At 44.6% G+C, this 142,084-nt stretch overlaps 5 protein-coding genes across 5 annotated transcripts; 2 read left to right on the top strand and 3 right to left on the bottom strand.

Moving 5' to 3' along the window:
- Nucleotides 1-26,244: 26,244 nt before the first annotated feature.
- LOC128710016 (AP-1 complex subunit sigma-2) lies at nucleotides 26,245-34,091 on the bottom strand. Its single transcript, XM_053805058.1, has 5 exons — nucleotides 34,062-34,091; nucleotides 33,408-33,586; nucleotides 33,229-33,337; nucleotides 33,022-33,159; nucleotides 26,245-26,289 (listed from the first exon to the last, which is right to left on the bottom strand). The coding sequence occupies exons 1-5, from the start codon at nucleotides 34,089-34,091 to the stop codon at nucleotides 26,245-26,247; spliced, it is 501 nt and encodes a 166-aa protein (XP_053661033.1).
- A 267-nt stretch (nucleotides 34,092-34,358) lies between these two features.
- LOC128708757 (zinc finger protein OZF-like) lies at nucleotides 34,359-35,859 on the top strand. Its single transcript, XM_053803737.1, has 2 exons — nucleotides 34,359-34,846; nucleotides 34,911-35,859. The coding sequence occupies exons 1-2, from the start codon at nucleotides 34,359-34,361 to the stop codon at nucleotides 35,857-35,859; spliced, it is 1,437 nt and encodes a 478-aa protein (XP_053659712.1).
- Nucleotides 35,860-37,668: 1,809 nt separating this feature from the next.
- LOC128708856 (tubulin--tyrosine ligase-like protein 12) lies at nucleotides 37,669-39,522 on the top strand. Its single transcript, XM_053803838.1, has one exon. The coding sequence runs from the start codon at nucleotides 37,669-37,671 to the stop codon at nucleotides 39,520-39,522; it is 1,854 nt and encodes a 617-aa protein (XP_053659813.1).
- Nucleotides 39,523-43,691: 4,169 nt separating this feature from the next.
- On the bottom strand, nucleotides 43,692-96,495 carry LOC128708417 (uncharacterized). Its single transcript, XM_053803395.1, has 7 exons — nucleotides 96,208-96,495; nucleotides 94,420-94,729; nucleotides 92,046-93,529; nucleotides 45,694-48,732; nucleotides 45,420-45,610; nucleotides 44,390-44,689; nucleotides 43,692-43,845 (listed from the first exon to the last, which is right to left on the bottom strand). Exons 1-7 carry the CDS (start codon nucleotides 96,493-96,495, stop codon nucleotides 43,692-43,694), a joined length of 5,766 nt encoding a protein of 1,921 aa, XP_053659370.1.
- Nucleotides 96,496-117,777: 21,282 nt separating this feature from the next.
- LOC128708375 (secreted protein C-like) lies at nucleotides 117,778-119,307 on the bottom strand. The gene has a single exon (XM_053803350.1). It carries the CDS (start codon nucleotides 119,305-119,307, stop codon nucleotides 117,778-117,780), a length of 1,530 nt encoding a protein of 509 aa, XP_053659325.1.
- Between the last annotated feature and the right edge of the window lie 22,777 nt (nucleotides 119,308-142,084).

Here is a 142,084-nt window from a genome sequence, read left to right as displayed (position 1 = left end):
AGTATCCTTCATCTCTCTCTCTCAAACTCCCCGTCGACGGACACGAAATTCCATACAAACGTGCCGTTTTCCGATGTGTGTCACCAGGAGAGCATCCAAAACAGGAGGTAGCAATCATTCTCCTCCAGCGGACATATTGCTCTTCCGCTCTCGCATGTTATCATTGAGCGTGTTGGTAGATCTTCTACTACATTGACTATCACGATCGCATACTATCAAACTCACCAGAAGAATCGCTAGTGTAAGTGAGATGCACGAAATGGTAAGTATCCTTCATCTCTCTCTCTCAATCTCCCTGTCGACGGACAGAAAAATTCCATACAAACGTGCCGTTTTCCGATGTATGTCACCAGGAGAGCATCCAAAACAGGAGGTAGCAATCATTCTCCTCCAGCGTGCCTATTGCTCTTCCGCTCTCGCATGTTATCATTGAGCGTGGCGGTAGATCTTCTACTGCATTGACTATCACGATCGCATACTATCAAACTCTCCAGAAGGATCGCTAGTGTAAGTGAGATGCACGAAATGGTAAGTATCCTTCATCTCTATCTCTCAATCTCCCTGTCGACGGATACGAAATTCCATACAAACGTGCCGTTTTCCGATGTATGTCACCAGGAGAGCATCCAAAACAGGAGGTAGCAATCATTCTCCTCCAGCGGACGTATTGCTCTTTCGCTCTCGCATGTTATCATTGAGCGTGGCGGTAGATCTTCTACTGCATTGACTATCACGATCGCATACTATCAAACTCTCCAGAAGGATCGCTAGTGTAAGTGAGATGCACGAAATGGAAAGTATCCTTCATCTCTCTCTCTCAAACTCCCCGTCGACGGACACGAAATTCCATACAAACGTGCCGTTTTCCGATGTGTGTCACCAGGAGAGCATCCAAAACAGGAGGTAGCAATCATTCCCCTGCAGCGTACGTATTGCTCTTTCGCTCTCGCATGTTATCATTGAGCGTGTTGGTAGATCTTCTACTGCATTGACTATCACGATTGCATACTATCAAACTCTCCAGAAGGATCGCTAGTGTAAGTGAGATGCATGAAATGGTAAGTATTCTTCATCTCTATCTCTCAATCTCCCTGTCGACGGATACGAAATTCCATACAAACGTGCCGTTTTCCGATGTATGTCACCAGGAGAGCATCCAAAACAGGAGGTAGCAATCATTCTCCTCCAGCGGACGTATTGCTCTTTCGCTCTCGCATGTTATCATTGAGCGTGTTGGTAGATCTTCTACTACATTGACTATCACGATCGCATACTATCAAACTCACCAGAAGGATCGCTAGTGTAAGTGAGATGCACGAAATGGTAAGTATCCTTCATCTCTATCTCTCAATCTCCCTGTCGACGGACAGAAAAATTCCATACAAACGTGCCGTTTTCCGATGTATGTCACCAGGAGAGCATCCAAAACAGGAGGTAGCAATCATTCTCCTCCAGCGGACGTATTGCTCTTTCGCTCTCGCATGTTATCATTGAGCGTGGCGGTAGATCTTCTACTGCATTGACTATCACGATCGCATACTATCAAACTCTCCAGAAGGATCGCTAGTGTAAGTGAGATGCACGAAATGGAAAGTATCCTTCATCTCTCTCTCTCAAACTCCCCGTCGACGGACACGAAATTCCATACAAACGTGCCGTTTTCCGATGTGTGTCACCAGGAGAGCATCCAAAACAGGAGGTAGCAATCATTCCCCTGCAGCGTACGTATTGCTCTTTCGCTCTCGCATGTTATCATTGAGCGTGTTGGTAGATCTTCTACTGCATTGACTATCACGATTGCATACTATCAAACTCTCCAGAAGGATCGCTAGTGTAAGTGAGATGCATGAAATGGTAAGTATTCTTCATCTCTCTCTCTCAATCTCCCTGTCGACGGATACGAAATTCCATACAAACGTGCCGTTTTCCGATGTATGTCACCAGGAGAGCATCCAAAACAAGAGGTAGCAATCATTCTCCTCCAGCGGACGTATTGCTCTTTCGCTCTCGCATGTTATCATTGAGCGTGGCGGTAGATCTTCTACTGCATTGACTATCACGATCGCATACTATCAAACTCACCAGAAGAATCGCTAGTGTAAGTGAGATGCACGAAATGGTAAGTATCCTTCATCTCTATCTCTCAATCTCCCTGTCGACGGATACGAAATTCCATACAAACGTGCCGTTTTCCGATGTATGTCACCAGGAGAGCATCCAAAACAGGAGGTAGCAATCATTCTCCTCCAGCGGACGTATTGCTCTTTCGCTCTCGCATGTTATCATTGAGCGTGTTGGTAGATCTTCTACTACATTGACTATCACGATCGCATACTATCAAACTCACCAGAAGAATCGCTAGTGTAAGTGAGATGCACGAAATGGTAAGTATCCTTCATCTCTATCTCTCAATCTCCCTGTCGACGGACACGAAATTCCATACAAACGAGCCGTTTTCCGATGTGTGTCACCAGGAGAGCATCCAAAACAGGAGGTAGCAATCATTCTCCTCCAGCGTACGTATTGCTCTTTCGCTCTCGCATGTTATCATTGAGCGTGTTGGTAGATCTTCTACTACATTGACTATCACGATCGCATACTATCAAACTCACCAGAAGAATCGCTAGTGTAAGTGAGATGCATGAAATGGAAAGTATCCTTCATCTCTATCTCTCAATCTCCCTGTCGACGGACAGAAAAATTCCATACAAACGTGCCGTTTTCCGATGTATGTCACCAGGAGAGCATCCAAAACAGGAGGTAGCAATCATTCTCCTCCAGCGGACGTATTGCTCTTTCGCTCTCGCATGTTATCATTGAGCGTGGCGGTAGATCTTCTACTGCATTGACTATCACGATCGCATACTATCAAACTCTCCAGAAGGATCGCTAGTGTAAGTGAGATGCACGAAATGGAAAGTATCCTTCATCTCTCTCTCTCAAACTCCCCGTCGACGGACACGAAATTCCATACAAACGTGCCGTTTTCCGATGTGTGTCACCAGGAGAGCATCCAAAACAGGAGGTAGCAATCATTCTCCTCCAGCGGACGTATTGCTCTTTCGCTCTCGCATGTTATCATTGAGCGTGTTGGTAGATCTTCTACTACATTGACTATCACGATCGCATACTATCAAACTCTCCAGAAGGATCGCTAGTGTAAGTGAGATGCACGAAATGGAAAGTATCCTTCATCTCTCTCTCTCAAACTCCCCGTCGACGGACACGAAATTCCATACAAACGTGCCGTTTTCCGATGTGTGTCACCAGGAGAGCATCCAAAACAGGAGGTAGCAATCATTCTCCTCCAGCGGACATATTGCTCTTCCGCTCTCGCATGTTATCATTGAGCGTGTTGGTAGATCTTCTACTACATTGACTATCACGATCGCATACTATCAAACTCACCAGAAGAATCGCTAGTGTAAGTGAGATGCACGAAATGGTAAGTATCCTTCATCTCTCTCTCTCAATCTCCCTGTCGACGGACAGAAAAATTCCATACAAACGTGCCGTTTTCCGATGTATGTCACCAGGAGAGCATCCAAAACAGGAGGTAGCAATCATTCTCCTCCAGCGTGCCTATTGCTCTTCCGCTCTCGCATGTTATCATTGAGCGTGGCGGTAGATCTTCTACTGCATTGACTATCACGATCGCATACTATCAAACTCTCCAGAAGGATCGCTAGTGTAAGTGAGATGCACGAAATGGAAAGTATCCTTCATCTCTCTCTCTCAAACTCCCCGTCGACGGACACGAAATTCCATACAAACGTGCCGTTTTCCGATGTGTGTCACCAGGAGAGCATCCAAAACAGGAGGTAGCAATCATTCCCCTGCAGCGTACGTATTGCTCTTTCGCTCTCGCATGTTATCATTGAGCGTGTTGGTAGATCTTCTACTGCATTGACTATCACGATTGCATACTATCAAACTCTCCAGAAGGATCGCTAGTGTAAGTGAGATGCATGAAATGGTAAGTATTCTTCATCTCTCTCTCTCAATCTCCCTGTCGACGGATACGAAATTCCATACAAACGTGCCGTTTTCCGATGTATGTCACCAGGAGAGCATCCAAAACAAGAGGTAGCAATCATTCTCCTCCAGCGGACGTATTGCTCTTTCGCTCTCGCATGTTATCATTGAGCGTGGCGGTAGATCTTCTACTGCATTGACTATCACGATCGCATACTATCAAACTCACCAGAAGAATCGCTAGTGTAAGTGAGATGCACGAAATGGTAAGTATCCTTCATCTCTATCTCTCAATCTCCCTGTCGACGGATACGAAATTCCATACAAACGTGCCGTTTTCCGATGTATGTCACCAGGAGAGCATCCAAAACAGGAGGTAGCAATCATTCTCCTCCAGCGGACGTATTGCTCTTTCGCTCTCGCATGTTATCATTGAGCGTGTTGGTAGATCTTCTACTACATTGACTATCACGATCGCATACTATCAAACTCACCAGAAGAATCGCTAGTGTAAGTGAGATGCACGAAATGGTAAGTATCCTTCATCTCTATCTCTCAATCTCCCTGTCGACGGACACGAAATTCCATACAAACGAGCCGTTTTCCGATGTGTGTCACCAGGAGAGCATCCAAAACAGGAGGTAGCAATCATTCTCCTCCAGCGTACGTATTGCTCTTTCGCTCTCGCATGTTATCATTGAGCGTGTTGGTAGATCTTCTACTACATTGACTATCACGATCGCATACTATCAAACTCACCAGAAGAATCGCTAGTGTAAGTGAGATGCATGAAATGGAAAGTATCCTTCATCTCTATCTCTCAATCTCCCTGTCGACGGACAGAAAAATTCCATACAAACGTGCCGTTTTCCGATGTATGTCACCAGGAGAGCATCCAAAACAGGAGGTAGCAATCATTCTCCTCCAGCGGACGTATTGCTCTTTCGCTCTCGCATGTTATCATTGAGCGTGGCGGTAGATCTTCTACTGCATTGACTATCACGATCGCATACTATCAAACTCTCCAGAAGGATCGCTAGTGTAAGTGAGATGCACGAAATGGAAAGTATCCTTCATCTCTCTCTCTCAAACTCCCCGTCGACGGACACGAAATTCCATACAAACGTGCCGTTTTCCGATGTGTGTCACCAGGAGAGCATCCAAAACAGGAGGTAGCAATCATTCCCCTGCAGCGTACGTATTGCTCTTTCGCTCTCGCATGTTATCATTGAGCGTGTTGGTAGATCTTCTACTGCATTGACTATCACGATTGCATACTATCAAACTCTCCAGAAGGATCGCTAGTGTAAGTGAGATGCATGAAATGGTAAGTATTCTTCATCTCTCTCTCTCAATCTCCCTGTCGACGGATACGAAATTCCATACAAACGTGCCGTTTTCCGATGTATGTCACCAGGAGAGCATCCAAAACAAGAGGTAGCAATCATTCTCCTCCAGCGGACGTATTGCTCTTTCGCTCTCGCATGTTATCATTGAGCGTGGCGGTAGATCTTCTACTGCATTGACTATCACGATCGCATACTATCAAACTCACCAGAAGAATCGCTAGTGTAAGTGAGATGCACGAAATGGTAAGTATCCTTCATCTCTATCTCTCAATCTCCCTGTCGACGGATACGAAATTCCATACAAACGTGCCGTTTTCCGATGTATGTCACCAGGAGAGCATCCAAAACAGGAGGTAGCAATCATTCTCCTCCAGCGGACGTATTGCTCTTTCGCTCTCGCATGTTATCATTGAGCGTGTTGGTAGATCTTCTACTACATTGACTATCACGATCGCATACTATCAAACTCACCAGAAGAATCGCTAGTGTAAGTGAGATGCACGAAATGGTAAGTATCCTTCATCTCTATCTCTCAATCTCCCTGTCGACGGACACGAAATTCCATACAAACGAGCCGTTTTCCGATGTGTGTCACCAGGAGAGCATCCAAAACAGGAGGTAGCAATCATTCTCCTCCAGCGTACGTATTGCTCTTTCGCTCTCGCATGTTATCATTGAGCGTGTTGGTAGATCTTCTACTACATTGACTATCACGATCGCATACTATCAAACTCACCAGAAGAATCGCTAGTGTAAGTGAGATGCATGAAATGGAAAGTATCCTTCATCTCTATCTCTCAATCTCCCTGTCGACGGACAGAAAAATTCCATACAAACGTGCCGTTTTCCGATGTATGTCACCAGGAGAGCATCCAAAACAGGAGGTAGCAATCATTCTCCTCCAGCGGACGTATTGCTCTTTCGCTCTCGCATGTTATCATTGAGCGTGTTGGTAGATCTTCTACTACATTGACTATCACGATCGCATACTATCAAACTCTCCAGAAGGATCGCTAGTGTAAGTGAGATGCACGAAATGGAAAGTATCCTTCATCTCTCTCTCTCAAACTCCCCGTCGACGGACACGAAATTCCATACAAACGTGCCGTTTTCCGATGTGTGTCACCAGGAGAGCATCCAAAACAGGAGGTAGCAATCATTCTCCTCCAGCGGACGTATTGCTCTTTCGCTCTCGCATGTTATCATTGAGCGTGTTGGTAGATCTTCTACTACATTGACTATCACGATCGCATACTATCAAACTCTCCAGAAGGATCGCTAGTGTAAGTGAGATGCACGAAATGGTAAGTATCCTTCATCTCTCTCTCTCAAACTCCCCGTCGACGGACACGAAATTCCATACAAACGTGCCGTTTTCCGATGTGTGTCACCAGGAGAGCATCCAAAACAGGAGGTAGCAATCATTCTCCTCCAGCGGACATATTGCTCTTCCGCTCTCGCATGTTATCATTGAGCGTGTTGGTAGATCTTCTACTACATTGACTATCACGATCGCATACTATCAAACTCACCAGAAGAATCGCTAGTGTAAGTGAGATGCACGAAATGGTAAGTATCCTTCATCTCTCTCTCTCAATCTCCCTGTCGACGGACACGAAATTCCATACAAACGTGCCGTGTTCAGATGTGTGTCACCAGGAGAGCATCCAAAACAGGAGGTAGCAATCATTCTCCTCCAGCGTGCCTATTGCTCTTCCGCTCTCGCATGTTATCATTGAGCGTGGCGGTAGATCTTCTACTACATTGACTATCACGATCGCATACTATCAAACTCACCAGAAGAATCGCTAGTGTAAGTGAGATGCACGAAATGGTAAGTATCCTTCATCTCTCTCTCTCAAACTCCCCGTTGACGGACACGAAATTCCATACAAACGTGCCGTTTTCCGATGTTTGTCACCAGGAGAGCATCCAAAACAGGAGGTAATAATCATTCTCCTCCAGCGGACGTATTGCTCTTTCGCTCTCGCATGTTATCATTGAGCGTGGTGGTAGATCTTCTACTACATTGACTATCACGATCGCATACTATCAAACTCTCCAGAAGGATCGCTAGTGTAAGTGAGATGCATGAAATGGTAAGTATCCTTCATCTCTCTCTCTCAATCTCCCTGTCGACGGACACGAAATTCCATATAAACCAGCCGTTTTCCGATGTGTGTCACCAGGAGAGCATCCAAAACAGGAGGTGACAATCATTCTCCTCCAGCGTGCCTATTGCTCTTTCGCTCTCGCATGTTATCATTGAGCGTGGTGGTAGATCTTCTACTACATTGACTATCACGATCGCATACTATCAAACTCACGAGAAGGATCGCTAGTGTAAGTGAGATGCATGAAATGGTAAGTATCCTTCATCTCTCTCTCTCAAACGCCCCGTTGACGGACACGAAATTCCATACAAACGTGCCGTTTTCCGATGTTTGTCACCAGGAGAGCATCCAAAACAGGAGGTAATAATCATTCTCCTCCAGCGGACGTATTGCTCTTTCGCTCTCGCATGTTATCATTGAGCGTGTTGGTAGATCTTCTACTACATTGACTATCACGATCGCATACTATCAAACTCTCCAGAAGGATCGCTAGTGTAAGTGAGATGCATGAAATGGTAAGTATCCTTCATCTCTCTCTCTCAATCTCCCTGTCGACGGACACGAAATTCCATATAAACGTGCCGTTTTCCGATGTTTGTCACCAGGAGAGCATCCAAAACAGGAGGTAATAATCATTCTCCTCCAGCGGACGTATTGCTCTTTCGCTCTCGCATGTTATCATTGAGCGTGTTGGTAGATCTTCTACTGCATTGACTATCACGATCGCATACTATCAAACTCTCCAGAAGGATCGCTAGTGTAAGTGAGATGCATGAAATGGTAAGTATCCTTCATCTCTCTCTCTCAAACTCCCCGTTGACGGACACGAAATTCCATACAAACGTGCCGTTTTCCGATGTGTGTCACCAGGAGAGCATCCAAAACAGGAGGTAGCAATCATTCCCCTCCAGCGTGCCTATTGCTCTTTCGCTCTCGCATATCATTGAGCGTGATAACAGATTTTTTACTGCATTGACTATCACGATCGCATACTATCAAACTCTCCAGAAGGATCGCTAGTGTAAGTGAGATGCATGAAATGGTAAGTATTCTTCATCTCTCTCTCTCAATCTCCCTGTCGACGGACACGAAATTCCATATAAACGTGCCGTTTTCCGATGTGTGTCACCAGGAGAGCATCCAAAACAGGAGGTGACAATCATTCTCCTCCAGCGTGCCTATTGCTCTTTCGCTCTCGCATGTTATCATTGAGCGTGGTGGTAGATCTTCTACTACATTGACTATCACGATCGCATACTATCAAACTCACGAGAAGGATCGCTAGTGTAAGTGAGATGCATGAAATGGTAAGTATCCTTCATCTCTATCTCTCAATCTCCCTGTCGACGGACAGAAAAATTCCATACAAACGTGCCGTTTTCCGATGTATGTCACCAGGAGAGCATCCAAAACAGGAGGTAATAATCATTCTCCTCCAGCGGACGTATTGCTCTTTCGCTCTCGCATGTTATCATTGAGCGTGTTGGTAGATCTTCTACTGCATTGACTATCACGATCGCATACTATCAAACTCTCCAGAAGGATCGCTAGTGTAAGTGAGATGCATGAAATGGTAAGTATTCTTCATCTCTCTCTCTCAATCTCCCTGTCGACGGACACGAAATTCCATATAAACGTGCCGTTTTCCGATGTGTGTCACCAGGAGAGCATCCAAAACAGGAGGTGACAATCATTCTCCTCCAGCGTGCCTATTGCTCTTTCGCTCTCGCATGTTATCATTGAGCGTGGTGGTAGATCTTCTACTACATTGACTATCACGATCGCATACTATCAAACTCACGAGAAGGATCGCTAGTGTAAGTGAGATGCATGAAATGGTAAGTATCCTTCATCTCTCTCTCTCAAACGCCCCGTTGACGGACACGAAATTCCATACAAACGTGCCGTTTTCCGATGTTTGTCACCAGGAGAGCATCCAAAACAGGAGGTAATAATCATTCTCCTCCAGCGGACGTATTGCTCTTTCGCTCTCGCATGTTATCATTGAGCGTGTTGGTAGATCTTCTACTACATTGACTATCACGATCGCATACTATCAAACTCTCCAGAAGGATCGCTAGTGTAAGTGAGATGCATGAAATGGTAAGTATCCTTCATCTCTCTCTCTCAATCTCCCTGTCGACGGACACGAAATTCCATATAAACGTGCCGTTTTCCGATGTTTGTCACCAGGAGAGCATCCAAAACAGGAGGTAATAATCATTCTCCTCCAGCGGACGTATTGCTCTTTCGCTCTCGCATGTTATCATTGAGCGTGTTGGTAGATCTTCTACTGCATTGACTATCACGATCGCATACTATCAAACTCTCCAGAAGGATCGCTAGTGTAAGTGAGATGCATGAAATGGTAAGTATCCTTCATCTCTCTCTCTCAAACTCCCCGTTGACGGACACGAAATTCCATACAAACGTGCCGTGTTCAGATGTGTGTCACCAGGAGAGCATCCAAAACAGGAGGTAGCAATCATTCTCCTCCAGCGTGCCTATTGCTCTTCCGCTCTCGCATGTTATCATTGAGCGTGGCGGTAGATCTTCTACTACATTGACTATCACGATCGCATACTATCAAACTCACCAGAAGAATCGCTAGTGTAAGTGAGATGCACGAAATGGTAAGTATCCTTCATCTCTCTCTCTCAAACTCCCCGTTGACGGACACGAAATTCCATACAAACGTGCCGTTTTCCGATGTTTGTCACCAGGAGAGCATCCAAAACAGGAGGTAATAATCATTCTCCTCCAGCGGACGTATTGCTCTTTCGCTCTCGCATGTTATCATTGAGCGTGGTGGTAGATCTTCTACTACATTGACTATCACGATCGCATACTATCAAACTCTCCAGAAGGATCGCTAGTGTAAGTGAGATGCATGAAATGGTAAGTATCCTTCATCTCTCTCTCTCAATCTCCCTGTTGACGGACACGAAATTCCATATAAACCAGCCGTTTTCCGATGTGTGTCACCAGGAGAGCATCCAAAACAGGAGGTGACAATCATTCTCCTCCAGCGTGCCTATTGCTCTTTCGCTCTCGCATGTTATCATTGAGCGTGGTGGTAGATCTTCTACTACATTGACTATCACGATCGCATACTATCAAACTCACGAGAAGGATCGCTAGTGTAAGTGAGATGCATGAAATGGTAAGTATCCTTCATCTCTCTCTCTCAAACGCCCCGTTGACGGACACGAAATTCCATACAAACGTGCCGTTTTCCGATGTTTGTCACCAGGAGAGCATCCAAAACAGGAGGTAATAATCATTCTCCTCCAGCGGACGTATTGCTCTTTCGCTCTCGCATGTTATCATTGAGCGTGTTGGTAGATCTTCTACTACATTGACTATCACGATCGCATACTATCAAACTCTCCAGAAGGATCGCTAGTGTAAGTGAGATGCATGAAATGGTAAGTATCCTTCATCTCTCTCTCTCAATCTCCCTGTCGACGGACACGAAATTCCATATAAACGTGCCGTTTTCCGATGTTTGTCACCAGGAGAGCATCCAAAACAGGAGGTAATAATCATTCTCCTCCAGCGGACGTATTGCTCTTTCGCTCTCGCATGTTATCATTGAGCGTGGTGGTAGATCTTCTACTACATTGACTATCACGATCGCATACTATCAAACTCTCCAGAAGGATCGCTAGTGTAAGTGAGATGCATGAAATGGTAAGTATCCTTCATCTCTCTCTCTCAATCTCCCTGTCGACGGACACGAAATTCCATATAAACCAGCCGTTTTCCGATGTGTGTCACCAGGAGAGCATCCAAAACAGGAGGTAATAATCATTCTCCTCCAGCGGACGTATTGCTCTTTCGCTCTCGCATGTTATCATTGAGCGTGGTGGTAGATCTTCTACTACATTGACTATCACGATCGCATACTATCAAACTCTCCAGAAGGATCGCTAGTGTAAGTGAGATGCATGAAATGGTAAGTATCCTTCATCTCTCTCTCTCAATCTCCCTGTCGACGGACACGAAATTCCATATAAACCAGCCGTTTTCCGATGTGTGTCACCAGGAGAGCATCCAAAACAGGAGGTGACAATCATTCTCCTCCAGCGTGCCTATTGCTCTTTCGCTCTCGCATGTTATCATTGAGCGTGTTGGTAGATCTTCTACTACATTGACTATCACGATCGCATACTATCAAACTCACCAGAAGAATCGCTAGTGTAAGTGAGATGCACGAAATGGTAAGTATCCTTCATCTCTCTCTCTCAAACTCCCCGTTGACGGACACGAAATTCCATACAAACGTGCCGTTTTCCGATGTTTGTCACCAGGAGAGCATCCAAAACAGGAGGTAATAATCATTCTCCTCCAGCGGACGTATTGCTCTTTCGCTCTCGCATGTTATCATTGAGCGTGGTGGTAGATCTTCTACTACATTGACTATCACGATCGCATACTATCAAACTCTCCAGAAGGATCGCTAGTGTAAGTGAGATGCATGAAATGGTAAGTATCCTTCATCTCTCTCTCTCAATCTCCCTGTCGACGGACACGAAATTCCATATAAACCAGCCGTTTTCCGATGTGTGTCACCAGGAGAGCATCCAAAACAGGAGGTGACAATCATTCTCCTCCAGCGTGCCTATTGCTCTTTCGCTCTCGCATGTTATCATTGAGCGTGGTGGTAGATCTTCTACTACATTGACTATCACGATCGCATACTATCAAACTCACGAGAAGGATCGCTAGTGTAAGTGAGATGCATGAAATGGTAAGTATCCTTCATCTCTCTCTCTCAAACGCCCCGTTGACGGACACGAAATTCCATACAAACGTGCCGTTTTCCGATGTTTGTCACCAGGAGAGCATCCAAAACAGGAGGTAATAATCATTCTCCTCCAGCGGACGTATTGCTCTTTCGCTCTCGCATGTTATCATTGAGCGTGTTGGTAGATCTTCTACTACATTGACTATCACGATCGCATACTATCAAACTCTCCAGAAGGATCGCTAGTGTAAGTGAGATGCATGAAATGGTAAGTATCCTTCATCTCTCTCTCTCAATCTCCCTGTCGACGGACACGAAATTCCATATAAACGTGCCGTTTTCCGATGTTTGTCACCAGGAGAGCATCCAAAACAGGAGGTAATAATCATTCTCCTCCAGCGGACGTATTGCTCTTTCGCTCTCGCATGTTATCATTGAGCGTGTTGGTAGATCTTCTACTGCATTGACTATCACGATCGCATACTATCAAACTCTCCAGAAGGATCGCTAGTGTAAGTGAGATGCATGAAATGGTAAGTATCCTTCATCTCTCTCTCTCAAACTCCCCGTTGACGGACACGAAATTCCATACAAACGTGCCGTGTTCAGATGTGTGTCACCAGGAGAGCATCCAAAACAGGAGGTAGCAATCATTCTCCTCCAGCGTGCCTATTGCTCTTCCGCTCTCGCATGTTATCATTGAGCGTGGCGGTAGATCTTCTACTACATTGACTATCACGATCGCATACTATCAAACTCACCAGAAGAATCGCTAGTGTAAGTGAGATGCACGAAATGGTAAGTATCCTTCATCTCTCTCTCTCAAACTCCCCGTTGACGGACACGAAATTCCATACAAACGTGCCGTTTTCCGATGTTTGTCACCAGGAGAGCATCCAAAACAGGAGGTAATAATCATTCTCCTCCAGCGGACGTATTGCTCTTTCGCTCTCGCATGTTATCATTGAGCGTGGTGGTAGATCTTCTACTACATTGACTATCACGATCGCATACTATCAAACTCTCCAGAAGGATCGCTAGTGTAAGTGAGATGCATGAAATGGTAAGTATCCTTCATCTCTCTCTCTCAATCTCCCTGTCGACGGACACGAAATTCCATATAAACCAGCCGTTTTCCGATGTGTGTCACCAGGAGAGCATCCAAAACAGGAGGTGACAATCATTCTCCTCCAGCGTGCCTATTGCTCTTTCGCTCTCGCATGTTATCATTGAGCGTGGTGGTAGATCTTCTACTACATTGACTATCACGATCGCATACTATCAAACTCACGAGAAGGATCGCTAGTGTAAGTGAGATGCATGAAATGGTAAGTATCCTTCATCTCTCTCTCTCAAACGCCCCGTTGACGGACACGAAATTCCATACAAACGTGCCGTTTTCCGATGTTTGTCACCAGGAGAGCATCCAAAACAGGAGGTAATAATCATTCTCCTCCAGCGGACGTATTGCTCTTTCGCTCTCGCATGTTATCATTGAGCGTGTTGGTAGATCTTCTACTACATTGACTATCACGATCGCATACTATCAAACTCTCCAGAAGGATCGCTAGTGTAAGTGAGATGCATGAAATGGTAAGTATCCTTCATCTCTCTCTCTCAATCTCCCTGTCGACGGACACGAAATTCCATATAAACGTGCCGTTTTCCGATGTTTGTCACCAGGAGAGCATCCAAAACAGGAGGTAATAATCATTCTCCTCCAGCGGACGTATTGCTCTTTCGCTCTCGCATGTTATCATTGAGCGTGTTGGTAGATCTTCTACTGCATTGACTATCACGATCGCATACTATCAAACTCTCCAGAAGGATCGCTAGTGTAAGTGAGATGCATGAAATGGTAAGTATCCTTCATCTCTCTCTCTCAAACTCCCCGTTGACGGACACGAAATTCCATACAAACGTGCCGTTTTCCGATGTGTGTCACCAGGAGAGCATCCAAAACAGGAGGTAGCAATCATTCCCCTCCAGCGTGCCTATTGCTCTTTCGCTCTCGCATATCATTGAGCGTGATAACAGATTTTTTACTGCATTGACTATCACGATCGCATACTATCAAACTCTCCAGAAGGATCGCTAGTGTAAGTGAGATGCATGAAATGGTAAGTATCCTTCATCTCTCTCTCTCAAACTCCCCGTTGACGGACACGAAATTCCATACAAACGTGCCGTTTTCCGATGTGTGTCACCAGGAGAGCATCCAAAACAGGAGGTGACAATCATTCTCCTCCAGCGTGCCTATTGCTCTTCCGCTCTCGCATGTTATCATTGAGCGTGGCGGTAGATCTTCTACTACATTGACTATCACGATCGCATACTATCAAACTCACCAGAAGAATCGCTAGTGTAAGTGAGATGCACGAAATGGTAAGTATCCTTCATCTCTCTCTCTCAATCTCCCTGTCGACGGACACGAAATTCCATATAAACGTGCCGTTTTCCGATGTGTGTCACCAGGAGAGCATCCAAAACAGGAGGTGACAATCATTCTCCTCCAGCGTGCCTATTGCTCTTCCGCTCTCGCATGTTATCATTGAGCGTGGCGGTAGATCTTCTACTACATTGACTATCACGATCGCATACTATCAAACTCACCAGAAGAATCGCTAGTGTAAGTGAGATGCACGAAATGGTAAGTATCCTTCATCTCTCTCTCTCAATCTCCCTGTCGACGGACACGAAATTCCATATAAACGTGCCGTTTTCCGATGTTTGTCACCAGGAGAGCATCCAAAACAGGAGGTAATAATCATTCTCCTCCAGCGGACGTATTGCTCTTTCGCTCTCGCATGTTATCATTGAGCGTGGTGGTAGATCTTCTACTACATTGACTATCACGATCGCATACTATCAAACTCTCCAGAAGGATCGCTAGTGTAAGTGAGATGCATGAAATGGTAAGTATCCTTCATCTCTCTCTCTCAATCTCCCTGTCGACGGACACGAAATTCCATATAAACGTGCCGTTTTCCGATGTGTGTCACCAGGAGAGCATCCAAAACAGGAGGTGACAATCATTCTCCTCCAGCGTGCCTATTGCTCTTTCGCTCTCGCATGTTATCATTGAGCGTGGTGGTAGATCTTCTACTACATTGACTATCACGATCGCATACTATCAAACTCACGAGAAGGATCGCTAGTGTAAGTGAGATGCATGAAATGGTAAGTATCCTTCATCTCTCTCTCTCAAACTCCCCGTTGACGGACACGAAATTCCATACAAACGTGCCGTTTTCCGATGTGTGTCACCAGGAGAGCATCCAAAACAGGAGGTAGCAATCATTCCCCTCCAGCGGACGTATTGCTCTTTCGCTCTCGCATGTTATCATTGAGCGTGGTGGTAGATCTTCTACTACATTGACTATCACGATCGCATACTATCAAACTCACGAGAAGGATCGCTAGTGTAAGTGAGATGCATGAAATGGTAAGTATCCTTCATCTCTCTCTCTCAAACTCCCCGTTGACGGACACGAAATTCCATATAAACGTGCCGTTTTCCGATGTTTGTCACCAGGAGAGCATCCAAAACAGGAGGTAATAATCATTCTCCTCCAGCGGACGTATTGCTCTTTCGCTCTCGCATGTTATCATTGAGCGTGTTGGTAGATCTTCTACTACATTGACTATCACGATCGCATACTATCAAACTCTCCAGAAGGATCGCTAGTGTAAGTGAGATGCATGAAATGGAAAGTATCCTTCATCTCTCTCTCTCAAACTCCCCGTTGACGGACACGAAATTCCATACAAACGTGCCGTTTTCCGATGTGTGTCACCAGGAGAGCATCCAAAACAGGAGGTAGCAATCATTCCCCTCCAGCGTGCCTATTGCTCTTTCGCTCTCGCATGTTATCATTAAGCGTGGTGGTAGATCTTCTACTACATTGACTACTACTACTACTATCAAACTCACCAGAAAGATCGCTAGTGTAAGTGAGATGCACGAAATGGAAAGTATCCTTCATCTCTCTCTCTCAAACTCCCCGTCGACGGACACGAAATTCCATACAAACGTGCCGTTTTCCGATGTGTGTCACCAGGAGAGCATCCAAAACAGGAGGTAGCAATCATTCTCCTCCAGCGGAGGTATTGCTCTTTCGCTCTCGCATGTTATCATTGAGCGTGGTGGTAGATCTTCTACTACATTGACTATCACGATCGCATACTATCAAACTCACCAGAAGGATCGCTAGTGTAAGTGAGATGCACGAAATGGAAAGTATCCTTCATCTCTCTCTCTCAAACTCCCCGTCGACGGACACGAAATTCCATACAAACGTGCCGTTTTCCGATGTATGTCACCAGGAGAGCATCCAAAACAGGAGGTAGCAATCATTCCCCTCCAGCGTGCCTATTGCTCTTTCGCTCTCGCATATCATTGAGCGTGATAACAGATTTTTTACTGCATTGACTATCACGATCGCATACTATCAAACTCTCCAGAAGGATCGCTAGTGTAAGTGAGATGCATGAAATGGTAAGTATCCTTCATCTCTCTCTCTCAAACTCCCCGTTGACGGACACGAAATTCCATACAAACGTGCCGTTTTCCGATGTGTGTCACCAGGAGAGCATCCAAAACAGGAGGTGACAATCATTCTCCTCCAGCGTGCCTATTGCTCTTCCGCTCTCGCATGTTATCATTGAGCGTGGCGGTAGATCTTCTACTACATTGACTATCACGATCGCATACTATCAAACTCACCAGAAGAATCGCTAGTGTAAGTGAGATGCACGAAATGGTAAGTATCCTTCATCTCTCTCTCTCAATCTCCCTGTCGACGGACACGAAATTCCATATAAACGTGCCGTTTTCCGATGTGTGTCACCAGGAGAGCATCCAAAACAGGAGGTGACAATCATTCTCCTCCAGCGTGCCTATTGCTCTTCCGCTCTCGCATGTTATCATTGAGCGTGGCGGTAGATCTTCTACTACATTGACTATCACGATCGCATACTATCAAACTCACCAGAAGGATCGCTAGTGTAAGTGAGATGCACGAAATGGTAAGTATCCTTCATCTCTATCTCTCAATCTCCCTGTCGACGGACAGAAAAATTCCATACAAACGTGCCGTTTTCCGATGTATGTCACCAGGAGAGCATCCAAAACAGGAGGTAGCAATCATTCCCCTGCAGCGTACGTATTGCTCTTTCGCTCTCGCATGTTATCATTGAGCGTGTTGGTAGATCTTCTACTGCATTGACTATCACGATTGCATACTATCAAACTCTCCAGAAGGATCGCTAGTGTAAGTGAGATGCATGAAATGGTAAGTATTCTTCATCTCTCTCTCTCAATCTCCCTGTCGACGGATACGAAATTCCATACAAACGTGCCGTTTTCCGATGTATGTCACCAGGAGAGCATCCAAAACAAGAGGTAGCAATCATTCTCCTCCAGCGGACGTATTGCTCTTTCGCTCTCGCATGTTATCATTGAGCGTGGCGGTAGATCTTCTACTGCATTGACTATCACGATCGCATACTATCAAACTCACCAGAAGAATCGCTAGTGTAAGTGAGATGCACGAAATGGTAAGTATCCTTCATCTCTATCTCTCAATCTCCCTGTCGACGGATACGAAATTCCATACAAACGTGCCGTTTTCCGATGTATGTCACCAGGAGAGCATCCAAAACAGGAGGTAGCAATCATTCCCCTGCAGCGTACGTATTGCTCTTTCGCTCTCGCATGTTATCATTGAGCGTGTTGGTAGATCTTCTACTGCATTGACTATCACGATTGCATACTATCAAACTCTCCAGAAGGATCGCTAGTGTAAGTGAGATGCATGAAATGGTAAGTATTCTTCATCTCTCTCTCTCAATCTCCCTGTCGACGGATACGAAATTCCATACAAACGTGCCGTTTTCCGATGTATGTCACCAGGAGAGCATCCAAAACAAGAGGTAGCAATCATTCTCCTCCAGCGGACGTATTGCTCTTTCGCTCTCGCATGTTATCATTGAGCGTGGCGGTAGATCTTCTACTGCATTGACTATCACGATCGCATACTATCAAACTCACCAGAAGAATCGCTAGTGTAAGTGAGATGCACGAAATGGTAAGTATCCTTCATCTCTATCTCTCAATCTCCCTGTCGACGGATACGAAATTCCATACAAACGTGCCGTTTTCCGATGTATGTCACCAGGAGAGCATCCAAAACAGGAGGTAGCAATCATTCTCCTCCAGCGGACGTATTGCTCTTTCGCTCTCGCATGTTATCATTGAGCGTGTTGGTAGATCTTCTACTACATTGACTATCACGATCGCATACTATCAAACTCACCAGAAGAATCGCTAGTGTAAGTGAGATGCACGAAATGGTAAGTATCCTTCATCTCTATCTCTCAATCTCCCTGTCGACGGACACGAAATTCCATACAAACGAGCCGTTTTCCGATGTGTGTCACCAGGAGAGCATCCAAAACAGGAGGTAGCAATCATTCTCCTCCAGCGTACGTATTGCTCTTTCGCTCTCGCATGTTATCATTGAGCGTGTTGGTAGATCTTCTACTACATTGACTATCACGATCGCATACTATCAAACTCACCAGAAGAATCGCTAGTGTAAGTGAGATGCATGAAATGGAAAGTATCCTTCATCTCTATCTCTCAATCTCCCTGTCGACGGACAGAAAAATTCCATACAAACGTGCCGTTTTCCGATGTATGTCACCAGGAGAGCATCCAAAACAGGAGGTAGCAATCATTCTCCTCCAGCGGACGTATTGCTCTTTCGCTCTCGCATGTTATCATTGAGCGTGGCGGTAGATCTTCTACTGCATTGACTATCACGATCGCATACTATCAAACTCTCCAGAAGGATCGCTAGTGTAAGTGAGATGCACGAAATGGAAAGTATCCTTCATCTCTCTCTCTCAAACTCCCCGTCGACGGACACGAAATTCCATACAAACGTGCCGTTTTCCGATGTGTGTCACCAGGAGAGCATCCAAAACAGGAGGTAGCAATCATTCCCCTGCAGCGTACGTATTGCTCTTTCGCTCTCGCATGTTATCATTGAGCGTGTTGGTAGATCTTCTACTGCATTGACTATCACGATTGCATACTATCAAACTCTCCAGAAGGATCGCTAGTGTAAGTGAGATGCATGAAATGGTAAGTATTCTTCATCTCTCTCTCTCAATCTCCCTGTCGACGGATACGAAATTCCATACAAACGTGCCGTTTTCCGATGTATGTCACCAGGAGAGCATCCAAAACAAGAGGTAGCAATCATTCTCCTCCAGCGGACGTATTGCTCTTTCGCTCTCGCATGTTATCATTGAGCGTGGCGGTAGATCTTCTACTGCATTGACTATCACGATCGCATACTATCAAACTCACCAGAAGAATCGCTAGTGTAAGTGAGATGCACGAAATGGTAAGTATCCTTCATCTCTATCTCTCAATCTCCCTGTCGACGGATACGAAATTCCATACAAACGTGCCGTTTTCCGATGTATGTCACCAGGAGAGCATCCAAAACAGGAGGTAGCAATCATTCTCCTCCAGCGGACGTATTGCTCTTTCGCTCTCGCATGTTATCATTGAGCGTGTTGGTAGATCTTCTACTACATTGACTATCACGATCGCATACTATCAAACTCACCAGAAGAATCGCTAGTGTAAGTGAGATGCACGAAATGGTAAGTATCCTTCATCTCTATCTCTCAAACTCCCCGTCGACGGACACGAAATTCCATACAAACGTGCCGTTTTCCGATGTGTGTCACCAGGAGAGCATCCAAAACAGGAGGTAGCAATCATTCTCCTCCAGCGGACATATTGCTCTTCCGCTCTCGCATGTTATCATTGAGCGTGTTGGTAGATCTTCTACTACATTGACTATCACGATCGCATACTATCAAACTCACCAGAAGAATCGCTAGTGTAAGTGAGATGCACGAAATGGTAAGTATCCTTCATCTCTCTCTCTCAATCTCCCTGTCGACGGACACGAAATTCCATATAAACGTGCCGTTTTCCGATGTGTGTCACCAGGAGAGCATCCAAAACAGGAGGTGACAATCATTCTCCTCCAGCGTGCCTATTGCTCTTCCGCTCTCGCATGTTATCATTGAGCGTGGCGGTAGATCTTCTACTACATTGACTATCACGATCGCATACTATCAAACTCACCAGAAGAATCGCTAGTGTAAGTGAGATGCACGAAATGGTAAGTATCCTTCATCTCTCTCTCTCAATCTCCCTGTCGACGGACACGAAATTCCATATAAACGTGCCGTTTTCCGATGTTTGTCACCAGGAGAGCATCCAAAACAGGAGGTAATAATCATTCTCCTCCAGCGGACGTATTGCTCTTTCGCTCTCGCATGTTATCATTGAGCGTGTTGGTAGATCTTCTACTACATTGACTATCACGATCGCATACTATCAAACTCTCCAGAAGGATCGCTAGTGTAAGTGAGATGCATGAAATGGTAAGTATCCTTCATCTCTCTCTCTCAATCTCCCTGTCGACGGACACGAAATTCCATATAAACGTGCCGTTTTCCGATGTGTGTCACCAGGAGAGCATCCAAAACAGGAGGTGACAATCATTCTCCTCCAGCGTGCCTATTGCTCTTTCGCTCTCGCATGTTATCATTGAGCGTGGTGGTAGATCTTCTACTACATTGACTATCACGATCGCATACTATCAAACTCACGAGAAGGATCGCTAGTGTAAGTGAGATGCATGAAATGGTAAGTATCCTTCATCTCTCTCTCTCAAACTCCCCGTTGACGGACACGAAATTCCATACAAACGTGCCGTTTTCCGATGTGTGTCACCAGGAGAGCATCCAAAACAGGAGGTAGCAATCATTCCCCTCCAGCGGACGTATTGCTCTTTCGCTCTCGCATGTTATCATTGAGCGTGGTGGTAGATCTTCTACTACATTGACTATCACGATCGCATACTATCAAACTCACGAGAAGGATCGCTAGTGTAAGTGAGATGCATGAAATGGTAAGTATCCTTCATCTCTCTCTCTCAAACTCCCCGTTGACGGACACGAAATTCCATATAAACGTGCCGTTTTCCGATGTTTGTCACCAGGAGAGCATCCAAAACAGGAGGTAATAATCATTCTCCTCCAGCGGACGTATTGCTCTTTCGCTCTCGCATGTTATCATTGAGCGTGTTGGTAGATCTTCTACTACATTGACTATCACGATCGCATACTATCAAACTCTCCAGAAGGATCGCTAGTGTAAGTGAGATGCATGAAATGGAAAGTATCCTTCATCTCTCTCTCTCAAACTCCCCGTTGACGGACACGAAATTCCATACAAACGTGCCGTTTTCCGATGTGTGTCACCAGGAGAGCATCCAAAACAGGAGGTAGCAATCATTCCCCTCCAGCGTGCCTATTGCTCTTTCGCTCTCGCATGTTATCATTAAGCGTGGTGGTAGATCTTCTACTACATTGACTACTACTACTACTATCAAACTCACCAGAAAGATCGCTAGTGTAAGTGAGATGCACGAAATGGAAAGTATCCTTCATCTCTCTCTCTCAAACTCCCCGTCGACGGACACGAAATTCCATACAAACGTGCCGTTTTCCGATGTGTGTCACCAGGAGAGCATCCAAAACAGGAGGTAGCAATCATTCTCCTCCAGCGGAGGTATTGCTCTTTCGCTCTCGCATGTTATCATTGAGCGTGGTGGTAGATCTTCTACTACATTGACTATCACGATCGCATACTATCAAACTCACCAGAAGGATCGCTAGTGTAAGTGAGATGCACGAAATGGAAAGTATCCTTCATCTCTCTCTCTCAAACTCCCCGTCGACGGACACGAAATTCCATACAAACGTGCCGTTTTCCGATGTGTGTCACCAGGAGAGCATCCAAAACAGGAGGTGACAATCATTCTCCTCCAGCGTGCCTATTGCTCTTTCGCTCTCGCATGTTATCATTGAGCGTGGTGGTAGATCTTCTACTACATTGACTATCACGATCGCATACTATCAAACTCACCAGAAGGATCGCTAGTGTAAGTGAGATGCACGAAATGGAAAGTATCCTTCATCTCTCTCTCTCAATCTCCCCGTCGACGGACACGAAATTCCATACAAACGTGCCGTTTTCCGAAGTCTGCCACCAGGAGAGCATCCAAAACAGGAGGTAGCAATCATTCCCCTCCAGCGTGCCTATTGCTCTTTCGCTCTCGCATGTTATCATTGAGCGTGTTGGTAGATCTTCTACTGCATTGACTATCACGATCGCATAATATCAAACTCTCCAGAAGGATCGCTAGTGTAAGTGAGATGCATGAAATGGTAAGTATCCTTCATCTCTCTCTCTCAATCTCCCCGTCGACGGACACGAAATTCCATATAAACCAGCCGTTTTCCGATGTGTGTCACCAGGAGAGCATCCAAAACAGGAGGTAGCAATCATTCTCCTCCAGCGGACATATTGCTCTTCCGCTCTCGCATGTTATCATTGAGCGTGTTGGTAGATCTTCTACTACATTGACTATCAAGATCGCATACTACCGAGCTCACCAGAAGGATCGCTAGTGTAAGTGAGATGCATGAAATGGAAAGTATCCTTCATCTCTCTCTCAAACTCCCCGTTGACGGATACGAAATTCCATACAAACGTGCCGTGTTCAGATGTGTGTCACCAGGAGAGCATCCAAAACAGGAGGTGACAATCATTCCCCTCCAGCGGACGTATTGCTCTTCCGCTCTCGCATGTTATCATTGAGCGTGTTGGTAGATCTTCTACTGCATTGACTATCAAGATCGCATACTACCGAGCTCACCAGAAGGATCGCTAGTGTAAGTGAGATGCATGAAATGGAAAGTATTCTTCATCTCTCTCTCTCTCAAACTCCCCGTCGACGGCTACGAAATTCCATACAAACGAGCCGTTTTCAGATGTGTGTCACCAGGAGAGCATCCAAAACAGGAGGTGACAATCATTCCCCTCCAGCGTGCCTATTGCTCTTTCGCGCTCGCATGTTATCATTGAGCGTGGTGGTAGATCTTCTACTGCATTGACTATCACGATCGCATACTATCAAACTCTCCAGAAGGATCGCTAGTGTAAGTGAGATGCACGAAATGGTAAGTATCCTTCATCTCTCTCTCTCAAACTCCCCGTCGACGGACAGAAAAATTCCATACAAACGTGCCGTTTTCCGATGTGTGTCACCAGGAGAGCATCCAAAACAGGAGGTAGCAATCATTCTCCTCCAGCGGACATATTGCTCTTCCGCTCTCGCATGTTATCATTGAGCGTGTTGGTAGATCTTCTACTACATTGACTATCACGATCGCATACTATCAAACTCACCAGAAGGATCGCTAGTGTAAGTGAGATGCACGAAATGGTAAGTATCCTTCATCTCTCTCTCTCAAACTCCCCGTCGACGGACAGAAAAATTCCATACAAACGTGCCGTTTTCCGATGTGTGTCACCAGGAGAGCATCCAAAACAGGAGGTAGCAATCATTCTCCTCCAGCGGACGTATTGCTCTTCCGCTCTCGCATGTTATCATTGAGCGTGGCGATAGATCTTCTACTACATTGACTATCACGATCGCATAATATCAAACTCACCAGAAGGATCGCTAGTGTAAGTGAGATGCATGAAATGGAAAGTATCCTTCATCTCTCTCTCTCAAACTCCCTGTCGACGGACACGAAATTCCATATAAACCAGCCGTTTTCCGATGTGTGTCACCAGGAGAGCATCCAAAACAGGAGGTAGCAATCATTCCCCTCCAGCGTGCCTATTGCTCTTTCGCTCTCGCATATCATTGAGCGTGATAACAGATTTTTTACTGCATTGACTATCACGATCGCATACTATCAAACTCACCAGAAGGATCGCTAGTGTAAGTGAGATGCATGAAATGGTAAGTATCCTTCATCTCTGTCTCTCAAATTCCCCGTTGACGGATACGAAATTCCATATAAACGTGCCGTTTTCCGATGTGTGTCACCAGGAGAGCATCCAAAACAGGAGGTGACAATCATTTCCCTCCAGCGTGCCTATTACTCTTTCGCTCTCGCATGTTATCATTAAGCGTGTTGGTAGATCTTCTACTACATTGACTATCACGATCGCATACTATCAAACTCACCAGAAGGATCGCTAGTGTAAGTGAGATGCATGAAATGGTAAGTATCCTTCATCTCTCTCTCTCAAATTCCCCGTTGACGGATACGAAATTCCATACAAACGTGCCGTTTTCCGATGTGTGTCACCAGGAGAGCATCCAAAACAGGAGGTGACAATCATTTCCCTCCAGCGTGCCTATTGCTCTTCCGCTCTCGCATGTTATCATTGAGCGTGGCGGTAGATCTTCTACTACATTGACTATCACGATCGCATACTATCAAACTCACCAGAAGAATCGCTAGTGTAAGTGAGATGCACGAAATGGTAAGTATCCTTCATCTCTCTCTCTCAATCTCCCTGTCGACGGACACGAAATTCCATATAAACGTGCCGTTTTCCGATGTGTGTCACCAGGAGAGCATCCAAAACAGGAGGTAGCAATCATTCCCCTCCAGCGGACGTATTGCTCTTTCGCTCTCGCATGTTATCATTAAGCGTGTTGGTAGATCTTCTACTACATTGACTATCACGATCGCATACTATCAAACTCACCAGAAGGATCGCTAGTGTAAGTGAGATGCATGAAATGGAAAGTATGCTTCATCTCTGTCTCTCAAACTCCCCGTTGACGGATACGAAATTCCATACAAACGTGCCGTTTTCCGATGTGTGTCACCAGGAGAGCATCCAAAACAGGAGGTGACAATCATTCCCCTGCAGCGTACGTATTGCTCTTTCGCTCTCGCATGTTATCATTGAGCGTGGTGGTAGATCTGCTACTACATTGACTATCACGATCGCATACTATCAAAGATATACTCATGTACGCGTATCTAAAAGACAAAAATCTGGAATCATTATCGTTAATATGAGATTATAACAAGACAACAAGTGAAAAAAGGATAACTATAACTGATAACTCCATGGAAGTTCTCTCGGTATTGAAGGTGATGAAATAGAGATTTAAATGAATGGACAGCGACGAACCAGCGGCGTTCATTTCTTTCCAACGACTAATAAATGTGACATCTTAAGAAGCTAACTGTTGGCAGCTCATGCTAAAGTTCTCAATATACGCACCTCCACGCAATAAGCTAACGAGAATCAGAGCTTACGATCTATACTAGCTTCTAATTTTATTAGAAATCGCATGTTCTTGTGTTGATAAGTATATCAGGAATATGATCTCACTATTACGTTAAACTAACATCTTTATCAACGACCAGTATGTCTCTACTCTATATAAATGCTACGTGTAATGTAGGTCGTTTATCTTCGATCACTCATCATCAATGCGCTTAATAGTACGCTTATCGGTCCAGTGTTGATATGCACTTCTGCACTGTTCCAACGCTGAAACTAAGCACGGTGCACAGAGACTGATGACGGGACCAGCTACATTGGATGCGGTAATTGGTAATGCAGGAAACTTCCGCATTGGTCACACTTCCCACTTCCGCTCTCTTTTTGCCGATGGAAATGTTGACGAATTATCTTACACATCTCTTAAGTACAGGATGAAAGCGGGCAGCTTTTGAGTAGGAAAACCGCTACCTCGTCCGCCTCCTTCATCTTCCACCACTCAATCGCATCTCGAGGAAAGCTCATTTGGGTAGCGGCGCTGTTTGATGTCTGACGGTGTCTGATGAAAATGTCGTATCGTGTGGATTTTGAAGCACATTTCGCGTAACGCTTGGATTGCGCGTGGAAAGTATACTCTAAGCTAAATGATATGTTGAGAAGAACTGCCGCCATACAGTGGACATAACAAAGTGAATTGAATGGTCGAACATTAAATTGATAAATTCGCTAAAACTGAAATACGACAGCACTACGGAGTTTTCGTGCCAAACAATACTACTACGTAAATCATAATTCGTTGCGAGCTTTGGCTAGCGAAAGGATACGTCTCGTTCCACCGACACCGGCCGCCGTCTATCCGAGCCCATGATCCTCGAAGAATCCTTGTGGCGTTTCGTCCTACAGAGGGAAGATATACGAATGGATTAATGCCATCGGCCAAACTCGACTCGTGACTTGTGTAAACACGGTTGCCATATTATTGTAATATTTCTATTGCGTTTTCCACCATTTTTTTTAAATAATATTTCAAGTATCTGTTTGTTTGTTTTGCTGTTTACACTTGCTCTAAACGAAAGCGCTCATTTCGTAGCGTGTCAAAATCAATTTAAATCGAATACGGAAAGAGAGCGGAAAGCAATGTGGTAGAATAAACATTCGAAAAAAGAGAGCACAAACGAATGGTGGTTAAAACGTTAGTTTGTTAAAATGGTAACAAAACAAAACTAGGCAAAAATGGAACGTGAAAGTAGTAAAACAGTCAACATGTGTACGTTGTTACTTTCAAATGCAGCTAATGAAAAAGAAGTACCAAAACACAATTCCCTGTCCTGTGCTAGAAGTGCTAAAGTACTAAATTGTACCAAATAAAAACAAGGCACCAAGAGAAATTGTACTAAAAACGAAGCAGAACAAGATAACAAGTAGTAAAACAAAATAAAGGTGAGTTTAAGGTGAATGTTAATTCGTAAAAAAGGCATATGAACCATTTAAAGTGCAATGGTTAAGTCGCTTCAATCTGTTTTCTATTAGCTTGTCGATATATTTCTAGTAGGACTGAGCAGATCAACACAAATGCATGTTAGTATGCGCAAATGTGTTTGCTGTTAGGCAATGGCGATCGAGTTCGGCAACAAATAATAATAAAAAAAAAACATCATTAAGAAATAACACAACATATAGTGGAAGGGTAAAATAAAACATTGAAACATGCACAATAGGGGACACACAGACACACACAACACAACATACAGAAAAAAAAAACAAACACATTACACAGGCTACGTACCTTGTCGGGGAGGGAAGGTGTGGTTGACTTTTGTATTGCGTTTTGCTTTGTACCGAGATAAGGTTGCGATTAGGGCAGAACTCGAAGGATGTTTCAGTGAGATAGAGAAGGAAAATTGGGGCGGAACATTCGCATAACAAAAAAACATAGGATGTGAGTGAGTCGACTTTTTTTCGACTTGACACAATACAAACTGTGTGTTACTGGTGAATAAAATCAAAAATTTGGCAAAACAAACCAAACGGGACCAATGAAGGATCGTCGACGAATCAGGTTACTGTGTGAATGTGTGTTTTTTTTTTTGGATTTCGAAATAACCGCCAGCACAATTGCCGTACGCCGAACTCGCATGACATACATTGAAGGGATGTATGACAACTATCGATGCATCCTAAGGGGGTTTGTCGTTTTTAAGGGTTCCAGTAATGTATAAACAAAGTAAGTTTAATAAGAATTCTTCGTGAAACCATGCGACAAATGGTGGAATCGCTTATAAATCAGCCGCATAAGCTTGGTGCATTTGACATTTCCGGATTGTGTGCTTGAATACATCTCCACTAACCATGCTAATGTTAGTGGAAGAATTGGAATTTGGTGCATTTAAAGTACGCTACAATTAGTTTTGTTACAAGTAATATATACGGTGAAGCATTTTCCAAAAAGATATTGTAAAGGAAGGGAGATATAATTAACTTCTTAAATGTGGGAATTTATAAAAAAAATAAGTACATACGTCAATCCACCTATATATATATATTAGATAGCTGATTGTCTTACTGCTCGCTGAGTTAAACAGCTTTTGCTTAATCTATTGTACAATCCACCACGTGTGGAGCTTTCTATAGAGAGCTGTCGGCCAAGGGTGAAATCTTAAATGTTTATTGTATCCAAGTGGTTTAAAAATAATCTTTGTAATCAAAACTTTTCATGCACTGCTTATACACCCGGTAAACATCACCAACAGAACGATGGTACCTTGGACACTCTACAACTTAGTGCTGTTGTTCGTTTTATTAAGCTATTATTACTGGCTTGTACAAGTACACAGACGCGGGTCGTTTGGACCAAAACTAAAAGCCTTAACAGTATAGTAGGATTTTAAAAGAAACAATGGTAGAAGAAGTGAAATTAGAATGGGGATGTATCGCTGGATCAAGGCATTTGCTCAGAGCAGTCCAATATCTCTTAAGGCACCGTCCGCCGCTTCATCCTGGACAAAAGGGAAAATACAATATACAAGGGAGGTGTTGTTGGTCTGAATTGTTGTTTCGTTTGATAGTTAGGATGGAAATTGGTAGCTTTTAGAAATGGAAAATATACTGTTTTACACACCAATGGAAAATTAATTATACCAATTACCAACTAACGGAAAGACTGCATGGGAAGAGTAGGACCAAGTGTAATGGTTGGTGATACGAATATGCGTATACCAAACTACAATGCGTTATATGCCCGTCCGGTGTTGCATTATATTTACATAGCGAAGAAGTGTGTAAGCGCTGTCCCGCATCGTCAGTGTGGTGTTATGCTTCTTTTGCTGATTCCGAAAGCCATGTGTCAAGTGGTTCGATGTGTGTTGGAAAGGCACCAGCATCCAATTTATGTGGCTGTGTGCCATTGCCGAGTTCGGGCCGGGTTCGACGAAGTACTGCTAAGGTGGTTTTTTTTATATCGGCATCGATACACGCTACGTTACATGCATATCTAACGATGGTTGAGGAGGTTAATTTAACTTTGATATACACACAGAAAGAAAATCAAATCCAAACCTTTTAGGCCGTCGCGTCTTGTCTTGTCTTGAGGTAGTTTTTTCGTTGAAAATAATTAAATATATAACTAGAAAACGTGCATTTCAAATCACATAAGTACAGTTACAGAATAAAATACATTTTAAGAAAGGAAAAATAAGGATTAGTTTGAGTCATGCAAATATCAACATAATTAATTAAATGCTTCCAGAGGCTAATGCGGCTTCGGAATAGAACAGCTATTTATACGCTATTTCATTACAATACAAAACTTCAAATTTCAGCAAGTTAAAATCGGAAAGAAGATAGAACACAGTAAGAGAAGGAAAATGTATGGAAAAACGACAACAACGACGAGAGTGAAAGGGAAAAGAGAAAAATCTTCAATTTGGCAAGAAAGTGTAGAACAGTTTTTCAAGTGAAGTGTGATGCGAAGAGAAACAGCGCAACGGGAACACAGGAAGAACAGAATGGAAGAGTAAACAAAATAAGATAGAAAGTTGTGTGTTGGGAGTGTATATTTTGGGTACTTTTCTTTTGGGACCATATCCTACGTTAAAGAATAAAGTTTGTTACATGTGTTATGTATGTCGTGGGAGTTTTTTTTTTTTTTACTTCTGTGATGAATATTTGAATTGTTTCGCATTTAGGTATGTTTTGTGCAACCAATTATGGGATGATGATTGCAGTTTCGTAGTTTCCTAACTAAATTAACGAAATTTAAGTTTATTTTTGTTATTTTGTCAACTTTACCACTTGCTTGTGGAGTAGTTAAAATGCTCTATTAATTAAAGTTTAGCGAATGAATCTGCTGGCTGCAACTTGTGTGCTTTTAACAGGATTTTCTTTTTTGATTTCGTTCAATTTCACTTATGCTATTGAACGGCAAAGTCATGTTTGAATATTTCACTAAAAACCATTGTCAACCTTTTCCGTATGATCGTTTTCGGGAGCGAACTTTATCACGAAAACTCGAAAAAGAAATCCTCTCACTTGCAGCGGTGTACAAGCACAAGTTGTTGAAGAATGTGTCTTAGTTTATGGTTTTGCGTGGTAGTGTCTTGTTCGGCAAATCGCGTTTGATACGATCGGGAAGACTTCAAACGACGGCAAAGGCGGGGTTTGAATTTAGTACAATAGGAAATAATCTTCATCGTCTAAAACCTGCAACGGAAGTTTTGGTGAGTTTAGTGGGTTGTGGAAATAATGTCGTAAGGGTGGCGACCAAACCAATCAACTTAAGGCATGGTTCAAAGTGAAGGATGATGTTGGTGTAATGACAGAACCAATATGTAATGATGCGCTGCATGCAAGCACCAGGGGACCTAATCCCAATATCTTTGTCGATTTTTCAAGAAAAGCAATCGCAGCATTCTTTGCATTGCGTTATATAGAATTGCGAGTCAATGTAATTAGAAATTAACTATACATAATAAAAACGGACCTAAGAACAAAGCGGAACAACCAGAACATGATAAAAAGACGATATAATAGTAGTGAAAGTGAAGAATAATTAAACAGTAATGAGAAGGAAAGTTTTAAATGTGTAACAAGACTAGAAAAGCACATTTGAGAAACAATCCTAACCATTGCATATTTACAGCACAGATGAGCGTGAAGATGCGTGCGCGCCTTTGTTTTATAGCCCGGTTCTGTCGTTTGACATACTGTATTGCCTGCTGTTGAAAGTGTCAAAATAAGGGAAGCACGGAGTAATCGCTTGCCAAACCATAAAGCCACACTATTGCTTTGTTTTCTGTACGAAACTATTTGCCTGCTTGAGTAGAACCAGTAACGGCGCCTAATGCACAATAGCGGAGTAGTAAACGGAACAAAGAAGCAGCTGGTTGTAGCTTTAATGTGTTTGAGATTATTGCTAGTGTTTCATTCATTCGCACATATTAGCACTCCAGTTCCTTTTGCTGCATCAATCAGGTTCGTTTGGTGTGCGGGAAGGAAACGGAAGAAGAAAAAAGAAACACGGAAATATGGATAAATACAAAACAACTTCGCAACCACATGTTGGACGCATCGAGAAAGAGAAAAATGCGTGAGTGATTGTAGAAGAATTTCCAAATATATACCAACAAACGAACAAAGCTGAAGCGTAAAGCACCAAACTGATGCATCACTAGCTGGAAAAGAATACGCTCATGAAATAGATACATAAACAGAAAGCAACTACGGAAGCATTCATTTAAAATAATGAACGATATGGGAAAGAAATATGTCTAGTTCGATACTACCTACAGCGGAGAATGGGGCCAATTTATCAGTTAAGAGTTTCGTTTAAATCCTACAAATTTAACGATGGCGATTACGATGATATCAACCATCAATGCCGATCAATTGCGTTGTGTTTCGTATTTTCAACCGGTCACATTATAGCCATGGTCGGGTGTGTTGGCAGTTTTCGTTCACAACAGATTCCAATTTGCATTTTTTTTAAATAAAAAAACAGTATAAAATTCGAAGAATAAAATCGTGAAAGAAAAAAGAGAAAAAGAGAGAAAAGTGAAAGAATTGAAGTGATAAAGAGATACGAGGGTAAAGAGTTATGGTCTTCTAACAGCGTATCATTATTGTGCTTGCATTTGGTTGATAGAAAGCGTCAAAAGCTGAAAAAACACTTTGCAAAGTGTTTGCAATAAGGCAGTCAGATAAGCACAACATTATCGAATAGATCTGTAAGTGAAGTCAGTTGTATGATTCAAACATAGATTGCGAGCGAGCTTATTGCAGAACAAAAGAGTTCATCCACGATCAAATATTTTTTTCCTCGTAGAAATAAATTTGAAATTAAATTTATATTTAGATAATATGTAAATAGAACTATCAAATGTAATAAATATTCACTTCATAATAAAACATTACACACAGAAAGAAGGAAAGAAAGGGAAAAAGAGGACGGACAAGATTTCTAGCAGAAACTAAAAAAACTACGAACAAAGAGACTAAGCTACCCACCCATGAAAGGTATTAGTAACGCATTCGCTTACATGCTGGTTTTCTGGCTTTTTTGTGGTCTTTTTTTAGATCAAAACGACATGAGGGGCAAGACACTACGACACTAACGCATACGAGATAAATGGACGGACTAAGACAGTAAGCAATGTAAGAGGATTTTCTTTTTTGCAGTTTTACAATTAACAGAGCACATTCCAGTACGATCTAATTCAGATGTTAAACATTATGGATGCTGTTATTGTAACTATACTTAACGCTAACGCTTAGTTTAATTTAAGTACTACACTTTTTCATGCTGCCTTTGATAAAAGGGGGAGGTTCAATCTGAATACGTTAAAAAAAACTTATTTTATAATTACTTGGCTGGTATAATGCTGAGTGATATATATTCAACCTTCAACATTAAACCAACCCTCTTATATAGTGTGTAAGTGGGTATTTGTGTATACCCTATGCATCACGGCTATCTAACGGACTCCGAACAAAATTAGGGAATATTAAGGTAAATAATAGCAACACAAATAAACAAGACATTAAAACAAACAAAACAAAATTGGGCAAATTTTTGGCTCAGGCAAGAAAGAAAATTTGGTAGTGAAACGTTTTCGAACGAAAACATAAGCTCAAACAGAACTAGTCGTACCAAATAGGCTATAAAGAAACATTAGAATCATACTAAACAATAACAAAACACAAGGACAATAACTAAAACTAAAAGCACGCTGATCAACAATAACTTTAACAAAACAATCCTTGCTCTACCTAACCGACACACGTAGGTAGGATGATAATTTAAAAAGAAAAATACAATGGCATGAGTCGGCAGGAATAGCAGATGCAATAAACGTAAAGCGTATTTAACGCAACGTCAGCAACGGCAGATTGTACGTTGCTGACCATGAGCTGATGAGCGATGGTACGAGCGAGCCAATATAGCGTGTTGTAGTTGGATGAAAATGTAAATGTTTTCTGTTTAAACAAAGTTAAGGCATCGGTTCGCGTTTTGTGTCTGTGGTTTTGCAGTAGCTTCTGTAAACATGTTGGTGGCAAGAGTCTCGATGACATCGATCAAGCGTTTCATCGCTTACTGTGAGCTTATATATCGTAAGAATCATCGGGTGTACTGACCTCTTGTAGCACATCTTGAGCTGCGATTGCCTTGAGGACGTTCTTTTTGGACGTTTCCTGTATTTCGCCTCCCACCAGCAGCTCGTCTAGTATGAAATAGGCCTTCTCGAAGTTGAAAATAATGTCCAGCTCACAGACCTGAAATGGTGGACCGATGATTACCGACAGCGTACATATAGTTTGCTCCAATCTGTGTCGGGTACTTACACTACCGAAGTATTTGTCCAACAGCTCCACGTATCTGTGTATTACTTCCAGCGTTAACAGCTCATTATCGTTCTGTTCGATAGCGCAACAAAAGTACAAGCTGGCGTATCTGTGGAGTGGAAATGATTTGCGGTTATATGAAGCTGTTGGTTCATCGTCGAGGCTCTCCAATGTTTTACCTTTTGTAAACGATCGTACAATCTTTCCACTCCAAGAAGGAACACATCTTCGGCTTACGCGAGAGGATTGTTGTGATCAGTTCGCGGGTGATCTTCTTCTTCACCTTATCCGAGTGTGCGACGTACCATTTCTGTAGCCTAAGTTTGCCTTGCCGGCTGAACAGGAGCATAAACTGCAACTACAAGCAGATACGAAAGGTTGGAGGCAATTAACATTTGATAACACTTTTGCCTACGATTTGCTTCACTGTTTGCACATTTCCACATATCAACTGATGACGTCATAGAACCGGACGGATCGAAGGGGCTTTTAGAGCGCCGCATACGAATGGGAGATGCAAAAATGTATACTACAACTATAAAATGTTCTTGGGAATTAGTTGCAGATCTTGAAATTAACTTACCATTTCTTTCTACACTAGAGAGATCACAATTTTCGATTAAAACATGTAACAATATGCACCCGAATTGGAACGAGAAAAATAATTTGTGCTGTTGTCAAACCACTGACAGCTCTAGGGAAAACTTCTCATCAGGAGTGGCGAACTGAGCAATTCACTATTTAAATGGAGCATGTTTTTCTTTTCAGGCTTTTTCTTCTATGCCAAAAGGATCAATCATAAATTTGTTGCAAACACTAGAATTTTGTCAAACTTTTTCAAGAGTTCCATCGTTTTCTTGCATGTTTACATCGAAAATAGAATTGATTAGAAAAGACACACTCATTCGGGTATTCAACACCGCTACACTAAACATCGAGTGCCGTTGACAGCGGAAAAAACACAACTCGAAGTTGTTGAAATGTGAAAAAAAGAAAAAGGAAAACAAATTGTGTTGTAGACGACAATGGAGCAAAAATGGATCGAAAAATGTGAAAATACGACACAAAACACATAATTTGCACCCCCGCAGCACGGCATATTACGCACAGCAGTAATCCTACACAGAGCTATGGATTCGCCCCGGAAGAGTGCGACCAGCACGGCCTCTGCGGCTCGTGATACTAGAGTGGCCCATATCGATTTCAAGAAGATTTGTCGCATCTGTGGAAAATCGGACGAAACGCTTACGTCGGTGCATTCGCGATACCAGAACGACCTGCGGGGTAAGATCGCAAAGTATCTCAGCGTTGATATCGAAGAAAATGGCACTTTGCCAACGAAGATTTGCTTCTGCTGCAAAGATATCATCACCAAGTGGCACGATCTGTATGAGAAGTGTCGTGTGATGGAGGAACGGTTCGATTCGATACTGAAGTCTTGCGAAGAGCAACTGCAAACGGAATTGCTTTCGAATGGTACGCGGGAAGAACCGAACGAAAAAAATGGCCACTCATCTTCTAGGGAAGACGTTGAACGTGGGGAACGATTGAGCAGTGGTGACAATGCAGCACCACAGGAATCTGTCACAACTGTTCCTGATCAAGAGTCTAAGAAAAGGTATAGACCGTGTATTTTCCTTACCAATAGTCGCATGAGTATTCTTGTTTTCCATTATTTTCAGTCAAAAATGTTCAACCAAAAGCAGGACGGTTACGTGCACGTTTTGCCGTACGGAAGGTTCCGCTAACGGTATCGTTCGATTTGATTCCCAAACGGCGCTAGTGGATCACATGAAGGATCAACATTGGGAGCAGATCTTCCACTGCGAGCAGTGCGACAACTATCTCGATCGAGCGATTCTAATCGAGCACATGACAATGCACGCACTAAGCTTACTGCAACCCGCATCCGTTACCGAAGGAACGGAACAAGAACCGGAAAGTATGGCTTCCGGTTCAGGCATGGGCGAAGATGAGCCCGAAGGTGAAATGGAGGAGGCTGAAGGTAGTCAACAAACGACGGAACTGAAATCTGGCGAAGGCAGTACCAACAAGGAAAATGATGAGAAAGATCTGGCGGCCGCAGCTCCGGAAACGGTGAAAACCGTCGAGGGACGCAAACTGTACTGTTACATCTGCGAGAAAACGCTTGGCAATCGGAGCGCCTACTCCTACCACGTGAACCAGGTACATTTGAACATTAAAAAGTTCGATTGCTCGTTCTGCGAGAAAAAGTTTGGCAATCGGCGTTTGCTGAACAATCACATCGCGAATCTACACTCGCGCGAACGTAACTTCGGCTGTACCGTGTGTGACAAGCGTTTCAAAACGAACGTCGCCCTGTACAACCATATGCGGGTGCATGACGATAAGCTACAGTTTAGCTGCCGGTTTTGTGACAAAAAGTTCCGATTCCGGAATCATCTCGTCAGTCATGAGCTAGTTCATCTGGATGAGCGCAACTACTCCTGCAGCCAGTGTGACAAGAAGTTCAACACGAACGAGTGTTTGCAGAAGCATAAGCTGACGCACGTCACGACGGAACCGTACCAATGTCCGCTGTGTGGATTCAGCACGAAGCAGAAACGTTATCTGGTGTTGCATGCGAAACGCATCCACATGGTACGGTAAAGTGGAACGGACGATACTCAGACCCAGCTCGTTTGTAATACTCTTTATTCCAATTGGTAAGTAATAAGCAAATTATTTAAGTTTAGGCCAAATTGACAGGCAAACAGACAAAACGAAGGCTCTACTAAGCACGGTGGCACGGGTGTATGAAACCTTGCACTGTGGTCAAAATAGACAGATAAGTAGGAACGAGTAGAGTTCAGATGATCGGAACTCATGATCCGATTGATCATCGAAAACGATAAACACATTCTCTAAGCTACCGGTGTACCTGAAAACAAAGAACGGAGGGAAAAATAACACACAACATTAGTACGTAGTATTTGAAATTGTCGTCATTTTAGTGCAACAGCGAAATTAAGACACGATTGATGATCGTGCGTGCACATAAATCATGCGTCATCAACAATAAGACAGCAACAACAAAAAATCTTAAACTAAACCAACACATGTCGTAGTCAAAAAAAAAAAAGCTAAACAAAATCTACTTCAACTCGAAACAAATTATCTAGCGTAAGCATACATCATGGTAATATGTGTATATTTAGTATGTCGTGTTGCCTGCCGTTACGTAGAGAACGTGTAAGAAGCAGCAGCTGCAGGCTCTTTTTATACAATTGCCATTATTTAACGTTCAAGCGGCCTTGTTTCGTTTTTGTACCATGTTAAGGTGTTTTAGTTTTGCCTGCTACGTTATGGTATAGCTTAACGTTAATGTAATGCCAGCAAAACAACAGCCCTGATTCGCGAACTGGTAGAGAATGTGCCACACATTGAACCTTGTTTCATTGTTTGTTTTTAATGTACTGTACTTGTTTCTTTCGTACTGAAAGTCAATCGTATCGCCAGTATTTATTCCACGCCCAACATCGAGCGAATGTTTTTTGTTTAGCGTTTAGTGCGGATTTTGTGGCAGTATTTATTAACTTATTTATTTATTTGTGTCGACCTATGCGTAGTGAATCGTTACTGTTAATCTGTAAGAATGCGTATTTATTAATCGGAGCCAATAAATTAAGTAGAACGTGCTAAGTTATTCTCTGTCGTAGCGCAATAGCAAGTGGACATCTAGCATTTCCATTTTGAAAGGATCCGAAATACTGTTCAAATCTATGTACTTTGCATTGAATTTGTCAATATTTGTTTTGTTCGATCTTTCTGCAGTTCTAGAAAACTTATATAATTCCAGTACTACAACGGTACTTGTCCAAAATTTACGAAACCATCTAAAGGACGAGCTGCGGCACGCTCGGCACGGACGAGCTCTAGGAACTGTACGATCAACTCACTATCGTACAGCGAATTATGCTTGCCAGACTCCGGTGGGCTGGTAGTGTGATTAGAATTACTCAGGACGACCCAGTTCGTAAAGTCCTGTTAGGTCATCCACATAGAAAAACGCCTGATAGCGTTGATGCGTTTACCAGAAAGTCAGTTTGACCGACGACCGAGCTATACCGTGTGCGTTTTAGAAGCCTCCGGCCGTATAGCAAAATTGCGAAGCTGCACTGTGTGCTTGCATTTAAGTATTTGATCGTTTTATTAGATACATTTAAAAAAAAAAAGCTATTGTAAATTGTAAAATGTTGTTATTCGCTTCTCCTCTACCATCATTGGTAATACCCATAGTGAGAAATGTCCATTCTCACATCACACCTATCTCACCATAGCCGTATAGCAACCTTGTTTGCAACTGTCAAAAAAGCACCGGTTTGTTTACATCTCTTCTGCCAATCGAATCGCACGTTGCCGGAATCCGGGCTGATAACAAGTGGTGGTCGAAAACACTAGAACGCAACTTTTGTTCAGATGGATTACGAAGCTTTCCAAGCGTCGCACAAGCCTCAACTTCAATCTTCGGGAGTGCCGGAACACTTATGGCCCGAGCTGTACCGTAAGCTAGCCGACCAAGTGTTTGATGCGGGTCTGTCCTTCTCTCTGCTTGCGGTAGATTACGGAGATGAACCTAGAACACTGGAAGATCCCGTGTGGACGCTGCAGGTATCCAAGGAAGGAGGACTGAAAGCGAGTGATCCGACCGAAATCTATCTGATCGACCATGCGTGGACATTCCGTACGGACAATGCGCGTCAGTTGTTGAACGCTCATCCGGAGCTGGTGTGCCGTTTGGCGGTTATGATGGGACTGCAGCAGGATGATGATGTACCACCGAATGCGTACATCCCGCGCATCCTTCAGGACATGTGGCGCTGGTGCAATACGTACTCGCTGAACGCGGACGGTCTGTCGGTGGAAAACCGAATGCCGATCTGGTACGTAATGGATGAGGTGGGCAGTGCGATACTGCACGGTGATTCACCCAACTGCCGAGTCGTACCGTTCATGCACATCCCGGAAGGTGTCACGTACAGTTTGCTCTTCCCAACGGAGGACCTCGACGAGGGTGACAATCTGTACCGAGATTTCGTCGAAAGTGTACCAACCGATTCGAAGGAGCGGGATGCACTATTACTTCCGTGGCGGTACGAATCGTTCGTGAAGGAAGATTTCTCCCAATCGGAACCGGCGAAGGAGTACTTTCTGGTTGGGCACATTGAAGAGTCACTCCCGGATCCGGACGTGGCACCACCGCTCATTGATGGTAACAGACCGCTGAAGGTGTACTCGCAATACGAATTCGTCAACCAATACCTCACGGACGCGTCGTACGAAATTGTAACCGATCCGGCCGATGCGGACATACTCTGGATGACGAGCCACTTCAAAGAGTTCCGCGAGCTAAGCGAAAACAATCCGAACAAATTCGTGAACCAGTTCCCCTTCGAGAATGTGATGACGATCAAGGATTTGCTGAGCATCGTTTGTCGTAGAATGGCCGAAAAATTGGCATCGGCGAGTGGCGAAGAGCCATCCCTAGCGCCAAACCCTCGGTGGCTTCCGATAACGTACAATCTGAAGACGGAGTTGGTCCCGTTCGTAAGCTACTACCAGAATCGAGCACAACGCGGCATGGACAACCATTGGATTGTGAAGCCCTGGAACTTGGCCCGTACCCTCGATACGCACATAACGGACAATCTTGCGCAGATTATGCGCTTGCAGCAAACGGGTCCCAAGATAGCGCAGAAGTACATCGAGCATCCGGTGCTGTTCGAGCGTGCCGAACTGGAAGCCAGCGTTAAGTTTGACGTGCGGTACGTGTTGCTGGTGAAAAGCGTCGACGAGCTGTGTGCCTATGTGTACACGAACTTTTTCCTTCGCTTCGCCAACAAACCCTTCCAGATGGACGATTTCGATGACTACGAGAAACACTTCACCGTCATGAATTATGGTCAGTTTCAGTTGCGCCATATGAAGTGTGACGAGTTCGTGCAGTGTTGGCAGACACAGTACCCGGCCCATCCCTGGGACCAGATCGAAACGGACATTTGTGAGATGCTGAAGGAGATGTTGCAAGGCGCTACTCGATTGGGACCACCGTGTGGCATTGGACCGAATGCCCAATCGCGAGCACTTTATGCGGTGGATTTAATGCTCGAGTGGACGGAGGCTGGGACCAAAATACAGCCGAAGTTGTTGGAGGTGAACTTTACGCCCGACTGCAAACGGGCATGCGAATACTATCCGGACTTCTACAACGATGTGTTCAACTTGCTGTTTCTGGATCAGGAAAATTTGGACGTCTTCAGGCGAATTGTATAGGGATAGGAACGGCTGGAATAAACGAAGAATAAAGTAACCCTGGAAGACAACATGGTGTGAAATCCACGATAATGTTTCGGATGGAGAATGGAACGAAAGTGCAAGTGCAGGTTTTGGTAACATTACAATTTTATTTCCGATGATGTTTTTATTCATTCTTTTTCGCCTTCCAACGTTCGTGCCCCAAATTCCAACTAGTTACACACACACACACACACGCTTACACACAAACATTTCATAAACCGGTTCCTTTTCTTCTGCCCTCAGATTTTTTATTCGAAACAGATCGCCTATCAAGCCTAGTAGAAGATCGTTACGATCATTACGTTCTTCCATCAAACCTGCCATACTTCAGTGTGAATGCGTTTGTTTTACATTATTTATTTTAAAATGAGTTTCGGCACACCGCACATGGGGCACATTTTCTGTCCCTTTACGAGTTGGTTTCATTGGTTTATTTTTCGGGTTTGTTTCTAATTAGAACATCGTTTGTCCTCCGCCCGGGCCACGAGTAATTTTTCAACGAGTATGTGAATCAACGACATATAGTCCTGGCTCGTTCGGTTTATGAAAAATATTTCCATACTGTTATTTATTTTTCCGCCTTTTTTACTTTGCTGTTGCTTCAACAAATGGTGCTTTCAAACCATTGCAAGTGAGTGAGTGAGTGAGTGAGTCTTTAGCTTTCTTCATTATAAGTTTTAAAACACTTAGATGCTGCTCCTCCTGTGGTGATAAGTCTTAAATGCAGTTATAGTGAATCACATTGACAAGTTTATTTTGTTTTCCATTTTATATACGCTTTTATCTTTCGTCGGATGTCGGTCGTTCAGTGTGTGGTAGGAAGTTGTGGAAATGAGAGCATTTTTGTGCATTTTATCATCCAATTAAAGGAAGAGACGCTGTAATAAATTGGTTTTCAAAGTTAAGAATCAAGAATGGTTTTAGTTAATCAATCAAGTTAAACAAAAACGCTCAATTTAAAAGAGTTAACTTCACTAGCTGCATCGTGAATAGTGTTGAGTTATAATTTCTCAAGTGAGTGAGCTGAAGCGAGCGTTATTTCTCACCATAGTGAGTAATAGTTTGAACTCCTCACAGGCAACCGGCACGCTTTGGTGCAATGAGCCCACGTGTGTGTTGATCTACGCGGAGTCAAATAATGGTATGTTTTTGAGGATTTCATCACAAAAAAAAACATTCACCTTACAATACAAAAAGAGTGATACAAATTGCATCGATTTAGGCGTTTCGCAAACCTTTACCCATGCAAATCACAAATCAAAATCGCGGTTTATTGCAAGGTTTAATAAGAGCTTCTTTTCCTTTACAGCTGATTTGCTACTGCTTTGGCAACACTCACAGAGACAAAGATGGTGGCAAAGTTGGTGGTGGACATGATGATTATGCTGTTGGTCTGTGTGATCGTGTGGGGTTGTGAAATACCATTACCTGCTAAACATGTTTATTATTGTATTCGTAGAGCAAATTACACATTACACAGTTAGACTGTTGCGTGGAAAAAATGGTTTACAAGCATTTATCCTCTTCTTTTTTTTATTTCTTGCAACCATATCAAACAGGGTGTACTAGAGATAAATAGAGCTGTACAAACGTGAACGCAAACTCTCCCTTTGTAACCTGAAACCCACCGGAAATCATTTGCTTAACCATTGCACGCACAAAAATAGCCTCTCCTTACACGGACCAGAGTGTAGTCGGTTCAAAAACAAACATGCGCCAAAACTAGACATTGCATTATAAACTATCGGCCACTCCATCGTAACGTGAAGCGTCGAAAGGGGATAAATAATACTTCCAAACACGGTCACTGTACAACTGTTCAGTTTCAAATGTTCATATATTCGCCATTCGGTTACGAATCGCAACGACTAACAGGCGCGTGTGTTTGAACATCAACCAACACACGCAGGCGCACGCACGCACGTGTCCGTTTCGCTAGTTTAGAATACTTTCTACGATGTCTTAAAATATGATCCTTTTTGTCCTTAAAATACAACGTCCATACAATATGCACTTTAACCATCCGCCATGCCTCGTATCATTCTCGCTATCGCGTTCATTCGCTCTCTCTCTCTCTCTCTCCCTCTCTCTCTCTCTCTTTATTTCTCTTTTTCGTTCTATCTGTTTGTGGCCATGTTGTTGGAGGCGTGCTCATCTAACTGTCGAATCTCTTACCACCTATAAATGATCATCTATATACGCAACCTTTCCCCCTTGGGGAGGGTTAGTTTAAACAGCAACATGAAACTCTCCCGCTTCCGTTACACAAACGGATAAAATGCTAATGTACAAATGTTTGATGGAAGCGCGGAGTTCCTTCATGGGTAAGGAAATCCAGTTCCCGCCCGTTTCTTATCCAGGAAGCATTTATAATTTCCTATCGTAAGCCTATCTAGGGGTTTTTTTTATTTCTTATTAGTCAAACCACTGTTCACGTTTCCCTTTCCCAGTTGCATTTCGTCTCCTTTGCTTTAGCTGGGAAGTGCAGTGTACATGGTTACTACACCAAGGGATGAAAAGGACATTAATAAACAGCAACAAGCCACAAATACAATATTGCTCACTCTTAATTCTACTGCGTATTTTGTATTCTTTTTTTCTGTTTTCTTTCGCTCTCTCTCTCTCTCTCTCTTTCATGTGTTCCAATTGGGGAGGCGTACACGTTTTCCCCCGATCGCCTTTTTTTTCATTTTCTTCTTATTGTATATAAATAGTAACAAAAAACATAAAATAAATGAATATTTCATATTCATGCTTGCAACATATATCATCCACTTTATCATCTGATCAATATTGTCTTCTTTCTACTACTGCTGTTTTGTGTTGCGCTTCCCTTTTGCGCCTTATTACCTCTCTCTGTCTCTCTTCTTTTTTTTGGTACTTTATCGTTAGAGTTGGGGTTTTTCCTTTTTTCTGCTTTTTAAATTATGTTTTTTTTGTTTGTTATTGTTTTTATGTTGTGTACTTTGTTCCGTAATTTTACTGATAGAGGGAAACGCTTTTGCTGTCGAAAGCTCGACCGGGCAAAGAGGTTGTCAAAAGAGAAACCATTTCAAGTGCGGTGAAAGGTACACGTGACATGCGCACCGGAAATAATTAATTAAAAAAAAAACCATCGTGTGGATGTTTGATAAAGCTGTTTATCGGGGGCGGTTTTTGCTGTTTCACTTCCTACCGGTGAAGATTGAAAATTGGAGTTACCGGTTTTTTTTTATGGTGCACTTCCCCTGTTTACATTCATTGCTGTATCAAACAGAGTGGAGGAAATGAATTTAATAATAGAAAGGAATTTTTCATTAAAACTTAAAAATCGACATAGCTTTTATGATTAAAACGATTCCATACGTGCATTTAATCCACATAAAATAAACAAAGCGAGATCGTCAATGTTGAATGCAGACAAAAAGGAAACCAAAATTATTGCTACCGAGACGGGGATAAGAATCCGGTTTTTGTTGAAGCACAACTGCTTGGCGGCATGGTGTGCAGTGTGTTAAGTTTGGTTGCAGTTTTACGGATTACATATTTACAAACTCCTGTGCATCGTTGGCATCATCACACACTTCACTTCTAAAACAACTTTTGCAATCTAATCAGTACAATGTGTACCCATCGGACGATGGTTTCGATCCATCTGAAAATTGCAACAGTAAAGTTGGGAAACATCGTGTTTCCGATAAGCCTTAACACATCTAATACACATCTAGCAGCAGCAACACGGTCCTTACGGTACGAAAACCATGCAAATATGACAGAGAAGAGAGCGTGAGAGAGAGAGAGAGAGAGAGAAGGATAGAGCAATAGTTGCCGATAGTGTACTAGAGAAGATGACAGACAGACATACGTTCATAGAGATATAGATTAAAACGTTCCCCAGCTGTAATACAGGAGCAGCGAACAGACAGTTCCTCTAGGGGCCCACCGAACAATGGAGGCTCCGGACTATCCCGAGTCCAATGAGATTGTGTAGATTTACGTAAATTCTTCCGTACGAAGAAAGGAACACGAACACCATCCTTACCATTTGGGTTGTCGCGCAGTTAATCCGCCCGTAAATCTTTCGCTCCACCTCTTCGTCAGCAGAACAGATCTGCTTGCCTCGTCTGCCGGTTGCACCAGTAAATCGCAACCTTTCTTGGAGGTTATTATTTACGGGATAAACTTTTCGTCGAAGTTTTCTCGATGTGGATCAGTATGCTGTTCGAGGTACCGAACGTGGAGACGCGAATGTCAAACTTCCCATCCATGCCGAGGCTGCCCGTCATCAGCCGCGCATTTTCAATCGTGGAATCGGATAGCCTGGAAAAGAAGGAAGACAAGCGAAGGAAGAGAGTGGCATTACAACAATTGAAAACCTGATGCGACATACACACACACACGCGCGCGCGCGGTCTAAAGCGAATGCCTGAACAACGGAGTTCAAAAGGGAAAAAAACTTCCTAACGAACACGGGAGCCGGATGTCTTGGAGCGTGCAACCATAAACCATTCGTTATGGTTGTGATTTTATTTTTTAAATTCCACTCCTCCGTTTCTCAAGAGCCTGCCACATATAAGTGCCATGTGTGCCATGCCTTGGTCGTGGAGGGTTTGATATGTCACTGAGGAATGTAAAGTGTTTTCTGATGGCAAAAAAAGCTCCACCCAGCACTGACTAAGAAACATGATACACTTAATGCAACGCGAGTGGTTCTCGAATGTCGAGTAGATTCTGAAGAGTTAATATCTGCCACGGACATTTGAGTAACCTCCACCCAAATATTCGCTGGGGCTGTGAACGTGAACTGTGTTTTGGGGGGGAATAATATTTCCGTCGGTGTAAAAGTATGCCCCGCATCACTTACCGCACATCGATCTCCATGCCGCGCATATCACCACAGTAGTTGCCGAGCGTCGTTATCTGCTCCTCGCTTAGCCCGTGCAGCGTAATGCCGAGCCATCGCAACAGGGGCAGATTGGCGAGAAATGCGTGCAGAAACTGGGGTTCGATCCGTTGCTTCTTTGGGCGATCCATCACGACGACACTGTCCAGCTTGATGTGACTGAGCGGGCTGGATTTGAGCAGCTTGGCGACGGACTTCAGTGTACGTGCGGCTTCGTCCAGATGGATGATCCAGTTGCACATCTTCAGCGTGTTTAGGTGGCTGGAATTGGAGCGTAGAGGTCGTTACTTGGGTTGAGGAATTATAGTACAATTCTAGCTTCGCTACGAATTTTGATTGATCTTGAAATTGGGTTAGACAAGAAAGACCAAGAAATGATCCATTTCACCAAAGCTGATGCTGGTCCACGAATGTCCACGAAACGAGGTGTTGTCCAGTGTTTAACAAAATTTTTAAAATTTTGCATGAGAGTAATTCTCTTCTCAAAAGATTCTTCAAGCTAAACGCTATTCCATCTAAACGGCCGAGCCGACCCAGACTGAGGATTCGACGATAGATGGCGCTAAAAGAGTTTGCGATCGGTGACACAGGAGAATCCCCGATCGCTAGGGCCGAGTGACCTTCTTTCTTTTGGATTGTCGGAGAGAATCTTCACAGAGAACCCACTTCCTTACCAGGGAAGCAGAAGCACAGTTGGTTAGAATACGCGATCGTCTTTCTTTCGGGTGACAAGAGTCGATTGCCGCGGTGGCATCAGCTATTCTCATCTCTTCCTCTGGTATCCAATAAGTCAATAATTTCTGGAGAACCTAGGGAGGACTAACTCCGAGATAATTCCTTCCAGTTTGACCCCGTCCCAGATGATTAGCTCCTAGTTACCTTCCTGAACTTAGTTAGCAAATACCTGAAGCACCACTAGTGCCAATTTACTTAAAGCAGCTAAGAATTAACCACTGGAGCTGCTTCCCCTTCTGTACGTTGCGTATCTCACCTGAAGTGATTGTTGAGCGTGTTGAAGAAACCTACGATGTCCTTATCGGAAAGGATGAGCGGCGTGGTGGTTGTGCTGCCGAAACCCGTCCTCGATGGGGCAGAAAGGTCCAGCTCGCGTAAATTCACAAAACCCACCAGATACGGCAACATGTGCGGACCCTTCATCGAGAGATGATCGGCGAAGATGATCTGCAATGGAGGAAACACATACGAACGATAAGCGTTGTGTGTGATGGAGCCCCAGCTGAGCGTGCGCATAACGATACGATTACCTGAGCACCGGCCAGCTTTAGGTTGACTACGGAGCGGCACTCGTACGCACCGGACTGCACGGGCACATCACTCTTAAACATCGACATGTTCAGCCGGCAGTTGTTGAGACCGAGCTCGCGGACCGACGTGAGCGAAAGGAATCCGCGGACCGAGGCGAGCGTACCGACGTTCTCTATCCTAAAGCTCCAACCGTCCAGGCTGAGCAGCCGCAGCGTGATGCAGCTGCCCAAGGCACGTGCGGACATTCCGACGGCGGCATCCTCGAGTGCGATCCGGGGCGACCCGAGGCTCATCATCTGCAGGCAGGGCGACTCGCTGGCTCCCAGCACGGTCGGCAGGATTTCACTCAGTCGGGACGCACCCTCGAGCTTGATAGAGTGTAGCGTCGTCGATACGCGCACCGTCTCGCCGAGACACATCGAGTCCTCCAGCGAGAGTTGCGCCTTGCTCAGATCCAACCCGTGCAGCCGGGAGTAGGTGTCGCGTGCGGCCAGCAACAGTTCGTGCAGCGTGCCAGAATTGTGCGGACCACCATCGCAGGCCGGTGTCGGGTACCAGGTGCGCGAAATGACCGAGTCCGTGCTCCGCTTGTCCGGAGGTCCTTCCATCGGTTGGCGGGGCAGTGTGGCCGAACGGCCCATGTTGGCCGTCGAGCTGAGCACACCTCGCGGCAACGACGAGAAGATGCCGGCCGGATACGAGCGCGGCGAAGGTGCCCCGGTCAGGGAGGACTGTTTGATGAGACCCGAGTTGCCGCTACTGCTGCCCGAGCCGGAACCCATGCTAACCCCGCTGGATGATGGTGGATCGTCGCGGGCACCCCAGCTGGAGGGAAGCCCCAGATAAGACAGAGGCCGCACGGCAAGTAAGGCGGCGAGCGCTCCCACGGCTCCCCGTTCGCAGCGCAGATGGGGCAACGAAAGCCGCGTGACGTGCGGACACTTCTCGAGCGTCGAACAGATCTGCACCAGCTGGGACGTGCAGAGGCCGAGATCGAGCGAAAGGTTGCTCAGCTTCGGCTGGCGCGGTATCGTCCGACAGAGTGCCGTCACCACGGACTGGAGCTTCAGGATGGGTGGGTCCTCCTCGAGCAGGGTGAGGATCAGCTCGAAGCTTTCGAGGCGTGGTTTGAGCAGCGCTTTCGATATGCAACTCGCCAGATAGTTAATGTCCGAGTCGCGCACCTCGTTCTCGATCAGCGACGTGATGCGCAGTGTGGTGACGCTCTCGTTCTTCGACAGCGCGTCCAGAAAGATGTCCATCACGTTGCGTGACTCCAGCAGCAGGTTCTTCTCCATCTGGTACACCAGCTCGAGGTTCTTCAGCGTGCAGGTGGGGCTCTTGAACGCCAGTCCCCAACCCTGCAGCTCGGACAGCGTCGACTTGATCGACACCCAGACCGGTTTCGCTTCGAGCGGTGGCACCGGAGGCGACTTGGAAATGCCCAGCATCTCGCAGAGCGCCGTCAGGTTGGCTTCCGTCTCACCGCCGGCCAGCGCTAGCGAGAAGATCGTCTGCGGACTCAACCACAGCGGCGTCAGCTTGGAGAGCAGCAGATGCGCCCGGGCACCGAGCAGGGCCATCGCGAAGTTTAACACCTTCAGGATCTCCGGTTCCACCTCATCGCCCACGGCCAGCCCGGCTATCTCTGCCGCCAGCAGCCCGGGCCGGTTCGCCAGCGATACGATATAGTTCGCGGCGAGAAACTCGGCCAGCCCGGGACAGATGATGGTGTAGTACTGGTCCGACTTCCGCTTGGCGGTGCGGCCAAACAGTTGCGCCCGGTCCAAACAGCCGGCGATGTTCGTTTCCGGCGAGGAGCAGTACATCTTCAGCTCAGCTGACGTCACCGTGGAGCGCTTCGTTTTCAAGCAGAACAGCGCCAACCGGCCCAGCTCGGTGACTTGCGTGTGGGACGAGTTGGCTGCAACGCAGTTGAATACCGACGCGATCACGTCCAGCTCGTCGGTCGGTAACTCGCCGCCGGACGTTTCGTATATGGCCGCTATCGCCAGACAGCCGAGCGTGGTCCGGGCAATGTTTCGCAGATGCCGACAGGACTGCACCGTGTCGATGAGTCGCGTTGGCGCTCCCCACTGGCCGCCACCGAGCAACGACACGGAGCGACCCCAGACCAGCCCCTCGAAGGTGATATGTCGCTGCATCAGGGGCAGCAGCTCGGTGCAGGACGCCGTCACGCTGATCAGTATGACGCGGGCTTCCGGGAAGAGACGTCCCTCCAGCAGGTCGATCACGTCCTTTGGCATGGTTTTGCTTTTGCGCGTTTTGCACTGCACATCGTACCCGTCTAGCACGATCAGCAGCTTGCCCTTGAGCGCCTCGAGCGAGTTCCACGCGGCACTGAACCCACCGAACCCGCTCGCGAACGGGTTCGGTGGACCACGCGGCAGCAGCTCCTTGCCGATGTAGTTCGCGATCGTGCCCCGCAGTTCGGCCAGCGGTAGGAACAGCGCCAGCGCCACCGGTTGACCCCGCGGAGGCCACGGTGGTTCACGGCTCCAGCCGTGCAGGATGCGCAGGGCGAGTGCGCCACGCGTCACCCACGGTGGGCACTCGACCAGCACACGGCGCGGCGCCTCCAGGAATGGGCCATCTTTCGTCTGCACCGGTGTCAGAATCTGGTCGACGCCGATCGCCTCGTTCAGGCCGTGTGAGTGTATGTGCAGCCGGAGCTCGGGCTCGAGCCGGGCCGGACAGAGGACGCCGGGTGCGACCGGGTGCACCCAGCTCGGCAGCACCGGTTCCTTTAAAGCTAGCTCGTTGTACAGCGTGCGCAGGTAGTTGGCGAGGCGAGCCTGCGGATCGCCCCGTCGGCCCTCGGGTCCGCAAGCGGGTGGACCCGGCGGCGAGGGACACTCGAGCGACACGTACGACCCGGACAGCTCATAGTCGGTCCGGTACGGGGTGGTGGCGGGTGTGTTGGTGCTCGGCGTCGGCGCCGTCAGCTTTTGCTGGCCGGCCGGCTGTGAGGGCAACTGTGGCGGATGTGATGATGGTTGCGATTTCGTTGGATAACACTGGCGAGACACAGGGAAAAAACGGGAAAAATTCATTAAAAATCACTGTCAAACAACTTGTTGTAGCATTGTTGCCACAACTTTACACACAGAGCGCCAGTTGATGCAATGCATTGTGGTTTGGATTGGTTTCCACGATTTGCCGATGGCTTTTTCGGTCGAAAGTGCAAAAATAGTCCAGAATCACCTTGACGCTTCATCAATTTTACTAATGACAAAGTGCGCTGTATCCTTCGCAGCCCCTATCAACGCTTCAACAGCTCAACTGCAATGTAAAACTTTTGCGCTAGGTAAAGTGGTTTTTTGCGGCAAAGTTGTGCTTACGCCCGGAGAGAGAAAATTTATTCACAAAGTTGATGTGCAGCTCACTCATCTGCCTGCTTTGTTTCCAATGTTCATACAATCTCCATGGATACGGGTTTGTTTTGTTCTCCCTTTTCTGCCCAATGTGTTGTTAATCTTTTTTTTTTATTTGAGCACCAATTCCTGCAAATTCTGTAACGCCAACATCCGCTTCGCTACTGACGTCACATTGAGCGAAACATTTTAATTGCATTCTACACAATTCTCAGTACCCAATTGCATCCGAAAGCTGCGCCAGCTTGGGGAATGCAGATTACTGCATGTCTGTACATGTTTAGTAGCAAAAGAAGAAAAAAGCTTTCAATCAAAATTGATGAACAGCATATTTAATGGAAATGTTGTGTCATATCAGGTAAAAATTTCCAACTAATTGTAATGGTTTGGAATGCATCAATCCAGCGTTGGATACGTTTCAATCGTTTTTTTCGTTGATAACATGGCATGTGATTAGAAATTCCACGTATAGACTCGATTAACATAGAAATGATTTTGTGGTTATATTTGTTCCACTTTCGTCCAAGTTCAAGACCTCATGCGTCATATGTGTCTCATATTTGCAATATTAAACGTTTTCAATACAACCTTCTAATGGGAGTTCTTTCATGAAAGTAATTTGATCATTATCATTCATCATTAGCTTCATTCTGCTTCTTCTTGGTCCATATACCACGAGGACAAAAGAATCCTTCATTAACCATTAAGAATTGGAAGTTGAATTCCAAGACTTCCAAATTCCCAACTCGGGTTATTGGAATATTCGATTCCAATTGGTTGCGAGAAATACTCCAGCAAATCCACCATTAGTCACAAAAGGGATACTTTCGCTTCATGGTAGAAGATCTCAAATCTTGATCATTGATACGGGAACCAAAAACGAAACAATGGCGGCATGGCGGATGCCAAGTGTTCTTTTCTTCGTGGATGGTCTCTTGGTGTATCGCCATATCTCTTGATCTCTTGGCAACCCTTGGTTAATAACAAAATCTCTCGATATCTTGACATCTCTTGGTATCGAATCGAAGATAGTTCAAGGATGATTGCTTTCGAACCATTTCTAACAGTCCATTTGCTCACTTCCGTGCGTTTAGCTTAGCCCACAGTTCACGTAAAGAACAGCCAATAACGTCAAATAAGGAATTTCATACTCCAAAGAGCTTAAGTAGCCCCGTAGACGGAAAATGTGTATCTTTTCACTCTATGGACACGACACAATTCAAAAACAGTATCAATGGCACAAATGGTCATCGTTATGCTAAGACGGAATGCAATGGTAATCAGAACCAGGGAAGGAAAGTCAGCATTAGCACTATGGCTGTTAGTTGTTTGTGTACTTCGAGACGCTTTGACGAAGGAACAGGAAACACACAAGAAGCGTGCAATGTGTGCATTCGAAATGTGTTCGGGGGTTCGGTAGTGACGCCCATCGAAACTTTCCCCATGCTTGCTGTTTGAAAGGTTCGAAATTGCCGAAAAGGAGTAATGCAAACAGGAGTAACTTTCTCTACAGAGCAATGCATTCCGTGGGGAAATATGCAAAGCAAGAACACCCATTAGCATTACACTTGTATGAAGCGTTGAAGGCTTTGCATGTGGTGGAGCAACAAAAAAAAAAACACACCCGGTGCGTTTTTGACTCTATCCGCGGTTGTGTACCAGTTGGTCTCACTTGACACCATCAGCCAGGATGAACTTCTTTCTCAGCCCCGAAACTTTCCATTGGAGTTTTTGAGTAAAGTGGGAAAGAAGTGACGGGAAGCTTCACACCATCCAACAGTAGGCGGCTGCTCGTTAAGCACAGCCTGCTAATACACACACGCAGGCTGTGGACTTGTTGTTGTTATGGCAACGAAAGCTCGTTACCAACTTCGTGCCACCAGAAACTGCTGTTTCCTTGTTGACTTGTTTTGTTGTGTCCTTATCGCGACGGCCTGCCAGTGTCATCCAGGTGGTGGGAAAGATGCCGAGTCCTATACCGGGAGTCACCACCACGTTCAAGACACTCCAGTTCCACCCAGCACCGGAGTTAAGAAACTCCAAATTGCAATGGGGCCATCGGATGGCATCGGAAAAGTTACCGTCATCACCGGGGCACCGCAACCAACAGCAGGCGGGAACTTATCTCTCGGGAGCTGTGAAGCACACACGAGAGCAAGTTTTCTGGCTACAAAACGCCCCATCGACGACAGTGGATATATTAGACACCGTATCCTTTCCGGGTACCATTTGTCGTTATGAACTCCGGGGGGAAGGCCGCCGCTGTGTGCGCTTGACGCGTTTTACACTTCACTACGCCAATCTGTTGTTGTGTGGGGCCAATTGCGCTGCGAGCGAGTGGAGTTTTTGCTTTTTTATCACCAACCTTTTTCGGGGTGATGATTGCCCGCAAGCTGCTCCCATCGTCACTGTTGCGTATCGTATGATGAGCTTTTTGTTTCGCTTTTTTTTGGTGGGCTGCCGTTGCTCAGTGATGAATTTTTATCATCCCATAGCATCGTCGCAGGCACGGCACGTGCACGGTACACAGGCGGTGGCGGTATAGAACACACCTGTCACAAGCGTGTATCATACGCACCCCGGAAGGAAGGAAAGCTAGACGAGTATTTTACCAGATCCCCTGCAAGGATCCTGATTTCGCTGGGATCGCAATTTTTTGCACTCTTTTCCACACAATTTTCACCCGAATTTAACCCATCCATGTTTGGAGGGGGGTTGACGCATAAAAAGAAGGAAAGTTGGTAGTGTTTTTTCCTCTCTCTCTTTCGTGTGTGTCATCAGCGTTTACGGAGCTTTGCGTACACAGCGTGTATGTGTGTATGTGTGTGAGTGTGTGAATAAAGCACTGCCAGGAATAACCCCGTTGCGCTCGATAGGTTTGGTACGTGAGGTTTTAGTACCACCGCCAGCACCAGTACTCAACTGTGCGATAAAATGTACCGCCTTTCCTTCGTCTGAATGTGATTATCCCGATTATCCCGGGGTATGTTTAGCACTGAGCCTTAGTTCGTGTGTTTTTTTCTTTGTGTTGTTGTTGTTGGCCTGCGTTTAGCAAATGGTCCTGAAATCCTCGTGCATATTATAACCTTAATCGTTTGGTGAGGCTGCAGATAAGCGGGCAGATGAAAGTTTTAGCAAGTGTATCATGTTTTTTTTTCTTTCTCTCACAGTTTTTGCACTTTCTTGTTCAGTTCGGTTTTCGCATTATCGCAAGTGGAAAATGTCGAAAAAGTTGTAGAGATAACGCGTATTTAGCTCTCGGGGTGGTGTATTAAATTTAGAAACACTTTTTCTAGCTTACTTAAGCGGGGGGCGTAAAATTATTTTAACCTGGTCGAGTTTTTGGGAGTGTTGCTTTTTGGTTAGTTTGGTCAAAATTAAATTGACGAAATTAAAAAGATGAAATTAAGATGAAAAGTGCCAAAAGACAAGCCGACAAAATGTTTGGTTTACTTAGTTTTGAACAATTAATCCTTAAATCTTTGTCAGCCACCAGGCGTCTCCATTATTAGCAACTAAAATTCGATAAGTATCTCTAGTTTTATGGATGCTTTAAAAAATATTTATTGATGGATTATTAAAGTCCATAAAAGCTCCACAAAAGCAAAAAATAATTATTTGAATTTAATTTGTTAAAAAATACTGATGTTATTCCCAAATAGTAAATATAGGATACGCCATGTTTCAAAGGATTAAACTTAGTTGTATGAAGTATGTTTCATCATTTTGACTAACTTATCAATACATTCTTCAAAAACATGATAAAAAAACAATATTCTTCAGTAAATATCTTCCAAAAGCGGAAAAGCTTTCTTTTTATATCTCTTCACCATATTGTACAGATTTGTGCCATAATAACACAATTCAATATTAATGTTTAAGGTAATCTAAACATTACCATGGAATTATTTGAAGATGGAAAAACATTCCAATTGCTCATCCAGCTTGTATTTCTCAACCCCTACCGGTCCCTGTCGATTGAAATGGTAACAATTTGTCCAGTTCGGATGCGTTCCGCCTGTGGTAGAGAAGGGTCGTCCGTACAAAGACATATTAGGATGGACAAGTAAGAGCAAGGGTTCTTCCAACGATTGAACTTGAAAGATACATGGAATTAGTACGTTATGTTTGCATTTTGTGACGATTGCTCTACGCCCATCACTCCGCCGGTATGGGTTCCATTTGGAGGTCTGTGATGTCTTTGCTTCTTGTTTGGAATTCATTTCGTAACCAGTCCGTCCGGCATCCTACTGGGCGTTGCTTGTCCTATCTTTCTTCCCACCAGCTCATCTCATCGCTCAAACTCGTGTGCGAACAATGTTCAAATTTCTCAAGAAAGCCCCACATTCCGGAGGGGGAGGGGGGGGGGGGGGGGACTGTCCTCCAAGGGACGATCAGAATGCGTTGTGTAATCGTGTCCACAGCAGAACGCTTTTCATAATCGATGCAAATATGACACACACACATCCGACCGACCGAAAGCACGCAATTGGACAACAGCCCAGTGCCGTTGAGCTGGTGTTTCGTACAAACTCTGTGTGTCGACAGATGTCCTTCGCCAACGATCGTAAACATCTGCCGGTTGGCATAAGCTGTCCCGGTATCCTCTACCTTCCGGACAGCGCACACCCTTAAACCCGCTGCGAGAACGCTGAAGAACGTCACTGCCACCCACTAACTCCTTCAGGGAGTGCCGAAGCATGTTTTTCTTTTTTGCCGCCCAACAACCGAACCCCCACAAGTGGATTATTGTAAATTGAGCAAGAAGAAAATTGGCATGATTTGATTACAAACGAAAGGAGCGGGAGAAGGGGGAAGGGGGTGAGGGGAGGTTCTGTTTTTCTCACGAAATACACTTTCATTGCGTGAAATGCCGGAACATGCCCCGGCGGAAGGCTACCAGTAAAGTGTACACTAGCGTGTCATCGGGACGATTCGATTGCGATTTGTTTTTACAGTGTGAACGTGATCGTAGTTGGCGTTGGTTTTTTACTGAACACTGCCAAGCGTGAAACTTGCGCAAAGAATTTTTGTTTACCGCTTGTGTAGTAGGCTGGTCGTTAAGTTAAGTGTGAACTGAATGATTTAACAGGTCGAATATCGCAAACGCAGAAAGTTGTTTAAACTTTTATCCTAAATTACCATTTCTATCCACCTATCGATGGTCGTACGCTAGCTCAGATCTGGTATACAATGGACGAGCATTACCATTTGTGCCCATTAAACGTACGTTAAGGGAGATCCTCTTCAAAGGCGGTCATTAAATATTTATTAACAGCCTCAATTGTTGCTCTTGACCGTTTGAATTGCTCGTAATCGCTGTGTTACTACACCCCCCTCCGGAACATCCTGAATCAGCACCGATAACGACTTCCATTTTATACCAAACTCCTCGTCCCCCACCATCGACCAGCTCCATCCCACCGGCAGCAATCAACGCACCTTTTGAGGCAAACTTTGCGTAAATGGAACCGGAATGGTAACCCCTTTTGCATGAGGTCGCCAAGCGTCGAGTGCTTAAAAATGGTCAATTATCATAAATTTGGAGATTATGAATGAAATGGTTCGGAAATCTAGTTATTTTAGAGTCCTCTCTCTCTCTTTACCGCAGCTCCGCTCGCGTGTATGCTGGCGAACCGGAACACAAGTGGATGTGAAATGACATAATCTGATAGCTGAGAGCATACCGATGGTGGTGGCCTAAATAACGTTAACATACACACGCACGCACACGTACAAACACTGCGAGACACATCAACGCGCAGTGTCTGCGTCAAAAAGTGAGCTTTAACAATAGACAATATAAGGAGGAAGGAGAGAGAGAGGGACCACCGACATCATCCACCATCCCATTCCCACGGTAAGCCGTTCCGGAAGCTCCGGCAGTGATGTCAGTTGGTTGTCATCTCGGCTACCAGTACCGGTGTCCTTCGTTGCGCCATGTTAATGATACTGCCACGGATGGATCAAGGCCCGTGTACCGTGTACGAAGGGGGGAACTCTCGCCAACGGGAAGGAAATGGATCATTATAGGAATGTCCTCGAAAAGAGATTACTGCTGCACGTTCCCTTCCTTCCCGTCACGCCACCACTTGGGACATAAATAAATGCTTGAAACGATGCGACGACCGCCACTGGGCGACCCGTTGGCGGCAACAACGACGACGACGACGACGAGTAAATGATACCGAATGCGAGAGGGACACAGACAGCTGGGCAATCAAAATAGATGGCATCTGGGGATCAAAACTAAATGGTGGCCAAGATAAGGCGCGTGTTCGGGGGCAGGTTTTGACTTTTGCTTTGGTGAGAAGAAATCAAGAAATCAAATCACTGGCCCCATGGATTAGCCGGTCACGGGTGATTTCGTTGGTCCGGTATCAACCGGTAAGGGCCCGTGTTAGGACCGTTAGCATTCCATTCGGAAATGAATGAAGCGAACCGTTTAGTGGCACACCCAACACCCCGAAAAGAAAAGTGCCAACAATGCGAAGAGATACACGCTTTTTCCGTTTGTTTCTGTTGCTGTCTAAATGATAGCTCGGTTAACCGAAAGGTAACGTGTGTAATTACTATCGTCCCCAGTATCACACCTAAAAGGGTCGTCCCTTCATTATGATTATCGGCCCAGGGCCTCCTTTGATTTAGCGTACAATTTTTTATTAACTTAGCGCTGTGATAGAGATTGCTTCATCCGCGCGTTTAACCTTCAGGACTGCCTCTTCCAGGAAAATGTCCAACCTGCTACGAAAAAAAGGTACACACAGGAGACCACCTCAAAACCATCCCAAAATTCATCCCCAAAGTCCAAACTGAGCACCTAATAACGTTGTGTTTGGCTTGGTGCTTGCGAGCATTGGTTTATTTTTAAGCACAACCTGGGTGGATGGTGGACCTTTTTTTTGCTTTTTTGCAACCCTGCTTGTCTAAGCATTTGAAATGTAATAGGATTTTACGTTAACACAGCCTTTTTGGGGGATAAAAAAGCTCCCACTCCCCTTCCCCCCCCCACACACACACACACACACACACTAACAACCCCGCAACGTGCAATAAAGACAACGACCCGAGTGATCCAGTTCCTGTGAGGTCACTGGTTTTTCATCAGGACTTTTCCACCTTATCGTTTTCCCTTTTTTTTGCGTTCGCAAACGAAATTCTTTCAACGGACGCCCGATATCATGAAATTATGATCAGCAGCGTCGGTGAAAATGTGGCAAAAGGTTCGGCGTTTTTTTCGGCCCCTCTTTTTTGTTGGGGTGTACACCGCCCCACAACATTCAAACCCGGTGGTGAATTACCGTGGTGGGTGAAATAGATAACAGCGCGCTAAATGGGTGAGGTGCTGTGAGGTGAGAAAAATCAACCACCCACAGAAAATGTTGAAATTTTGCTGTGCCAACCGAATCGGTACACGCGTCTGTTCTTAACATTATTATTATTTGAGTGTGTTTTTGGAGGTATTCGGGCGGTGCTTCGAATATCGATAACGTTAATGTGCTTGGGATGGGAATTTGCCATTATTTGCCAAAGTGGCGCCCGTTACCGTTAAGTAATCCTCCCCCCCCCCCCCCCCCCCCTCTCCCAACACAACGCCTGCCGAACCGCACGGATGCTAGAACGACACGCAAAATGAGCAGGTTTCAGCATCCGATAACCGAAACCGAAATGACCGGTGTAAGCTTTGGGACAAACCCCTTTGTATGTGTACTGATTCGAGGGTCGAATGACCGAATTTGCATTCGTGCAGCATAAATTTCATTGCTCAGTGAACGATAAATTATCGCTCCAATAGAATGCTGAAACACCTAATGAACACATATGAGCACTCGGGGGTACTGTGGTGCAACGAACCATTGTAAGATTATGAAAAAAAAGGGAGTGTGAAAAAAGAAACTATAATATAACTGAAAAACATTTAAATATAAGCAAATATATAAAAATAACCACATCATCATCAGATAAAGCAAAGCAATACAATAGAGTGACAGTAAAATAAACTTAAGTCGAACACTGTATTGCGGACTTCTAACATCCTGAGATCTAACATCGTCTGAGCTAAAGTCACTGAAAATGAACTCATGATGAAGTTGGCACTTCCAAGAATTATAGGAACTCCTAGAATCAGTACCAAAACTTCATTCGCTTACAGCAACGATGGCCGAAAGCAACACAGCCAATGTGTGGCGAATGGGGCCACATAAGATTGGTTGAAATTAATCTAAAACATTCACACACGAATAATTCCGCTTCGGCCATTCGGGGTTCGAAGGCAGAATTCCGAATTCGGACTAATCAGTGTCAGTATGTTGTTATTTCTAAGAATTTCGAGAGTTTAACTTCATCGATTCGCGAAAGAGGTCTTTTCATCCAGAATTCCAATAGCACCGGGATATTCAAACTCCCGCAAGCTAAATTAATGACAAAGGACAATAGAGTCAAGCAGATAATTATACATTCGGAAGGTACAGAAGAGTTCCGTGTTAAATAATTAAATTAATAAATAAAAAAATCCGTAAATAATGAGCAAAACAAATGGGAAGGTTCAATTTTCGCTTTCACTCTCAACAATACTCAGCGCTCAATTTAGTAATTTCCAGCACCCGGAAAGACCGTAAGCCATGAAAACTGCAACAGGGTGCAAAAGGGTAATTACAGCCAGTGTGTTTGACCTATTTCAACAATTCTGGATGCTGCAATATTGTGCCCGGCGTGGTTTATTCCCCGAGAATTACACCACAAGCCGCACCGAAGGACGCGCTGACGCTGGAGATGGCTGCGAAGGCCCGGCATAAAGTTAGTGCGATATGTTTGCAGTAAAGTTCAAATCGAATTGAAAAGTTCAACGTCCTGGTGGTGAGTGGTGTGGGTGAGTGGCCCCGGTAAATGGAACATACTATATTAAACATACGGGGCAACTTGGCAACCGTACACGTACATGCCCGCTTTTGGAACGCACGTGAACCATTGTCGAACAGTGCACGACCTACCACCTATACTGATACCACCGCTCCCCGGGGAAATGGGACGATGGAGGAGTTTCCGGACATGCCTCTACATCGTTCCACTTCCGGCTAACTTTGGAGGAACTGCTCAGCACGTGCACACGGTACGGCACAAAACATGTCGTTCGATTTCCGCCTTGGTGAAGCCTGTTTAGCCGGCAAACACACACACACACACACACGTGGCCACTTGAAATCGAATCGCAGCAGACAAGACGACTCCAGCTGCCATTTGCAGTGGCGTCATCCGAAGGGCTTGCCTTTCCGCGAACACAAAGCCCCGGTTGGCGTCGTCTCACACGGGCGCTGGAAGAAAGCACACTTATCTTCATCGTTGCAGCAAACCCCCCGAAACTACTGGCCATTCGGGGCAGAATGGCACGAAACTGTGTGTTTCCACGCGTGCCATTCGGGGTTTCGCGTAAACACTTGCTTGGCACCGGGACCGTGCAAAAAACAAACGATTAACTCCAAAAGTCTCATTACCGGAAGTCTCGCGATGACAGTTCTGCAACAGACCAGGCCCTGCCCGGTAAGCAGGGGATTAAGTGGGTGTTGGGGGGGGGGGGGGGGGGGGTTGGGGGCCATCTCGTTTTTATGTCCGTGGCTGAAGCCGAACTTCTATTCTGCACACCGTCCGAGCACAGTTTGATGGGAAATAGTTTACCCGAGCGCACGAGATTAACGCGAGCGCTTTCTTGAGCGTTTTGGGGAAGGTTTCACCATCGACCCGCATATGCGAATGGCCGTTTCTAGTCGCGCTTTATTATTCACGTCACTTGCACTGCCACCAACGCCAACGTGCCCAACGTGCGTCGTGGTTGCTCCACGGAGACAAAAGGTATCGCACGACCATCTTTATCCGAGGCCGACCTTTCCCGACACAGGCTTCCACACGTGTTGGGCCAACCGTTGTAGGACAATAATTATTCCACCCGCCCGTGATATATGGGGCCTGGGATGGGAAATATCAAAACCGAAAGCCATGTGCTTTATTTCTTCCGCCCAGGAACCCGGTTGTCAGGGAAGGAAGGATCTGCATTTGATGGACGGAGACCGTTTTCGGTTTCGGAATATTCAACCCGCAGGAAGAACAATCCCGAAAGAATAAGCTCCGGGACAGGTAACACAGTAGCATTCGGGATGTAATCTTTTTTATGACTTCCACGGCATTACCGACCGGCGCTGCGCTACTCCGCGGTTTTAACATTCCGATCACGTACACATTTTTTTAGTTCTCTCACGCATTAACGCCACCGTCACTGCATACACTTCGCTCGCCTTCTTCGTCCAAAAACCACCCAAATCCGTTAATGCCAGTGGACAGTGGCAGAGGACAGACGGAGCATGGTCAGAAGCAGCGATGGGTAAAGAAAAATTCTCTTTCGGTGATCTATAACCTCCGGTGGTTACATTTCCCGCACACAGCGAATATATGACAGCCATAAGATAATGCCATTCGGGACAGACAGCGTTTTTACGGCAGGGGTGTTACGGCAACGGATGGATTACTCCGTGCCAAAGGATTTCTGCATCACTTTCTTTCCGAGCGCTTTGGGAAGCGCTCAGTCCAGTTCGGGGCAGCGCCAGTAGGTACGGCTTGACGTAACACTTTCGTCCGGAGGCGTGATCTGAGCCGCCGTGCCTGAGTGTTGCTCTCTACTATTTGCTACATTTTATACTACACTTGCCGGTAACGAAGGTTGGAATAGGATTGAACACACAGCGCTTGATATCTTTTACATTGTAGCCAACATTGTTATTGGCAGCAGGTTTTACAAAGGTGCAGAAAATGGTCCACTTATTTTTAATGAACCGATCACATAACGTCGTTGCATGTGCAGATGACTTACGTTGTAGTAAAATTGTTCCAGTTTTCCCATTTTAACAAAGTTGTTGCACAACAGATTATTGATTACTGTGATTTCTGTGCGGTATTCGCTTCGTGACATGTTCTCGTTACTTTTTATAATACATTACACTTTATAAACTCCACTTATCTTGCCCGGTCGTCATGCTACAGGGTTGGAACTATTCAAATTGAATTCAATCCAAACAAGCGTTGAATATGGGGAGCACAACAATGCAGTCAAGATTTGAACCCAAGCCGAACGTGTTGTTGAGTCGCGTATAACCGACTGAGCTGTTTGATCACAATGTTTATACAACTATGCATACTTAAATCAATCTTCGATAAGTAGAATTACTTTGGAATCCTAAAAAAAAACTCACCAGGGCTCTTCTTTTACTTCATTTCATAACGATTCTTAACTCTTTTAGCAATCATAATTCTTTAAACCTCAATCTTTGGCGATTCATTAAACTTTGGGATTTTATTAATCTTGAAAGATGTTTGTCTATTTCAAAGATTGTCTCTTCATTGACCATTTAAAAGAATGAATATTAACAAACGATTCATAAAATTCAACACTAGTGTCTACCAGTGTATCGGGACTATTATCTTGAATCTTGAAAGAATAAATAATTTTATAAATGTCAAGAGAGTTAACTTATGATTTTAATGACTCTGAATGACTCTTCTTAAAAGATTCATTAGATTTAAGACTAGTGTTTTGTACCGTGAAAAAAAGAAATGTCTTTCGACCCTACGTTGTGGTTAACAATTTTTATTATTTCTGTTAAATTCGCCAATCTTAAGGTAGCCGGACACGCTAGCTACAAGTAGCCAGCTACATTTGACAGCCAGCGATTTTCCTTTGTTCTTCAACGGGGTTCATTGACGTAGGGGCAGCTACAAGTAGCTAACGTTTTCGGGCCTTCTGCGGTCGCTGCCGCTGTGGCTGTCAATCGTCGGTCAAGCGACTTGTCGGTGTGTTTATGTCGTGGAAGTTAATGGATCCGATGACGTCTTCAATAATAACGAATTCTTCATTTTAACAAACTTTTAATACTTAGTTATACAAGTTGTAATTACTGTTTACTCTCGAATCAATTAAATTTTGAAGAAAACATTCTTCTTTAGACGAACACAGTTATCTGATGTGTATTCACGTTTCCGCAGTACGCGATTATTTTAATATGTTTTTTTGTTTCATCTAGCGACTTTACCTGGTTAGAAATACAATTATCGAGAAAATTCTTTACATGTAATTTCTTTCAATGTTCAAAGGTAAACAGTGCTCTGCGCTAACCAAGTGTATTATTTACGAAATTACTTCCACGCAATAATTTCCCATATCAAACATGCAAGAATTGGTTGGTAAACTGTAGTGCGGCCTTGAAATGCATCGGCAGCGTTTGTGTGTATACTGTGTTTAACAAATAACATACATTCAATAATACTCGCCGTGACGCTCCTATTAGATCATAACAATCGGAAATTCATAACAATGTTTGGTTTCAAAACGCCGGTTTCAACGGCGGAAATTCAAATCCGCGAATTATCTTCTCACCGAACATGCATCAACTCGTTAACCCGACTAGTATAACCTTTGCGGTCGCTGAGCTGTCAGCTGCGTCGCTGGCTCGTATCCCGCATATCTGGGATACAAGCCGGCGACGAGAGAACAATGGAAAGCTGTAGACGTCAAATGTAGCTGGCTACTTGTAGCTAGCGTGTCCGGCTACCTTTACAAAAACGATTTGGCCTCAACCAAAAATTCAGTCACACACATCTGGCGTCAACCAAAGTTCAATTACACTCTTTTTTCTTCCTGTCAAACTGACGTCTCTCTCTCGCCAGGTTCTATCGTTTCGCATTTGACACTTCGGTGTCAAACAACTAGTTTCTACCAAAACCTAGTCTAGTTAATTACCATTGTAATTAATTAATATTTCAAAGATTTTTAAATCTTGGAGAATTTATGAATGTCATGAGAGTCAACTTATGATCTGACTGATTCTTAACATCATATTCGAATAATTGACTGTTTTCTCTAAAGATTCTTTAGACACAACACACAGTCAACAATCATAAGATAGATAAGATTCATCCTAACGTCGCTCAGATGGTCGGTTCGCGTTTAATCTTACTGACCCTCTTTTAATAACCCATTAGATTCCAATCTGAATCACATAAACCGGACGTTGCCAACCAAGCACAAAAGAAAGGAAAAATAGAGTATTTTTCATTGTTCAATGATTAATGCGCGGTCGATGGCAATTTAATTTCTTTTCCGATTAACGCAACGGAGAACATTTATCAGACAAACCGAAGCAAACAAGTACGGTTGGACTAAGGAATGTATTTCAACGTGTTTACCACACACACACACACCGGCTTCTGCACGTCCCCAACGTCCCACAAACCCTTATCAACCCTTTCATCGTATCGAAATGGGCACGCAAGTCGGTACGTGTGTAAGGATAAGCAGTCAGCAACATAAATACTCAGCAACTCTCAAAGGCTCTTCGGTTTCGGCAGATATCATTGTATCTCGCAGCAATACTGTGGCCGATATCGCATGCCCACGGGCAAACATGTTGCGTGTCAATGTCAAGTACAATTTGGGAAAACCCACACAACAATGGCAACAATGGTTGGCAATGAACGCCAACGTCAAGATGGCAAAACGGCACGGCTTTCTTGTTGCGCGCTCGGTTAGTTCGCCTGATAAGCGAACATATTAACACGGCTATTCAAGTGGCTTACTTTACGGGAACGAGCAAACGATAAATGTCGATGGTGCAGCAGGCGCGTTTCGCTTCCCTCTATTCACGCTCGAATTCCCACCGGTGGTATATAAGTGCGAAGAAATACGTACACGGTCACAAAGCAGCACATACGAGCGTCGCGAAGAAGGCCCGCTGCTTCCTGCTCGAGAGTGCTTGTGGACGAAAAAGAACACATTTTTACAAGACCAAAAGTGCTTTCCAGCAAACCACATTCAGGAGGTGGCGGTGGTGGTGGCGGGTCGTTGAGAGCGAGTTTCGATGTTAAGCAAGAAATGGTTATTTATCGGCCCATAGAGACATATCGACATGGGGATAGCGTGAGAAACCTTCGGGGTTGGGGTTTTGCTATGGCGCAGTACCCTTCACCCCTTGGTTGTCTCCCACCGGTCACTTACCCATTGGTCAGTGTTGTTAGTGGCCTGCGGATGGTGATGATTGGCCCAGTAGCCCTCGCCGGCGTCAGCCCACTGTGACTCGAGTGGCAGTTCCGGTTCCGGGGGCCATAGCGGTGGTTTTGGTGGGCGTGGGGAGGCAGTGTCCCCCCGTGGGCACCACAACACCGACTGTGGGCAACCTATGTTGATGATTTTCAGCAACCAAACCGCCGATAGCCTGTACAGACACAGGATTAAATCGGTGACGCCGACAACGACAACCGGCGTGCTGGTGGGATGGCGTTCGTGGCAGTGTTGCCAACCAGCTCCTTCTTGCGCTACTACTGCGCTACTGGCCTTGGTCCGGGGGGGGAAATCGGCGTTGCAGGGAGGTTTGTATCACAGACGGGGCGTGTAAAATGGTTCAATTTTTCTTCGACCACGATGGGAGCGCGGCGAGCGCACGAGAGAGAAAGAGAGCCAGCCGGAGATAGAGGCAGAGAGACGGAGAAAGATATGCACAACTCGGGCACGCGAGCACAAAGCTTCCACTTTATGACATCCCGGTTTAATGTTGCGGTGGCGCATGGAGGGACCACTTTCTACGCCGCTGAGCCATCGAACGGCCGGTGGTAGCGAATTTCACTGTCACTGCACAAACGTCAAAGAATGACAACACATTTAATCACTTGGCGGCGTTGATGGGTAGGTACTAGCACTGCTAAGAGCACGGAGCGGAACGGTAATTAATCTATAGAGCAGCTTACACCAACCGGCAGCAAGATTGGGCCGAACCGAATGAATACATCAGCGAAACGAAACGAAGGATGGGTCAATAATTTGCGTCGATGTAAAATAAGAAAAAAAATACACTAATATACCCAAAATAATGCTTGATTTAACAAAAGCTTCAAAGCTCATGGCATTTCAAACAAACTAAATAATAATTCTCTTACTTTTGCCAGATCTATTAACAGACATCATGCTTTTACAAACACATCACACAATCGATCGAAACACCAGACATCATTACGATGACGCTAGCGCGTCGTTTCCGTTTTCTCGGAAAGTTGCGAAGCTTGTTCATGCACATTGTCTTATTGGATGGACGTCAACTTTACGCTTCATTTAACGGAAAACCAGGGAAATGCTCTAGTGTGTGCGATGGCAAACCGGGTTTTTCCCAGTCTTTGGTTTTCCCCATCCCGTTTCTCTCGCGCTGGTCGCCATTTTACTTGATGAAGCAAACACATAATAGTTGCTGCAGTGGGCCCGCTTCCAACAAACTACTGGGCGTCTCCATCCGTACATCTGAAAGCGCCTCCATCGGGTGGAGGATGTTTGCTTCAGCAACATGTTACCATGGTAACCGCGGGCACATCACGGAAATGCGCATGCTATCGAACCGCTCGGTAACAAGTATCGGTAAAGCATTCAGCACCAGCATTTCAGCATCATTTAATTTTATCTTTTTACCGCATTCATTCGCACACTTCGTTCGTGTGCTAGGGTGTGTGTTTGTGGGCATTTGTATATGTGTTCCCTCGTACCGCCTCAAGATGCTTGAGTTTGAATCGTCAACCTTATTGCATGAGCTCCCGTGAGAATGGCGTGGCGTAAGCTAATGGGGGGACGCGAGAGCGTAACCAGCCGAAACGTGTGGTTGGGAAAACCGCCAAGCTTCCTAACACCACTTTTTTTTCCTTTCTTGGGCTTTCCTCCCCACAAACGTTGGTTAAAGCAACGGCTTCCCCGGCTCGGGAAGGCTTTGTGCCAATGCTTATCGAACCGTAAACCTACATGGCGACGGCACTGGGCCTGTCACGGTGGATTCAGTAGGAAATTTATGTTATTGAAATAAGAAACCAATTTCAGGATTAAACTGAGCCTCCCCTTCTCAGGCGACCTGCGACCAAAGGCACGATGCGCCTTCGCTATCATCCGAGCCAGCTTTCATTACCGGCAGAACGTAGAACGAAGCGACCGGGAGCAAACATCGACATATTATCGAAAGCCATGTCCTGCCCGCCTCGTTCGTTCTATTCTTCCAAGAAATACACGGCGCTGGCAGTGTGTGTGTGTGCTTTTTTCTTTACTTAAGTTTGATTCTCACTCGGTCCAAGCCTCCGGCTCCGGTAGTGACACGGGTATGGAAAAGAGGAAAAACCTTATGTCGTGTCCTTGAACGACTGTGGCATGGCGGTGTTTTCTTGTCGACAAGTTTCACCGGTTTCGGGAAACTTTGTCCATCGCCTTTGGGCGTTGGGTGTGTGATTTCCGATCTGCCGACACCGGGGACACAGGGGGCGGCTTTAACGGTTCTTCTCCGGGAGGTGTTCTCGGACGTACCGCTTCGCACGAAACGATGGAACCTTACGTAATGAAAATTTATGTACGATTTTATTTGAATTCTTGGTGTTTCTGCACGGATCGTACTATTGCTCGCTTTCGCTTCGCTTGTTGATTGAATTGGGGCTTTGCACTTGAATTGATTTATCTGTTCGAGAAATGAAATAAGCAAACGCGAATGCAACGCTACTACACTCGTTTATCGTTCGTAGTTCACTTCTTTGTTTGTGGCTGCGGAGAAGGCAGACCGTTTCATTAAGATTTATATATGAATGATTTACAACTCTGTGCACTAAAAGAACTATTTACACATAAAGTTGATATGCAAAATTCAACATCGATTGATTAAGAATTGATTAGCGAATAAAAATAACTCCTACTCATGTGGAAAAGTTCTTCAAAGTTTTTAACTAACTCGTTTCATAATAAAATATGCAATGTGAAAAATAGTTCAAATATAACTTCTACTTGTTGTAAATAGTAGAAATCTATATGATACGTAAGATTGTATTACACAATTAAGCACTGAATGATACACAATCATTGCTAAACTTTGACCTTTGAAACTCTATATGCAAAGCTCTCAATTCTACCCATCCGCACACGGGCACACTTACGAAATGCCATCATTTCCAGGGCTGTAAGCAATACCATCGCATTGTCCCTTTCACGTATCCAATTGACAGCGTACCATTGTTGCATTGCATTGTGCTATTTGCGTTCAAACGCACGCAACCCATCTCCGACGGCCCTGGCAAAGCCGTTGATGATTCAAAGCGGGCGTCAGACACACGGACGACCGTTACGTAGTCGACCCAAGTCCCCGGTATTCGATGTTGAAAAGTTTACATTACCATCCGCAATCCTGCTTTGTGAGTTGGGGAGGGGCAATAAAATAAAATCAAAACATTCCAACCGAATCGCAACCAACGGCCGGTTGAAGGAATTGAAGTAAGGTTACATGAATAGACGGACACACCACCGTGGGGAAAACAATTCGCCAGACTTTGCTCCATGCATTCCAGCAAGAAAACGTACGGAAACAGCAATGGGTCAATCCTTGTAGAACCACCGCCCCAAAAAAAAATACGAGGCACCGTAAGCTTCCAGCATGCAAACTTGGTCGAATGGAGCAAACTGCGTCGAGCGGCACGGGAGTAAATGCGTAATTGAATTTTATGCTCTCTATGGTGGTGTTTATGTTTTCGATATGGAATGATTTCCCACTTTTATCACCACATTAGCAAAACGTCATTAAACACGGGGCATTTCCACTCGTTCATTCTGCCGTTGCATTGTTGATTCAAAGTTCCCTTCCGAACGCCACCTTCCTTTTTCCGGGAGGTGGGAAAATGGACTGTGTGCTGGGAGCAAACTGGTGCACAACCCCGCACACTGGAGCACATTTCGGCTCTTTGCTTTCATTTTGATTGTTTGTTTGTTGTAGGAAGCAACAATTGTGAGCTTTTGCTGGCGACCGCTCAACAGGGTCGGGGACCATGTTTTTGTTAGTAAAAGTTGTATTATTGTTAGCGAGCGGCGCGTCCGACAGCTCGCTTAGACCCTTTTGTTTTGAGCAATAGCATAACAAAAAATCAACGTGTATTATACAACAATAACGAAGCATTTCGGTGCATAAGCATCACAAAGTAATTATGCCTGTTGTCCGAAAAGTACACATTGTTAGGCAATTGGTACGAATAATGATTTGCTTGCAATTAGTTACCCCACACTAGCAAGATTACGGAACTTTACAAGCTTATTTATCATTCAGCATGGATTGTTGCAGTTGTTGCACAAACACAAACTAACCCTCTTTTATGCAATCTGACCGGACCTGATGGTGCAATCCGTGGGTGCAAAAGTAATCAACCCGCCCAGCCGGAAACCGAGGCCTTCAATTTGTTATCTAAATAAGTTTTACCACAATCCCAGTTCCGCCTCCTACCATCCGCTAGCGGCAATTTGCTTCTTTTCCCAAGGTCCACTTTGTTCATTCCGGATGCGGGAAAATCGAATGCTGCATGCTGCTCTTGCTAATTACCCATTCCGCAATTCCGTGCTCCGTCGGTTTCCGGGGTTTGAACCTCGGTTTGCCATTTTGCCAACCTCGTAGGGAAATGAGAAGACCAAACAACCGAAGCATTCGCACTACAATTGTGTAAGAAATAAGCACTTGATACGGGCAAATAGAAAGGCCCATGGAAAGCGAACGCAACAAGAAGAAAATGGCATTCTCGGGTACATATGCAGCTCTACACTCAACCCCACTAAAGTGTAATCAGTAAACGAATGCATCCGTGGCATAACGGAACCCTCAGATTGCTTCCGGTTCCGGGAAGTCAAGACAAGTAGACAAGAAATAGGGAGAGAAAAAAAAACAACAACCAGTTCCACAATGGCTACAATATTCCTCGAAGACGATGAGATCCCCACTGCTCGGACACCGCTCCCAGGGAATTCCCTGGGTCTCCAGCATCCAGCTTCGACATGATGGAAGTTTGCAGATAAGGGCAAAGTAACATAATTTCCCCAAACAAATGGCACAAAACCCCCCCGAAGCGCGTGGGGTGTAGGCGGGGGGGCACTTCAACTGGCACTAATAGGGTTGTTGCTTGTGGCACAGCAGCGTTGCCGTTGTCCGTTGTCATTAATCAAATTTATGGATGGTGGCGCAACCGGAAGGCGGGCAAGATTTACTGCAAAAAGGCGAGTCCTTCGGGGAGCTTTTCTATTTTTTTTTTGCTCTTCCGGTTTCCTCACCTGAGGTCATACTCTTTGTATGAGTTTGTGTGTGTGTATGGGTGAGTGTATGGAAAGATGTTATCCTTAATAAGATGGAAGAAACAATGGATTTGGCTTGGTACCATTTTGTTGCCCTCCATTTTGTGCCTTACCCTCTGTCTGACCTTTCCCGGCAAACTTTCCGCTCCGAACAATTGTCTTTAAAACAACCATCTTTGTAACATTTATTTTGCACAAAGAACACAACAAAGTGACCTGTTTACCTTTCGTTTAACCGCCCTCCATTCAGTGCAGTTCTCAACCACTTGCGGAACTTAAATCCCACCAATTGCGCCCCGAATGGTGGAAATGGCACACTGGAGAAGCGAACAAAACAAACAAAAAGAAACCCCCCGAGCTCCACGACAAAACTCAGCAAAAGTTTATTGCCAGTATGTCCGAAGCCGTTTCGGGACCCCGGGAACGGTGCGCGTTGCGCACTTGGCCGTCCCCGGGCTGCCGGGACAAATTGACAAACATGCCGGGCTGTTCATTACGGTCCTAATCCTTGCCCATTGGCGCTGAGCCCCATTGCTGCACGAGCATCAGCTGGCTCCGAGTTGGGACGCCTTGCGAGAAGGAACGGCACACGACAAGACGAACAAGCTCGGCGCCTGGAGAGCGCCAGCAACAAGAAGAATTAGGGGGGAAAAAAACGGCCTCCGTAATATCATTACCATCTTAAGCAGTAGCAACGGCTCAATTATTATTCATCAGTGTAACCAAATTAGATCGTGGATGGATGGATGGGCAGGGGCACGTAGTGCGGCAGGGCTGAATTTCGTTAGCTTCAAATTAATACCGGCGGTGTGTCATTAATCTTGTCTCATTTTTTTTTCTTTTTGTTCCTTCGTTATCCCCAACCCGATATCACTCAGAGCCACATGAATGAGCTTCAAAGACCGACAAAATGATACTTCTAGATGAGGCATTTTCTTTCAACTTTCATCCCGAAAAAAAAACTCATCGCCTCATCACCGACTAAGATAACCGGTATCAGATCGTAACGCTTTGGCTTGGACCGGGTGGGGAACAAAAACTCCCGAGCCCACCCATCCTGCCCAACAATTGTAGTGCGAAAGGATGAACAGCTCCGTTTGTCGACTGAAGCTTCTCCAGTGTTCAATAAAAGCAATGACCATTGCCGTCCGAGGTGCCATTCCAGTGGCGCATTTTGTTGTGCTGCTTTGTTATGCGTACCCTTTTCGTAGCTTCAGCGTGGCTTGCTTGCAAACCAACTGGTACCGCCGCCGGCGGACAACCGGAGGCGAAAGTTAGAATAAATAAATTAAAAACGATAAAAATAAATTGGAATGCTATCGACAGCCGGTCTATAGGTCTCAGCCGAGCCGAGCAACACCCCCTCTTGGATGTGGTTTTGCGGGAAAAAACGGGAAAAGTTTGTCCGTCCGGGAAAAATGTCCGAAGAATGGTTGACGGCAGGAAATTCGCGAAACCCGGAAGTGGGCCGGTTTGGACAGAGTGCTGCACAAGTGTGTCTGTGTGTGTGTGTATGTATCGCAGCACATACACGGTTCTTTCTCTGGCTTTTCTTCGCGCACGGTCTGGGGTCGGATGGTTCCGACGTTTCACAAACGCTGTTACAGAGCGGGAAGTTAAATTGGATGAGCTATGAGTGGAAAAATAATTTCCACCGGTCAAATGCGGCTAAACTGATGTTGATGGCACCGGGGGACTGTTTGGCCACGTTCATATTGCTGTGCGCTTCTCCCTCCTTCGGTGTGTGGGCGCTTGAACACTTCACGTACTATTCCGACTGGTTAGTGTATTACCAGCAGGAAGGAAATCTGATCACCAAACCAATTCTCGCCCTAGAATCGTACAAAGTCTTTGAGAGCAAAAAAAAAAAAGGAACACACAAAAGTGAACCTAGACACACTGACAAGTGAAAAAAACAACATCGAAGCAACTCAATTGCAACTGCTGTCCGAAGCAGTCGGGGCGCCGGTGACGTGCACTGCTGGTTGCCATGGTTACAACAGCTCGTGGTGGTATCACATCATCACACAGCCCCACGCTAGAGGCACATCGCACAGGTGAAATCTGGCATTCGATATGCACTTTGAAAATATGGTCCATTCCACCGGTTGCGGACGATGGGGGTTGGGAAGAATAAAGCTCAGTTAACACATGAAGGACAGGTGCACAGCGCTGCTGGGAGCATATCATAGAGAAGCAATTTTAGGAATCTGACCATCCGGCAAGGAAAGGATCGAGTGACGTGCAATGCCCTAACATGCCCTTGCTGTGCTGCTGCTGTAAGCCGGAAGACGAACCGCCCGGTTAGACCACCCAGGAATGTCCGGCTTGTCGTTTCGGGACGGGCGAACCATCAAACAGGCAAACAAACGATTTAGTGAAAGGTAAATGTTTGCAGTGCACAATGATAGTTCCCATTCATTGCAGTTCGGTTCATGTGTTACACAAAAGGTATGATCTACAGTAACAGTGGCAGTGCAGTGTACTCCTTGCTTAGTTGAGATTAAGGGTGAAAGTAAAGGAATGGCCGAATGTCATCCAGGTGGCAAATATTTTCTCAACAGAAATTTGGAACATTAATTTTGAGTTGTGGAACGAGATTTATTTTGGATTAAATGGTACAGACCCTCAGGAAGGATCCGGCTATTTGGTGCAAACAAAGGAATGCTTCAGCCAAACGAGTTTAAGCGATATTTCTTTGTGTATTTATCAACAATGGATGATGTCGAATGATTAATTGCATTATTATGTCACTAATCTCAACAGTATTACTGAGTTATTCCAATAATTTCTTTATGTATTACAAAGCCATGACATCAGTGGAAGAGCAAATTGAACGCCCCACTATTCACGGTTCGGTTTTGGGTATTACTTAGTATTGTGCTTAATGAATGTTTGGAAATCATTCAAATGAATCTTCAATAAAAGTTATTCGCATCATGAATTGATTCTCAAAAGAGTCGTGGGTCTCTGACGACTCACAATCTCATCTGATCTCTTGAACTGGTCTGACTTGATCTACAGTTGGACATAGGAGCCTCTAGACTAGTTTGTCTTTATTGTACAAAATTTATCATTTATATTAATTAAACTCAAATCTTTTTCTATCACAAGAGCAGTAACAAGCATGTCTACAACAAAGAAACTCACTTTGCCTGAGAAATCCCGCTTTTATCAGGAATTCTCCTTGGGATTTCTTCCCTACATAAAAAATACTTAATCTGGTCTGTCAAAAATAACAGAGCATAAGTTAATAGCCAATAAAGTAAAATAACACTTTCCCCTAAAATCTTATCAGCATAGCGAATAATAATTTCTAAAAGACTTTGGAATGGCCATTGTACGTTAGTAAATTCCCAGCAAAAAAAAAAAACTTTTAAAACAACCTTAAAAACGGGAGAACTGGGCCTCCCTTATCGAACCAGTCCACCGAACGTGCGAAACAAAGCGCGATGGCGTGAAGAGCTGTTGCATAATTTATTGTCACTCTTGTTTTTCGCCCAAGAGCGGCCTGGGATCGGAGTTCACGGTTTAGCAACACTTTCCCCCGCCGGATGTTTGCTTCATACGAATTTGTGGAATGATTTTGTTTTGTTCTTACTTTTTGAGTGCTTCCTTAGTCATGTCTTTTATATACTTTTTTACTTTTCTTGCGCCACATTGCCCACCAGACGCACAGAGCCGTTGTTCTTGAGCTTCTTGAGAATTTTTCATTCCTTTTGTTACTTGGCTTAGAGAAAACGATGGGTATGGTTTTGTCGCAGACCTCCTCGTTTTGTCTGCGGACTTCATTGCACACAACTTTCAGAGCGCCGGTGTCGGTTTCGGTGCTGTTCCGATGTCCGATCCACTTGTTTTTGCCCAATGCCCAACGTGATCAACAGAAACCCTTTGTCTTGGAGGGAAAACTTCTTGGTGGGTCTTTGGCACCGTCACCGAGAAGACAAGGATGCTGAGCACTCATTTGGAACTTTTGCCCCGTTTTTATTACGGCTACACGCTGTCGAGATGCGTTTCATTTCCGTTTTTATTTGCCTCCGGCGAACGCTCGGTGGTGCCAAAAAACCCCTCGTGCCCCTCGATCGGGATGTCCTTCGGGCTTGGCTCTGTTGAGCGCCCGTATCCCAGTGCCGGACTCGTTCAATAAACACACGAAATTTATTACCAAACCAAACAATAACCTCACCAACAATCCAGGCGATGGACAGATCAGACGAACGTTGCATTCCAATCGATAGCCAATCGCGGAGGAATGGAGTTTGACAAGGGAGTAACAACAATGGTGCCACATTCCCATCACTGGACCCTTTCCCTTTCCGAGAATTCTGCGGGCTTTGTTTGCATATAATTTCGTCTAGCGCGCCTTCGATCTGCGCCGGCGGAGTGCGAAAGAGTACGGCACGCAGTCTGGTGAAAGCTTTCCGGACAAATGCTGTACGAATAATTAGATAATTGAAATCAAACAAAGCCACCAATGGTGCACGGTCACGGATACGGTGTCCTCTCTGCATTGAGTGGACCGGACCGAATGGTGTAAGCTCGGGTTTTGGGACAATTCCCAACGATGAACCTTGATGAGAGGAAGACCCCCCCCCCCCCCCGGTGATACAGATAATGAATGGTGAATAATTTAAGTTATTTTCGGGCGCCGGGCGATAAAGATGACCCCGTGCGGATCTCGTTTATGCGGTGCCTTCGAAAGCCTTAAGCAACGGATCAGCGATCGGTGGATCGTTTGTGCTTGATTGATTGTTCATTAAGTCATGCGTGGGTAATTAAATCATAGTCCTTTACCGGTTGATTGTGAAGAAAAAGGCCTATAGATATATTATTCTTTCTGTTTGCAATATTCCATTACCCATTTTTAGCCCACTGTAATTTCGTTTTATTCACCTCCAAAGTTCGTATTGTACAAAAAAAAAACACACAATAATGCCACCGAAGAAAGTATTTTCTTCTTCGAGTTTCCAAAGCAATAAATCACGACTGCTACGACTTGCGGCCAAACTGTTTCATTTTTACCCCAAATCCTGTTCCACAACAGAGAGTTTCCACGAACCAGGTCAGCAGGTCGGCAGGAAACAGTAAAGAAAGCTTTATTTTCATGCATCAACCTACGCACAGCAAGTCGCAAATGTGAATTTCAAGAATAAAACCACTTCGAACTCTGCCTGTCTATTTGTGCCGTAATGTTGTCGAGCACTGGTAACATAGTCCGATGGCTAAAAATAGCAACCAATCTCCATTTCTGTACGGAAATTTGTCGCAGCAGGAAGCATTTTGCACATGCACATACTATTGGCGGTGTATATGTTTTATGTCGCTGGGAAATAAATTAAATTTTTTGGTTAAGGAATTTCCCAATACCCCATCACACATGATCCAACCAATTGCACAGCAACAAAGGCACCGTTTTTTTATGGAGAAATATGATAAAAATACTCTTATCACTTTGCAGAAAGGTAATGCGCGTGATAGTTCTGCCCCGTTTCAATGCATCTTTGTTACAAAGAAACAACCGGATCACTATAGCACTGACATTCGTATCTGTCGCCAAGCGATTGTCTGACATAATGGTAGAGCAAATCATAAAGGATCGTAACATTGCACGATTGGTTTCGTGGAAAATCCCCTCTTCACAATGGGGGGGGAGGTTTATTGTTGCGATTGTTTGCGAAGCTTTCATACGTTTCGTCTTGGTTCGTGGAGGTTTTTTTTGTCCGTCGGCTTCGCGAAAATTGGTCATACAATTTCACCTTTTGCCCGTTGCGGATGTGTGTGGCGAATTGATGATGGCGGTGGTGATGGTACACGTTCGATTGAAATTCAAACAAGCATTCCAGCGAGAACAGGAAACGGCACCATGGCCAGGCCCTCTCTTTCCATCGATACCTCCTTGTTTTCACCCTGGCACCGAAACAACCGAGCAAACAAACTGTGTGCAATATCAATTTTTGATGAATGCCGATCCCCGCACATGGGCACGCACACGGTAGATTTGTGCGGTACGGTGTGCTATTGTGTTTGTTTTGCTTTGCGGCCATCGTATGGTCACACCGCTATGTACATGTATGTATATATATATATGCGTGAAACAGATATGTGGACGGTGGTGAACGCTGCAATCCTTTGACGGATCTCGCAATGGCAGGAAAGTTTGCGCTGTGCGAAAGTGTGCTACAAGGAAATGCTTTCACAGTAAGCTGAACATCAACCCCGTACGGCGCCAAGTTGATCGTATGCAGCGAGCGTACGAAGCCCGGCTGGCCGCATAAAAGATGCTCCGTTTGACGGATATGTATTCAGTATGGCATCCGTTTATTCACTGTTTGGCAGCTACGGCTTCCTCGTCCCGATGAGGGACCATTCCTCGGTGTGCAAATCTGTTCCTGTAGCCGTAGCCGGCTACATGCGAGCAGGTTAGCTCGAGATGTAATCAGTTTCTCTGCATCCAATTCCCGGGAACTCGATAACGCTCCAGGGGGGAAGATACGTAACGTGGAAGAAAGAAAGCTTTTGGATCGTTTTACTTGGAAATACGATTCTTGTTTGCATCAAAATTGAACGTAATGTACGGTTTTATAATTATTTTACCAACGTGCACAATCGACGATGATTTTATTTAAATGAAGCCGGAAAGCGTTTTGGAGAGAGCGAGATGGTAATTTTGTTTTTTTTTATATTCAAATGGCATTCATCCAGAGAAACTTTAACATCACAGAATGTTAAGCGGTACGTTAGACGTCGTTGAGTTTAAAGACGACACAAGCGAGCTAATATCAACCATTTCATCGTGCTGAATAAGTTAATTTGATTCAGCTTGAATCTTTTTAGTTGTTGCTATGAAAAACGATTATTTTCGAGTAGTTTGCTGAAGATATTTCCTACTTTACATTTTCATTCATTTCAACTCTTTCTAAATTATAGCGAAATAAAGCACTTGTAATAAACGTTTGTTCAAAAGATTGTTTCCATTACTAAACTACAGGGATAATGAGTAAACCTTGTCAAATTGCTTTGTTTTGACATCGGTGGTGCAGTTGCTCGAAATCTTTTTAATTGGATTTGGACGCCATTGGAAACAAGTTAATCTTATCTAACCTGATAAGATGCATAAGCTAACACGAATCACAATTTTTTTATGGACAGTTAGTAGCTAGAAAAAAGGAATTGGTCAAAGCTAGAAAAGACTGCTTCTTCATTAATCTTTGGTGAGGTATTCACCGATAAGCCTTCTTCTGTTATCAAGTGAATTTGAGTCTTCTAGATATGTGGATTGGCTAGCAATAGTCATATGTCTCAGCTTTGATACACCCCTCTGCTGTTGTGAATGGGCACAAATCTTAAATTGTTGAACATCACGATGAATCGGTTACAGTTTTCCATCCAACGATATTAAATGTCATATCTATTATTCTATCGAACACTGCCTAACTTACATTTTCGGCAACTTGCAGTACCAGATCGAACGAAGAACAGCTCTTGTTTAAAGAGTGTATCGCGTGGATGCTGTAATCAGCTTAGTTTAAACAGCAGCTTAAATTTAGTTCCCTTCCATCACATTGGTAAGTGAGAAGATTCACATGCTTATATGTCAAACCCCAAATCTTCCATAAAATGAAGCGATTATCAACATCATTCGATACTCACAGCCGCCCACCTAAGATGGACTAACGTTAAACCTATTCCCTTTATAATAAGATTTGTTTTGTGGGTTGTCCTTAAATCTTTCCCAAACATTGCCTAAGCAAACATGTGTACCCTCCCTCTTGCTCGTCACCATTTCCACGTGCAATCTATTTAAAAATGGACACATTTTTCGTTTAAATTCTTTTTTTTTGCTCTACGTCACCTGGTGTGATAACATTTTAATCTTAAGCCAACACATTCTTTTCCAGGCGGCAACACCGCCCGGGTGAAGTTGCATATCCGGCACCGCAAAAGGAAAGCAAAAACCGGAGCATATTTTCACCCCAAAATCCCATTTTCACCATCGACAACCCGCAAAGCTGGTGCAGGGGTTTCCTGTTGCAAAATTAGCCTGTGTGCCTCGTGCTCATTCCAGCGGGCTTTCGGGGTTAGAATGGTTGATATGCAGCGAAAATAGCAGCTCCGGCAGCGAGTGCCAGAGGATGGGTGCTGGCTGGTGGCTCATTTCCCAGGCGCAGATAGCACAAAAACAAAAAAAAAACGAAGTTGGAAACATACAGACATGATTCCGTACATGAAACGACGTGCGAAACACTGTTGCTCATACGTTTTAATAAGCACATATTTGCATAAAATGTTAGCACGCAGCTGCGGGCATGGTTTAGTAGCACTCGCACCTCGTGTCCCATTTATCGTCCTTCTGTGCTCAGCCTCAGACTGAAGGAATGAGAATGTTGCAGTGCAGTGGCCATGATGGGTCGATTTGTCCTACGTTATAACTGAGAGTTCTTAGCTCTTCGTTCCATTCTGCCACTGGAACGGTCCAAACACAAAGCTCTTCATTCTTTTGCCATGATTTACTACAATCGATGATAAGATTAGTACTACGCTTATAGCAAACTAGCCATGTTTTCTGCTTCAAAATTACGCTTTTCCTGCGCTTTCCTTCCAATTAATGCCATCCGACTAGCTCATCGAGACTTAAATCACTTTCCAGCCGTGTTGAAAAGAGCAACTTTTGTCCCCAAAAAAAAAAAATTAAAAAACACCACAAGGCTGGATTGGCTGGACGCAACGCCTTTTTGGCTGTCGTTAGCGTCACCCTCGACGAGGATAGAAAAGATGCAACACGGAGTGTCTACAAACGATGAACGTGACCGTGCGCGAGCGCTCGCCCAAAACGTGGTTCATCCTGCTGCTCATCATTTTTCGTTCGCGGCGTTAGGAATTTAATTTAATCTGCACACACAACAGCTCGTCTATCCATGGTCTAATCTATTACGGTGTGTGCTTTTTTCTTCTCTCTCTCTCTCTCGCTCTGCCCCAGCCCGTATATTCTAGTGCCACTTTTAAGGCTACCAGAAGCGACATGATGGTCGCGGAAACGTTGACAAATTAATAAAACGACACACACCGGGCTCTCGGCGAGGTGGAGACAATTTTGGTATGCATTAAGTTAAAGTGAGTTCTCGGGTGGAAAGCGAAGCGGTGCGATGTGTCGTATTAATTTTCTGTTAAACACCGACCACTTCATTTGACTTTCATGGTAATGGGCACGAAATTAAGCCCCAAATAAGTTGCGATTTATGACATGTACTTGGCACCTGTAATTTCCGGCACGCTCTTTCGGCGGTGCGACACCGCGAACTCTGACTTCCGTCAGAGCTTCGGAGGCTCCTTCATTAATCGCTTCCGTTGAAACTTTATCTTTGATGTTTGCCGCTGTATTGTTCTGTTTATCACACCTTTCATTAGCATTCATTAACTTCCATTGTAACACTTGACAGCGGACATTGCGCTGTCGCTATCAGCAACACATTCTGCAGGCTTTGCTGTTGATCGATCTACCTCCACATTGGAACGTTGTTTGTCTGTGAATAATGTTAAGGATCAAATTTGTCAACAGGTATTAGCAACAACTAAAATCTCGTTTCCAAACCATTTCCTGAGTTGATTGGCTGTACATTAGCCTTGAACAGTAAGCGGAAACAAACAACCGTCCCATCCATCTTTCTGGCAATACCACATCGTTGGCAGAGCTTTCGGACGTATTTATTGGACCCATTGTTAGATTTTCGCATTTATCTTACATTTTGGAGGTGGCTTATGAATGTTTCGTCATTTGTCTGGTTCTGATAAAAATTGGAGGTGTATTTATATAAATCACATAAACATTAGCGTCCTAACGTACACATTGGCTCTAATATGTCGAGTTAACTAAACAAATGAATGTGTACGGAATATGTAAATCAATCAATAGTTTTATGAAAGAGAGAAATGAAAAGCACCAAACAAACAAAGCTAATCAAATGTATAGTAAAGTTTAAATATCTAGAGAAGCGTGTTGAATTAAATACTGACAAACAACATTCCTTTCATATTTTGTTATGAAATTAAAAAAAAAAAACATAACTTTGCCCCACAGTTATAAAGCACAACAAGTCCTCATTTGTTTCCTCAACCCGCAATAATTAACTACACGTGAAATGCTAGACCTTCCACGCAATGCACAGCGGTTGCTTTCTAAAATTGTTGTAACCCTAGCAACAGGTGCACAATCAAAACATTCATACGGAAGGCTTAATGGTTACGGGAAAAAGTTTTGTGGCCCGTATGGGTTGGGCCTCACTTCACTACCGGATGATGGAATTATGAAGTTTTATTGCTCTCCTAGCGATTCATGTTATGAGCCTATCCGGATGGAAGGAAGAGAGGGGAGGCTGGTAAAACCCCACCCCCAACGGTTGCTTGTAATCCATTAACAATGATTGTGGTTGACTCGAGTACCCTACGACTCTCTGAAGTTACACCCTCTGTTCTGTGGTCACGAAAGAACAAATCTATAACATGATGTTTACATGATTACAAACGTTAGCATTTCTTTCTGGGTAGATTTACCGTATGTAAAACATGAGCTATTTGAAGAGGACACGCCTAAAGAAGCACCACATTTTACAACGACCAGGCGGCTCCATTATATATTCTATTTGAAGCACCAGGCGTCTCCACCGGCAAACAGATTTCATTAGCAGCAATGTAGCAATAAAGATGGAATATTGAAACATGCCGCATGTGATATTAATACTTCGAGGAAATAAATCACAAACTAGAAGATGGTTCTTCCGGTAGGTAATATCTGCACTATTCCATTTCACAATGAGATGTAGCATTACTGCCAGAACATGCAATGCGTAATCCTTACAGATTGTTATCCACTTGGCCAGCATACCCAGGCATTACGGGGCACATATAAATAGCTTTCGTTACATGAAGCCAATTCCCAGCTCCTTCCCCCCTGTACTGAGTGCGATGAAGCGCATCATGTGAACCTTGTCGCCCGGATGTGATAATTGGAGTTACCCAAAACGCATCGACCCGTAAACGCTTGGGTTGCGGCAAAAGAGTGATCCAAAGTACGTGCATCCAGCGAGAAACGCACATGGATCTTCGAAAACGGCTATCACAAGTGCTATGTTTTACATTTCCTTCCTCCCAACTGGGTTATTCGTGCGGGGTAATAACGGATTTTACACTAATTAAAATTGTTCCCTCGGAGCGAGTGCTATAATGCATAATCAGCTAGCGATTTGTGCGGCGGTTGTTCGTTACGTTAATTATTCATTCCTTTGCTGGTGGGTGATCGATTCTGGCTTCAATAATGATTTATCGAATGATCATTTTAATGCTTCCCGTGTGGTGCCTGAGCCAACATAATATTAAGCACGTCATTTCATTAAGCATCCTGCTGTACAACAATTATGCTTATTTGTGCGTTAGTTAATACCTTCAAAACGAAACAATGGAAAACCCAATCAAGAATAATGACCCTTCAGCTTTGCTACGAAATAATGCTTCTATCCTGTCAAATAAAATTACAAAAATGCCTGACGCTGACGCCATGCCGTGCAACAAACGGTGTGGGATTTTCGCATCAAATATTCATTCGGTTCCACACACAAATCCATTAGTATCAAATCACTTCGTAAAGCTTGTTAAGACACTGTTTTTCACTCACACTCTACACGGCTATCACTTGAGAAGCACACGTTTGATTATGATTTTTGATTAATGGCCCGTTTTTGTATCTTTTACGCGTCACTTTCAATAAATGCCCTCCACTAACTCAGCTTAGAGCTGCCCTTCATTGCAGAGATCTTCATTTGTAATTGCAATTGGACTCCGGTCTGCTGCTTAAAATTCCAAGTCGCCTGCACCTTCTCTTCCACAGTAAAGACTCATCACATCATCGTCTACACATTCACCGACAATCGCTTTGGTTGCACAATCACTACTGACTTGAATAAGTCAAAGAAAGGAGATTGATAACCCCTTCGTCACAGTGTCGAAGTGGGTGAGCTGCGTCACGGTTATAAAATTCCCCCCCAGGACATGCATAATCACTTACTAAAATTAAACACTGTTTATCGAAGCCACCGAGCGAGAGGTGGAGCGTACCATATGAAACCCAAACCGGCGCAGAGACAATGAGGGAAAGCTTTTCTTCCTTCTTCCCTTGCTGTGCGTGAACGGTTCCGTGGCGGGATGCCGACCGAACACTCAAACTTCAAAGCCGCGAGTTCAGCAGACACTGATTGGGATGGTCGGTTTGGTGTCGCTACCAAACCGGGATGCTGTGTGAGCTCCGCTTGCTCGATTTGATCCGATCACATGCAAAATACGCACTTTATCTCACCGATAGCAACAAAAAAAAAACAACAACTGTCCCTGCCGAGCCCTAAACGAGAGCGCACGGTTTTTGATAACGCACTGAGACACTCCTTCCAGTGAGCGGAAGCCGACTGGTGTTAAGCACTTCGGTAGCACTAGCACACTGACAAACAGCTTGTGCCCGAGAGTGTCTGCCCGGAGTGGAGTAGCTTTCTGTCAAATTAACTCACGCCACGGCACGGTGTTTTATTTCGGTGGACAAAACAAAGCGGGACGGGCCTGGCCTTTTGCTTGGCAGGACCACCCAGCGGGAGAAAGTGTTCACCGTTTCATTCTCACTTTCATTTACGCCCCATTCTCACGGCTCACTGGGAAAAGCTCACGGGCTCACTCATATTGCGCTCTCGTGAGTGCGAGTGCTCACGCTGCTCAGCACAGCATCCATCCTCGTACCCACATCACTTTCGAGAGTTACGCCCAAGGATAGCGAGGCGTCAGATGGTAGGGGAAGGAAAAAAATCTCCGAAGCAAAAACCCTAGCTAAAGGTTTCACCAGTGAACGAACCGATCTCTGGACGCACCCTTACCGAACCACAGACAACGCGATACTGAGTAGGGTTTGACTTTTGGCAGTGATGTTTTATAATCGGCCGATTGGGCTACGGTTGGGCTTCGGAGTTTCAGGTTGCCGTGAGTCGAGCACCGGAGTGTCTTCCATCGGCTTCGTTTATGACGTTTCGGCTCTGTGGGACGATGAGTTACTGATGAGGCGAGCCTATTTTAAACACCGAACCAGTAATGTTGAAGTTCTGTAACGAATTTGAAGGAAGTCGACGATCATTTCCATAAAAAAATGTTGTTTATTTTATCAAATCAGTTCTCATACTTTGAAGGATATGTAGGGAAGAGTCTTTCGGTATTTAACTTGATGGGAGTTTAACTTTACCAAAGAATTCCAATGAAAAGCTTTTAGACTAGCTCCAAATAACATTGACCGAAAGCCAAAAAAGAAGCGTTCAACAAATATTCCCACTAGCACTAATTTGCTCGTAAAAGTCAAAGACACCCTTGTCCCACACAATAATGGAGAATAATTAAAACTTCAAATCCTTAAACCACTCCGAAGGCGTAATGGGCCCATCGTGTGCACTGGGTCCACATCTCGAATCGAATTATGCACACCATCCGGTCACCGTTCACTGTGCAGGGCGTTGACTTCCAGGCGAGTAACATGTTGTGCCAATCGGGTGGCGGGTAGCGTTGTCCACCCCTTTCGCCACAAACCATCCGCACAGGTCACGCCAACTAAGAAGAAACGAGAAGAGGCAACCTCGACCTGATGCTGGAGTTACGTGGCGTGTAAAAATCATTCACCCGCCGGGGTAGGGAATGAACCTGATGAACCTCAACAGGACGCGTTCCGTTCGTACGGTGAACGTCTGCGCTTACAGCCCGAGTGCACACTCGGCCACTCAGCCATCGTGTCACACGCTCCGCCCGAAACGGTTCTCCGCACTCTTTGTTGTGACCGTATGGGGAACCCGAACTTGCACCAGCTTCTAAAGATAGATCCACTTTACGTGCTGTTCTTTTTTCGGTATGTCTGCCACCGACCAGGGTTACCATCGTGTTCCATCTTCCAGCTGGCACCGTACGCCACAAGGAAAGGCGAGATAGTCGACAAAACGGAAAATTACCCTATTTTCACGTCCTTTTATTTTCTACCCCCAAACACACACACACACACACATGTATGGAGCATAATCGAAGCGAGTAACAGCTCCGGTTCGGTTGTCGACATGCTGAAAGCGAGCACTTTGTCCAGAGGAAGATACGTTAACTTTCCCCCCCTTTCGAAGCTTCCCATCGAAGAAAAAGGCTGGAGATTTTGGATCTTTTTTTCTTCTCTAATGCCATCTTGCATGCTTATATTGGTTCTGTGCTTGTGCAGCGCTTGGCAACTGTTTGCGTATTGGGTGAGGTTGTTACACCAGATCCACGACCACACGGTGACGAACTGTTGGTTCGTGTTTCGCGGTTGTCTTCCACCGTGCCAACCAGCTGAAGCTAAGCAAAGGACAAACAAGTGAGGCGAACGTCGGAAAGTTAGCCTTGCGTTTGGACGTTCTTCTTTGTGAGAACTCGGCGCAAGAACTCCGAGGTATTTGTGAGGTCCGTTTCCTTTCCGGCTAGGCACTGTGGATTTTCCCCCTTTGCTAAGGATTTCCGTTCGAATTCACACGAACTATTCCTTTAAAACGCTGGTTCTTTCGGTTGAGTTTAATGCACTTGCCGTACAGAGGGAGGCGGAGTATCGCCATCGCCCAGCAGCATGACACACTCCACGAGACAGACATCAGTGCCGGACCACGGAGGCAAGACTTTGTTTGCACAACTTTCATGTCGCTCCGTGATCACGCTCGTGGAAAGCGTGTTGCGTAACGAACATTCTTGAGAGTGCATTAGGGAAAGCTTGCTCGGTGCGTCACCACCGAAGACGCCAAGGCTTGGTACGATGTTGTCCCTTCCCAGCGCACCCATTGCGTGCAGCGTTGCGGTACGAATGCCAGACCAGATCGTTTACCACCATCGGTTACGGTTGGTCCGCACTGTAACGCCACTGAAGTATGTCCTACACAGGCGCCATCATCAAAGAGTGGAATCATCAAACAGGTTCCACAAACCCACGCGCTGCATCGCTTTTGGCTTTGCTTGCGGGTGCGGGAAGCGATAAAAGTAAACGATCTTAAGGAAGGCTCAAACACAGACTTGGGACTCTGTGCAGCGCAGTCAAACCGCACACTTACTTGCAGAGCGTCCTGCACGGTTCGGAGCGCGTAAATGGGTGCTTCGTCCTTTCCTTTGTGCACACTTTCACTCTTGACGTGAGGTGGCGTATTAAACATAATGCGCTTTTATTGCAATTCGCAAGCGTTTCCAGCGAACGTGGCAAGGGAAACACCAACGGCCGAAAGCGAAATGCGCGACCATCTCGCAAGTGGTAACTTTTACTTTTTTTTTGTGGCGCGCGTGGGCAATGGCCGAAAAACGGGAAGAACAAAGAAAGAAAGTTTCGCTTTTCCACACAGCAATAAAGGTACGTTAACTCGTGCACGTGTTATTGGCATGAAAGGGAGAGAAAGAGTACGAGAGAAAAAAAAATGAGGAAAAGTTTTGTTTGCAAAAACCTTTTTTTACGCTCTCACTTTTCGCTTTTGGGTTTTATATGCTTGTTTAAGTTTAATTCTACATAATCAAATTTGCAATGCTGCTAAAAGCACAAAAAAAGGATCGCGATGGGCAAGTTTATTCAATCACTTATCATAATTTGCGGTGTGTTCGGGCTTTTTTTTTCATTGTTCGATAATCACACATTAACCATACGGCGAAGTTTCATGGAAAATTTCAAAGTTCCGGGAAGTGGAAAAAAAGCAATCCTCATTGAATATTACAAAACGGAAAGCACAAAGTTACACAAAGAAAAGTGCATACATCTTTGATGCACTTGTGCAGTGGAAGAAATCGAGTAATGCTTTTCTGTTTCGCGCAAAGTCCAACAAACATCGAACCACGATTGGAAGTTGAAGAAAAACTTTTAAAAATGTTGCATTGACTTTTAGTAAACGCAGCAAAGGTCGACAAAAAAAAACCCAGAATACTCCCCGTTGCCACTTCGTCCGTTCAATTTTACACGTTTCCGATTGCTTTCCACTATCACCAGGTACGTTTGCAAGAGTTCTTCCACAGTGCCATTAAAAATTGGAGCCATCGGTATGTGTGTGTGTGTGTGATATGGCGGCAATGACCGAGAACGGTAATGTGCACGGGATGTGGGGTTTTGCGCAAGAGCTTGAAATTTGCGAACGTGTCGAAACTGTTGATTGCATTAATTTCCTCCATTACGGTGGTACGGTTTGTGAAATCGATCCACATCCTCGACCAGTGCGTGTGCCCTTTGGGATGTGGGAAAGTTAACGGTTTTTGCATCACGTCAACCGAAAACTCCGAGAGGGTTGAGATGTGTTTCGCCACTGTGATTGATGTTGATTGGCACTTAAGCTAGGGTCCGTGTGTTCACCTGTTGATTGCCCAACACAATAATGTACTGTTCTTGGTGTCCAAATGATAATACTGCGCTTACATACAACTAAACCAATGTCAATCATTCGCACACATTTTACGGAACTGTTTAATCATGTTGCTTTTACTTTTGCCCTCAACATCCTTGAGAAAAGCCGAAGTAAACCGATGCGACACAATAAACTCCCCCTGTCCAAACCGCTCGTAAGGTCAGCGCAAACTTTTCGCTGAGTAATGATAGCGAATTTGTATCCCCCCCCTGCCACATTTATCATCCGGCGTGCCTGGCTGCCTTTTTTTTGCCCTTCAACTTTTGCCCAAGAATGCCCACGTAATCCTGCAGATTGTTTGTCCGCTTACTTTCACTGCACGGTGTGCGCGAACGCCTAAATAAACAAGGGCCAGTAACAAAACCGTACAGTGACTTTCCAATACGCGACATAAAACGAAAGCTTCTCATTTTACGGATTAAATGGCGACAAATGGCGTTGGTTAAGTTTATTTTCAATCGTAAATGTTTTTTTTTCTCGTAACTTGGCCCAAAACTTTTCCCATAAATTGCTTTTGACGGAACAGACGTACTGTTTTGGGGGAGTGGAAAACTGTAATCTCTCAAGCAGAGATTCAATTGTGGGTGATGTAATTAAATTCAATACGCTTTTTGTTTTTGGTGCTTCGAATTCACCGGAAACTTGTGTCATGTTCATGGCAAAGGACAGGGTGGGTCACTCGAACAACGTAAAAGGTCTTAACTTCCATATTATTAATAGCACTACAGCTACTACTTGTGGATTTATCATTATGCGGCATAGAGTAGAAGTAGTATTTCCCATGAGTCTTTATTTATAGCACTTGACTGTTGGACCTTCTCAACTCTATTTAGCTTGCTTTTCAGAGTCAGTCAAAGTTTAGATGGAAATAAGTCAGAGTTTAGATGGATGAAAAATGTTCAACATATTTCAATATCTGCAATAGTCGGAACACTCTTATTCCAAGACTAGCGAATGATAATAAGAATCCGCGATAATCAATTCAGCAGGCACACCAGATTGGTGATCAAGAACATCCAAATCATCCATTTAATGCAGAATCACTCCAAAGCATCACAGTGAATCCACTCTGTGCCACTATTAAAGACGAACGTAGAATTAGACGACCTGGAGTTTGGACTAGTTTGGATCAGTGAAACTACATTTAAATAACGGTGGATTAGCTAGCGATGTCACTAAAATGACACCAGACAACTTAGACAACAGGTCAGAACAGGCGCGGTAACCGCTGATCACAATCACTGATTGCTTCGATTGTCAGAAAAAAATCCGGAAAGACGAGAAGAGCAGGCGACGCTGTTCGACTTCGAGATTTTCAGTAACTCCTGCAAACGATCAAGCAACAGATGAATAATTATCGTGCCTGATGAATTAATGATTGTTACAAAATTTTTCAAAAATTGTTTTACTGAATTGAATTACAAGAATTTACTGGTGAATTACAAGAGCTGGAAAGTGAAATTAATCGCAAACAAACATATGTTATGAAAAATTAGAGCATGAAAGTACTTCATAATACTGCGATTTTGTGGATGCGTGATTCTGTGCAACAAATATATACCATTCTCCTGAACATTTTAGGATGTATTGCTTTATTTATTAAAAACTGTGTAATTGAAACCAAAACATAATAAAACTGAGAATACCTCATTCATATTCCATCTATACATCTGCATGGTACCTGATGCACCTGTTGTGGACAATATTCTACGTAAAGTAGTTGATATCTCTAACTGCAGTAAGTTTAAACAAATGGAAAGTGCTTCAAATTTCCCTAAATAAAAGCTATATTACCTTCCGATAGCATAAACAAACGCTTATAGTTTTATTCGCCCAACTCGTATTAAATTTGCCCCATTCCGCTGTGTAAATACATCCCATCCCTAACTGGGGCATAAAAATTCATTTGCCAGCTCCCACTAACACCACGGTTGTGCTGTGCAGCCGTGTTGCTACCACGAACCGTTGCCACAGTGAAGCGTTGCAGGGAAAATCATAAATTCAATTACACTTCCCGACGAAATGTCGATGCTTTTGCACTTCGCGAAACAAGCTTACGTTCCATTCCAGGGAGGGAGCAAAATTAAACCCAAAACCGTACCGGGGAGCACGGCAAGTTCAACAACAAAAGCACAAGGATGCTGAACTTTGCCCTCTCTACCTCCCCCCGCCCCACGGAGGGTGTCTTTTGAAAGACAAAGATCACCAACCGGACCAATCGTTCGCACGGACCAAAGGTGTCAAGCTGGTGGAATAATCGATTTAAAACTTTGTTAATCCGCCCATTGCCCCATTTACTTTTGCTTCGTTCCGGGGAGCTGGTGGCACGAACTGTTTGGATTGGGGGAGTGCGGGAGTGGCAAAAAAGCTCCAATTTCCGATTTGCTGTGCTTGGTGATTGGAAATCTTTCGTTGGTGTTGGTGCATGTCGGACGCCTTTTTTATGATGGAGCAACAACACCTTGAGTAAACTACGCAATGGAGCTGTGCGAGCAACTCACACTGGGTAGTGCGAGACCCTGGATTTGCTTCTTAATCAACTGTTTGTTGTTGTTTGCTTTCGATTGCACACATTGGAAGTGGCACCGATGTTATTTAATTAAATTGCTTCCACATGCTCATGGTGCAAATGTTTCTTGTACAAAGGATTCTGGGCAATAGCAATAGGTGCCTCACGTAGTTTAAGTATGTTAATTTCAAGCTGCTTTCAAATTGCTGTCCCTTACACAACACAAACGGGAGGGGGGACATTCAATTTAGCCACAGTAAGAGTAAAACTTGAGCCAGGGCTAGTATCGTTTCACTCGGTATATGTGTAAAAGAATGAGCAGTGATGTTAGGCATCGAACTGGAATTACAAGATGTAGATGATTACCGTTCAGAAATACGAACCATGTCTGAACCGATATGCCACTCCACCACTAGTAATATTTACCATTCTTGTCTACTCACCACCCGAACAATACAGAACAGGCTGTGGCTCCTGCTGACGTGAAAGGCGAATGAATTTTGCTCAACCCTTGTAGGGTGGAAATGAAAATTTTAATAAAAACGCTTATAATTAAAACCGATCCAAACACGGAGGACGTGCCCAACCTGTCCTAGATAATCTGTAAGCGGCGAGATCTCCCAATGGAGAGCGAAAGAATAGCACAGCCGAGCGATAAAACCCATTGCATGGACGATTCATCCTGAGCAAATTCCCCCCGTTTTCGCTCCATCCTGCATGTTGGCCCAACCCAAACCCCCGCCTGCAATAACTTCAAACGGTGTCAAGTGCAAATAAATCAACGTAAATGCAAACACCTTAACGGTTCGGGCATCTACAGCGAGATGGGAAGCCGATGAAAAGCTTCCATCCTGCCCCGATACGCGTTACGGGCGCGTACAAATAAGCCAAGGAAAGGAGCAACACCTTCGACTTAAGTTTAATGACTTTCGGTGCAAAAGTTTTCCACTCGGTCGCGTTCTCGGAGCGCTGCACCGGCGTTACATTGCTGCGAGCAACACGATGGGTGCATAATCAGCAGCGAGTAGAGTTAAATTAGTTTCAATCCCTGTCGCGAGATGTACAAAACCGGGTGGCACGCCGGACATGAATGAACGGTAGCAGTGGCGGCCAAGTTGATGTTAAAACATCAAGAAAATGAAACCGTGCAAGAAGAACTTTGGCTCATCAGAAGTAGTATTTTGATAGTGGCCACAGCGCCTTCTTACCATGGATGGATGGCACGGGTTCTTAACGGGCTGTGTTTTAATAGCAAAATGGAAACTTTTCCGGCATTGAAATAAAGCAAAATAGGAGAAAATAAGTCCGTTGTACAAACTGCGCCTAACATAATCGTCTACAGAACTTTTCTTTTCGTGCTTTTCTTGGATTAGACAGAAACAATGCAACACACCCTTGTTATTGGTTATTTTTCCCGGACATTCTGTGTTAATGGTTACAAAAGAATTTAACTGACAAGGTTTCCTCTTAGCAGACACATTTTTTTAAAGCTCCAGAGACACTTCATATTACTCCCACTGCGCTTCCGGAACACTTTTTTGCATTTGTTAGCCTCGTTTTTTTTTCTTTGTCGATGGCAAAAATACCAACCAACATCCTTCTAATTATCTCTCCAAAAATGTATCTCCATAATAATCAACCGACGGTGTAAAACATGACCCACATAAAACGGCAACACAACCAGCAAAATCATTAACCATCATCGTAAAGCACTGCTGCTCGGGTGAAGCTACAGTGTGAAGCGAGTGTGAGCGCATGGGAAAAACGAGATGAAAAACCCGGCACAATCTTGCAATTTGTGCTCGTAAATTCTTTTACGATCGTATCTGTTTTCTTAACGATTATGCGCGACGCACCCTGAAGTGTTTCGTTCCTCAAGTGACTGAGTCCAACAGTTAACTGAACTCGACCGACTCTCGGCTTGATGCAATTAGAATTAAATTTTAAAACAGCTTGCCCCTGTGACGCATGACAATGGTGATGCGAACTGAGCGCGAACATACATTTTCCGGCGGACCTTCCCTTCCATAATGGTCATAAAAGAAAGAGGTGCTTTATTTGACAGTGGACGTGTCAGATGAATTCGGTGTTGTTTTTGCAACCTTTCATCAGTCTCAGTCATTTAAAAATTGGAAATGTTGTTTAAAAATGTTTTAAAAGCTTAAAGGCACGTTGTAAAATTGAACTTAATATACTGTTTTCATTTTATTTTGTGTGAGCAATTTCTATGTGGCAATTTCTAAAGACGTGAGAAACCAGGCGTCTCCATCGGAAAATTACTTAATTCGCATAGTTTTAGGTTGCGAGTTTGAAAAGTAAGTCGACATGAGATATTGTGTACATACGTTGCAGTTTTACTATCGAACTTTTTCAGAAACTGTCGAAAATAAATAATACGATGGAGAACAGCCAGAAAAGCGATATTGTTATGAGATTTAAGCGCGAATTCCACACTGTTTACCACTCCATCAAATCACCACATTTTCCAACGCCTACTCTGTTATTCTCGTACGTGTTCCAACCTGCTCACTGTGCAACGGTGACATATTCTTATCTAATATTTAGCAAATGTCACAGCAACAGATTTAAACCATCGACGGATGGCTATAGGGCGTATAGTATCACAATTCTCGGCAAATTTCTCAGAAACCGCTGAAACATCGCGATGGCACGAACACTACGCCTAGGCCATGACAAAAAAAAAACCTACAGAAGGCAAAAGACCACTTTCTTCGGGCATTCCTCCAAGCTCAGTTTCACACGCCGAACCCTTAAAACGGTCCTCGCAAACGTTCCTCGGGGACTCTTTCTTTTAATTCGAAACGGCATATCGCTTTGCCGATTCAAGCGTGTGCTTGGCCGGGTGAGTTCGAATGATATCATGCCGTGGCAAGCAATAGACATCCGGCATCCCGTGTACCTGCCCTACAACATGCTAGTTGGTTTTCGTGCCACGGTGCTCATGTGGTGCGGTTTTGTGGCTTTCGACAACCAATCCTTCCAAACACGTCGAAATAGACACACGTGCACACGGGTGCTCTTCTTTGGCCATCAATGAGAAAGCACACGGTCGTACGACACACACACGACGACGATAGGACGAGGCAAAAGTCAAAGGTCTAGTTGGAACTCAGCTTCTCGTCCAAAAAGCACCAGCTGTTGCTTTTTCGATCTGGTCCGGTCAACGGGCCTTCTAAAAAAGATGACCGAACGTTCGCCCCATTCGAATCGCATATCTTCTACTATATCGAATCGTGCCTTTGCTTCCCATTTGCTCCTCGTTTGCAGTTTCTTCCATTCCTTTGGCCGTTCCTTTCATTCCTCATCAAGCGCAGAGTGGCCCTCCGGGATTGGTACTGGTACTACATCCGCCATTTACTTCGAACCCTCATTTGCGGGACCTGCTTCATTTCAATTTGTTTGTAGCTTCAACTCAAAAAGAACGAACGAGGAGGAGAAAAAAAACATCACCTTCCCCATGCACGTCATCCCACAAAACTGTGGAGCCACGGACACAACTATCCATGCTGTGTCGTTCAGGGAAGCGGCGAATGGAACCATATTTTACTCCGAAAAGTCGATTTCTTTGGCCGGTACTACCATCCTTTGACCCTGTCGTTTTGCGGTCTTTCAAAAAACCGAAAGGCAACCTGACCTTACCGGAGGCGCTCGGCAACCATCTATGGCCGGTGGATGTTTTACTGTGCCAGGCTAGTTTCCCAGCGTACGGGACGATGATACCAAATTTGCCAATTTCATCCTCTGCTTTCATTTCGGCTCGTGATCCCAAGAAATAGGTCGCATGTGAGGAGCTGTGACCGTGATGGAATTGAAATGCTAAAGTTCTCCTCTCAAACACAACGGCGACCGCATCAACTGCAATGTGTTATTGAATTGGGTCTTTCCATGGACTCCACAGGCAAATGGCACATTCACGAGATATTTGAGACTTCCATGTAACTTTCTTGTTCGAATGATACTTGTTGATTTATCAGAGCGTGTGATGTGTGCGTGTGTGTTTGGTAAACACAAATTTCCTGGCGAATTGCAATCAAGTCGATCCTCTGGATTAATTGGATATTTTGACTGCAAAAGTTCATTATAGCATGATGGGGGATTTGGATGCTCGAGTTCGTAGATACGCAATTTCATCGTCCGATCAAACTTATTTTCGAACAACTCCATGAACTAATATAGCAATTGCATACTTTTAGGCGTTATAATCCCAGAACTCAGCTTCGCTACATCGGATTGCATAATCTCCAAAGGTAAGCTTATTGTTGTTGTCGTTTGATGAGCTTTTTGCATCAACAGTCATCCAATGATTTGAGGCAGCATAATTACAGGGCCAGGACCCGTTGCACTGTGCACTCTTCTTCCAGTGGTACAGCCGCTTCGTTTTTATGCAGCAGCACGAGTTCAGCACAGCACGACAAAAAATGCAATCATGATCGAAGCGTATAATTATTCAAAACCGAGCCAACGGCACTGTCCAGCACGGCATGGTTCCACGTCCCTCGATAGCACCCCAAACAGATGCCGCATTGTGGGGTGGGGTTTTTTCTAAGGAACCTCAGTGTCTCCCGAACCTAAACACGGTCGATCAACAGCGAACTTGCGCACTGTATAATGAATATTGAATTCCAAGTAGTTTGCATCCGAAGCTTCCGCAGAAGAATACAGCCAACCGAATGGCTGAATCGAGGAAAATAGAAAATGACAGCGTTGGCGAACATTTGCCTCCGTTTCAATAGCGTAGCCTGTCACCAACACGGATGCCGACATTTATTCTGGCGCAAGTTTTTTTTTTTGCTATTGGTACTTGGTGGAAACGGCGACTGTGCGTACTTACCCGCGTGAGGGAGCTCTTCTTCTCCGCCACCATCCTGCCTTGGCCTTGACCGGTCTCATCGTCCGAGTCGATCGGTGGCCTCGGTAGTGGTCGCTTGTCACTGCCGCCTGACGCGATTGGTACTTTGTACTGAAACACTTCGTTCTCCTCGATGCCGTACAGTGGTGTGGGTGCCGGACGGTTGGTGTGAGGGTTGGACAGCGGTCCGGAAGCGTGAATGTTGGAGCTGGTGGTGGTTCGTATTCTTGCCGTTGGTATGGGCGACAAGGTTTCGGGTTTTGCGCCACCATCGTTCACGTGCCCTTCCATTGACGCGTGCTGATTGGCCGATGGTGGAAAGTTCTCATAAATATTCCGCGGCTCCTGCTGATGGCCGTGCTGATGCGGGTAATGGTACGGGGGTGGTGGTGGAGGTGGGAACCATTGCGGTACGAGTTGGTGCGGATTGCGCCGTCGAAAGTAGGGTGAAAATCGGTCCCGATCGTCCGGCAATTCGAACGCTGGCGAGCCACCGAGAACGGCCAGCGATGAACTATCGTCGAGACTGCCGAGCGAATCATCCTGCAGCAGGGCAGGTGCAATTGCCTTCCGTGTGCCGGCCTGCTGTAGGTCCGAGTTTGAGTGGAGGCGAACGTTGGGCCCGTTGGGCCCGCGACCCGTACCCAACGAATTCAAATGGCCCCGTAGTCCAAGATTGACGCTGGAAGAGGAAGCGGATTTGGTGACCGCACCCGGATGTTGATGATGCCAGCGGGACTCCTGCTCCCAGCTAGGTTGAGCATCCGCAGGTACCATCGCGGGTGGGAATCGGCGAGGCCGCGGAATTGGTGACGGATATTTACGATCACCTAACTCCCCCAGTTTGGCCGTGGAGAGTACCCCTAGCGTGGGATGCTTACTGTCGGCAGTCGCTCTCATCTGCAAACGCTCATCTCCAGCAATGTCCGGATTGGAAGCCCGAGGCGTTAGCGTCGGAGGGAACCGTCCCGTGCGCCTTGCAGCATCATTCGCCAGACGGCTTCCGTTGGCCCGTCGACGCTCGAATGGACTCGAAGGTTTCTTGGTAGGGGCCGTCTTAATGTAATACCAATCGCTTAGTTTCCGCTGCTTAATCAAATCATCATCTTCCTCCACTACTGTGGCCTCCCGTTCCTGCTGCTGCTCATGAGGTGAACGATGATGATAATTCTGTTGGTTGGGTCCGGCGAATTCCTGTGTACTGCTCAGATTTTCACCAACCCTTACATCCTCCGGCCGGTGGTGTCCCTGCTGCTGTGGTCCTGTTTCGTACGATGCACCGAACGGGACCGTACATTCCACGGTTCCGGACAGTGAGACCGACCCATCGGCGGTATCCGTAGACGCTGCATTCCGCATGTTTCGTTGCGCTTGAAACGAATCCGATATTATGAGCGTTTTGAGTGCGTAATTCAACTCTTCCAGCGACTCGTAAAAGCCCGACTGCTGACCACCGTCGCCATTATCTGCGAAGAGAGAGAGATGAAGAAAGCGGTGGGAATGAGTTCGTGAAGTATTTTAGTACCGCTGGTATTTCTATCCGGGCACGGTTCTCTCTCTCTCTTTTTTTCTCCCGCTTCAACAAGCCATCGATAGTGGCGAATGGTCGCAGAAAAAAGCACCGAAAACTTGGACCAGGAATAGTAATAAAGACAGTGCAATGCAATAAAGCAAATTCGGTTTAACATTCCTGGGGTGTTCACGAATTCTTTGCCTTGGAGTTTCCATTCGAGGTCACATCGCAAGATTGTAGATCGTTCTTTCAATATTTTGCTCTCTATTCTGGAAGTTTGCTTGTGCGGAAGGGATAAAAAATAAGCAAAGATCGGTAAAGGATGCGTTTTCCTCCACAAATTGCATAACTTAAGGCGGTTTGAAATGCGGATTGCATACTCTGAAGTAAATCAAGTTCGTTATTGCTAGTTTGCATTCTGTAAATTGCCTTACCATGCAATTAATACTGTAATTACTTTCAACGAATGTAATATTAAAATTGACAGCAAAAATAATTGAAATCGGCTGGCACACTTTTTGGGAACAAAACATTTCCACTCCAAAACCCATACGCTTCGCTTTACTCATGCACACTAATGGCAGAAAATCGAACTCATATCGAATTAATAAGTGTCAGCGTATTAACGTGCAGCGAACCGTGACACAGCTTCAGGGAACACTACTTGCTCGGTATCAGAATCTGACATTCCCGAAAGTTAAATTCCATGCGAAATACCCAAAAACCCGACCACCACCAACCGCAAACCTCTCACAGCAAACCGCACCCCCAAACACGCGTTCGCGTGTGCAAACCTGCCGCATTTTACGCAAAATGGGTTGTGTGTCGTAAATAATCGCTTACCCAAATATGATTTCGATTTTGGCGATGGTGGACAGGAGAAGGTGCCCGTGCTGACGCAATCCAGCAACCCGTCGAGACTCATCGCATCGGTCGAGGTGCTTAAACAACTGGACGCTCCAAAGGACTGGTGGTGCGGCTGTTGTGGCTGGTGCGGTAGGAACTCTGGCTGGTCAAAGTGTTGGTACGGAGCGCCGTCGTGCTGCCGGTGGCCCACCAGTACCCGGTGCTGGTGCTGCTGCTCCTGTTGTTGCCGTTGTGTGTACGACGCTCCGCCAGCACTGGTTGCAACCGATGATTGATTCAGGAGATGCTGCAATCGAAATGGCACATAAATCTGCTTTTAGTATTTATGAAAATGTGCTGTGTATTTTACCATCTTTTTTTTTCAGTGGACATTCCTTCATGAAACGTTCATGCCATTAGGTGTCGTTTCGTACACATTCGTTCTGTTTGCCGTGTGGCTTACTCACACAATGGTAGCGTTCGTTTGTTTACCACTTACTCAAATTTAATAAATAAAGCAATATCGATTGTGGTTGCCTGAATTCGTACTCCAAATGGCCTTGGGTGCCATGCATTCTTTGCTCAGTGAATGGTGTCTATTTCGATCGGGTTTTCACAGTTTTACTCCATTCCAGGTCCTAGATTTTATGCTATTTGTACACCTTGCTCAAACGTTTAGCCACGGAAAGTAAACTCCATTTCAGTTAAGTTCCTAACCTTCACAGTACTATCGCATGCAACACCACCATACAAAAACCAATGCAACAAAGGGACTTTCTGCGCTGGGTAATAAATAAATCAAAAGCAATCACACGTTGGCTGATAGGTTTTTAACGTTTCATGATCAATCGCATCCACCGGCCACGCTGCCGCAGCAGCATTGTGTTTCATTTTCCTACCACGGTGCGGTATTTGTTTTCGCAAATGAAGCTTTTAATAATTTAATCACCATATCCACTGGCTGGTGTACATGAATAAAATAAAACAATCTACGAATCTTAAAACCTCCTATGCTAGTACACACCGAAAAAATGGCAAAAATAATTGCCTCCAAAAGACTTCATCTCGTAGTGTTTTTGAAGCGTTTGAGTGTGAACGTAAAGCGAAAATTGTTATCTGAAGATATCTAGAATGAAGTGTGTGAATCATGCTGAAAAAACGATTAATTATAATCTGGTTCTGTTAATGTACTTAATATAATTTTCTAAAACCTTGAACTTTAAAGGAAAAAGCCCTGCAGTTGGAATGGTGGTCCGGTTCACGAACAATGAACTGAAGATATTCCACGATAGACGGAGTTATTGCATTGACATCCATGGAAGTACACTTTATTTGGCTATGTCTATGGCCTATTTCTATGGTCTATTGACTGTTTAGCTACATTTTAATAGTGTCCAATGTCCAATCCTTCAAATGGATAATTTTATTCCACTTCGAAGAAAACAACCTCCACACTTCCATAGTTAGTACTCAAGGAATACAATGACCTATCCCTGTCATCGCTGGGCCTGGAAAGCCCTTATTGCCATTCATGTTTGCGTTCTTTTGTTACGCCGCAGCCTATCGAAATCAGATTGCCGATACAATTGCTACTCCTTTTTCACCTGATAAGTGGCCAAACAAACAGAACCGGTAGTGCCAACCGCATAACATGAAATAAAATGTTTCACAAACTCGCTGCCAGCAAAGCGCCTAAATGTAGGCCGGTACGACATGGCGGTTGTCATTCGTGGGTGCTTGTGCATACCCCCAAAGGATGGGATTTCGCCCACAAAAAAAACTCACCTGAAATGGAGCCGCTTCCGAGTCGCAGCTTTCGTCGCTGCTCGAATAGCTCGAGGACGAGTAGCAATGGCTCCGATCGTACCAAGCTTTTGGCTGCTGGCCAACCACTTTCCCAAACAGACCTGCCCCGGCGTCGTTAGGCCCGGTGGCGATGGACGATTCCGACCCGTGGCTGTGCCCGATCGTGACCACGGACTGGTCCGGGCTGGTACAGCGTCTGTGCGGTAGGCGCGTTCGCCGTACGGGAATTCTCGAGCGGAACGATGCGGATTTCCTCAGCGAAGACATTTTTCATTTCGTGCGCGCCTTGCGTCCATCCATGCCCGGTTTTGCTTGCGTCGGTGGTGGGATAGTGGTGCGAACCGTTGCGATGCTTCCACCCAGGGCAACCAAACAAAAACAGTACGCCGGCACTGTTAGCAACTAACAGCGCTTCGTTTCCAGTGTGATATCTACGCACCAGTACCAGACCCACCACAGGTTGCGCTGGGTGATAAAGAGGGCATTCGATTAGTTTCGACTGTTTTTCACACCATTTTCCGGTCATCCAACCGTGCTGTGTCTGTTCCGCCGATGGCAACGCACGGCATCGCGCAAGAACGCTTATCCACCAGTTAGGGCACGTGCTGTTATGGTGATGGGAGAGAAAAGAAAAGGAAAAAAAGAAAGCATAAGAACAAAGCAAAATCAACAACAACAACAAAAATGGTACACGGCCAAAGAAAATCCGATGGTTCGGGAAGAAAGATGCTGAACCAATGCGAACAATATGCAAACATGTGTAGCTACGCACAGGCACAAAACACAACAAAAAACCAGCTACGGTTGCTCCCTGTTTTGTTCAACATAATCAAGATGCAAAAATAAATCATAATTGAATTCTCGAACCCCCCCCTCCCCTATTCAACATTCATTCTTCTGCGGCGCGTCGTGGCAACAGACAAACAGGTCCTGTGGACGGTCGCTAAGCGCTAGAGCCACGCCAAACCGCAACGCCTAAGTTCTTCGAGTTTGGTGCGTAATCTGGCAGATGTTACGTGCGTGCACAGTAGTGCAGTCCGCGAGTCAATACAGTACGTGCCCGGTGAGGTGCCACCCCATGAATATTGATATGCTCGCGTACCGCGCTCCATCATCATTCACCCATCGGAATGCCAAACATGCTTGCGAGGTCGTGGGTTTTACTTTTCAATCTATCCTGCACGGGATGGTGCAGGAGAATTATGTCATATTTGCGAGGAACTTTTCGATGAGGTGATGGTTGTAAAAGGTGAGTGACATGCATCGCTAAGCTCTAACGATGCGGAACGGAAATGCGTTAATGTAAATTTTTTGCAACTTAGCGACGCTTTTTACTGTCTTGGTTTCAGAAGCACGTTGAAACGGGAGGTTATTTTGTGATGAAACTAGGGGTGAATAGATTTTACATTTTCCCCAATGTTGAGACGATGTTTGAGCGTGTTTATTTCAATCATTTCATTTATGGAGCAATGATGAAAATGCCCAACTTCTGCCATTTTTAACTAACTGTGGCAGCATAAACTGGATACAGACTGTATGCATATTGAGCTGTTAAATTCCTCTTGAGTCATTTTTATGAAAGTATGTGCAACTCAAGCTCAAAAGCCTCTTTTATTAACTAGTGTCTGCTTTTTATAGTCTCTCAATCCCAAGAGTCACACATCAAACGCATCCGAACGGGTTTTCCTTCGAGGACGATAAAAGTATACCCAGATCGTCCAATAAAACACGGTTTGAAGCATAAAAGTTAAGCATCCATCTCGCACACGATCTTTCTAATACAAAATATTTTCCCGCTCACAATATTGCTTCAACTAATTGCATGATGGTACAGTAAGGACCGTCCAAAGCTCGGCCAAACAGCAACGAAACATCTGTGCTGGGTTACGCATATATTTACATATGGAAGTCTGGTGCGATGCTCGATCTTTCCCAACCGAGTGGATCCAATCAATCAATCTAATGAAAACGAAACAATCAGGAACAACATTTTAATCCCTCGTACGGACTCACTGGACTTGACGCCGTAACCCGGCACCGACCGAACAAGGCGGTGAAAGTGTGTGAGTTGCTGGGACCGCTTTTCTCCCACGACACACGGCTGATAATCAATTAGCCTTCAAGGGCAGTGATGCGTGACATGCGTCCTAGCCGCCACGGATGTCCACTTTTCCGTAAGCCCTTTCCGTGCGAATGAATAAGTAAGCCAACATCCGGCGGGTTGTTGGTGGCCCCGCAGTTAAACACCACCCGCCTGCAGCAGCGCAGATGAGCGACTTTTTCTCGTGTTTGTCTTTTTGTTCGTCCGAAACGGCTTCTTAATTGCGTTGAGGACGAACCACGCGGGCCTTGCAAAGGGGGCAAAGGGACCAGCCCAGCCACCCATCGTCTGCAAGCGATGCTGGGCGTGCCGAGATTTATTGCCTATAATTTGTGTGACAATCGCAGACCAACTCACAGGGCACGCAGGGCTTTACACACCGATACAGAGAAAGAAAAATATACACACACATACACACAGACATTTAGTTCATTTGCTTTGTCGCCCTTGTCAATGGAATAATGGTACAATGGGAGTTGAACTATTCAGCGCCAGTTGAGCGATTAATTAAAAGCGCTAAAACCGGCTCAACCGTCTACGAACGGCATGAAATAGGTCGCGGGCAGTTAATGTTTTTGCTTGTTTTATTTATTTTTTTCTTGCGATGTAATTAATTACATTTCGAACTTGGGTTGCTCTTATCAATGGAGGCGCATGGTGTTTCAGTGTTTGTACCACTAAAGTACCATGCGTCTCCATGCGCATTTTATTAGAAGGCAAGCAAATGTTTAGAATATTTGTTGTACTTGCGTCAACCATCATGACAATAAAACAAAGACTATTAAATCATAATAATCGATTATATTAATGGTACGAAATGTAACAATAATAACCAAGATTCAAAGAGATGATTCCATAGGACATGTTATTTCGACATCTGTTCAATTGATTGTAGCTGCGATGGCGATTCTAGTTCACTCTATCAACCTGCCGATTGTCTTTTAAAACAGTAGGTTGGAGAAAAATAAAGCCAGTATTTTTATTCGTGCTGAATGTCGATTGACACATTGATATCTTCGAAGTGAACCGCCATGTTAGTTGTCGCCCAGGAGTTGAAGACCGATCATGAAACAATTTTAAGCCATGTCCTTCACGTTGGATTCTTAAAGAAACATGAAGCTTAAATGATATACCAATTAACACCAACAAAAAACATGGCAGACCAAAATTTTCTTCTGTGAAACCTTCACCAAGCGGGATTAAAATGACCTATTTCTTAAAGGGATCATAACCGGCTATAAGAAATGGATGTACTATACGACAATGTTGTGTGGAAACGATCACAGTGCATCACTTCACAGTGAAGCAGCTCAAATGCATAACCAAGTCAGGATTGACGACCATGAAGATTTTATTGTGTGTTTGGTGGGACTAGAAGAAAATCGTTTATTGTGAGTTTTTTTTTCGTACGACTATACAATAACTTGATGAAACGGTTCTGGAAGCTAATGATTTACCAGAAAAGTCAGACGATTGGTTGCGATCCATCAGAAAACGCTGTAGTGACTCGAAAATCAGGGAACTAAGTTGGGAAGTTGTCTTGTTAATATAGTCCATCATGTAATCAGGACCTTACCGCCATCTCCATTGCAAAATTTCCTGAGAGTTAAAAATTGACGATCATTAGAAGATCTCGAAAAAGATTTATCTGAGTTTATCGATCAAACGGCCCCAAGACTTCTTTGAGCGAGGTGTGATATTATGAACCTTCCTTTAAGATGCTTAAAAATTACACAACAAAACCAAGCGTATTTGATTCAAATGGCACTTGTCGCTAAAATAATCGTGAGAAACAAGCTCATTGCGAGCCCCTCATAAGAGAGCTCATAAGCCGTAGCATTTTCATTCACAATTCGGATAAATGCCAATGCTTCCGACTGACTAAACGTGACTAATGAGTTTAATTCTCATTCTGCTTTAAATCTGTGACCGACCAAAGTGACTGTACGGAGCTGTGATTCGCTTGCCCACAGTCGATTGCAGCACGGTCGATTCCAGATCAGCTCGAAGATGATCCTACGCTACGAGGGATGGTTCGCCAACTGACGCCTAGCACTCCAGTGCCTTTTGCGAACGGCAATTTGATCCTTCGTTTAAAACCAATTTTCCTTCCCAATGAATATGAATAAATCATTTCCTGTTCCGCCTCTCCCACCATTTTTCGGTCTTCGGTCTTCGGTGAAGACCCACACGGAGATGGATTCCCACAGTCCGTCCCGTTGCGTGTTTTTTCCCCGTCTTTTTTTCCACCCTTGCACCACTATTTGAGCTTTTTATTAGTCTTCCCATTGAAGTACTGACGGGGGATTTTTATGGTTTTTCTCGCTGCAGAAAGCAAAAACCAGCGGGCCGGGTTCGGGCGGGTAAGCGGCACACTTCAAACTGCCGGTAAAATCGAGGAAACCCATTGCATCGTGCCATCACGTTGCATTCCGGTGCTGATCGTGGATCAAAACCTCGGGTCGTCGGGACGAAACCTTACCCGTCATATTTTCTACCGGGACCGTGACGCCTCTTGCTGCACCTTCCCGATTTTCGCCGTGCGGTAAACGGTGGATAAATTCTTTCACCTTCACGATCGGATGCGAAAGATAGGCACAGTTTCCGCTTGATTATAATTTATGCCGGGTCGGTTCGGTCGGTTTTGGCCGGTAGTTTGTGCGAATGGGCCTTTTGTGGAGCGGTGGACGGGGATGGGATGGGCGCGTTGCGAATGAGGGAAACAACTGCAAAAGCCCTTTTATTAGATTACACTTTACGATGTACCGCGTAGCGTGCATATAAATTATTCTATTTTTTTCCATTGCAACCGGAAGGAAATTTTAATATTTTGCACTCGTTACGTGCCCCTGTTAGAGCGGTTCACAGCAAGCAGATAGTTTCATCAAATCATAAAACGATTGATTTGAAGTTTTATTAAAAGAAATGGAAGCAAAGAGTTAAAAACGTATCAAATGGTATAAGGAATCAATCATTCGAAGCAATGGATCCAACCTCATCTGAACCACTGCTACCGAAAGGCTAAGCTCAAAAACTCCCTTTGCTCTAAGCTATAAGTTTAAAAGACTTGAACAGTTGAATGGTGAAGCTCGAGGGGCATTAAAGAAATATCAAAACCAACATTGTGTTCAGCCAAACGATTGAGAGAGCCGAATTTCGAATGTCTCCATCATTCGGTGCACAGTGCACCCACCGGTACAACCCCCATCGATCGTTAACAGCAAAACAGTCCGTGAACCTTGCGGGTCGAAAAGGGGAAACTTTACCAATTCCCGTACCTAATGGTCCAACACGTTTAACTCGTGCCATAAAGTGAATCCTACCCAATTACAAAAGCATCACTCCACGGGCAACAACACACCAGTGCCGAAGAAGCTGGCGCACCATTCGTGGCATACCCCTTGCGCCAAGATATCAAGATCTGTCTTTGTGTAAGCCAATATGAACCAGTATCGCATGCACTGCATGACTTCTAAAGTCAACTAATTGCTTCATCACACAGCGGAACGTTCCGATTGCGTGTGTCGCTGTTTTCACGCAACCAGTGCGACTCCGGGCCCGAGACGGTGGCATCCAACACTACACGTGCTGGATGCAGAAACCCTGTGTACTTAGTCGCCTGAGGGAAAATCAATTAGCATCATTATTTATGTAGGAAATGATTTCTCATTAAGCTGTGTGCCTTATCATCACTCCATTTGACTGGCGCGCGCGCGCGTGTGTGTGTGTTTGTGTGCGGTAATGAATTTATGATGAATCAGCAGCACTATGTTGCACACTCGCACACAATAATGTCATCCTCAGCAGGCACACACACACACATAGTCTAGTTCATGATCATTTGCCTAGTTGGCAAATATTTACCATCTAACGGGGTCGGGAACGTTCAGTTCAGCTCTTGACAATGGATTGGGTGGATTTAAACCTTCAAATGCAGGTATTGATCGACAAAGGCTTACCTTTTGTACTATGTTTTAAATTTAATTTATTGCTGAGACTAATTAGTTGTTAAACATTTGGTCTTAAATCTCATAAACTGCGTAAGGTTGTGAATTTCGGGAGTTGGTCAAGTGTGGCTTTAAAACCCGTGCACATTTGGAGCCGTTCTGCTTGTGAATGTAATCATTTATCTGTCTGTAATGTTTATTTACATGGTCATTTTGCTTAGTCCTATGAGATCATTGTTTTACTATAGTTCCACCTCTAGATCTTACTTTCACAGCACAACTATTTTCCCATCACAGCCGAGAGCTGTCATCTGTCAACTTAGTCTTAGGACTTAGTTGTCAAAAATGTGCCCCAAAGGAAAATTTCTGTAAGTCGATTTCTGAAAAAGGAAAGGAAAGGAAAGTCGATTTCTGTAAGTAAGTTTCTGTAAGATTTGTTTATTTTCGAATGTAAGCATGTTGTGTATGTATGAAATGTTGAAAATATACAACTTGTTCAAAGTATATAAAAAAGAAGGAGGTTCCCTTTGAAATTGGGGATATTATACAGACTTTACAATATGTACGTTGAAATATGGTAAGTGATGCTGCAGTTTAAACGACGAAATCAATCTCCAGCCATGCATCGTTAAGTTACCAATAATAAACAACACAAAACTCAACCGAGTGCACTGAGTTTGCAACTTTAACAAAAAAATAATCCCTCAACTTTAAAAACCAATACCTCCAACGGTATCCATTCCCATAGGTTCCGGCAAAACAAACAAACAAACCTTACAAAATACGTAACAAAACAAACGCCTGCCAGCGGAACATAAAAACGCCTGACTACCAGCAGTACAATCTGGCACGATAATGTAATAACAATTGGTCTGCCTTTGGTCTGTTTTCGCACTGGAAATCCAACTCTTCCCTTACCACCACCTGGCCGGAGACCGGTTTCAATCAACTAAAAGCATTTTGTTTCCAAATCACCCATCAGCACCTGTCCGACATGTTCCACCAAACGGGGCGCACTGGGCTCGCCGCTCCCGGCAGGAAGCGTGGTAACATGGGCCCCAAACCGGAATGAGTGCTGAAAAGATCGTCTTTTGGCGCACTTTACGATAATTGTGTACCATATGTTATGATTAACAACATGACCGCAGGACGTAGCACGACGGTTTCGGAAGTTAACGGCACCGGAAATGCGCCCAGAAGGGTCGGGTTCGGTTGGGGGTGATACCATAACGGACGAGCGGGCTTGCATAGGCTAAGCAGCTTCTAGCCCTGGCACTTGTACCGGGACCGGGTCCACGAACCAATGAACTGCTTCTTTCCCACGGTCATTATGCCACCCGGGGGGGTAAACCGCGCACGGTAACGATGACGCACGATGGGGCGTCCCCGATGGACGGACGGTTTTATCGCTATGATTTAAATGTGTACGTGTTGTGCGGTGCTGCAACCACTCTCCCATACGGGCCGCAAAAGTTTCGTGGCCGATCGGTTAGTGTTTTCGAAAAAGTTTTATCGAACTCCTATGGCAAGGTTAACAATAAAAATACATTACTCGGGAAAGGTTGCTTTTATCACACCAACCGCAACAAGCCGCAGGACGGTTCTCACGCGGTGGTTTGTCATACGCCACACTCGCCCTCGCTCGTGGCAAAGGGACAAAACAAAAGCAACCGACATTGTGTCAATTCCGGCTGACCCAAACGACGTCATGTAGCAACACTCAGTCGCACTCAGTCCTGCCCCAAAGTGAAGGACCCCGACAACTCCTTAAGAAGGACCCCGAAAGCGGAACGAATATTTTCGAATCAATTTGATGCTTAAGCTTCACGGGCACGTCTGAACGATTTCGATTCCGGGTACCGAGGCGCTGGGCAAACCGGGAACGGGGCAACATACAACCCCAACACACACCCCCTTCTCAGCTCACCCTTTGCCATCGTTTTCTTTGTCACCACCAAACCATCTTATTTATTGCCTTTGGGTTATATTAGAAGCCCTCGGTTCTTGGCTGCCGGAATTGTCCACTGGTGCGGTATCGCTCTACAGTCTGCTTGTCCGCAAACCCGACCGTGCCGAGTGAGGAAGTAATCTTTTTTTTTTCGTTGAGGAATAATTTACTTTCCGTGTGTAGCATAAGCTACCGGACAGCCTTGCCGATGTTCCCCCACAAACGGTCCCCAGCGAATATTGCCGGACCCGTTACTAGCGCTCCGTCCTATTACTTGTCCGGTAGCATGGCACGAGTCCGGCTATAGTTTGGCGTGCATAAATTTCAACGCACCTTCATCACCTCCAGGCACCTCCAAGGTCCCACCACCCAACCGGACCGTCTGCTGTGTTGCGTTATGCAGGCAGTGTCGCTTCACATACGGTTCTGCTTTTAACGATACGTCTGGGTTTTTTGGCGACAAGTGGCCCGAGTGTCTTTGTGGCGGCACTGTTGAACGTTTCTAAGTTGTGCTTTTTGGGAGGGGGGACTCGAACGGTGCGGTGCGTGTGTTTGATGAACGGTTATTACATCTTCCATTAGGTTTACTTTGGGTTTTTTTTTTTTTATTTCACATTGTGAACAAAGAAACACTCACTGCCAGGTTTAGGTTTGGAAAGGGTATTTTCCTATTCTTAAAGATGCACAAGATAATGGACTGCCAAACACATGATGAAAGACAACACTATGTTTGATGTTAAAAAAAAAGAACTTATCTTTTGAACAATGCTTCCGCTGCTCGTACGCCATATCATTCCCACCATTGGTCAGATGGCGTTGCACGAATCGAAGCTAACAATTGTACAAGCTGTTGCTTACGAGGTGCCTAATAATGGGGCAGATCATACTCTAAGTTAGAAAGCTTAAGCTTTTGGCCTGTATCTGTCAAACAATCCAGGTAGCGGGCTGTATCATTCTGTACAGATTCGTAAAGGACATGGCATTTTGACATAAAGAATGACACAAGGGGTCATTTTTGGGAAACTTCAATTTGAGAAAAACCGATTAAAGTTTAAATATTTAATTTTAATTTCAATTCATTTGAAACAATATACCAATCTGATTATTAAAATAATCCATTTTCAGTTGTTTTCGTTAAAAAATTTGTTTACAATTTTTGCACACGGGAAACATGGCCTAACCTGGTTCAGACCAGCTGGCAAAATTCTTTGTTTTGACATTTTTCAAGCCTGGGTTAGCTACGTTCATTGGGAAACCAATCTAATCCTTCTTTCCTAGGCTTAACTTGGCTTGCCATTTGTATGGCGAGCTGTAAGCGGATAAGTTTGGAAACGTCAAAACGCATACAAAAAAAACTGGCTTAGAGTATGATTCCAGCCAATAACGGCTTATAGCACCGGGAAAATCTTTATACCGGGAGGGATCAGAACTTCGTTTTCATTGAATAGCTAATGGTAAGATATCGCAAAGCATTCCACCAACCACAAGTTCTCCACAACTACAAGTATTAAACTGCCCATTTACGACAGAATTTTTCACAAGAGTTTGTTCTTGCTATTACCAATCAAATTCTCGTAAGCTTCTTGAACTTTCCTCAATTGCAAGAATACATTTCCCATTCTATCAATCTGACATCAAAGTGAATGTTCTTGAACAACCTTCCGAGTACTTAGAATTTGAACCGGAGCTTGGAAGTGTGGAGGTCAGAGCGCCCTCTAGGAAGAACCTGTCGGGTAGGACCAGACAAGGTGATAACGATAAGTTCCTTACTGTCGGGAGGAAAGAAAACGGAACAAAATGTCTCATGTCCGTATCAGTTTAGTTATTGCTTAAACTCCGAAGGGGGCGTTCCCTTATATCATCATCTCCGTCGACAGGGACAGAATTTGATAGTGAAGACCACAGTAGTGGTCAAAATGTGTGTGGTCCAACCCAACAAAGGGAAATAAAAGTTGGATCCAACTCTGATTGGAGTCCCTAAAGAGGTGTTCTGGAGTTGCTCTGCGAGTCGAAACCATTAAAAGAATCCCCGGAGTTAGTACGGCCAGTCTCGTTAAAGAGGCCTTCTGCCTATCACTACTCTGTTCTCGTTTATTAGAGTCATTATCTTTAGCGCAGTCTCCGATTACTGATTCAGATCACGCACATCTCAAGCATTTCTCGTTCGAAAAGTGATCGGGAACTTATCCAATGAGGTGAGAAGTATTGTCGATTCATAGCCTCAAGAACCCGACTGGAAAATATCACGGTTTGGGAAAAAGATACCACTTTTATTGAATTACTGAAGGTGATATTCAAAATTCATGCACAAACATATACAGGTGTCAGGCGACGGCAACTCTTGCCTCATCACCCTGCCAGCCATTGAGAATTCCCACGACAATCGTGTTAATTATCCACCGCAGCGTTACGATCGCCGGCCAGTCTGCGTACCGTCCCAGCGAAACGGAAAAACGGGCAGATAACGCGCACATTAGCTAAACCACACTCATACCCGCACGCATGACCATAGGTGGCTGTTAACACCACGTGCAAACGCGACGATAAATTCATTAGCCATCCACCAGGGAAGAAACTTCCCACCGATCCACGACCATTCAACCCGGGGTGGATATTGTACGCAGGTCGGAACCGGAAACGGTTTACCTTGCATAAATAATGATGCTAATTGATTTTCTTGCGAAACCGTCGCGTTCCGGCACCAGCCTCCCCCCCCGCATCTTAGGGGATGCATAATTTATTCGACGAAATTAGCTTGCACCGGGACCGGAGCAGCCAACCGATGGACAAGCGCGATCCCGTACGGTGTATTCACCTGCACACAGGCTCCTTTGGTGGAGCCTTTAGGGCCGTGGTTCACAATGGTTTGCTGGTTCCCGATTACCACCGGGCGCTTTTGCTCTGGCCATCGCGGGTATTGTGCGCTGGCATTTTGCTCCGTAATTAACCTCCGCCAATCTCCGGAGTTTGAGCATTTCCTCGAAGTAGTTTCACGAACGTTACGGAGCTTACGTTATACCTGACTCACACGGATTAACGGGGTGGTGACTCGTTACCGCGGACAATTAGCTATTAGATGGCGACGAAGGTTGATCGGTTGTAAAAGCTCACCTTAAAACTAGCTTTAAAAACGTGATGTTCTTGTTGCGAATGAAGGCTTTTCCCATAAGAACTAACTATTCACACAGTTGTTGATTCAAGCATAGGGAAGTGACGCATTTTGGCAACAGTTTACCAAAGTTTACCGTACTCTCTCTTCCGGAAACGGTAAGTTCCAAACAGCGGAAATAGCAACGGCGAAGACAGAACACGCTTATGGTTGGCCGGGAAATTAACCAAAGTCACAATGGTAATCTCGGCACTTGCTTGCCCTTTGCTTTTGCGCCAGCAATATCCTTCGCCTCGTTCCGCAAAGCTGTTACTAAATGCGAGCCTCGTTAAGGGCAATGCCAATAGCCGGTGCAGATGGAAAAATGGGAAAACCTTACTTCTCTCTCTCGCTCTCTCTCTCTCTATGGGCGGTACCTGACCTAACCGTGGTATCGATGGCCGGCGCTTTTGGATGAGATTTCCAGAGTTGACTTTTTCCCACCGAGTCGTAGCACTCTTGTTCCCTCTTATCCAGCCCGACTGCCGCCGACCAGCTGCAAACGATACGCTGGATACGTGATAATGGCAAAGTCTTAATTGAAAATCGGCCAGCGCAACGTTCGTGACCTCGTGCACTCGTGTTCGCGGGTGACGTTAAGCTTCGCCCCGTGCTTTCGTGATTGCTCCCAGCGGTACCGTTCCAGCGCCAAACAATGGCACTTACCCGGTGTGCCGGCCCCGTTCCGCGACCATTGGTGTGGTGGTGTTAGCCGATATTAGCATTATTAGCATTATTAAAACAACTTTTATCGTTTTGTCTTGCGTGCCCATTTTACGGTTCAAATGCGACCAAAGCAGTCCAAGCGGTGGGCGCCCGCGCGCTAGTGTAATCAGTGACCGGGGCCCCGGCTGATGGTTTTGAAAACTGCTCAACTTTTATTCGCGACGTGGGAATTTTATGTGGGGAATTGGAAAAAAGGACAGTACTTTAAGAGTTCCGCGCCTGTTTAACTCACCGTCCAATCATGCTTACAACAGGAAAAAAAAACCAACGCCTGTAGAATGTTTGTGCAGCATTCTAATGTAAAATAAAAAAAATAGAAAATAGGAAAAATTATCCTAGGCCCAGGCCCAAGTTCGAACAAAAGCATAAATAACAGAAAGTGTGCTAACAACAGCAAAGCATAATTATTTCGCACTACCAAACAATACCCAACCGGGATATAACCGGGATAAAGGGGAGCAAAAACGAGAGTTTTAATTATTAGCCTGACTTAATTAAGCTCAAGTTACCGTCCGATACTGCCCCCCCCCCCCCCACACCCGCAGAACAAAACCGGAAAATGTCCGTGCAATACGTTCGGCAGGAGGCCAGCTTCCTATCCGCTTGTGGTGGTGCATCCTTTAAAAAAAGCCATTCCGGCACAATGCCATCCACTACTACTCCGTGCCGGTCAAACAATGGAAAATGTTAACCAGCTGGGGCCAGGATGTGCGCATTCCACACGCAAATGTATAATGCACGCAGTGGCAGGTCGGAAATTCTTCAGCCGGGTTTGTTTTTAAGCTAATGAAGATAAAAAAAGAGATCGAAACCGTCTTTAGTCAATGTTTGTTTGCATGATTTATGCTGTGCACAATTATGCTCTCGTTCTGCGCAAAGCTTTTGTGAGCACATTTCATTTTGCTCGAGTACGGATAATAAATTATAATAACATTACAATTCTTTAATATTGAATTAAAAGTTCTTAAGTTCTTTATATCAGCTATTGAAACCTGATATACTTTAATTTATCATTTAATAATGATTGTCCTTATGAAGGTGATGTACATTCACCTTAAAAATCCTTCAACATACCAAGCTGGCCCTCAACTTACAGGATTAGCCAATTATAAGGTTTTCGAGTTCTAGTAGCAGAGATGATTCTGAGATCTCTACTGATAGCACAGCATTGAGGAAGCTTTGAGTAACATTGATTTCAGCTACTCGAAGTTCTGGAAATTATGAAGAATTCATTGCTGTTCAACTTGATCGGAATCCAAAAATTGCTCCAACTATGCGTCTGGCGCACTCAGAAGCGCTAAAAAAAAACAGCACTCAAACCATTATTGGACTTTGAATTTGTTGAACATTCTCTAAAGCTTCACTTTATTTTTATTCCAGTTGCATGCCAAAGCTACAAATATTCATATCATTCTTATTTTACAGCTTCCATCCTTTGCGCTAGACTCCACTTCACTTAACTATCTTCGCTCGATCTTCACTCCATAAACTTACTTCCCGCTTCGCTCAGTATCTTCATAATTTGCTTACCGAGCTCATGTCCACAGCGCACCCAACGGTACATCGTAAAAGTATCGTAACGATTGGAAGAAACAGCAGCAGTGTTTTTTTGTTTTGTTTTGCTTTTCGTTGAACATTCCATCATAGAAACATGCTTCTTTTATGGCACGGTTTCAAGGTTTTCGTACGTTGATTCGTACCCTTGCAAACGATCCACCCGGGTGCGTCTCGCGATGCCCGATCGGCGCACCATTCCAACCGACCACCAGACGGGCCACGGAGAGCAAAAACAAAAAAAAAACTGGAACTCATCGAAAATAACACACCATCTTGCGCAGATAGAGAGAGAGAGAGAGATAGTGGTGTCGCGTACGATTGTCGAGCCCGGATGGACCTGTTTTTGATTCACCCCATTTCTATCACCACGCCATCGCACCGTGTTTCGCCTCACACAAGGCCAGATGACCGACATTCCGGCCCAAGACGTCTTTCTCGAGTGTCCAAATATGGGATTGGTGGTCCGCTTTTGTGTGCAGCACAACATCGCCCGGCCGTCCGTTTGCCAAAAAAGGAAACAAAACACCCGTCGTACCCGTCTCGTGACCACCTAATTGTTGGTTGGTCCAAGCGACAAGATGTTGGCCAACGGGAAGGTACAGCGTGTGCCGTGATTGCATCGGCCCTCTATCCCGACTGCATTATGCAGCGGAGGCACATTTTAACGATAAAGATAACAGCTTATGGCGAAACATGGGGGGTGGGACCTGTCGGGAAGTTGGCTGGAAGGAGTGTATCGAAACGACGTTTAGCATGGTGGAAGGGTAAACTTTGCAACACACACACACCTACACAACAAATTGAGCCGTAATTTAATATGCGGAAAGTTTCAATAATTGACTGAAAATATTTTTCATACAGCAAACTTTAAAACAAGCGGTTGATCGTTAAAAACGATTTTCAATTTCTAAATTTTTTTTATATAACTGAGCACATTTTGAAATTTTACCATTGCAATTAATAATGTAAATATTATAAGTATGTTATCATCTTTATTATATTAAAAACAATAAAAAGTTCCATTAATCGTCAGTGCTCGATTCGACCACATTAATAAATAAAGCAACTAATTCAAATAAATTCAATAATTGAAATCACGAGTCTCCTTAATGTATGCAATATGCAACACATTATCGGCTTAATTAATATATTGTTTTTGAAATATCAAATTTGAATTAAAACAAAAACCGTATCGTGGTTCTTTTATACATTTTTTGATGGCTCTTCTTCTTTCGATGTGATAAATGAATCACGCAAAACGAGCGAACAAAGGATTCTTTCAACTCTCGCTAGCACAGATCAACGAGGATTCGAAAAACCTATTATGTTTATTGATGGAACTTGTTCAAACACTCACACACACACACACATGTACGGTTCATATGATGGGTATGGGCCAACAGCCATACACGGAGCTTACCGTATGCAAATGCACTTGTCTGATGCATTAATGTAAAAGCGCTTTTCCCCACCCCGTTGTTCCCTGCTGGCAAATTTTGTCCCTTTCCCACCTCTTGCACCCCTTGCAGCATCCATAACCCACCGCACGACCCAGGTGTTGTCGAACGCTATTTCCATTTTGGCGAGATTACACTTTTGCAGCGTGTTCGTATCTAAATTGCTCGTGTGTTTTTGTTTCGTTCTATTATCTTTTTGGCCGTTTTTTTGTTGTTGTTTAACCTACCTGTACCGGTATGATGTTGCCTCTGTTACGTGCAATAACATTCCCCCGTACGGGGTTGATGCACTCACAACGGTGGCGGGGGTTTGGCAAGGGTGTCGATGTTGGTAAACTGCACCAACCCAGGCACGGTTCATAGCGGGCGTACGTGTCCCGCGTTGATTATTTTTCATGTTTACTTAAGCGTGTGTGTGTGTGTGTTTTCCACCCTTACCTCCAAAGGTTTTGCAGCCAATACACGCGCTGTGTTAGTATTTTCAAACATATTCTCTCTTTGCAGGAAGTATCCATCCACCAGTCCCCTGTATGTGGTTTTTACCTTTCTTCCTTTGGATACTAATAACAAACAAAACAAAAAAGAAGTTGAAACGCTTCATTCGAACTGCACTTTATCCGTTCGCACATACAACAATCCGTGCGCCACATTGGGCAAAAAGAACACAGCAAGCACTTAAAAACAATAGGGGGAAAAAGTGTAAAACAGTTTCCTCTCCGTGTTCAACAGTGAAAATGTTGAAAATGCCAACAAACTTGATCCTATGCTGAAACGCTACACCCCACCCTGTGTTGGTAACCAAGCAACGAGAGAAAGAGTGAGAGAGAGAAGGGAGAATAAATGGGTACAACAGCTCCCGTTAACAACGCACACTCCCATGTGATAAATAGTGGATATAATCGTTTCAACATAAAAGCATCCTAAAACTTCATCCAGCAACCCTGGGATCCAAGGGTGCAAATGCCGCCGTTGCTAGTCAACAACACTGTGGATAGATACGTTGAATGACCATACATTCATACACCCTCACGTTCACCCCTTTCTCATCCCCCCGCTTCTTTACAGGGCTTGCCGATGGACACACAGCACGGCCACCAAAGCCGTAGCATAAACATGCATTCGAAATGCAGTTAGAGAAGATTTAGTAGAAGTACACCCTGGGTTTCGTGTTGCTAGAGTTGGACCCCGGCAGTTCGTTTTTTTTTCTCACTACGCCATGAAGTTTTTGTTCATAATTCTTGATGCAGTTTCCCACTCTCCAATGCTGCGCGGTGTTTGTGCATCGGATGTTTGGTCAGTTAAAAAAGGATTACGGATGAAGCGGTGTTCACGGCAGGAAGGTAGATGCGGCATCATCTGTAGCGCGTGTTAATGCGAGTCGGCAGTAAAGTGTATCGCTCCCATTGCGGCACCCCCACCGGATTCGAAATAAATCTGACCGGTTATTGATGATTTTATGTTTCCTAGCAACCATTAAAATGGGATCTTCCCGTACCATTTCAAAAGTGCTCAAAATGAATGCCATCAAGTATGCATTCTCTGGAAAATGGCAATCGCTTTAACTTTTAACGAAGCTTTAACCGAACCACAATAAGGTTTCTCTTCGTGTTTTAATGAAACATAAATGCATGAAAAAAGCTGTTTTTGATAAGATTTTTTTTGTTTGTTTATTCTCCTTTTTCTCCTTAAATTATAAAACTCTATGCAGTTATAAAGTTCTGTCGGTGTGCATGTAAGGGTGCTGCTGTATTTGTTGCAATGTGTTGTGGTGTGTGTTTGTATGTTTTTTTTTTGTTTGTTTGCTAATGTAAGTTTCGCTTTACACCTTCGCTGCAAATACACTCGGTTTACTGCGCCACTAAATTATCTTCTGCTTTCACCACTCCCTTTGTCGCCGATTTCGTTCTGCTTTGTTGTATTTCACTATTGTTTGTGATTTTAGAATCTACTCGCTATTGTTTTGTTTTGTTTGTTTATTTGTTTTTGTTTTGTTTCACTTTTATTATCGCCGGTAGTATTTAGAAGGTTTCAAATGTCCTTTTTTCGCCACCGCACGCGTGTTCTAAGGTATAAATTGTTCAACTTTTACGGGATGGTGGTGCAGGCTGGGTTTTTTTTTGTTTTAAAATTAAGTGTATGACCATTTTCGCATTTTTCTTTTTAATATTTACTTTTTAACCTTAAATATTACCGTCTTGTCCTGTTTATGGTTTACCATCGTATCATGTGTTCGTTACATTTAGTTCGTAAATATTGTTTTCCTCTCCACTTTGCTATAAACTATGCGCACGCCTTTACGCCTTTTTTTTTTGCATTAGCGTACGGATGTGTTTTTTTACTCATCATTTTACTCATCCATTGTGTTCAATCTTCTCATCCTTATGTGTATGTGGTTGTGTATGATTTTGTTGTTGTTGCTTTCGCTATAATTTTTAAAAATGTTGCGTTCGATTGATTTTGTTAGTTTCAAATCGTTCATAAACGTGTTCCTGTTTGTTGCATTCCCATTCACTCCAATATGCGCTTCGTTCATACCAATATCCCGACTCATACAATTACCATTCACTTACACACACACACACACACACACATTCAACTCTGCTTTCACTTGCATACCACAAAATCATGCACGTGTGTTGCCACTTACTAATTTAAACTTCTACACCACTAACAGTATTCAAGACTCTATTTACTTGCGTTCTGCATTCGGCCTTTATTTTTCTGTACGACGTTACGTTATAGATGAGTTAGTTTGTGTGCAGGTATATGTACTTTACTCTATTTTGTTCCATGTTTTCGCTTCCATTATCGTCCTTTCACTTGTTTTTCCTTTGCTTACTTCATTTGCCGTACACTCAAGCAACCTCTTTCCCGTTTCCCCTGTGTTTTTTCTTCTACGCACTATTCTTAGTTAATTTAAATGAGTCTTGTTAATGATTCCGTAGTTGTTGAATGTACGAGGTTTTTTTTTTTATGTCGGCTGTTCCACAAACAAACGGGGTGTTATTTGTGTCCATTTTGCCTGGTGTGCAATCAGATTCGTACCGCGCACATTGTATGCTATTAATCATCATTCTAATTGAAAATAATACTACTTCCCCGGAACATGTCAGGTTCGGTTCTGCTTCCTGCGCTTCCCATCCACACTTCGCACTGATTGCTGCACCATCCACAATGCCATGCCATAACGTCAACGTGTTGAATAATACCAACAATGATAAAATAAAAAAATATGCCCCGTTTTGTTTCATTCAACGTACAGCAAAAGCAATCATCGCATTCCCACTCTACTCTGGCAGCCATCAAAAGGAAGTAATGTTTAAATGTACTTCCAACTCCACACCACAATCGGGAAAGGAGGGGTCTTGAGGTCATGGGGTTTCTGGATTTTGGTTGTCACAAACGTCTTGTCGTAACGGGAGCAAACGGTTCCTACGTGTCCATCGGGCATGTGTACTTCGTCAACTTGGTTCATGTGAAGAGACACGAACGCAAACAAAAAAAAAACGATAGAATAAATTAACATCGCCGCGGATTGTCACTTATTCTTCTAATAAGTCACTTGTATTGTAGTATTTTTACATCTCCTTCCGCTCCGTTTGCTCCGTGTTCATCAACGAGACTGCTCCCTGCGAGTGAATGACGAAATGGTGGCTCAGCAAAGTTGTTGCACACGGTCCTTTCCGGTGTTTGGGTACAATAATGCCTGCTTCATTCTTTACATGGTACTTGTTGCATCGTTTTTCGCTGCTCAGTTAGGTTGCGTTTGATTTGTTATCGCGCGCGCCTGTGTTTTGCTGTTGTAAAAGTGTTTTCTTATCCATTCGTCTTTCCAGAAAACGCCTTGCCTGATAGCCTTACTACACCTCATCCTAATGATTAACTATTTCTATCTGTAACTGAGAGAAAGCCATCGAAAGCTGCTTCCGTATGCATGGCGCCGTTCATCAACACTTCTTTCACGCGCAGCACTCACACAACCTGACGGTGTTGTAGAAAAAGATCAATGCACAGGCACTCGTACAGTACGCTCACACCCTACACATTCAACGCAAGCATATTTTACACACTGTCCGTGGCTCCGTTCGCTTCTCATTTATGTTTTGTTTCATGTTTGACTACTTCCTATATAAATCTCAGTCATTTGATTTCACTTGTATGTGTGTATTGGGGTAAATGGGGCGTTTGGGTATTTTCTACATTTTTATTTTGCATGCATTTAAAACTGGTTTAAATCACAATAAGATTTGATACTAAAAACCATGCAAAGTTACGTAAACTGTCCGTAGTGTAGCAATGACTTCAATTCGTACCTGGTTCGAGTCCCTCATCAACGCTACGAACAAAACCAGCCTGTTCTTAGTTCTCGTTTGTAGTTGTCGTTCCGTCTCCGTCGGCCCTGTCAAAGGATAGCGGGATATTGTTTCTCCAAAAAAACCGATTGAAAACTCCTCCTCGAAGAGATCTCGTCAAAAAATGTTGCACAGAGATGTAACCAAATGTTGTGCGGGCATGTAATCTTTATCTCCCTTTCGGAAATTTTACAAATTCAAGTTGCTCGTTTGCAAGGACTGCTGTTAAAATTAGCAGCGCAAGGACGGAGGAACAGTCCGAATGGGATTTGGTATCGGTACTGTCTTATGAGAGATCAGTGCCACTATTAGCCCCATCATCAGCCTTTTGTTCAGATAATGCTTTGCGACATTTTGATTGGAGCGCATTTGGGACATTCCGCTTTCGACAGAAAGCTACCGAGTCGAGCCAAAAGCTCTCACGCGTATCATGTGGTAAGCCATCACGATGCCTCCGTAATACGAAACTGTCAATCATCGACATTTCTCTCGCCATACCGACAACAGCTAAAGAAGTATGGGAGCTTGGAAATAAATCCCAAACATGACCCACCAACAGTGTGAAGCAAGAAGTGCATTATCAAGCTCAAAACTTAGCAAACAAAACCTTGTAAACCAGCGGAGTCACGAGGCTTGGTTAAAGCCACTACAATGGAAATGCAAACATTCCAACCATAAAGAGTAAGGGCAGCATAAACATGGTCTCGTAGACTCGTCATACAGCCGATGACGCACATGGATAACGAGACATCACACTGCGCGTACGGAGCAACAACACAATTCAAACGTCGTTAAAAGACGTTACGGCTACTGAAGGATTAATTCCAACTACAAAAAATAGGACAAACAAGGGGAGTAAGCAACATTAAACAATCATACGCTCGATTTATACAAAAATTGGCCGACTTTAGTTTACATTGAATCCATCAAACAGCTTGTGTATTCGTCTATGTTTCGTTTGAAGTAGTAATTTTCTTTGATAACCCTCTCCCTTTTGAGTTTGTGTTGCTTTAGCCAACATTTTAAGTCGTTGAAATAATTACAGTTGTTTGTAACTATAGCGTCATTGCAAGTATAATTCCAGAAAGTCATGATAATGTTCCTTAAGTTGCCATTACGCGAATTTTGAATTATTTTTCCGATAAATTACAATATCCCAGAAATCCTCCAACGGACCTGCAACCATCCCTGCAAACCTTTCGTATTTTCGTGTTTCCTCAAAATGGGATTTTTTGATGCTGTTGAATCGTTTTCACACCCCCAAACCACACTCTTCTATCGGGCTCTCGTTGGATACGATTACTCTAAGGTATATAAATACAGTAAAATGAACAAAAAAGAACTTAAATTGTAGCTAGTATGAGATAAACTTGCGGTCGTCCACTTTCGTCACGGTTGCCAACGAACACCCCCCTTCGGACAAATGATGTAAAAGGGGAAAGAAGAATCCCAGTCTCGTCCCAGACTACTAACCAGTTAAATAGATGTACTGCAAAAACAGGGACTGCAAATTTCGAGTGTTTCCATCATGTACGGAATTTCTATCAGTATTTAGCAGCAAGCAAGTTCTTAACTGAGATCGACGGAGTCTTAGTCCTGTGTCAATTTTTAATGCCATTACATTGTAGTGAGTTCCTACTGTCAGGCGTTCATAGATAAACACCAAACACGAACGATGGGTCAGAGTTCCTACTCGACAAAAAAAAACTGTTGTTCCATCTGGGATGATACAATAAATTACTAATTCACGCAACAGTTTTACATTTAAATCGTGAAATTGAAGAAAGCAATTGCAAATTCAATGAAGGTATGCTTTTAGGCGTTAGAACGTTGCACAAGAAATGGTCGTTTGTTAGTTTGCTGTTTGTTTTGTCCTTTACATCTTGCTTCTCAGACGACACGCAGCACACAATATATGTGTTGCGGCAGCTTTTATTTTTCTTCTTTTCCCACTAAAAATAAGCGTGTGTTTTCATCCTTTGCTTAGACATTATTGGTGTTGTACAAATAAAAATCGTTGCGTCCTTTGTAACTGATGCCAATGACGCAGCAGCACACTGTCTCTTTCGTCTTGGATATACTTCTTTCACGCTCCTTTGCTGATTCTGTGACCATAATGATTGTTGTACTGTGCTAGAAACTATCCTATCCTAAACATTACGCCACACTCCCTCTCCCTCTTCCCACGTTCCCGGTGAAGCACATGGGCCTTGCACATGGACCCACATTCGTCTTCCCCGTCCCCCTTCACATACACACGTCATCCACCCGCGCGATGTGTCCGTGTGTCTATTGACTTGCTCCACCACCGTCCTACAGCTTTATCAACTTCGGGGCGCTTAGTTCGGGTTTGTCTTCACCATTATCCTCGCAGCAGAGGGGACGTTTGTTGCTACCGTTACTGCTACTGTCGGTGGTGTTGATCGGTGCTTCAGATTCGGTACTGTCGGCAACGGAACTGGCCGTGCTTAACGCGGCCTTTGTGCCAAGTGTTCCACCGCCTAAGCTTTCATCCGACGCTTTCGTGCCGTCGTCAACGAGTGTGGACTCTTGCGTGTGGGATGTCACCACCGGTTCCGCTACCGAGGTACCGTTGTTCGTTAACTCCGTCATCGTAACGGCCGTGCTGCTATTATCAGTAGCGTCCTTGGACGTATCCTCCGTGTCGTCGGCAAGCTTTTCTTCCTCGTCCTGAGCAGAACCACTCGAACCCGACGTACTTTTACCGTTCGACACGACCGCCACCCCAGCCGCTGCCACTTCGTTGCTTTCCGACTCGGACGATTCCATCATAGCGGTGCGGGAGTTCTCATCGTTCGTATTACCCTCGTCCTCCACAATCCCGTTGTCCCCATCGACCTCCTCTTCGTCCGGCACATCGTCCTCATCCTCGTCCTCGTCTTTCGAGATTCCGTTTTGTGCAGCATCATCATCAACGGTGGCCGCAACACCATTACCATTTCCAGGCATACCGCCAAGCAATTCCGGTTGCAAATCCGAAACGACGTAGTGTGTCCATAGTGCCAGCTCGACCGAATGTGCTGACCATTTCTTCGGCTTTGGTCCTGCTGCTGCCGCTGCTGTCTTTCCCGAGGCACCGTTTTCGGCCGTATCACCCTTTCCTTCCTTCCCAGCCGCATCCTTCCCGGCACTTTCACTTCCTTCCCCGTCAGCCGCAGCACCTTCCACCATTTCACTACCGCCGCCAGCACCACCATTAGCTGTGCCGTCCTTCTTCTCATCCGCAGGCTCTTCGCCCGCACCATTGCTATCCTCCTCCAGGTTCAGCCGATCCATTGTCTGCTGGATGTGTGTGACAAACTTTAGATACTCCTTGGTCGTATAATCAATACCCTCAATGTCGGGAATCGCCATCAGACATTCGTCAGCCATAAACGGTGCACTTTCCGGGGCAGCGGCGGCCAACAAAGCCGACGCCATCGTGATCCCTACGCCCTTCAAGTTCGAGAGCGCATTTAGCGCCTGTTCGAGATTTGGCAGCTTCCGGAAGGCTTTCTTCGTCTCCATTACCACCGCCCGGGGTGTGTTGATTTTGATCAAATACGACAGCTGCGGGTAGAACTTGCCGCGCGTCTGTTTCCACTCCATCGTCTGCACCAGCTCCTCGTGCAGCAGGTGTGCATCTCGGCCACGGTTTTTTATCACCTTCGGCAGCTCGTTCTGATACCACTTTTCGAGACGCAGCAGCTTGTCCGCCTTTTTTCCGTTGCCCCGCGTTTCGGCCTTCAGCTTCAGCGCTTTCGGGTACAGCTTGAGCACGTAGTCGAACTGCGCCGAATTGCCGTGTTGGAAGAACGTTGCACTATCCTTGACGATTGCCATTTTTTTGCTGTAATCAAACAAAGTACAAAAAGGTATTGCGTTAGTTTTCTGGGTTAAGGTCATGCACAGAGTTGAACAGAGAACAAGGATATGCAGGTGCTTGCGCTGACATCAATCAATGAGCTCTAGCTGATATGCTTATCGACCTATTATTGTACCATGCATTAAAGCTAAAAATCTCAAGAAATTGAACTGAAATTATCGGAACCATTTCTCATTATCGTAAAGCTTATACATCACAGCGTGTATATGCAGCGTCATTATTAGGACGGACAAAAAGATTTGTGGTCGGACAAGGAGAAAGCTTCATCTCCTGAATTCTGATACCCATAAACGCATCAAGAACGCACATATAACCATTAAGCCTATCGGTATTCATCGTCCTGATCGGAACATTCGGGCCTTGATGTATTGAAGGCACCATCCGATACACACATACACACAATCTAGGGCTGGTTAAACCTAACGCAGGACACAGTACGAGCGTACACTTACGGCGAACCTTCTATTGAATGTTCGGTACGGAAGCCCAATGCGAAACATTCCGCCGCCTAGCGTACTTCCTTCTGCATCCGCATTCCGTCCCAATGGTAAGGGCCTTACCAAATGTAAGCCGGAAATGTAGGAAGAGCGTGATGTATGGACACACATAAATGGTTCTATCCATAGTATGCCACACCAGTGTCGAAGCGTATCCGGGTACATGCCTGCTAGGTCAATAACGCTATGCAACACCGATTTCCACTATATCCACCTTCATCATCATCGTCGTACGCAGCAGCTAAACCGGAACAGGAACCGTGCGAAAAGAATACCGGAAGGAACAACCGTAGGTGGTAAATATTCATGACACCGTACCAAGCCTACGACGAAGCGCACGCACCAAAGGTCGGCGGCACATACAGCCAGCGTGCATACAGCCCTCCCGACGGCTACAGTGTGTACAAACAACAGTGCCACCGGCCGGGATTGTCCCCATAATAGATCTGATAGATTGTACCCGGTGTTCCGCCTGCCAGGTGTGCGCAAAATGCAGCATGAAAAAGCGAACACATCGTGTACCGATAGAACCGGCAGTACCCACTGCTCAATGGTGCGCGCAAGTCCATAAACCAAGCGTTGAAACTACAACCCCCGGGCAGCAACACAAACCATCGTCCAAACAGTCGTGAAATGGAGGAAATTGCCAAATAAAACAATCGCATAACGGTGGAGGGAGATAAAAAAAACATCGAATGGTGCCGCAGTCCAGCGGGAGAGAAGAGCACGCGACAGATAGTGCGAGGGAACTACAAAAAAAATCAAATTGTTCTGGCCACTCCGGCTCCGATTATGGTCGTTGTAGAGCGCAGAGAGCCATGAGGGCCAGAGACGCTGCGGCTTTCCACGATAACGGTTCGCGCATAAATAATATATTGCGATGCGTGCCTAATTCCGCACATCGATTCCGATCGCTTTATAAATCAACCGTGCGGTGTCGGTTTACCTAGGCGGACCAGAGTCTAACACTCGGGACGACCAAACGGCAAGAGGAAGGTGAGATATGTTTTTATGTTTTTTTCATTTATAATTTATTTCACGTCCAAACGAGGCGAGTCGTTAGAGGTAATATCAGATAGTGTTTAGCCGCTGTTGGAAAATTCATGTTTGCACGCAGACCGATGACTGTATTCAATCAAACAATGGATATGTTGTCGAACATGTTGCCTTTCTACTAGAAGTTAGAATTTTGATTAGTTGAAACTATCTGGACAAGTCATCATCCAGGTTCTGGGAAGCCTTGCACTGACGAATGCTTCACTAAGCATTGGAACCCATTCCAGACAGATTGAAGTTTCGCGAATTGGCTACGCAACTCACAAATTCCACTCACAATTGGCATCCATTCCGAGCAGAAAGATCCTTCACGGATTGCCTTCGAGCACTCATATAGACGCGAACAGATAGTTGTGGACGTTGCTGAGACATCCTCCCTTGGAACAACAAATCGGAGCAATTTACCAAAACAACAACCACCAACTGCGTATAAATATTCTGATAGAAATTCAAATGATAATCAATGATCCTGGGATGAAATCGATCTAATGCCTATTTTAATTTTACGCTCACTGGGTTGCTCATTCCGCTCACTGCTTCCTTCCTTTTCACCAGTAAAAAAAAAAGATTAACTTTCACAACAATCCCCATCATCTTTCACGCTGAAGTGAACCACGGATCAGCTGCTTTATAGCGGGATGAGAGCAGCTTGTGCGAGCAAAACGAATGACGCTCCCTCCAATTCATTCGTCTTCATCATTGACGAATTGACCGGATCAGTCTCGGATCGGCTAAATAATGGCCTTTTACCCGGAGAAGAATCATACGCGGGATGAAGTCGGAAATAAATGGTGCCAAATTCCTGCTGCTACGAATACACGGCTGCACGCGAATTGTGTATCTTTGCCCGCTCATTCTCCGTGCCTTATTGAAGACATACGCCACGGCAGGGCACGGCAAGGGAACTGGCAAGTGGCGCGCAATAGAATAAGCAAACTTCAAGCATCTTTCGGTGGGAAATGTATGTCTATCGTAGAAGAAAAAAATCCATTTCCAAATGAATTGGTACAATTTTTCAGCGATTCGTTTTGCGGAGCGGAAAGCGAGATTTACAGTAATGGAACTACAACAATAATTTGCCCAATTTGAGTACCACCAATCATTCGGGTAAATTATCGATTCGATTGAATTCTTGCCCGTGCCTTTTCGAACTGTTGAGCCACTCCACTTTCATGTAGCCGTCGTCCCGCCGCCCGTTGACTGTCCCGAACACGGACACAAATTGTACATTAATTGTGCGCCATGCAACATACATGTTATGCTTGATGTAGACGAGAGTTATGTGGAGGAAAAAATGGATTCTCCATCAAAAAAGGCAACAGATTAATGGTGCAGCAGCAGCAGCAAAAGCTGTCGTTGTGTAATTTGGAAAGTAAAACAAAAAAAAACACACACACAGGAGACGAAGAGCATCATTTCGTTGCTTTTTATTGCACACATAAAGTTCTCGCATTCTATGGATTACTGCGGGAGGGGAGGAGGTGTTGGACGGACAGCTTGTATTGCATTTAATTTCCGTTTTCCACTGGTAAGCGGATTTGGCGGTACCTTACCAACAGCGACAGGAGAGAGGAACGGCAACAACACGCGAGATACGGAAATGAAACGACGGATCGCGTTCAGTGTGCAGTTGGCAAACTGATGCCAACGCCCATCACACCGCCTGGACATGACAGATAGACAGACAGTGAAGTGCCGGCGAAAATTCATCACCACACATGCATTCCCATGGGTCGGGTTTGGATGAGTTTCCCTGCATCATCAAACGCAACAACGCGTTCCCCTTTTCGCCTTCTGTGCAGCAGCGACAAGACAACACACACACACACACCCACGAAAGGATTTACCCATAAATATGCGTCTCGTCCTTGTGCTGCTGGCATTCCGCGAGGGCTCACATTTGTCAAATGCATACTTCGGAGGACTGCGCGCGTAACTGGTGGCCATCCAACCAACCAACGCGAGCATTGCAAATGGGGGGTGGTTTCCTTTTTTTTATTTCTTCTCCTATGTAATGTCAAGCGGTGGGTGGTGGTTGCCACCATCGGGGCTTTGTTTCATGAGTGCACAAATAGGAACAATCGGCGGATGGAAGGGCAGGTTGCAGCAACAACACTTCCTTTACATTCCGCACAATGTAACATAAGAATGGGGGCCCGGTGTGGATGTGCTTGTAACGTGTGGCGAACTGGATTTTAAACGATTCTTCTTTTGCTTTAAGGCTTGAGCTTTTCAAGTGAACAGCAAAAAAAAAAGGAAAGGAAAGATAATCCATTCAACGTCCGATTATACCGGATAATGTCCATATGAGCTCATCAAAATACTAATTCGCTGATATTTTTGATGACGTGATCGGATTTATTTGCAACTCCCATAAAAAAAAAGAAATAAATGGATTAAAGCGAATTAAGCACAGCTACACCCCCACTCCTTAATCCGATACTCTCCGATCCTACAAAGGGTTCTTCTCATCCTGAATACAAACATAGCTAAACAAAGTGCTTTTAAAAATAAGCTTGTTCCCCAAAAACCGAAACAACTTTTAGCAGATAAAATTCCAGTCCGGTGCAGTGCAGGAGATGAAAACATTTTCATCTATATTAAAGAAAATGAAAATACATCCCGATGGAACGAAACAGAATCAAACCGGCGACACTACCGTCGTGGCCATACTTCCGCCGTTCCGTTACATTTTTGTCCTCCTGGTCTAACAATTGCTTTTCCTATTCTATTTCCCCCCGGGGGAAACCAAACACCGTGCCGTCGCATATACATCTTTGCTATGTGCGTGCTCTCGCGGCGTTGTCGTCCGTTGGGGAAAACATTCCTCTTTTTTCCACTGCCCGCGTGACACAGCATTGTTTGGAATGGCCAACGAAAGCAAACCCATAAACGGACCAGCGGTAACTCTACTCTCGCTTTTGTGTAAAGTTTTCTCCCCCCAGACGAAGGAGAGCGAGAGGGGGTGCGTTGCGATTGGGTCCTTTCTTGCTTTACCCTCCTCGGAGTGGCACGCAAGGAAAACCGTGGCATATTGTGGAAAATTTGGGTTTGCCTTCGTATCGGAACAGGGACAATGGAAGCGGTAGGACGCAGATTTCAAATTTTTGTTCTTATTTCACGTTTTGAGATACAGAATAAGTTTGGGCTTTTGATTTCCGCTGCTTTTGGCGCTTTATTTCGCGGTGTAGTTGAATGGATTCTTCATTTTTTTTTTCGCTTAAACCAACTTGTACAACAATGCTTGAAACATACAACTTTCAATTCAAAATAATCTACTTCATTCCATGCATTAACAACCACGAAGAGCGGTGTGTAATCGTTATTAGAATTGTCAAACACAGCAAATTGCCATCATAAAACCATCATTAGCACTACGACACACGTTTAGTGTATTGTCAGATATTCAACTTAAGGTATGCTAAGTGCTTTCATGGTATGTTAAGTGCTTCGACCGGAACAGTTTCATGTTAGGTTGGATTAGTACTTTTCCTTCGCCATTTTTGGGGTGTCACTATCCGAAAACAAACATTGTTGGGCATAGGGCATCATAGGACAATCTACCATACTGGTGTTCTACGGAGAGTTTTATGGTAATCCTGGACCTTTCCCCTGATTACATAGTTCAGCCAAGTGGAGATTGATGGATTGCTGACTTGCCGAAAATGTATGTACATTTACACCACTACAGCCCTCGGAGCGACAAGGTCGTACAAAAACAATGTGGTAATTACAACATGTCCAGGAAGTCAGGAATTTTCTTTGCCTTTGCGCAATACATAATAACCCGTGACCCGACAACGGTGATTTTCGTAAAGCAATTGCTGACCTTTTTTTTTCGGACGAACAAAAAGCATTACAACACAAGATCGATCCAGGATCGCATGCTCATCAACATGTTTGTTGGTTTGTTTAAAACTGTTCTGCGTACAGTCCGATACGACACGATCTTATGCGGAGAAAAAGGGACGCAAAACAACAAGACTTCAACATACTTGTACTTTGCACGCGTTTGAAAGGGAGGAAAGAGGTTAACTTTTTCACCCAAAATAAAAGCAATCGGCGGTTGTAACGTTTATGTTTTTTCTTTGTCGGGCAACTTTCGAATGCCGACAGACACAAGGGAAGTTTGTAACACACGAGGCAACTGAAAGCAGCACGGGTGGAAAGAAAATGATCTTTGCCGAAATGGAAGCTAAACCCCAAAAATGGTGCTGCTGCTGCTGCGTGTCACGTGGCACCGTACGGAAATGGCAGCGCCGGAACGGAAAACCTTTCGCAAACTGCTGGGGCACAAGATATTTGATGTTCGAGGTTCTCGGAAAGCTACCACCATTGTACGGGGCGCGCCTGTTCCGAGACGGTGCGGTTTGCCGTTGGTTACATGAAGCAAGCAGCAAGGCAATGAGGATGTATCGTTCCTTTTTACGATTATGGCGTACTTTTCATCGATCGCTAAAACGCGTGCGGAACTTCCTACGGTCCACAACAGCTTCTCCCCGTGCTTGTAATCGATTGTATTGCAATCTGAATAAACGCATCATACAGCAGAAAAATAAAAGATGATTGGTTTCCGTTTAGCGAACGCCGTCGAGTATTAAAACTTTATGCAAACTAAACATGGCTTGCGAATTCTTTTATTTATTTGGCTAACTTAACTTAAGGGAAGTCTTAAGGGCTTGACTGGACGTGCTCAGAGTAATGGTGAGTGTATTTCAAATGTGAGATAAAGTTCGGGCCCATGGTTGGGCAAACAATCGATCACAAACGGAAATTAATCAGACCAAACGGAGATCATCTTCAAAAGGATATTCAGACGAGAACAGCTTTCTTTTGAGCGTGAGCGAGCCTTTATCAAAGTGATGTCAACAAAATGGAAGAATTGATATCAGGAAATTAGAAACAAATAGGCTTGGTGTAGTAATTTTCCTTTTTGCTACGCTATTTTAACCAATTAACCACACACAAAAGCTAGAGTTATGCTAAGAACATGCAAAATATTGGAATAAATGGATAGAAAGCTGTCAAGTTATGTCATAATTTAAACCACAATACAAAAATGTACATCATCACAGCGTTTAAAAGTTACAACATTCACAACGATTGAGATAAAATATTGATGTTATAATAGGGTATCTATTGAAGATACCACCTGATGATCAGATCACGTCACGTGAAACGCCCGCTGCAAGCACATTCAAATCCTTGGTCACAAAATGCAACATAAGAACCATTTGTTCGCTGCCACTGCATCATTGGCCAATTATCGTCCGAAGCACAATTCACACCAGACATGACAGCCCCAGATGCAACAAAACGTTTCAAAACGCAACTCGAACATGATGTCCTCCAATCCGGCAGCAAAATGGTAATTACGGGGAGCGATTGTCAAATAATTCCCTCTACTGCATGCGAACGGCACATACACCTCGCACCAGAACGGCAGAAACACCAGTTGCAAACCGGTCGACGACGACAACAAACAGATTTAAAGCGAAGCGAAAGGCGACAAAGAATTCGACAGCCATTTGCCTAAAACCCGCTGAGCACCAGGCGAAACCCACGGCCACGGGGACAGATGCGTTCAATGTTCGGACACGTAAGCACCGTTCAACACACCGTACACACATGCCAGCCAGAAAACATCGTCAATAGAATGGGTGTTGTGTCCATGAAGAGACCACCACCGCACCCGTTCGTGAGCACACGTTGCCGTTTTCCGGAGTACATTTAATCGCTTCCATTCCCCCAAAGAACAATTTCCGTCCCGACATGAGCGAGCGTGTCTGTGTGAGCTTTTCTGTCATACCGGGGAGGAAGCAATTAGTTGCTGCTGCTCGAGCCCGAGCTGCTGCTCCTTATGCTGAAATGTTCACCGACAACGAGGCCACGGTTTGACGGACCTAAAGCCATCGGAGCTTGTTCTTAGGTGCTGTGTTGACGTTGAACATAAACGGGGAAGCATTGCGCTCATGTCGTGCACGGTAGTATAATGCACTTGTCCACAACACGCAAAGCAAATGTGACATTATGTTTAGATGTTCACGGTTTTGTGGACACGAGCGTAGGCGATAAGGTGGAGATGGACATCACACAAGCCTGCAACATGTCGTCTGAATTGATAGCATTGCGGAACCGATGATTGAGGTGAAGTTGACCATATGACAATTTTAATTTTTTTTTAACACTTGGAACTTTCTGATCGTCGTTTAGAATTATCTGCAACAAAGCAGGATTCATCCAGAGATTCACTGGTACACTTGCCATGTGCCATGTGCCATGTTATAAATTAGAACCTCCCTGCTTAAATATTCGAACTACTAGCGTGAATGCAATTTGACAACCCTGAACGTCAGGGTAGTAGCCGTTAATTCCGGTAGAGGGCGATAGCGATCGCGATCAATATATACGAGTACCTCTTTTTTCGAAATTATCGCAGTAAGCGGCAATCAATTAGGGACCGGTACAACTAAACCTAGTACCTAATTGCGCTAACAATAAATCGTCCAAAAATCGTAAAATTAGTATATAAAGAATTAACAGAAAACACAAAAAAAAATTAATTTCTAGCACAATTTCAAAATGTTTTCCCTTAAAAGAATGTACCTTTATGTTGCTTCCATCTTAAACACGGAACCAATAAATGACAAAGAGGACGAGAGCGCTCTCAACGGAATAAAACTCAACATACTCAACTCAACTCACTCTGCCATGATGATAGAATGTAAGTACCGCCACCGGCAAAAGATAAACTTTTCTCTTATCACTTTTGCTACTAGTGGAGACGAGATACCCTCGATTTCCAGGAGTTTTTCTACCAAAGGCAGATGGTTTATCTGCTCCAAATCCCTGAGGACTCACCGGGTGGAGGGGGGATACAGAAGCGCTCGGCACCGAGTGCAACAATCAATAAGATAGATATAATTGAATTCTGATAAACTTTTATAGAACACGAAACTTTTCATTCTGTTCCATGCTGGGGATCAAGCAGACCACCCCAGAGCAGAGACAAAAACTGGGGCTAGGCCAGGTGGTGGAATTCTATTTTTGCCTAGCAGACCAAAACGACACTATGGGGACACAACAGAGAGGACTGAAAAGCCTTGTCAGAGGGTAGGGCAAGTCAAAGACAACGAACTTTTGACGGTGGTGAAAGGAGGGCAAGACGCTTCGTGCAGAAATATAAACGAAAATTCCCGATTTTAAAAGCACTTGCACGCTTCCTTCATCACGCTTGCCTACGCATTGGAGTAGATCAATCAGGCGATGGGCTGCTCTTGAGTTTAGAAGGTTTACACCGTACCGTCGTTTCGATCGATCACTTCCCACCAGCAGGCAGCAGCAAGGCTATGTAAAACTTTGCCAAAGCTGTATAATACCCCCAAAACCATCGGTTTTAGAGTGAGCAGTGGAAAGTTTCTTCAATGAAGGATATAAGAGCGGGGGGCACAGCTAATCCATCGATGAAAGTACATTTACATTCGCCCGTGTAACAACAAGCAAAAGATCACTCACACTTACCCACATGATACACAAACACTCGCAAGAAGTTGGTCGATGAGGTAAAGCATTCATTCCAATGCAAGGCCAAGATTTGATACATCTTCAAGTGTGCAAAAATGGAACCAGAAAAATGCATCCAACATTGCGAGTAGACTTTGAAGATATTGTTCTATAAGCTAACTTATTTGGGTAGAATTTCAAATACTTCAAAGAATTTATCTTCCGTTTTGAAGTACTACAATTTCAGGAGGTGCTCACTTGTTTGCCTTTCCTTGACTTTAAATATCCAAAGTTCGAAGGAAGATTAAATGAGAATCGTGTCCTATCATGCGAAGACACACCTACTAGTACACCTTTTCCATCATCTCCAACCATTTTCGGACCTGTAAGATTTAAACTCAAAAGAAGGGTTTCTACTCCAATCACACCAATTAAAGCATTATTTCGCTTGTTTGCAGTGTGGCATTATCGGGGCAGACCAGGCAACAAAGATGCGAAGCAGTAAAAGGGATCAAATCACAACCATTCGACCATTTATCAGGCAGAGGCAAAAAAAAGGAGGGCTTCTCTGCTAGTTTTCCACTTTATCTGCGCACCGGACCATCAATTTCAATTAAAACCGATCCAGCCTCGTTTGCAACCAGCAACCCTCGATAGTCAAAGCGAGCGTGTGACGTGTCCGTACGGTTAGTACCGCATTCGCATCGAACGTCAATCGATTGCAGATTATGCTAACAACTTTAATCATTCTCCAGTTTTTCCTTTTTGCAATCCTGTGTTTGGTCCACGTCCGACGCCGGTCGACTGGCGTAGACCAACCATGCCCCCAGGACACAAACCCAGGAAGAGAGAAAAGGCTCAAACTGTGCATCATGATCGAACATTGGCAATTGCACGCTGAGCATATCGGGGTGGAAAAGCATATCGAGCGTGGAAAATTTGCATACAATCCGTGAAGAAGTCGCATCGGTAGAATATGCCGAAGTGACAAACGCAGTAGCGTCAGGACACACACAGAGGGCGCAACCGAGGAGCAGCACTAGTCATACGCAGTGGTAGTGGCAGTTCTGCTTGAAGGCGCACCAACCACACCGAGAAAGCAGACTGGATAATGTATTACCACACTTTTACACGACTGATTACGTCCTTATTTTCTTCCAATTGATTTCAATCGCTGCAAGAACCTTTAGCGGGGTTTGTGCTTCTTGGTATTCAAAAAAAACGCAATCTAAGAGTTAAAGCTTTAGCCGCAAGGGAGCTTTTTCAATGAAGCTAAGACTAACCAGCGAGGAGAGTAACGCCTGAGCGATGAGAGAAGAGAGTTTGCATTTTGATAAATCAGTTTATGTAATGAATAATGGGGAAAATTTTAGGTAATGTTGGAGATTTTCCAGCCATTTTGAATTATTACGCCAAAAACCATGTAACGATGCTACGTTTAAATGATCTCTTCCCGAGCTAGACCGAACGTCCCAATCGAGCCAATCTGCTTGCACTGGCATTGCGAAATCGGTGAAGCTACAAAATTGGTATGAAATTGCCACATTACCATATTACCAGTGCTTACACATTTTCCCACATCTTCGCAATGAAAAGTGATGTATTTAAGAGAGCTGTGTGGGGTAGGAAGAAAAACTCAGCCCCGTTTCGTCCGTCTGTCAGTTCCAGCACACATACGGAAACTCATTATAATAACAGCATGAAGTAAATGGATGAATTTCATCACACCATCCATTTTTTTTGGGCAGAACAAGCACAATGCAGACGCAACAATTGCTTATCACCAACAAACTACTTCATAACAAATGTTGAACACATCATCATCATCACCAGCCAGCGGTGTGTTTGTCTGTGTGTGTGTGTGTCTTGGACAGTGTGAGAGCATTATAACCAAAAAGAAAAAGGTGTACAAAACAAGGAGCAAAAAAACTCGGAAACAGTAATGATGATGTCGGAGCGGATGAGATGATGAGCGATTACTTCGGAAAAGTCCAACTCATCCAAAAGCACCAAGACAACACACGTATGAAAATGGCTCAAGAGGAAGCGGCCAAAAAAAAAACGAAACCCATTACAACCCACAGTGAGTGGACCGGAGGTGTGGGGTGTTGTGGTGAGCAAAACTTTCACCTTCTCAATTATAGATAACATTTTGCGTCTATTGTCTTTCGTCTTGCGGAGCTTATGCTTCACATTGAAACTGAACTCAGAACAATATCTGGCCATAAACGTAGCTCAAACCATCTTTGCACTCTCTCTCTCTCTCTCCCTCTTGACACTTGCTTTTTTGTCTCGTTTCCAATGCCACCACAATTGTCGTAAGCATGGGAACACACCGTCATCCACGTTCGGATTGTCTTTTTTTTTCTAGCACTGGCCCACACCAGACCACACCTTCGGACACCCAAACCCCAACCCCACCAGAGTTCTCTCCGACCGCGTCACATTCGTACATTCATCACGGCCATACTTCTTTCTCCCACCGTGCGAGTGTAGCAATAGAGAACGTGAGGGAAAGAGATAATTGTGCCGTAGTTTTCCGTGTGTTGTGGGGTGGGGGTGGTCGGTTTTCCGGTCGTGTGGTCTTACGGGTATACCACACTTCAGGCACTGAAGTACCATTACAGTCATTACGATTCCCATCCCGGTAAAAGAGTGGAAACAGCATCTTGCTGCTAAGCATTCCCAAACGACTGCAACGAGGAAATCGAACCGCGTGGCCAATTGTCGGGGAGGTGCCAAGGGTGGCAAACAAAAAGAGGGAAAAAATGCGAAGAAGACTCTTGAAGACGCAGCAGCAAAGAAACGCTTCATCCCGGCGCGTAAAAGGTGCGATTGCCAGCAGCATGTAACTGATCTCGCCAGTGGTTATTAAAGCTAAACCTCCGTTAGATGTAAACCAACCGAACCAAACCCCAAAAAGAGACGCACCACACAGATTATCGGGCATTATCGACTCGATGCTACTGGTTGGCTCTCACTGGTAACAGCATGAGAAACGTCTAGTTCAATTTTCACACTCTCGTGACCTAAAACATTCTTGGCTACAGCTCGAGCACCACACCTTTCGAACAAACTATTTACGGCAGGAGCAGTTTAATGTTAGCTTTCATCATTAGCATTCCCCGGCCAAGGTATATGAGGCATGCAGTACAGGAGTGGGGAGGAGAAGAAAGAAAAGCCCTCATAATGCAAACATATGTTTTCTTAAACTGTACACGAGCTCTTCGCGGCACTCCAGAGCTGCAACAGCGCAATGGACCATTCGGTAGATAATGAAAGCTCGTAACGACAGTACTTGCACATACTTCCTAACTACACCACCCACCATGGTTCAGTTCATGTTCAAACATACATAATTCTTGTTTTACACGTACCAATCCTTCACCCGTCAAAACCCCTCTGTTGACTACAACGTTATACAGAGTTTAGCAGTCCAATTCAAAACCACGTAACACTAGCTGTCAACAGCGTAAAACGATTCTCACGAATCGTACGAACAATTCGGACCCGTTAACCCTGCTCTGGAACACTTGCGATTCCAACGCTGTAAAATCCCAACTCGACTGTGGAACGCTTTACACGTGTAATGGAATAAATTCAACGCCAAGACAATTGTGTTAAACAGCCGTTATGCTACTAGGTAACAAATAAAAATGCAACATCTTCCAAGCTTGGGTAGCAAATATGCCACATTTCAACAGTAACTTTACAAGCTTAAAACGGTAATACCATCAAACGGAAAGCTGGATGCAATACGTTACCAAACTCATCCGACGGTATCGGATAGTTACAGCGTCCGTTTATCTTCGAAACCAAAGGAGTAACAACAATTCCCATGTAGTCAACAGCTGCTGCGTCCTGCAGTTAATCCTTGCACCGCTAGCCAAAAGCAAGCGGGCAGTTCCTTAGGTAGACAGCACAGCAAACAATCCCTCCAGAGACTCGGTAACGGCACGAGACAACAAATTGCTAGTCGGTGATGCTCCAATAAACTGCAAACAGAAGGTAAAGTTTTATCTCCACACACCATCAACCTCCTCCCCACCCCCCTTGGCGTAGTTTTGCCGACGCCACTTGACCTGCTTTCCGATATACTCCGCCGCGAGCTACTGTGCCAGCTGTCAAAGTCAAGTTTATCGGGCCTTTGTTCGAGCTGTCAGTCGATGGATTATGTAGGAGAGTGTGGCAAGCAACGGAAAGCCCTCGGTAGAGCGACTTACGCCGGCTGTGAAAAGTCTGTCCATTTCAACTTGGCACTTTGCACGATACTACCGAACAATGCAATGCCCCAGAGAGCGTCAGAGAGGTCAGCTTGTGTTACCAACGGAGCCGACGCAGTCAACAAAACACATGTCGTGTCCCTTCCAGGGCGGGCAACGGGGAATGTTGTCGAAAGAAAAAACTCGATCGAGAAATGAAAATTGAAAGTATTTGCGATTGGACGATAAATTCGTTAGTCACGTACCGCCACAAATGTTACGGTGTTTTGAGTAAATTAAATTTGCCAACCGAACGTAAAGGCTCGCATACATATAACTCGCTTTTCGTTTCGCGTCCCACACGAATTTTTACAGCATTAGCACTGGAAACAAGTTAAACCTGGGGTGACAATAGCAATAACAGCGTCAATATCTTATGCAACTCTTTGTGCTTCTGTATTACGAAAGTCAGCGGGGCGGTCCAATGGTATGATGGTAACGGCGCCAGTCTTCACACGACAGGACCGGACCAAAATCCCAACCGGACCAATCCCCCGTACACACGGCTGACTATCCGGCTACGGGTCAATAAAGTCACAGAAAGCCAGAAATGGCAGGCCAATAGAGCTCTTGAGATTGTTGTGCCAATAAAGAAGAAGAGGAATCAATAGTTGCATTATTAATATATACAAATTTAAGTAACTCCTGCAGTTCCCCCCAGAACTAACCCTCTGAAGTAACTCTGAACCGATGTAGAGAATATTCTATTTTTTTTTTAAATAAGTTAATATATTAAATGTGCTATATGTTTAACTAACAATCGCAATCATTGGCTCATCTTATCTTACCTCGTACAAGTAAACACAATCGCGTACATTTTTTAAAATAACAGTTGAGAAAAGAAAAACAGACGGACAAAAGCTTGATATCCTCACGTACGGGATGGTTGGGTTGTTGTTGTCCACAATAAAGGATTTATGGTGGTGCGTCTAAATTTATGGGGACAGGTACAATATAAATCCTAGCTAGACATTCGACCACTATCAGCGCACGAACGTTACACAAATAAAGACAACCCAAGATCAAATTTACAATAACGTCCAACTTGTCCAAATCAACAAAATTAAAAAGCTCAATTCAATTATTCGACAGTATTTGCAATAAACCGATAAAACTCTATCAAGACTGTAAAGACACGTTCAGTACATTCAGTAACGCAGTTTGCGCAGAAGAAAATTGCTTCAAAAATTGACCTTTTTGCCCGGTGCTGTCTCTGTGCTGCTTCACGAGCGACTTCAAACAGATTGACATTGCCCAGCGCACCCACAGACCAGACCAGACCGCACGCCCATAAAGAAGACAGTCAATAAATTTGCATCACATAATTTAATTGACTTTCCACTGAACGTTGATCAATTTTTTTTTTATTAGCACCAAAAAGCAAAAGAAGAAGAAACGGTGAGCGATTTTTCTTCTTCGTTTTTGTCTTCCACCGTTTTGTAAGCCATCGGCGCGCACGTGTCGCACATCTTAGCTGGTCGGAGTTCCACTGGGAACCATAAACAATAATGTCTTTGTGTATGGCCTTTTTTTTTTCGCTATTTCCCGATCCGCCCCCACTCTGGAGCAACTGAAGTGATGACATTTTGAAATTAAAAAAACACACACACACGCACACGTAAATTGAGAAAGTTAGAGAACTGTACCGATATTTCTTGAGAAGGTGTAAATGAAAGTCACCCCCAGAAAACAAAAGTTGGGAATGAAAACCGAATGCCTGCACGCGGGGACTGCTGGTGTCGTGGAATACAACAATCCCCGGGACTATAAATTTTCACCACCATTTTCTTCTCCGGTGGGAAATGGAAACGCGGCAAAAGACACAGGCGGGACGGCTCCCGTTGTAAGCCATCAAAAGCCCCGGGGAGGGGGGGGAGACACACACGTCGACAAAACCGCCAACCGTCAGCCAGCGAGAAACCCATCAAGTCGCTTCTCGGATGCATGAAATACATCACACACAACAAGGTTCTACCCGTTGCAGCCATGCCCCCCTTCCCCCGTTGCGACCTGCGTTTGATCCACTGTTGGTGGTGGTTCGTCGCCTTTTTGCGCCATGGTGGTTGCCACTTAATGCCACACACAAGATCACCACCCACGTCCCCGCCACAAGCAATTTGCTGGAAAATGGTGAGTACTCCCCCTTCCGAGGCCTAGCCGCGCAAGGAAGTCAATCTCACGGGTACACGCAAATAATACACACACACACATACATCGGCCCACCCACCAATCAGCAAGAAGAGGCGTTTATTTTTGCCAAAAAAAAACACAACAAACACTCGTGAGATTTAACAAAAGCGGCAAAAACCGTTTGGCGGAAAAGCGTTAAAATTAACTTTGGAGAATTTTCACGCCCGCAGTAAAGGTTGCTGGAAACTCCACGAGGACAGTTCTACCGGCTACCGGTACCTTCCATCCACCGGCCCTTCCATTCCTCCAACATGCCTCTTCACATCCGAACCTTACCGGTGGAAAAAAAAGCGTAATAGCGAAACGAAACCCAAGTTTGTCGCTACTTGTTCTATGGGGATGCCTCTCGAGAAGAAAATGTACCATCTCATACACCGCTTGTTGTTATATTGGGGTAAACCCACAGTGCCACCACACGGAGGTGCAGAAAACGGAAAGAATTTTCCCCGAGCTTTTCCATCCGACGTTGGAAAAAAGGCCAACTTTCTTGAGCCGTACAACCATTTGTCTTGTGTGCCTGGACCGTGTGGAATCCACACCCAAACAAGCGCAAAGAGATATGGGATACGCATCCCCCACCCCCCCTTCCACCCAAATGCCGAAGACGCATCGGAAAACACAATTGATATAAATCATTGTTTATGTACTGCTGCAACAAAGAACGGACGCGGAACGGATGAAAATTCACCCACCCACCAGTGATGGAAAAACTTTTTCCCATTCTCGAATGTAGAGAGGGGACGAGACAGTGGGGGACACAATGTTTTTTTTTTGTTTAAACCATCATGAACTGAAAGCGGCTAAGCGAAGCTCTTAAATAAGCGCACATGACATGATCCTGCTCTTGGGATTAGGGCGAAACCCAACAAAAAAGGAAATGGCGACCGAATTAAGAAAAGAAAATCTGACTAACTAACCACCGCGGAATGGATGTGGGCGCGGACAAAGGATGGTGGCGTAAAGCATAAAAATACTCGCATTTATTCCGTGCTTCTCATAAATTCTCCACCAAATCTGAAGGGTCGCTTTCATTTCTTCTGCCGGGGGTTTTGATTCTGGTGTTTGTCTCGCTTAGAAATGAGCTTTTGTCGGAGGATTTTTTTTATTAGTGTGTCCTACCATACCAACTCCCACGCCTAACCAAACATACGCACACACCCATAGCGGTAAATATGTCCTCCTGATCGTGACGACATTGACCTTCGCCCTTATAAAAATAAAAAAAGGCAACAGAATAAACTGCGTATGAACAGCGTCAAGAAAAAGCTCGACACCACTACCACCACCCACAGAACTTGACAACAAAAGCGTGGGATTGCCACGTGCACCATTTTAGACTCCCCACTGTAGGCGTGAATCATCGCCACGGGCTCCCCCGAAGGGAAAATCTCCCCTGAAAATATGATACTTTCCCTTTTTTACGGTTCTATCTTGGCGCTCGAAGGAAAAGCTGTACACACGGCGGCCAACACGAAGAAGGTGGGTGACTATAATGGCACCACCACGTTCTTCTTTACGATTACATGTTTCCTGAATATCTACAGGGCTGTTGTCGGGATAGGCTCTAGTAAGAAAAAAGGATTTAAGTTCATCGCTCATGTTGTAAGAAAGATGCACTCTGAGAGATATTGAGAGTGTAATTGGGTGACAAGTTTGATGGTTCCAATAGGTCTCTGTTCTCCACCAACTCCCTGAGAGACTCAATTTATATGGAACACAAGGATGTACTTCAAAACATTGAAGAATTAGTTGGAATCCACTTCTTTATCGGCGCAACAACCTCAAAAAGTCTAGAGATGCCTACCATTTCTAGCTTTCATTGACTTTATACACCCGTAGTAAGTCCAGACTTTGAGACTTTGGACCGGTCCAGTCGTTTGGAACCGGTACCGCTACCAAATACACCACCGGGCCACCCTGAAAATCACAGTATTACAAATATATTTGTGGCTAAAGTTGAAGTTGAAGAAATTCAGGATATTCTTGAACGCCCCCTGAATGTTAACCTTAAATTGTTATCTCAATAGTCAGTCCTTGCTACGGGGGATTGGTCGGGATGAGATTTTGGTCCGGTCCGTTCGTGTGAAGACCGGCGCCGCTACCATCTTGCCACCGCGCCGCCCCAAGACCTTTTGCGTTACAAATACCAAATGTGCCACAACCGAAGTCAACCCACTTACAACTCAACCATTAAATCGTGTCACAAAAGCTACCAGCTAAAAAGGACATAAAAACGGACGAGCAACTTTAGCTGCAAATGAAAACAAAAGACTCAACGACTCAAATAGAGGGAAGAGGAATGGAAGAATTCCCCAAATGAAATTACAAAATCAAGACATCATAATACTTTATTATGGTTTCATTCTATAGACATAGTTTTGTTTTGTTGTTTCCTGTCGCAGCTCTACACTGCAGTGCCGGCGGAAGGTTCGCGCTACTGCATCATCATCAACATGACCCCGTTGTTCCCTTTTGTCGAGCGATCGCGGCTATGATAATGATGTTGTGCGCTTTAAGCGCCACTCTAAAAATCAAGATAAACGGACGGGAACGAAGTACTGCTGCGGGCGCAGGAAAAACCCCCAAACGAGCGATAGAAAACAAGGAAGGACACGCGGGCAAAACGAAAAACCAGATTGTGATCGTCTCTACGATGGGCTCTCGTGGGCCCGTTGCAGAAACATAAGGATGCTGCGGAAAAATTATACACACAACATTAAGATTTACCACCCACCACCAACAGTGGGTGGTGGGGGGCGGTTTGGAAGAACCCCAGCCCAAGCCTTACGGTTGTTGACGTTTCAATTTCCTGTCCGACGCGTCTGCCGGCTGTCATGTTCTTTACCAGCAACATAATACCCCCCGGGGAACGGATGAGCGACATTGTGCAAGAAAGCTTATTAATTATTAAATAAACGTTTCTCTACGGTTTTATCTTAAATTTTCTTCGAAATACCCAAACACTCACACGCTCAGAAGCGCCACCGAGATGTGAGTGTGAAGAGAGCAAAAAGTTTATGATAAGTCTTGTTTACGATTATTGCAATCATCATCATTTTGCTGTGTACCTTTCACACGGTCTGTGGCCCGGCTAAGGTGGTCGAACGGTGACCTTGACCTTACGAAACATTCGAGAGCATAAGGATTGTTTTCTACAAACGTCCTTCATTTCTGCCGCTAGAGTGGCTACTCCGTAAGGAGCCCTTCAAAGGGAACGATACCATATGGTTTTGACATTATTTTCATTCGTTTTTTTTACCACACTACAAACCGTCACAAGACAGCAACAAATTTCGTCCCATTTCACCATCGGTGTACGATGCAGTAATGGGAAATTATTATAGAAATAAAATCAACTCAAAACAGTAATCATCATACACATAGACATAACATTCAACGGCGAACGTCTCAGACACTCTCAGACCCAAGCGAGAAAGTCATTTTGGGAGGAGGTTAAGTGTAATAACACCATCGATTGTGAATATTTTTCTATTCTCCTTTCTCCATTTCTGGCTTTTTCGCTCCTCCCCACCTTTTCTCCACCCCAAATCTTGTGGAAACTTAAGCAATTTATGTGTACGTGTGCTTTTGTGTGGCGGTGTTTGGTACTTTTGTTTGAAACCATAAATAAAATAAGAAGATAAATGAGGACCGATTCTGGCCATACAGCAATAAAATGCGAGCAACGTATAAATCTTGTACTATTTCGTTATTGCGTCTGCTATCTAAAGCAATTCACATTCGCGTACGTTCGGTGCGACAGGGCTAGCGTAAACAAAACACTCCAAAACACATGCAACACTCAAAGAAATGCCGTTTGAGGATCGTTTTGAATACAAAACACCGAGGCAATGCCGAACAAAACAGTTAAGATTAATCTTTGTTCTAAGACGTATTTATTTGACACATTTACTGAAGATTTACTTTGCTCGTCACATCTTTCGAGCTTAAAAGTTACAACCACATTTTGATCGTCCCGTCTTCTACGAATCGTCTCCGAATCTTCTTCATCCTCTGACCCAATGTTGCTGGCAGACATGTGCCACTTTTGAGCATCTAATTACGAAGCAAAACACCACTCACAGTACCCTCCAACAGAACCTGCCAGACGGTATCGATCGCTCTGCTAAAGTAGAGGAAATCGAGTGCAGTGTCAATAGGTCTTGGTAGCTAATTAGCATTTTCAGGATTTGCTAAGAAACACCGTGGCCGTGAAGATTCTGGCAGATAGAGTAGCGTTACGCTAAAGACACCACTAATGAGAACGGAAGCGATGAACCAGACATAACCCGTAATATGCCCAGAAGAACTTAGCCCTTAATTAATCTTACGATAATTCGGGAACCTTCAACGATACCCGATGATTTTGTCAATTGAAACAGGATCTGACTGTAAAAGAAGCTTTCACCATGTTTGATGTGCTATTTCACTTCGATAGCAATAGCACAATTATGTGTTAAAACCCCATTAATTTCCCGTCTGTATGATATAAGGACTGGGAGGTACAGGAGTTTCCTTAAAATAGAAAGCTTCTCTGTGTCCTAGGAAACCGGGGAACTAATCCTAATTGATTCTCGACTTAAAATTTTCATTACAACCAACTCTGAAGACTCACCCAGTTAAACTAATGGAAAGAAAAGCGTCCAGTGTCCCTTAAGAGATAGAGGGAACGCACCAGTATCACACGCTTCAATCTAATCAATTAAGAAACTTCAGATAAAAGACTCCAATTCACATGTGTGGATAAGTATGTATGTGAATCTGCCCAACAAAAAACCGACCGTACCATCCGCAGGCGAAGCGTCCGAAGGGGTGGCAGACCGGGAAAAGAGCATACCAATGGCCACAGGATATGTGTGCCCATTCCTTTGCTGCATGGAGACAAGGTGAATCTATTCTGCTGACTTAATCAACATGGCGTGTTGCTCGCCCATCCGCCCCCTGTTAGGAAAGGTCAACACTGAGGACAGATCTTTGGGGACGCTTCCTTCCAGCGATCTTACATTGGCACGCGAAGAGAGACAGAAAGTGAGATAGACATTGAGATTGCCACGGTACATGGGAGCCACGGAACGCGTTACGAACGACAGGGAACGAGCAGCAGTACACTTGCGCCTCGGAAGCAAGAACCACAACAGCGCCATAATAAGGTGCAGAAATTCGATTTGTTGCAGCAAAATAAATCATGTCAGCTCCCAAAGCGACGAAACACTACCCTGCGAGACACGGAGTCAACCTCCGACAGAAACGGATGGCAATGTCGATGAACTACGCTCACGTTCGGTTTGTCTTCAGACTGTTGGAACTGGAGGCTGCTGGAGAAAGAACTTAATTCTGCGGCGTGAATGTTCCGAGAAGCGTGAAGCGTCAATGCCGGCAGCAATAAATAGAATTGGATATGCACTACATCTTCTAATCAGCATTACTTCTCCGGATTCTTTATTAAATTATTATTAGTTATATAATATTTTGAGTAGCTTATGCTAGTTGAAGCTTATGCTTTAAGAATTTTGAATAAATTTTAAGTGATTTCTAAACGTTTAAAAAGGAATATATACTTTACACAAAGAACGATTTCCTAAAAAATCAAGGAACCTTCGGGCAATGAACATCTCCACAAAAAAAAAAACATCTACGACATCACCGACATAACACCGGCAAGATTCAACTTGCCATCTTCCGTCAGCTGATTCCGCCCAGTCCAGGAACCGCTTGGGGGAGAAACGGAAATGAGAAAAAAGCTAGGCTCAGATTTGGATATCAGAAGAGATAGGTGACCAGATAGTGGAATCAAACCAGGAGAATGACAACGATGATGAATGACGAAATCTCTCGAACCATCGCAAATGACGCAAGGACCTTGAATCTTGTATCCATGGATCAGGACAGAACAAATAATCATCTGTAGATGTCGTCTGTGCTTTTTCATTTCGTTCCAATTCGTTGCCCGGCGTAGTCGTCTCTTCATCGTTTCATGTCATCCGTTAAACAAACATTTCATCAAATATCTCTGGAAAATATGTTCCTTATTGATCGATATCCATAATATTAGCTGCGGGGGGTTTCGCGATGGATTTCATACTGTTTCGACGGTTATGTTAATTTATGCACAACAGTTTAAACAGTAAAAAAATGTAAATATTTCACAAATGTCTTAAAATTAAAGAAGCATTATATAAAACATTTGGGAAATTGTTTCAACTCAAATGCTGCCTGTTTGTTTTGTCTAGAGATGTTTCCACAAATTTAAGCCAAGCCAAGTAACAAAAATTATGTTAGGTATTGCAAATCTTATAAAAATTTAATTTTAATATTTTAAGTTACAATTACATTATTTCCAGCAAATTCAATATTTTTTCCATTCGAAACTTAAAAACAACTTCGTAACATAAAGTTGAAAAAAAACCCTAACGTAAAAATTAAAATAATTTATTCACCGAATCATCCTACGAGCGGACGCTGTGCTGGGTCACCCTGCGCACCCTAACGAGCGAGCATGAACAAAACAAAAAGGACATTTTCGAAAACGGCCAGCATAACCAGCCGCCGTTTGCCGCAACCGCAATGTACGAAAATATCGCTCGTCTCGCTCTCGCCTGATCCGCCGCTCCGGTTGCTATATCTGCCGCTGTATATGTTTGCAAATCGGCCGCCATCATTATCTTCGCCGCTCAACGAAAAATACACACACTGTCATAGAACGGTGCTACACGGTGCGCGATGTCGATGTCGCTCACGCACACACCGTACAGCTCCACATAACCCACACACACACACACTCAACCGCTACGGTAAAACCGGCCCGTAGAGGAACAAAGCAGGGTTCGCGTCCCTTTTTTTTTTTGATTCCACCCAACAAACACACACCCCGATCGACGGAATGAAGTGGAGGGAACAACAAAGCGCACGGCGACGATGATATCCGTTTACAGTTGCCGCTTCGGGCGATTCGAAGTCCCTTCGTTACGAACGACTAAATCCAAGGTAACCTCTACACGACCGCTCACGTACTCGGACGATTTTGAAGCCAGCTTGAAATATTATACCCTCGTATCAAGCACGGTTTCCTTTTTTGTCCAACATTCGCACCAGAGGCGGCCAAAAAATGGCCAACTCGTGTGTGCTATAGAGATACAGAGGATACGAAAGTGTGTTTTTTCTGACAGAAACGTGAATAAATGGGCTGCAAATGCCAAAGACGTTTCATCCCTCAACAGTGACAGTTG

This window comes from Anopheles marshallii, chromosome 2, assembly GCF_943734725.1.
Source record: "Anopheles marshallii chromosome 2, idAnoMarsDA_429_01, whole genome shotgun sequence".
Taxonomy (NCBI): domain Eukaryota; kingdom Metazoa; phylum Arthropoda; class Insecta; order Diptera; family Culicidae; genus Anopheles; species Anopheles marshallii.
This window is presented reverse-complemented; position numbering and strand designations above follow the sequence as displayed.

Excerpts from the sequence above, each read along its gene's own strand:
- LOC128710016 (XM_053805058.1), bottom strand. The coding sequence starts at position 34,091 with ATGCAAGAAAACGATGGAACTCTTGAAAAA. Across the intron at positions 33,338-33,407 it reads TGTACGATCGTTTACAAAAG|ATACGCCAGCTTGTACTTTT; the intron begins GTAAAACATTGG and ends TCCACTCCACAG. Across the intron at positions 26,290-33,021 it reads CTCAAGATGTGCTACAAGAG|GACGAAACGCCACAAGGATT; the intron begins GTCAGTACACCC and ends TTCCCTCTGTAG.
- LOC128708757 (XM_053803737.1), top strand. The coding sequence starts at position 34,359 with ATGGATTCGCCCCGGAAGAGTGCGACCAGCACGGCCTCTGCGGCTCGT. Across the intron at positions 34,847-34,910 it reads GATCAAGAGTCTAAGAAAAG|TCAAAAATGTTCAACCAAAA; the intron begins GTATAGACCGTG and ends CATTATTTTCAG.
- LOC128708856 (XM_053803838.1), top strand. The coding sequence starts at position 37,669 with ATGGATTACGAAGCTTTCCAAGCGTCGCACAAGCCTCAACTTCAATCT.
- LOC128708417 (XM_053803395.1), bottom strand. The coding sequence starts at position 96,495 with ATGTCTTCGCTGAGGAAATCCGCATCGTTCCGCTCGAGAATTCCCGTA. Across the intron at positions 94,730-96,207 it reads CGGAAGCGGCTCCATTTCAG|CATCTCCTGAATCAATCATC; the intron begins GTGAGTTTTTTT and ends TTTCGATTGCAG. Across the intron at positions 43,846-44,389 it reads GGCATGGAGATCGATGTGCG|GCTATCCGATTCCACGATTG; the intron begins GTAAGTGATGCG and ends CTTCTTTTCCAG.
- LOC128708375 (XM_053803350.1), bottom strand. The coding sequence starts at position 119,307 with ATGGCAATCGTCAAGGATAGTGCAACGTTCTTCCAACACGGCAATTCG.